Genomic DNA, 115000 nt, shown 5'->3' with positions numbered 1-115000 from the left:
CTTCTGGATGAGCAGTTAACTGAAGCAAAATAAGAATAAAAATAAATATATAAAAATAAGTTAAAATGATTCAAATTGAAAGTTAAATAATTTAGTTTGAGTGCTAAAAAAAAGAATTAAAATGACAAAGCACATAATAAAACTACTGCTAAAATTCAAAATATGAATTACTACACTAGTATACTAAACAATTATAATAAAATAGTTGAATGAGGCTTGAAAGTGAATTGGATTGACTGAGGGATGAATAAATAAATAAATGGATAAAGAGATGACATGATGAAATGTCGTTTGTTTCCTCTCAGCCTACTATTGCCGATGTGTTAAACGTTGCCTGGTGGACGTCAGCAGCTGCCTGGTGAGTTTCTCTTACACTCAATCATAATGACTGAACTCAATGATGTAGTAGCTTGTAAACATGTGCGAGCATCATCTGCTCACAGGAGTGTGTGTGTGTGTGTGTGTGTGTTGTCCTCTATAGGTCACTGCTGCAGCAGATGCTGTATGGGTTCGCCTATCAGAGCTGGTTCATGACAGGTGCGTGACGTTTACATTGATTTCAAAAGGTCATCGTTTAAGTAAATCAATAAGAAGAGCGAAGTAACGTGTGTGTGTGTGCATGCAGATGAGGTGGATGCTGAAGGACTGGAGTCTAGGGAGACCAGCTGTGTGACGGTACAGACCCAGTTTTACTTCAGTAACGTCAGCAGCTCCTACAACATACTGCAGGACTGTGACAACTGCTCCAGGTCAGACCCGCGGCAGTCACGCCGTCAATACACGCATCACATATACAGATCAGAGCCGCGCATTTACGATAATGTGTGTGATTTACAGGTTAATTCATGCTAAGAGAATAAACAACACCAACCTGCTGTTTGTGGTGGCTGAAAAACTGTCCTGCGACTCCTGTGAAATAGAGAAACTGTCTCAGGTGGAGACAGAATGTATCCTTCTCCATAAACTTGCATTTCTTCCTTTGGTTTTAATTTGATTCAATAACGATGCAATGTACACGGCTGTTCGGTTGGATGCATTTATTTAGTCCAAAATACAAATAATATAATAATACATGCTAATGTAAGTGTTCTTTTTATTGTAATATGAATTTTTAGCATCATTACTTCAACCTTTAGTGTCACATGATCAGAAATCAAGTTGTGATGCTTCATATTTTTCCACAAACTGTGATCAAATGTTTTTTGTTTTTTTATGATTTCCTGATAAACAATGAGTTCAAAAGAACAGTGTTTATTTGCAAAAGGAACATTCTGTAACAATGTAATGCCTTCTTCCTGGACAAGCATATAAAACATCAATAATTACTAACCCTATATTTGCTAAAAAAAATGGTCCTTAACACGCTCTGTTTCTCAGATAAAGAAACGAATACATGCGAGACGATAGCCACAGCCCGGTATAGAAAAGGAACCACAACCTGTTTCGACTACAGTGTTTTAGTAAGTCCACATGCACATTGTTTATTCAAAGAAATATTTAGAATATTTACAATAGACGTCTCTGTAAACTCCGCCCACTAGAAAAACAAGATCGTCTAAATAGTAAACGCATTTGATTTCTCAAACAACGAGCTTTACATTAATAAACCAAAGCACACGTCTCTGTTTCTCTTCCAGGAGAACACATCAGACTGTGGGCGGGGTCACTCGTTCCGCCCCTCCCTCCTTACTTTACTCCTCCTCCAGCTCCTCCTCCTTTGTGTTCTGGCCCACCCCTCTGTTTAACTCCATCCTCCGGTCCTCTTCTCCCTCCTTCTCGTCTCCTTAATTCCGCATTTCTCCTTTATCTCCCCGTTGCTCTAGTCATAGGTAATATAAAGGGACTTCCTCCTGCCCTTATATGGAAGCCCAGTCGTACTGCTTCATCCACTTAGCTTCACAGGTTGTTGCTTAGTGACCGTTGCAGAACTTTGTCGTCTCCTGCCAATCGAGAGCATTTGTGGGAGGAGCTTAAAGTGTCTTTACGAAAACAGGAAGCTAGAGATGTGAACACCGACGGCCAACGAAGAAATGGCGGAAAATGACACGGACTGTTCCCTCCTGCCCTTGCGGCCGTAAGGGGGTCGGGTTTCGTTTGACTCCACCTCTAAAGGGGAAAGGTCATGCTCATCATCCTCATCTTCATCCTGTAATCTGTGTCGCAAGGCTACAGGACATTCTGATGCCGTCTAGCTTCTGGTAATAAGAAAATAACCGAATAAGAGCAGAACTTTAAGCGATTCTCAAAAAAATATCAGTAACAACATGCGAGTATTAAAAACATACCTCCGTATATTAGGGTATTTAATGAGAAAGGGAAGACGATAGATGATATTTATTCAATTATCTTTTGTTTATTTATGCACTATATCTACTTCTTGCCAAAATGAGACTTGTTGTGTGGTCTGATTTTTCTAGCCAAATTAGGAGGTATAAAAACCACAAAAAGAAAGTAGAGAAATTAAAGAGGTATCGCACCATTCCTCCATCAGTCACAAGGGCTTCATAGAGTTATTATTTCTATTTATATCACAACCCTGATCCCATTAGGTTAGGCTTTTTTATTTGTCTTTATTATTTTTATCACAAGGTAAACTATATTAATGCCTCAGTAATATAATACTTGCAGCTATTATGTAATAGCGTGTGTTAATTTTTAAAGGACTAGTTCACCTAAAAAAAAATATATATATATTATTCAGTTATTTATTCCAAACCCGTATGCTGTTTGTTTTTTCACCAAATGAGAATTTATTAAGAATCAGGATAGTGGCCATGATTTCCAGTTTTGAAAAAAAAAACAAAATAAAAGTTTCATAAAAGTCCCACAGAAGCAGTCTGTACTAGGTTCATATTAAGTCACATGATAGTTTAAACACCAAAAGCTATTGCATGGCCTCAGAAGACTTGGAATATTGCATATTAATCACATGGACTACTTTTTTTTTGTTACAGAGCGGAACATATTTAGGTGAACTGTTCCTTTAAATAAGATGAGATGTGCTAATGAAGAGATTTTTGATGGCTTGAAATGCAGTTCGGGTGTTTTTAGCGATGATATCTGTTTGCGTTCTCTGTAATTCTGTGCTGTACAGTTTTTCACAATCTCAGAATGTCAATCACACATCGCATCCGATCGCATCACAACACGCTGTTTGTTTGCGCCATTTTTTTTTTGCGCTGTTGGACTTGTCTGTGAATAGTTATAGTAACCACGATGCTAGTCGATATGATCATTCACGTAGAAGAGAAATCTTTTATTTTTCATACATACATAAAGGCCAAAACGTATCTCGGTATATAGGCATCTGCTAGCATACTCGAGTATTTTTCAGGCCTCGGTATCTGTCATGACATTGTATCTTATGTTGAAATGTTAATAATGCGATGAAACTTCAGCAAAAACACGGGGCCCTGCATCAACCTTCTTTTAGCTGTGCCTTGATGCACTTTTATATTGGACAAGTTCGCTATCAGTCAGTTTAGTGCAGCAGAAGTCTTTCATGGGCCTTAAAACTCACAGGTTGTGTTCGACATAGAATACTATCCTACTGCATGCTATATATTTTTTAAATACTACGTGCATTTTTATGCTTTTTTCTGGTCACGTGATTGTTTGGACGACTAACTACATTTTTCGAAATAACCATTGCGATAAGCGAAATCCAATATTTACCGTGTTTAAGAAATGGCTATTCTGCTAAAGTTTAAGTTAAACAGTAGTGCTTTTGGTCAGGTCAGGTTGCATTCGGTATCGCATGTGTCGCAGTGCATATTATGACGATTGTAGTTGCTCATCAAATATTCAATACATGTGAAAAACCTGCATACTATGTGCATACGGTATGGTCAGTAGGCTAGTATGCTATTCCGAACGCTATCAGACATTGTCACCTGACTGATATATAGGAATGCAATTTATTTATTTACATTTAGAGTATTATTGAGCCGCAGTGTTCGCCATAACCTTCAGCTTCATCCCTGCAATGCACACAAACTTGACAAGCACCTTATGCATTTATTTAAACGGCTAAATCTGATTCTCATCCGTCACCTTCAGTGCTCCTTTAAGGCTCCCTGGCAAGAGTTTCGGTCAAAATACACAAGCTCGCTCTACACAAGCTCGGCCCGTCTCTGGCTTCACGACGGAGGCGGTTCCTTGCATAAATCTGGGAATGGCTTCACTGCTGTAGTTTATTTGTCCGGTACATAGAGTGAGAGTTTGTTTGAGGTTTGCCGATGGTTGAGGAAGTGAACCTGTGTTTGGCGTTACGTGAAATAACTGTGAAACTAGCTGATTTTATGAGAAGTGTTTTGAGAGTGTTGTCGGTTGTTGGTGTTTGAAGGAATGATCTGTGTCAAACGAATGTTACATATCTGTCCGTCTCGAGGCAAAATCTGTTAAAGCCTATTTTAGTCGCCTGTGCAATTTGAAAAGACAGCACTTAACATGTCAAACATTCCCTCTATATGTCTGTTTATAGAGCTAGTTCACCCAAAAGGTCTCATTTATTCACTTTAGTGTCATTCCAAACCTGTGTGACATTCTGTATGAAACTAAATGGATGCAAAATGACATCTCCATTTGTTTCACGAACGAAAAAGAAATTCGTATGATATAAGGGCGAGTAAATGAGAATTCATTTTGGGGGAACTGTTTTTTATTTTCTGTCAGGATGTCATGTATTTTATACACACCTTATTTGAGGTGAAAATGCATGCGTGACGCTAGCGGACACCAATCTTACGTGACTCTCTTCGTTCGTCATCCACCTTCAGAACCGATTGGTTATAGAGAAAAATCAAATATATATGTCAAGCTTCATTCAGTGGACTGTACATATCACTAATATTTGAACTTGAATGCAATCCTCATCCTGACACTATCACATATGACTGCTGTTTATAACCCAGAAAACATCTAGAGTACGAATATATATATATTTCAGACCCCATCGAGACGTAGAAATGGCAAAATCCAATTTCTGAAATACGAGTGCAAGGTCATATGTGGTACTGTAAAAAAAAAAAAAAAAAAAAAAAATACTAAACGAAAAAGACTGTTTAAGCTTCAGTATGACGTGCGAAGTCTAAGGAGTTAGTTCACCCAAAAAAATAAAATAAAATAATAATAATAATAAAAATCATCATTTACTCACCCTCAGGTTTTTACAAACCCAAAAATGTTTTCATACAAAACTATAAAAAAATATAGCAACCAGGGTCTTTCAAGCTCTTAAAAGGACGTAAATGCTCAATAAAAATATCATAAAGCTTGTCCGTGTCTTGTGAACTATATTTATGGATTTAAGTTATTCATTAAAAAATGGTTCATAATGACATGAGAGTGAGCAAATTATGACAATTTCTGGGTGAACTATTCCTCTAATTCACAACTTTAATGTTGAAACATGTTAAATGGCTAATGTGTACCTCTTTCTTTGCCTGATTATGGAAACAATCTGCAATTTTATTTCATATCAGGGCAAAGAGTGCTCCGAAAAAGTGGAAATATGCCTTGTTCTTTATTCTGGTGAGTTGTTTTAAAACTTTGCCACGCTTTTTTTTTTTTATTATTATTATTCTTGTATTTTCATTTCGTGGGGGGAAAGTGTGTAATTGTCTTAAAACTGGAACACTGTCGATGTACAGGGGCACCGAACTGCCCGAATTAGGGAAACACATTTTGGCAAGACACTGCGATTAAATGATCATGAATGTGTCGGTCTTGTGTCACGATTCCAAGTACACTGTGGAACAAAAGTCCTTGTTTTCAAGTGGTCTGAAAGGTTTGCTTTTGCCAAAAAAAGAGAAAAAAAAATAGTATTTCAAAAGAAAAGCTAAAAAGAGGAAGCAGCTTGCGCAAGGGGAGGGGCCTGATGTATAACCCGCCCACCGGGAGGAGTCACTAGCTCGGACCCTCCCCTAGCCCCTTCCCCTCCAAAGCAACATCATTGTAGGCGCGTTTCCATCAGCGAGACGTGTGTATGTGATTACGTAGTCTTTAGTCTGGTGCTCCGTGACAAATGTGTACAAAAAATATATATATTAAAAAAATAAAAAAACGTACAAAGGAGAAACTGAATTTAACATGAGTGAGGTTTTAAAATGTATTAAATTATAATTTAAAAAAATAGAAACACAGTACTGCTGATAATACTCATGAGTTGAGGTCTGAAATCATGGTGAGCGTTTTTCTTTCGTTCGTTTATTGGATTGTGTGTTGGGGGCCCAGTGCCTCGCCTCTGGGTCCATGTTGCTCCATTTTTTTGTACAGACAACAAAAAAAAAAGACAAGGGAAAATTTGTAAAATATTGTGTCTGTGACTCCTTGTAAAATATTTTCAAATTGTTTATTACAGAGAATCAGTTATTAAATAATGTTCATATTTTTCACTTCAGTGCATTGTGTAGTGGTTATTTTTCTCATGCAGTCTACGTCGCAGAGATGCTTAAACACGAAAATGTGATTTGATGACATTGGTCCCCGATTTTACCATGTGCAGCATCATAATACATATTATTAAATATTATTAAAGCTTTCTTAAAGTACATTTAATCATTTTTGTTTATCTCTTTTGAAAGCAAAATAGTACTAAAAATAGTGGAAAAAGTGCATCCATTTCTGATTTTTAAAAAGAAAATACCAGATTTACGCTTATACGTGATTTTTGTTATTGATTTTGAACAGTTGTTCCTTGCTCACAATTTAAAAAAAATGTCTCTATTGTGTTTTTAACAAAATCAAGTCCCATCCTGTTATTTTCTCATTGATTCAGACGTGCAGAAACTGAGTTTCAAACAGCATTTCATCTAAACTCTTGGTCCTGAAAATGAAAAGCATTTCAAATACAAAAAGCCGATTTAAGCAGAGTTGCATAGAGTTTTGACATTATGAAATGAGCAGCAATGTTATTAATGTTTAGATTAGTACGCTATTAGCTTTTACGTGATCACAAGAACTGTAGGAAGTCCAGGACCGCCTTGTGCCAGGTCTCTGGATCGTCAAGGTAACAAGGATGCCCCGGCCCCTTCATTACCACCACTTTGTGATTGGGCAGATTCTTCAGATTGCCCAGCGATGCTTCCCCGAGCTGAGTGTCCTGGTCTCCGTAAACTATAAGAGCTGGAGTCTGTGCAGGTACATAAAGACGAACATCGCTCATTTTTAGCTCATTTCGTGACGGACGGATAGATGGATGCGTGCTTCACCTGTATGCTGCCGTACTGCTCCGCTGTGAACTTCTCTGTGCAGATGGGAGCGACGGGGATGTAGGCCCTGACCTGCTCCGAGTGCTGGAAGAGGAAGGGCAGCGAGTACATGCCGCTGAGAGACGGGCTGACGATCACCACGGGGCCGGTCTGCAGAGCCTCACACACCTGCCTGAGGAACGCACCTGGAGCCGGCTGACCCACTGGAGCCGGGGCCGGGGCCGCCTTAGACTGACCCAAACCTGGACACAAACCAGCGGGTTTAGGAGGAAATCTGTTAGCGAGAGATAGCGGAAGTTCTCATATTGTGCCATAATTGCAGTTAATGTTTGCCAGCGCGTTACATAACAGTTGCTGAAATGGGTCTATATAGCAAAAGAGGTTTTTTTACATACATCATTTACATACTTATAATATATATTATAATGCATATTAAAGGCTGTTAAATAACCTATTTAATTATAATTTAATTAATTTAATTATAATAAATCTAAACTCCATTTTACCATATTAACAATACAAATTAATAAAATAGTAATATATTAAACTAATAACAAAAAATGTATAGACATTAATAGTAATTTATCCCATAACAGCATAAAAAAACATACACAGCATTTTATTTTGCATGTTTCTAAACTATATTTATATTTTAAATATATTATTCTACATATTACCGGCTACTAAATGTTATAATTATTTGTAATTAGTGCTGTCCAACAATTAATCGCATCCAAAATAAAAAGTTTTGCTTTACATAATATATGTGTGTACTGTGTATATGTATTTTGTTTATATAAATACAAACACATACATGTATATACTTATAAATTATGTTTATATATATATATATATATATATATATATATATATATATATATATATATATATATATATACCGTATGTGTGTTTATATATACATAATAAACACAGTATACGCTTTAGAGCACTTTAAAGTATGCATATTACAGACTAATGAATGCTATATTGATTTATTTAAAATAATTATAACCTAAATTGTATAAACAGCAATATCAACATGAACAAAAAAATATAACACATTTTAAAAGCACACCTGGCAGGTCGATGGCTACAGCTCGGTAACCCGCGGCGGCTAAACTCTGCAGAGTCCCGATCTTCAGCCAGTTTTCCGACGAGAACCGGATGCCGTGCAGCAGCAGCACGCAGAGGCTGGCGGCACCGCTCGGCGGAAGCGCCTCTCGGTAGAACAGCGGCCGGTCCCCGCAGAGCTCCAGCAGAACCGAGCCTTCAGAAACCTCGACCGAGGACATGGCGAAACCTCTGGAGAAACACACGGGAGCAAAGTTCAAGAGCGAAACAATAGTTAGAATACGTTACAGTGCGAGTCGTTTTACTGGTGTATACTGTAACGTATTCTACAAACCAGTTTACTTTGCTAAAGTTTAATAAGTCACCCGTGAACCAGAGTACGACAAATATTTCTGTAGCAGAGTGAACCGCCGCAGATGTTTGAGTCCCGGAAGATTGTCGGTTTTAACCGGAGACACGCTGACCTCTAGCGGCTCTGGCGACCATTACAACCTCCATAAAACATCTCCCTCGCTCATTTCTCTAGCTTAAGTGCTAATCATTAGTTAAAAATGTGTTTAGTTTTGTATAAGTGAGTTGCCATTCGCTTTCGGTGTGTTGTTGCTGAATTTAAACGTTCCCAACTTTCCCTGCACGAGCCTACAATAGGTGTTTTTTTTTTACAAACGTAATTTAAATACGTTCTGTTTTTAATTAAGGTGAATAGCTCGTATTTATTTCGCTACGCGTTTTCCATTTGTAATGAGTTGGAGATTGAAATGTAAAAAGCTAACGCCGTTTAGCTAGCAGGCCTGCTTGTCGATGCTAATGCTGCTTTCACAATGGTTTCGGATCACTTCCGAATGGAGCAGTTCGCTCATAATGGGCTCATTTACACGTTTAAGTGTGGTTTCGTGTTATATAAGTGTATCAGATCACCTACGAACCGTAATATCAGTGTAAATGGGCCATCGTGTTAAACAGTTTGTAAACAAATGTTTTTAAGCGAACGTGTTCGTTCAGTGCCGTCATATTTCGCTCAATCATTCTTCAGTTTCATTTATTGGGTCGTATATATTGAAGACAAGCTACGATTTAACGATTTATTAATTGGGTTATGTTAGTTAAAAGCCATATTCTTGGGAAAATTACCGTAATTTTCAGTTTTGGTCCTGAAAGATTCGAAACGAATCGGTTGAATGATTCAATGACTCGTGAATCAACCCGTTTAATGACTTAAAAACCTACTTATTATTATATATCATCATCCTATTGTATATATGTGTAAGCTATTTATGTTTATTAGCAGTAGTGAATAATAATGTATTATTAAAATATCTAAAATGTTAAGTTATTGTAACTAGTGGCTTTGTTATTGTTATTACTATTCATTTGTTTGGATTTGGTATATGTTCGGTAAAGAGTTCTTTACTTTAGCCAAATTTATTGGGAAATACCCCGTTCTATCGGGTCATCTGTGGAGTAAACATACACACACCACCCCCTTCATCAATTCCTCCAGTTGAAAAGAATCAAAGTCCTCAGACGAGCTCTGCTGTTGGAGCAAAGCAGCTCTTGTAACCATGATTCCACTCTTCTTTCTCACGGTTCTGCTGATCTGGCCTGACGCAGTTTATGGTAAGATTAATTAATGAGTTCTTATTTCACATTAAGGATTTTGATGCGTTGTTGTGTTTTAAAGTGAATCGTTTTTAGGCAGCCCAGTCCCAAACAGCCAAAAAAAAAATGTGATTCCAATCTTCTCACACACTATAATAGCATAATAAAACTACGGATAGTATTATCCATCGCTATCATAAAACAAAATTACAGACAGAGTGTGAAAGTTCTCTGATCTTTAAGATCTTATAATAATTCATTACTGTGTTACAACTATTTTGTGATACTTTGACTGGCACTATGGTCGCCGTGGCACATTTTCAACGAACAGAGACTATATAAAGAGCTATATAAAGAAAGTTCACAATAAAATATGTAAATAGAGATTTACTGCACAAGGTTTCTTGAAATTTAAGGAACTGCATGGAATTGCCATGGCAAATATCGGACTCGCAATGTATTCTTGACACATTTATGTTATTAATGGCCCTTTTTCATCATGTGTACAGGCACATATTCATATAGATGTTTAATGAATTTAAACATAAGCATGTGTGTACAGCTGTGGACTGCTTTCTCTGCCAGTTTCTGTGTACTGTGTAGTTATTTGGGCATCATTTCATGATTATGCCATGCCACTGGGAATATTGTGGAACAGATGTAGTTTACAGATCCAAAGGTCGTGTGTGTTTAAGCCCCTCTAAGGACACACACACTCAGAGATGGAACGCTACATTTAAACCGGCAACAAAAAGCGTGCTATTTACTACAACGTACCAACAATGGCTCTTTTTTTTAACATGCACTGTAAACATCGTTCGTCATTGTTTTCATCGAAACAAAAATATTGGCATTTGTTCTTGCTTTTTTGCCTGATTAGTAAATAAAAAAGTGGTGAAACGGCGCATCTTTTCTGATGTGTGTTTTCACAGCGTTTCGTAGCGCACTGAATGATTTCCAGCGATCCGAGGGGAGAGAGCTGGTCCAGAAATCCTGGAACGTCAACCGTCTGACTGAACTTTCAGGGATCACTTTGGAGGATTGTGCTAAACGCTGCACAGAGAGTCCAGAATGCAGGTCTCATATCCCCACTTCCCTGTCCCAGCATGCACTGCACGTATCACCTTTACAACCAAAGTGTAATCTCTTTGTGCACCGTCCGCTTAAAACCCGCTGCACTGCTTTTTTAAGTTTACTCAACTATGAGTAAAGTCACAGGTCTCTTTTTTGTTCAGCAATGGTTAAGTTAGTGTAATAAGTAGACAACAAGACAACTTACAAGACTAAGATATCCAAAAAAAGAACATAAGTGGTTAAACATAGTCTAGGCCTCAAAACTAGACGCACTAACCTCAAAAACTGTGACAGCTAACAAAGCTCTTTACTTCACAGTACGATATTTAACAATATTGATAAAACAACCAAAAATAAGATTAAAATTAAATTCTTACAACAGTAACTGCATAATTTATTCATGTTGCAATGCATTCTGGGAACTCACAACGCCTTCAACTCCATTCAATTCTTTGTTTAGATGTGTTTCATTAGTTGGGACAACATTTGGGGTATTTTTGTTGGTCTGACAATGGGTTTTATCTAGTTTAAAGCGAATAGCATCAGTGTGCAGTTCCATTTTTTACAGCGCGGCCATTAAAAATTAAAAAGGAACATTTCTATGTTGCCTTTATATCAGTCAGCTTAATTTATTTATTTCTTATTTTGTCCATAATTGTGAATAATAAATGTACTTTAGCATACTTATTACAGATTATATTGAAATGCAAACTAATGATTTAAGACACTGGAATGTGTGTTATTTATGATTAAATGAAAGTATATTGTTTATTGTACTATTGGGTAAGAGTTTAAGGAACAATTCTCACTATTAACCAGCATGATCTTAAAATAATATAAATAAACATGTATTTTAAATGCAATTAGTTAAACTTAGCTTTTTTTGACATGAACACATCTTTCGTGTGATGTTGTTATTACCGCTGTTGTCTTCTGTGCATTTAAAATATGTTAATCTAATATCAAATAACACAGTAAAGTACAAATTAAATTAATATACTTCAAAGCAATATTTTAAAATACATTTTTAAAGCAACACTTCTCAAGAAACGCATTATGAAACATTTTCTTAAGTGATGTATTTGTGAATTTCCAGAGCTTTTAATTATGAGTTCCGCCCAGCTTTGGCGTGTAAACACCTTCCCTGGGTGGGCGACGGAGACAATGCAGATGTCAAGAGAAACGTGAACTGTGACCTTTATGAGATGAAAGGTGACAAGCTGGTTCTTAAAATACTTTTCAGTAGATTTTGAAAGTATTTGTTTGGAATTTGCTCGCCATCAAAAACCAATATCGCTCTGGAGTAACCTGTTCATAATGTTCTCCTGTACTCAGTGTACGTAAGGAAGTGCATTGTGGGTAAAGGAAAGTGCATTGTGGGTAGGAAGACTGACTATCGAGGAAAGTGTTGAACACAGAAGTAATTCTTAGACTAAGAGTGGTTAAGTTTGTTTGAAATATTACAAAAAAAGTTTCATGTCAACAGTGGTGGTCCAAATTCCCTCATGATCACAGGTATGCCATATACTTTAATATATTGCACAAATATTGTCATGTAAAGTGAAATATGTAGGAAGTCTCATATGCTCTCCCAGGCTGTATTGATTTGCTAAAAAAATATATAATTAATATTGTGAAATATTAAAATTAAAAGTGTAAAACTGACTCTTGTGATCAAATCTGAATTTTCAGCATCATTGTATGTCACATGATCCTTCAGAAATCATTTTAATATGCTGATTTACATCTCAAGAAACATTTCTTATTGTTAGTAATGTTGAAAACAGTTGTCCTGCTTCAAAGGATTTTTTGATGAATAGAGTTCAGAAGAACAGCATTTATTTAGAGTGTATATTTTACTCTAAGATCCTTTTATGTAATGTACAACTGCGACATTAGTATGATACGACCACTGTTTGGATTAGATGGACCCCTTCTGCTACTAACGGCCTGGAGCTGAACTATTGTCGTAATCCGGACGGCGACCGCATCGGACCCTGGTGTTACACCACTGACCCTGAGCGCAGATATGAGAGCTGCGATATTCCTCAGTGTAAAGACGGTATGTTTACACTGTGGGTTAACCTTCGCAGCCATCGGCGGTTTGTTCTGAGCAGATGATTGTATGTTTCTCCATTAGAGGTGTGCATCACTTGCAATGGAGAAGACTACAGAGGTCAGGTGGATCACACAGTGAGCGGGAAAGAGTGTCAGAGATGGGACCAACAGTATCCGCATCAACACATTTACCAGCCAGAGAAGTAAACCTTGTCTCATAAAAATACGTACCTCTGTGCACTGTTTTTACATGCCCCACTGCACGTTTTGCCACAGTTTCTAAGAGAAATGTCCGCTGAGTGGAGCTAAAACGTTCAATACGTGACCCCTGGCACATTTTTTATTACGTTGATGTAGGTGTGTATTGTGGCAGTTCACAATTGAAATATCCGCAGACTGTTGCTAAAAGCTAATGTTCTATCATGTTGGAAATACGCCCTACACCAAATCCAGCTTTAAACATATCCGAAATGCAAAACTGATACATTACCGCAACCACAGTTAACCGGATTCAAACCGGAGCAGTCCATGAAGAGCCATAGATATGAACGTGATGGGCGATGTGTGATGCTAATGTTCAAAAGCATTAGCTTTCAAATCTCAAGTCATTAAAAATGTTCAAGTCGTGACATGATATTGTTCAGGTAATTGTGCAAATATTATATAATTAATAAAAGGTGTCAGAGATTCACTGCCTCTAGCGTTCATAAATTCATTTGTAAACCGCTGTATCTGAACTCAAATGAGCTCAAAGGAGCTTTCCCCAGTGTTTTTCTGAGGCGGTATGGCAATGAATTTTAATCATGTGGTGTTGCAGTGATTTTTGGCAGATGCTGATATAATAATGTAAAATAATTTGAATATCTGATGTTTGTGCGTCCAGGTATCCTGATAAAAGTTTGGATGATAATTATTGCCGTAACCCGGATGCGTCTCCTGTGCCCTGGTGTTATACCACTGACACCATGGTGGAGAGAGAGAGCTGTGATATAAGCAAGTGCCGTGAGTATTTCTGCACCTCACGACAACAAAATAATATTTCATTTAATGTTTTTTTTTTCCTCTAGCGTTTAGTTGAAATGTTTGAGGGTTTTTTTTGTAATTGTATGACTTTTGTTATTCACTTTGTTCTCAGCATGAAGACAGTCTTGCTGCTGAGAAGGTGTAAAAAAATAACTAATTCATTAATTTTATGCTCATATGAGACTCCAAAACTAAATAGGCACTGGTAAAACAACCGTACTCTAATAAAATGTTTTTAATACATATGATACTTGCATAAAAGCTATTTTTGAATTGCTGTCATGCATTAGGCATCGAACGAATCATGCATCGCAAAAACATGCAATTTATAACCGCTTTTAGCGTAATTATTATAGATGCTATTATAGTTTTTATTAATATTTATAAGTGGTTGTTTATTTTTATATTATCTGGTTTAACTTTAGTTAAATATTTTATTTTGTGTTTGTCATTCTGAGTAGTTTTTATGTCTATAGAATTTCTATTATTTTTATTTCAGTTGTAGTTTCGTACTTTTTTTAGCGTATCAAGTAAAGAAATTATTTTAGCAGTACATCTATTCCAGAGAGGCACTGCTGAAACATTATTTTAAAGTCAAAGATTATAAAGACGTAGCAGATATTAAACTGAAGGAAAACTTCAAAAAAAAAGAACTTCTAAGTCAATTTTGATGCAATGTCAAATTGAAAATGCTCGCGCAACACCAATAACCTTTAACAGTCGTTTGCATTCTGTTAGCAGTGCATGAATTTCAATCTCCATGCAAATTGTTTGGATTATTATTCATTCATTCTGTTCAAAGGACACAGATCTTCATCTTCATCTTCCCGGGGACATTGCTGTCATTTCCAATCGCATCAGTGCTGTTCAAAAAGACAACTATATAATTGAAAGTCAGAAACTTGCATATGGTGTTCTGTTTGAGAGCACAACATTAATAGCTGTTTATTGCATTGGGTTCACAAAACTGACGACAATATTATTCTTTATGAATATGCAATGATTGATCTGTCGGGAGCATGTGTTACCTTCACACAGCTGAGTTTCAAAATATAAAGTGGATTGCTGAAATCATTGACACGCAATTGGACAACAAATGACAGCATCTTCCCAATATACAGCCATATCTACAAGTAGCTATAGCTCCGCTTTTACCCTGAGATAAGAACCATCAATCAATGAAATATCTTTATCTCAAATGTCTCTCCTACGTGAACTTCTTTCTCTTTTTTTCTGCCCTAAAGCTGAGCCTCCCAAGCGCCGTTTTCGCTCCAGTTACACCACTAATTGTTTCCGGGGGCGCGGAGAGGATTACAGAGGCAAAGTCAACGAGACAACCTCTGGAATTCCCTGTCAGCGCTGGGACGCCCAGAAACCCCACGAGCACCCTTTTTTCCCCAAAACCTACGAGTGCAAGTGAGTCAAGGGAATAGTATGCGCAAAAATGAAAGGCGGCTGAAAATGTTTGCACACTCAGGCCATAAAATTAGTTTATTCTTGTAATTTCAGATTCGGAGTAATGCTCAGTAAAATCCCGACAGCTGATAAAAACATCACAATAATCCACACCACTCCAGTTCGTTGATGAGGAAGTCTTATTATGGACTCGTACTTTGGCCAGAAGCAACAGTTAAAACGCCTTAATGATGCATTTGTCGCTTACAAACATGCTGCTTTTTGCTTTACGAGATACATTTAACCGATGAACTGCAGTTTACTTGTGGATTATTATGAGTATCCATTGTTAAGCAAGTGACGTAATGCTACATTTCTCCAAATCTGTTCTGGTCCGAACTTCATCAGAACCGTATAAAACGGTTGATTGTAACTCTCTGTTCTTCTCCGTCTTCCTTCTTTCCTCTTTTAGGGGTCTGGAGGAAAACTACTGCCGTAACCCGGATGGCTCTGAGGCGCCGTGGTGTTTCACATCTCTGTCTGAGATGAGGACGGCTCTTTGCCTGCAGATCAAACGCTGTTCTGATGACATTGAGGCTGAAGGTACAGTTGCTGCCCGCTAGTGACTAAAAACATCAACTACAGCTTCATTTTTAAAGACATTTTGTGCTTTGTCTTTATGGAAAAAATCAAGAAACATCAATGCACACTTTATATGCATATTGTATATACACTACCATTAGGAATTTGGAGTCAATAGTTTGTGTATTTTATTTTTTTTAAAATGAAAAATAATGAAGCATTTATAACCTTAAAGAACCTTTTAAAGAAAAAAATGCCGTTCTTTTGAACTTTCTATTTATAAAGGAACATTTAAGAAACGTATTTCCACAAAAATATGAAGCAGTAAAATATTTTCAACACTGATAACTATCAGAAATGTTTCTTGAGCGGCAAATCAGCATATTAGAACGCTTTCTGAAGCATCATGTGACACTGAAGACTGGAGTAATGATGTTAAAAAATTCAGTTTTGATCGCGGGAATAAATTACATTTTGCAATATATTGACATACAGAACAATTATTTAAAATTGCAATAATATTTCACAATATTACCGTTTCTGATCCAATAAATGCAGCCTTAGTAAGCAGAAGAGACTTCTTCTTTCAAAAGCATAAAAATTTAACAGAATTTTGAACGGCGGTTTAACTAACCAGATTATCTATCCTTACACCAGACTGCTACAATGAAATCGGCAAAAACTACCGGGGTGTTGTCCGCAAGACACGTAAAGGTATTGTCTGCCAGAAATGGAGCGTCAATACACCTCACAAAACCAAGTACGAATAAAATCCCAGTCTCATTTAAGTTGATCTAAAGTAAAAGTACAAGGTCATTTACGCACATGTGTTTGCAGGATAAACCCCAAAACACACCCAGAGGCCAACTTGACCGACAACTACTGCAGGAACCCAGACGGAGACCATCACGGGCCCTGGTGCTACACCACTGACCCCAAAACTGAGTTCGACTACTGTGCCATCAAGCAGTGTGGTGAAGCATCAATCTCTAAAGACGCGTAGAATATACAATAGTATAGTTAATAATACCAATTAAGTCATTTACAGTGCGTTTATAACAAACTATCAACAGTGATGTATATAAAACGAATATAATTAATTAAACCATATTTTTTGTTTTATATTATAGCTGGAGAGAAAGTGCCAATCACTGGGCCAACAAGTAAGTAAAATACAATATACAGCAAACAGTACAGACTCTGATGTGTATTATTGTGCTTGTAACTCGCCCTGCACTGTGTTTAAAAGCGGAGGTTGTGTTTAACGAGTGTGGGAAGAGGGACGACCGGACTCAGAAGAGGGTAAGAATAGTGGGCGGCACACCTGGAAACTCTCCCTGGACCGTCAGCCTTCGAGACCGGTTAGTCTTACTATGATCTGTCCCAAACGATACCACTTTATGGAAGCAAAACTGATTAGTGGCCACTGCATGTCTTCTCAGGAAAGGAAATCACTTCTGTGGAGGTTCTCTGGTCAATTCCAAATGGGTGATCAGCACTAAGCAATGCTTCTCATCCTGGTAACTCAAGTGTTCTTCTGATTCATGTTCAGAGTTGGACGGTGGGAGTGTTTTATTAAAAATGCACATGCTTGTTGGTGTTTGTGTGCAGTTATGTGGACCTCACGGGATACAGTGCTATGATGGGCACCTTGTTCCGTGATCCGAAGGAAGGCGAACCGGACAGACAAACCATTCCTCTGACCAAGATCGTCTGTGGTCCTACTGAATCCCATCTGGTCATGCTTCAGCTAGAAACGTACTTCATAGCACACACAAACACGATACGATTTGGTTCTGACCTTTTAAAAATAAAGCAAGCCCTGTCGGAGAAGGAACGTTTTGCTCTTCAGTGCCATAGAAGGAGCATTTTTGGACCTTTTAGTACAGATAATATCTCTTGAAAAATATCGAAAGAACTTTGGAAAGGTTTCGTGGGTGTTGAAGTTTCTTGATGAAACCAAACAACCTTTCTGTTTAAACTGTGCAACACTTTTTGCACACCATTCTTTAAAAGTGTCTTGACTAAATTGTCCCTCTAATAAACACCCGTCTGGCTCTTCTTGCGCAGTCCTGCTCAGTTTAATGAGCGCGTTTCCCAAATATGTCTGCCTCCCGAGCGCTACATCGTTCCAGAGGGGACCATCTGTGAAATCGCTGGTTGGGGAGAAACAAAAGGTGATGCGTTCATTTTTGTTATCTGTAGTACCTCCTATTATACACTATTGTTCAAAAGTCTGGGTTTCTGAATTATTATTTTTTTAAAGCCATTTTATTCTTCAAGGATGCATTGAATCGATCAAAAGTAACAGCAAAGGTATTTATAATGAGCAGAAAATCAGCATATTAAAACAATTTCTGAAGGATCATGTGACACCGAATACTTGGGTAATGATGCTGAAAATTCAGCTTTGATGACATAAATAAATTAGTATTTACAATATATTCAAATACAAAAGTTTTTTATGTTATGTCACAATATTACTGTACTTTTGAGAATGTTGAGACTTGTCTTTTCACGCTTCTCTAAGTAGGAAGCTGGAAATTCTGCCCTTCCTCATATAACACATTATTACCATACATCGTATGTAACTGTTAAGCAGCGATGTAAAAGAAAAACCCTGCAGCAACATTCAGCATTCTCTATTCTGCACGCTTTTCTGTTTTCTATCCATGCATCGTTTTGTTTATTCTCTCACTTCCCCTCACCGATCCAATCTGCTTCTCTCTTTCAGGAAAGGGGGATGAGACTGTACTGAATGTGGCTCAGATGCCTGTACTGAGCAATAAAGACTGTAACACATATTTCAAGGGCCGTGTCCGTGAGAATGAGATGTGCACTATGCCCTTCGTGGCCGGAGCTGGCGCTTGTGAGGTAGATGTGTGAACTGTTTTTGTACATTTTAACACCATATATGTTTACAATCACTAATAAAATATTTCTATGGATAATTTGAAGGCAGATAAGAATAAAACTGATACTGGTGATTCTGTATACATGTGAACTGGCCACTGTTTTTTAAAATGTTATAATAATAAATGCAAGTAACTTTATAATATATATATATATATATATATATATATATATATATATATATATATATATATATATATATATATATTAAGTTATTTGCATTATATTTATATATATATATATATATATATATATATATATATATATATATATATATATATATATATATATATATATATATATATAAGATATATATCTTTTAATTTTAAGGATTCTTCAATAATAAAACAATTCTGGTTGGTTTCATCCATTTTTTTAGTAGAGATCTTTATAGTATCTTCATATTCTTAAGATTTTGGTACAATAATTGTTTTTGTTTTATTCCTCTATTTTTTGTTAGGAAATGTACTTTTTTATTTTTAGGATTTTTGTGTCATGGTTGGTTTTATCCAACTTCTGCTGTTTTATTTTAATTAAATAATACTACAGATATTTTTTATTTATTCTTCCACCTTTAGGTTAAATTAGATTTAATGCTTTAATTTTATTTTTTTTTATTTTTAAACTATTTTGTTTGATGTGCAAAATCTGGCTCCTGGAGTAAAACTAGATAACCCTGTTAAAGACGGTGCTTAGCTTGCAGAAAGCTTGCAAAATGCGTACGAGGCTTTTAGAGCTTCAAACATTTCCTTTCTATGCGTTTGTGCAGCTACGCTAGTTTTAAGTTCTGTTTTTGCTATCGATGTAAGTGAGGATTGTGAAATGAGTAAGACTGTGCTGTGTGCAGGTGTGCTGTAACGTTCTTCTTTTTCACTCATTCAGAGAGACTACGGCGGGCCCCTGGCCTGTCAGAACAGCGACTGCTGGGTTTTAGAGGGAGTCATCATACCGATGCGCCGCTGCGGACACCTTGGCCAGCCAAACATCTTCATCCGTGTGTCGTTTTATGTGGACTGGATCAAGAAGGTCATGGAGATGACCTGACGACAGAACAAAAAAACAAAAAACAAAACGCACATTGCGATACACCACATCAGCGACATTTCACACTTGCTCGATCTCCTATATGCAAAAAATATAAGTATATTAAGTAGTTGAAATGCCATATACGTAAAAACACTGTGTTTTATAAGATTGTGTATGCTTTTTTGTATCATTCTGAATTTGGGGTTTAATTTACATAGGTTTGCATTTGTGAAATAAATACAGGTGCACATATATTTACACTAAACCTGACATCGCCATGTTGAATTTTATTATTAATAAACTATTCAAAATCCTGTTTTCACTCTTTCTCTCATGTAAAACACTGTAGGCTATACATATTATGCCTATTATATTGCTATGATGTTTTTGACGTAAATCATAATATTCTTGCACATATAATTATAGCTACTTTTAAGTAACACAACATATCAAATTAACTCAACACGAAATAGAATACATCACTGAATCTGCTACTTCCTAGAGATACCATGGTACTTTTGGGTACTTTTGCTATAGCTTTATAGTGACTAATTTTGTTTTCTTGAAATACTTATTCACGATAAGAAAAAAAAACACTAGTTACTCATTCCTTAACGTTTTTAGTCATATTTATCGTGTCGCCGAGGCAGCGGACAGCTTTAATAATATATCACAAAATAATAATATCGCGACAGGCGAGAAAACCCCACCCAACCTGACGTCAGCGTCCCGTTGACCAATCAAAGCGCTTCCTGCGTCTCCCTCGCGCGAGGTCGGCGCTGTTAAAAAGGAAGCGATGTAACGATAGAAGAGCGCGGCTGTCGTTACAAACGGCAACAGAAGACCCGCGACGAGACCGGCGAAGCGAGGCGTGGCGCGTCAGTTCCGCGGATCTGAGGAGAATGGTTAACGTGACGAAAAGAGGCGGGGCCAGGAATGATGTCAGTCGTGTTATGTTGATGCACAGCCTCGCGGTCGCGTCACACGCGAAGCCGCTGCTCAGGTGAACGCGGAGCGCGGAGGACGACGCACGCGAGGCAGAGCGGTTTCACCCAGGTACTTGCAACTCACCACATCGTCTTTATTGCAAAACAATTGTGTTCGTGGCACAGTACTGAGTAGATACGTGATGCTATCACTATCTGGGTATCGCAGATTTCAAGCAGAAGTTTTGACATTGCATGCTACATGTTTGACAAATACGATTTGGTATTATTATATTTGGTATATTATTATGGAAGTGTTGTTTTTGGTGCCCTGTAAATAGGCAAATATTAATACTCAACAAAATATTATTATTATTATTAAAAGTGCCTTGTTAATATCATGGTGCATGTTTCAGTAGCCTACTATGGTATATACAAAGTACATGTGATACTATTACTGTACCATGTGTACAGTATCAAAAGGCATTTTATATGCAATCATGGTATACCAGAATAAACCATATCATATTGATAAACCAATGGTATTTAAATAAAACTTAAAATAATACTAAATTACCATGTGCTGTGTCCAAAACTACACTACTATGTTGGCTTGCCCACAAAAACATGGTAATGCAATTGTACTTGTAGTCACTTTTAGTCATTTTAGCTCCCATGTTAAGGTTTTTTTTTTCCTTTTCTGTGGCCGTCGAGGTTGTTTTCGTAGTTGTCTTTAATAATGTTTTCTCTCTCCCTGTTAAGATGTTGCTAGGACTGTGTTTACATCCTCAAGACACCGCAAGCGTGCTTGTTCCGCCGTGTAGTTCACGACCCGCAGCTACATTTTTCTGTAGGTCTGAAAGTATGTGAAGAATGTGGGCTGTCGTAATTGCCCACCATATGGAAAAGGAGCTTAAAGAGCAGTAAAAAAAAAAAAACAGGCTAAATTGCCATTTTACTGCTATTCCAGATCTTTGTTTAATTTAAATTATTTTTAATTTCAGATTATTTTATTTATTTTTTATTTTATTTTATTATTTTTTTTGTTGTGTTCACTTTGTTTAGATATCGTTGCACTGCACTGTAGTAATGAAATTATCGTAGCATGGTATTTAAGTGGTAATATCACCATGATAAAGTTATACTTTTTTGGTATTATAGTACGTTTGGATATTTATTTTGATAAAAAAAGTAATTAAAACCGTTTTTTACATCTACCATAATGGGAATGAAGTACCTTACGCTGACTTTTAAATACCATTGCATGTGAAAATGCTAATCAAACAGTACAATAATATTGCCGCATGTATAGCTTATTCGGTCTGCTTATTAGCAGCCACTGAGACGTAGTTTATGGCGTAGAGCGGTTAGTTATATATGCATGAGAGGAACATGGAAAGTTATGTTTTATGTGAATAGATGCCATTGAACAGGCTCCTAGAAGATCCTTCTCTGCCAGCAGGGGTTAAATAAGCCGTCGTTGATGAAATTCATGTGTATATACATTCACGGCCAGCAAATTACATATCACATGAACATGCAGCAGCAGGACCGAAGAGTCTGCAGCGAATACTCGTGCCACTTTTTAGCACCAGAAATGACTCCAAGGCTTTCTTCTGGTCGTATATACTTCGTTTCTGTGGAATATTCTCACACCCCAGGTCGTTGCTGTTACAATTATGACTAACGTCTGTGTCATTGTAGGAATGAGATGACGTCAGAGCAGTTGAAGATGAGAAGTTAATTATGAGAAAAAGATTTGATATGATATATATAAGGCTGATGAGGACATAACGCAAGTTGGGGTGTAATTTGTGCCGAGTTAAACCCATCACGCCTCAAACCGCAGTGATTTTTAATCGGCTTAACTCTTTGTAAGTCAGCAAGTAGTTGTATCTTTTAATTTAAGATGCATTCGTATGCAAAAACGTATAGACATAATTGAGATTGTTATTGACCTATATGCAGTCTTTTGCAGAGCTCCTTGCGCTCAAAGCGTCCATTTATTTTAGCTCAAATCGCTATTTCTTGGTAAGAAGCCGTGTTATAAGTACAGTAAGATAATGAGCGTTCGTCTGTTTCAGGTTGTGTGTGTCCATGCACGCTTGAGAAGGTTTGGGATCAGGATGGACGTGGAGGAGACCGGAGCAAGTCAGGTGGAGAGCCCGGCGGAGGAGGCACCAGCTCCCAAACGCGGGAGAGGACGGCCCCGCAAACCACAACAGGTCAGAGAGGTGCAATGATGGAGATAGACAGGTCGATCGTTTGAATAAACCGAATAAAACCGCCTAAACTGAATCCATCAGGAGCCCGTCGAAGCTTCTGCTCCCAGGAGGCCGAGAGGAAGGCCAAGAGGCAGTAAAAACAAAGACCGGCGGGTCACAGCCAAAGTAAGAGAGAGCACTTAAATCTGAGCTGAACGATGCTTGTTCAGATACATAACGCTTTCTCGTCCCTCGTCTGCTTTTGGACGCAGGTAGAGCCACCGAGAGAACGGAGACCACGAGGTAGACCAAGAAAATGGGTGAGAGTCGCACGCACTTTCCTTTAAACTCTGCAGGACAGTTAAACGAACTGACAGTGAATAAAAAATAAACATTTAAGACCTTAAAATGATAATAAATGAATGGTTTCGGAAATGGTCTAGTAGTGTATGTCTTAATCGTTCATCAATCACTCTTTCAAAGGAGTATACAAAGTATTTGTTTCTATTTTTAAACGATACCCTGAATAGTCCCGGTTTTATAGTTAAATGCATATTTTACAAAAAAAAAAAAAAATCCTGTTAAATATAAAAATATATATATATTTTTTTTTTTTTTAATTCTTAGCCTCAGAAGACCGTTCATCAGGAAGAACAGCAGGTAAAAAATTTAATAAGTCCATATAATTTCCAGTATACATTTTTATAATTTCCACAGTCAAAATATATTTTTTAAATAAATATATAGGCGCTTTGATATTTCAAAAGTTTTTATTTATTTTTTAAGAAATGCTCACAAAGGCTGCAATTCATAAAATTTCAATAACAATAATATTGCGAAATATTATTTAAAATAATGATTTAAAATAACTGAAATGTTCAAATCTATATATAAGCTGAATTTTTAATATCCTAACAATCTTCAGTGTCACATGATCCTTCAGAAATCATTTTGAAATGCTGATTTATTAATATTATCAACCCACTGTGATGCTTCATATTTTTGTGGAAACTGAAAAAAACAATTCTTGACTCTTTGATGAATAGGGAAAAAAAACAAAAAAACATTTATTTGAAACAAAATGTAACTTTATAAATGTCACATTGGATCAACTTAATGCATCCTTGCTGAAAAAAGCAGTATTTTTAAAATAAATATGAAGCACTTACAATTACAATGGTCAATTGAGTCAAAAGAATACAACAGTTTTCACAGAAATGCTTTCTATTTATTAAAAGTGGCAAAGGCTCAGTTGAATAATGAAACCCGATTAGTCGAGACATTGTTTTCATTATCAATCACTTGGATAAGTTGTTTGCAGCCCTGCAACCCATAACGAACAAAATGAATAGTCCTGCATGAGAACTGTCTTATTCCGTTAAACGCTAAACCAGATAAACAAGAGCTGCAGGTCTTTCTGAAGTGAAACCGAGTAAAACTCCCCGTTACTCATACAGTTCACAGGTTAGCACGGAGATAAATGACTCAAGTGTGTTGAAGGGAAACCCAGCGCAGCTCCATATATTTCTTGGTTTCCTGTCCCAACTGTCACGATTTTCAGGTCATGTGCTCTCTCTCCTCTCCACCCAGCCTCATCCTGCAGCTCAAGGGGCGGAGTCAACAGAGGAGCCGCCCATTCAGACTCCGCCCTCTGAGTTACCGTCACAGGAGAGCAACTAAAACTACCTCAGTGATGACTTTGTTACTACGTCGGGGGTATTTCTCCATCTCCGCTGCCTCCATGTACACTGTCAAAAGTGCTCAAATCACACCCAAAATTTCAGGAAAGATCAGACTACATTTTTCAAAAGTGACCCTAAAATCTGTGTACTACCATCACGAGCCTTTACGAACACCCGTCTATGTGTTACACTGCCTTTTTTATCTTCTCTTTTGCCTTTATTATTTGGATTCTTGACAGTTCACTCGAAAATGGAAACTTGCTGAAAATGCACTTGCCCTCAGACCATCCAAGATGTAGGTTCTTCATCAGAACGGGTTTGGAGAAATTTAGAATTACGTCAATTTCACATCCTTTGTAGTGAATGGGTGCCGTCAGAATGAGAGCCCAAACAGATGATCAAAACATCCCAAGTAATCCGCGAATCTCCATCAGTTAACATCTCGTGAAGTAAGAAACAAATCCATGTTGCTTCTGGCTCAAACGGAGTCACTAATCCGTAATAAAGCCTGAGGGTGAGCGCATTTTCAGCAAATTTTCACTTTTGGGTGAACTATTCCTTTTACGGTCAAATTTGAAACGCATCTTATTGTGCACAATTTGGCAAAATCGGGTTAAATGGGTATCTTCTCAGGATTCTGGAAATATTGTACTGCCAAAGCTTGAAATGTACTCCTCGATCAAATGTTGCAACTTTTTAAACGACTGATCTCATGTTCTTTTTATTCTTTTAATGTTTACACTGCAAATACTAGATTCGAATGCATCTATTTACACCAAAGAATAACGACGTGATCAAAGATGTAAATGAACAATTACTATGATTCACACGATGATGGTGAAATTCAGTACCTCAACGTCAGAAACCTCGATGATTTTGTTCGTTCGTTCTAGACAATGGATGAGTTGCCGTTTGTTTTTAAATGCATATACTATCAGTGGCCAGTCTCTAGAACAAGGTAACTATATTTGGCACTATATTAGCGTTTTCTTTAAATCTCAAATCTAGTCTAATTTGTACTGCTATGAATTGCATTTATTGGGAATGTTTACAGCATGGCTGATGTTTAAAGCATCTCCTATTGTGTTATATATTACAACTCATATGCAGTGCATGCACTTAAAAACAGGTATAAAGGTTCTTTACAACATTTTGATCAAGAACCTTCTGATCAGGAAGCTATTGATGCGAAAATCACTTCATGGTTCAATGACAATGTGCCTCATAAATACAGGCTCAGGTAACTTACCTTTTTTTTTATATTCTTCAAAGGCCAGTAAAGATGTTTTTGCAGCCGTATGTCAACGAATAAAGTTCCCGTTTGAGACATGTTTACAGCATCCAATAACGATCATTGTCTTTATTGCATTCATTCAATAACACCTGCACGTCATAGCGTAAATATCATTTTTATTATTGTCATAAAAGTTAAAAACTTTAAAATCATCCCTCGCTGGTTTGTGGTGCATATAGGATTATTACATTTTGCTTATTTCATCTACACACACACACACACACACACACAAAATCGCTTTTTTCATCATTTATGCAGATTCCCAGGCTCTGTGACAGAACGTTTGTTTCAGTAAACCAAAACATTTCACACGGAAGATCTCTACAAAGCTGTATGTGAGATGACCGACCGATGATTTAAATTAAAGAAATAACCTTAAAGCTAAAAATCCTGTTCTCAGGGAAAGTGCATGTACTTATAAATAATAAACCAAACTAATAAGGAAATTAACAACAACAACAAAAGTGTGTGTGAGGGTTGGGGTTATTGTTGCATTTGTATCCCTTCTTAAAATGAAACATTATTTGATCAGCCGTTCAAATAAGAACAATGGGCCTCATTTAATGCTCGTAAAATGATGGTTTTGTAAATTGTCACAGTATGCACATTTTATGAACCGTTCGTTCTGCTCGAATGAAGCTTTTTATGAATAGAGATGAAAATAAAGTCCACGTCTCGGGGGGCGTTCACAAACATCGCATGAGTGATACAAGCAGCTGACATCTGTAGTCGTGCGCTTTTTCTTTTTCTTTCAGATTTTTAATCAAGTGTCCTTAAACTGTACAATGTAATATTTGTCGCTGTACACTGTAAAAAATATTTCCATCATTTATTTCTTATCACTTGCACTCGGAGATTCTGAGTTTATGTTCTTCGTCATGAATGCAAAGCGGGTCCAAAAAAATGTAACGATCTCAAAGGAATCGGGATCCTTTGCAGTGAATGGGTGCCGTGAGAATAAGAGTCCAAACAGCTGATAAAAACATCCCAATAGTCCACAAGTAAGTTAAAATATCTGTCTATAATATTGCTTTCTGCAATGAAAATGTTGTGTGGTCTGAATCAGGAGAGAAATATGCACTGCAGAGGATCCTGTGATGGGTCTCCAGATGAAGAAACGTCTCGGATGGCTTAGGGGTCAGTACATTTACAGCTATTTTTTTTTTTTTATTTTGGAGTAAACTATTCCCTTGACGCTGCAGGTTGTAACTTTGGCTTGAGAAATGATTAACTACAACGGAAGCGATGTTTTAGATTTTATTTTTTACAGTGTACTCTATCGTACCAAATATTCCTGAATCCAGTTGTCCAGAGTTCTGTGTCCTTTTGTTCCCGTGCGGCACGTCAGTGTCGTCACGCATTAATGGCATCGGCCACGTCAGTGAAAACAAGTCGACTGGGTTTTTGAGTCGTTCCCTGACTTGTGGTCAGTGTCTGTGGTGTGAAAGAGAGAGTTAAAGTAAGTAAACACTAGAGGATACTGGCTAGTCCTAAAAGGTGACGTTGCACGAAAAAAGAATTTCGTTATGAGAATGAGACTGATCCCAACACGAATGGAGGAGGGTGCATGTGAGTTCATCACAGCTGATGATTGGTGATGTTAAATGGGTGTGCGGTAACTGACACGTTTACGGTAATGAATACTTTACCACAAATAACAAACCGCATGGCCTGGTGTCAGAACTTAAGAGAAATAAGAATGGCAGAAATGTCAATTAAGAAAAAGACACGGGTGAAATGTTTTGAAGAGACTCGCCACAGATTTATAATGATTCAGTTCTATATCAATTATATTCAGCATAAATATACTAATTAATAAAAAATGCCTGTGTGTAATTTGTGCATTGCATGTACTATTTGTATCTATCTATCTATCTGCCGTTATATCTGTTGTTGTGTTTCTCTGTGTGGTGTTTGTTCTCTTACTTTGGAGTTTGGTCCCGCTGGGCTTCCGTCTCGTCCGTGGTCCAAGAGTTCCTGCTCTAGATCATCCTGTTCTTCAGCTGGATCAAAGTTATACATGGGCATCAGCTGGTGTCTCAGTTTCTCCAGCCTGTAGAGAAAACCCATCACAGCTTCATTAAGGACACTACTCTATGCGGGAAACGTCAGAGGCTTCCGATCGCAGCCAAAAAAAAGGAATTTTCCAAGATCTGTCCATTGGTAAGAAAGTAGCGGAGCGATAAGGGAATGTACAGCTTCTTACCTTTTCTTTTTCCTGATGTACAGAAGCTGGCGGGGAGAAGACAATGCAGAAATGTAAGATTCAGAATTGTATTGCAAATTTCGCATTACACTCTCGATAAATTATACCGACATTTTAAGTACAAATGTTCAAGTCTAGCATCTGTAAACGAATATTAGCGTAAAAATGAAATGATCGAGTGTGAAGTAAGTAGCATTCTAGTCAAATAAACGTTCCCATGTAACCCAAAATATTGATTATATATGACTTTTGGTAAATTACATGACTTATTTCTGACTTATTATTTTGTCAGAAAAGAGAAAGAGTAATTTAAAATATGTGCATGTGCTTATAGCAAACTTTTAAATGAGTCATTTTTTATTAGAAGATAAAGATTTCATTAGTCTCTTATGCTCACCAGTCGCCATTTATTTGATCAAAAATACAGTAAAAAGGTACAATTGTGAAATAATATTAGTTTTATGTTTGATCTGGGATGTAAAGCTGAATTTTCAGCATCATTACTCCAGTCTTCAGTGTCACATGATCCTTAAGAAATACTTAGAATAGATTGATGCTTGTTTTATCAGACAGTGCTGAAAACGGTTGTGTTGCTTAATAATGTATAGCGGAAGCTTATACACATATTATAAGGATTCTGTAAAAAGTTCATCATTGCACAGCATTAAAAGTCTGTACTGTCAATGTTCGGATATCTTATCTGAGGTGTTTTCAGAAAATGACAAAATCGTGTGCTCTATCTTTAAGGAGTCCAATCATGGAGTTCGCTCACCACCACGACAGCCAGCCCGATGACTGTGATGATGCCGAAGGGCACGAGCACCATCCCCATCCCGCCGCCCTCCACCGACGCCACCGGCAGCTGCGTGGAGTTCAGGCCGGTCTCGTTCGCGGACGTCGTGACGGAGCGGAAGGTGGTTCTGAACGTCACGTTCTCCGGCTCCGTTCTGGGCTCCGCTGTACTCGTGAGGACGGGAATGAAGGTGGTGAGGGGGAGCGTGGGGGCCTGGAACGGGGTCAGGGCGGAGGTGAACATGTCGGGTTTGGTGGTGGTCAGAGACATGGTTCTTGCGGGAGCGCGCTTCGAAGGCAACCCTACAGGGATTCAGTCCTCCAGAAGGCCTCGGCCATGACGCTCAGGTGATCCTCAACTCCTGCAAGAGTCCTGTGAAAGAGTTAGATCGATAGATGCAGTTTGCCTTTGTTTTTAATACATAGCTGACTGCTAGCCTAGCTTGTGGGTCTATGGAAAATTACAGGAAAACAAAAAGGATCATAAAAGTAAACATCATGACACTTCATGCATGCATTTGATTTTTAAATCGAAATCTTCAGAAATCATGCTGATACGCTGCGTAAGAAACGATTATTAAAAGACTATTATCGATGCTAAAGACGTGCTGCTTCACATTTTTGTGATTCTTTGATGCATACAGCTACTGTCGAAAAATCCAAACATTTCGCAAAAGATGGGATTTGGTCAAAATTTGGCGTTTTTAAAGACACACAACTCTCTTCGTGAACGTCTGAGATTGAATTCAGAAACATTATTAAAACTTAAGTCACTGTATTTGAAAGCACTCGATCGATTAGAAACTCACAAAAGGGAAAAGGGAATTTTGGACGCATCAGTGAAAAAATCTGTGTGTGATTGCATGAACTTGACTGAATGTGTGGGCTTGTGGCGTGAGTGTGTGTGTGTGTGTGTGTGTGTGTGTGTGTGTGTGTGTGCGCGCATGAGTACAAACCCTGTGGACGACATATGGATGTGTGAGCTTTTAAGATACTGTTGGCAAACCACAAGCTTCCTTCCACATTACAACCGTTAGGATCTGTGTGTGTGTGTGTGTGTGTGTGTGTGTGTTTGTGGATGTGGGGGCTGGAGACAGGAACGAGGCTCGACGCTTAAAATAGAGAATAGGAGACTCTGCTGTCGAGATCTCGGTGGATGTGAATGAGAATGTAGAAATCTCCTAAACCGCAGCGTGTCTCCATTCACAAAGAGCTGCTTGTGCAGTTAAAGGGACATGTCAAAAAAAAAAAAAAAAAGACAATTCAGTTATGGTTTAGCCTGCTCACCTTCATATCGTTCTAAATCTGTACGACTTTAAGTCAAAGAATGGGATTGTTTTGCAGGAAAAGTTTGCAATTTGTTGAACATTTGATATTGTTACGGAAAAAACACACTTTTGCGTTCCACGGAATAAAGTCGTACAGGTTTAGAAAGACATATAGTTTAGTAAATTAATTTAAGAATTCCTCCAGAACTGAAGTATTCGAAATAAGGACTTTTAAAACAAATATGAACAGCTTTTGGAGACAGGGATCACCCTTGTTTTCGAATATTACATTTGACGTGTACAGTTAAAAAGTTTGTGTATAAGCGCAAGGTTTATTCTGCAAATACAACATTGTTCAATAATAATAGATTTTTGATGAAAGAAATTAATACTTTACACTGATCAAAAAGTGACGGCAAATAAATACAGTTCTTCAGACAATCCAGCGCAGCTGTCTTCAACATCGGCAATAATCAGAAATGTTTCTTGAGCAGCAAATCAGCATATTAAAATGATTTCTGAAGGATCGTGTGACACCCAAGACTGGAGTAATGATGCTGAAAATTACAGAAATAAATTACATTTTAAAAGATATTCAGAACAATTTGAAATGATAAAATATTCTACAATTTGACTGTTTTTTTTTTTACTGTATTTCCAAACTAATAAATGCAGCCTTTGTGAGCAAAAGAGACAAAACATGAATAAAATTTTATGGATCCCAAACTTTTAAATGAGACTATATGTATGCTTCAATGAATGATATAAGCTTAATATTTCACCCTGAATAAAATATTATTTTATTAACAACCTAAACGCATTTTCTTTTCATATTTTGGGCAAAAAACATCTCCCTACTGTAATGTAAAGAGAAATTAAAACATACTTTAAATTGGAAAAATATTTATGCCTAATGACAGTCTTTCTTTTCATACTATTGAGACTCGCCTTTGAGAATGCAATTTAAAAAAATGGCTAAATAATGAAGAATTGGGATGAAAATATACATAATTATCATAACGAAACTGTCACAGCAAAACAGATCTTAATATAATTCACCCAGAATATTTTCCTCTTTTTTTTGCATAAGATAGGAAATCATAATATTACTATGTTTTACATATTACTATTTTTATAGTTTTATTTTGTTTTTGTTTTTTTTATTGGACACATTTACATGAGATTCATACATAGTTCCTCTGAAAGTGCGTGTGTGTGTGTGTTTTGGTTGCCGTTGATAGTTTTCTCCCTGCCTGCAGCAGCCGGGCAGCAGTGGGTGTCATGGCAGGATGTGGGTAAAGAGTGGCACAGAGAGAGAAAGAGAGACGGCACCAGTCTGATACTGTACCTAGGAAAGCAAGTACCTAGAAACACGGCTCATGTTGAAAGACATGCGTTTCGTAAGAGATGCACACAGATGTGTTCTTGCTTTCTCTCGCTGTTTCTCTCTCTCATTCTCTCACTTTCTAACAACAGGCCCCCGGGCCACCTGCGACTGACAAGCTGACTCTGTTATCTCATGTATGTTCACACACTTGCATATTTTAGATGATATGGGAAATCTTATGTTGTTTGCACATTTGGTACAAGTGATTAGAACAAACCCTGAACCCTTAAACACTTAAGTAATTAGCAATCTGCTAAAACCAGTGTTGTTTCTAGTATTATTTATACTATATATATATATATATATATATATATATATATATATATATATATATATATAATTATATAAAATATTTTACAATATTTTAATAATTATAAATATATATATTTATATATATATATATATATATATATATTTTATAATATTTTATATTTATATATATATATATATATATATATATATATATATATATATATATATATATATATATATATATGCAAAGATACCTAAAGTTATTGAAACTGAAATCAAAATTATATTTAAAAATAAATATTTAAAAATAATCATTTTGCACAAACTTCCAGTTTTTCAATGCACATTCCAGTTAATCTCAATCAAACTGCAGTTGGGTTATTTTATGTAAAAAAAAAACAGTTAACTAACACAAGAAAAACATGTTAACGTCATTTAAAAAAACATTTTTGACCAAAAAATTGTTATCTTGTTTATGTAAAAAAATATATATAGTTTTTATTTCAGTTTTCATAATTGTAGGTATCTTTGCACATATCAAACAAATGTACCCCTATTGATTTTCATCACAGGAGTCATATATAATTTTGGACATAACCTTGCACAGGCTAGCAATTCTATGATTTTATTTTGTCAACACATAATATTTAATATTTAAGTCTTCTGACTGCATGTCAAAACGTGTATTATTTAAGCTGATGCTGATGCTCTATAGACTCCCATTGCAAGTGCATGGCAAGTTTGTTTAAAAACACTGAAATAGTGAACAACAGTAGTTTTAACTCCTATTGGTCCTCGTCTTCCTGTTTACTGATCTCTTTCCCTGCGAAAGGACATCCAAACGCAGGAGACAGAAATATCTGCAGTCGATCCCAGTAATCTGTGTATTTGAGGGGGGTTAATTATCTTCTTGCATAATCATTTAGGGTGAGCGTTCTGTCTCATCACCGTGTGTTTCACAAACAGCCCGTACACTTAATGAAGAACATGTTAGTGCCTCGGCCAATCGGATCGCTCCGGGCTCTCTTAAGCCTGCCTCCTCGACCAATCAGAGGCCACCACAAGACAAAGATAGACATACCAACAAAGGCATCAAAATACCATGCCTGCTCTTTTTCCACACGGGTTCAAAATGTGTTTTTCTGCATGAACTGAATCGTATCGAACGTTTGTGGAGTGTCAAATAAGTGAAGTCTAATAAGAAACTGCCTGTCTCTTGTCAAAGATGAGAGGTACTGACCTGTTCATGAAGAAATGTGGCCACGGCTGATGTCCTTCCAAGGTTTTCCAGGCAGCCGATGGAAAAAAGGAAAGGGAATTTCTCCTTTCACCCCTCCTCCTTCGTTCCTCAGCTAAGAACACAGCAGCTGAGAGTCTGTAAATTGCCAGCTCTCTTCCCCTCTAGGTCCCTGCGTTCACCACAATATCACCTCCGTGCAATATCACGTCTCGCTTTGTCCTTCTCGGCTGTTTTCTGTTTTTCTTTCATAGCATTTTATTCAAAGGCAAGACTTGAGGAGCTACAAGGATGCTACAAACCCAAGCTATGTGATCCAGTGATGTCCCTCCCCCTGTCCCGAACTGCTATTGGACGGCTGCGGGGCAGCTGTAGGCTGTGATTGGCTCGTCTGGCTGTCCGTCTAGCTTAGCAGGGATGAGGACAGGATTTAATGGTTGGACACAGATGCTGTGAATGTGTCCAGGGAAGGGAGTTCAGGGATTTTAACCCCTTGCTGCCTCACAAGTGCATTATGCGAACTTCATGTGAATTATGTGAGATGTCTCAAACCTTTATGGAAAAGCGTTTATGTTCTTGACTGAACTAATGAACTAATGTGCCAGGAACATGTCACTTCTGTTTTCTTTTTAAAGATGTGTGCGTTTAATTATTTATATATATCTATCTATATCTATCTATCTATATATATATATATATATATATATATATATATATGTGTGTGTGTGTGTGTGTGTGTGTGTGTGTGTGTGTGTGTTAATACATAATTGTCATAAGAAGGGCACAAGAAGCACCTCCCAGTTCTTTCTCTCTCTATACAAAAATGTAATATATAACAATTCTAAACAATAATAAATGTTAATATAACACATAGATTAGTGCTGTCAAAAGATTAATCACGATTTAGTTTGTTTACATATGTGTGTGTGTGTGTAATGTGTATATTTATTTTGCATGTATAAATACACACAGTATATATTTAAAAATGTACTTCTATATTTATATAATTTTATATAGCAATATATATAATATGTGAACGTAACATTTTTAAGTGTATACATGCATTGATTTGTGTGTTTTTATATATACATAATAAATATACACATTACTCAAGCAATGAAAACCTTTTATTTTCTATGTGATTAATCATTTGACAGCAGTAATATAGTATAATATAATATATAATGCTAACATGAAATTTTCTCAATGCAAAAACCATAATGGTCCTGGAATCTTTTTTTAAATTTATTTATAAACATTACAACAATTTTTTGTTACGTTTAGATTATATGTACATTGTATATGATATATGTTTTATTATATGTATTTTATTTGTACAATCATAATATTATTAAAATAAACAAAATATCTAATGTCAGAAAATTGATCAGTGAAGGAAAAGATTATCTAATTAAATTACCTAGTGCCTAGTACTGAAAATAACTGTATAAATATTGTAATAATTCATATTTATAATACATTATTTTTAAGAGAATTGTTAAAAAATGTAATTATGTGTATTACAAATTATTATACATTACAAATGAGTCATTTGTTTGCTTATTTATTGTTAGAATAGAAAATGAAATTAAATAATGCTATTATTTATTAAATATTATTTATTAGTGCTTCTGCAAGTGCTATTTTGTTAATTAAAAATATTTTTGAGGGTGTTTCAGTGTAGGCCTTCAATTTTAAAGGTGCCTTTACCTGTCAAAACAACATTTTATTATCAGTATTAAACATTAATATTACTAAAGTGCCTTTTATCCAACATATGCGTTGATGCTAAGCGCTAGCCGCTGCACGTAGGACAACAAATCCTTGATTAAAATGAAATATTGACTAAAATTAATCCAAAAGATGGATGGATTATGAATGATGCAATTCTAAAAGTGGGCTGAAGACTAAAGCCTAATGTTTTGTAACAATTAAAATGTCGTGTGTTCATTGTACACAATCTGCAGATGGCGTCGTCCATATGCTATTAAAAATATCTTTCTGGCCGACGCTGCCTCCTAGTGGTGAAAATGCATTAGTGCTGATCCACTCTAATCCTCTTATTTGTCTGTTTATGAAACGCAAGCCAAACTGCTCTCAAATTAACTGTATAACATGCTAAGAGGAGGAGATACAGAGTAAATATAATCCTTAGTTACAAGATAATACATGTAAGCAACACTCAGTGTACCATATGTGATTTTTTTTTTACTTCATTTAGCCAAGTATGATTTCCCTTCCATTTCTATAGTGCAAAAATACTTTTAATTTGTTCATTACAGATCATATGTGTAGCAAGTAGGTGAGTTCGTCCATTATTTTTGGTGTTTATTTACAAAAGGCTAATTATTTATTTAAAAAAATAAAACAAAGGAAGGCTTATCTTATCATATTAATGAAAATTGCATAGTATTATGAGCCAGTCGTGGTTTTGTGAGGTTTTGTAAGATTAAATCATGTAGGTCATAATCAAAAATTATATTTCACAACTGTTTTCCCTCACAATACGAAACTTTCTTTACTGTGTTAAATGTTCAGTTAGATGGTATTAACTGTATGAAGGTCAAAACAATATTTTCACCAAACGGGATATTATTTTGGTCAAATGTGACATATAGGTCAAATAACCCTTGCGTGCAATGGCATTAGAGATCATTTTACTTCCATATTCTGGCACAACAGCAAAAAAACAGAACATTCGGTGCAAAAATAATCACTTGATTTTATCCGTCGCTAATGGACTGGGTGTTTATCTTCTCTTTATGACAAGAGCTTTGAGAGGAAGAGCTGAAATATAAGAGCCATGGTGAAACAACATTTGTTTCATGCGGTAGATATTCATCACACTATGACACTGTGAAACGCTAATAATTGCATGAATTAAAAAGAAGTTATTGATAACTTTACCAGTGCTCCTCTTATCGTTACCATATAACCGACGAAAATACTTCTCAAAAAGCATCACGTAATCGCTTGAAGTTCCTGTAATTCCTCATTTCAACACTGTTCAAGGGATAGTTCGCCTAAAAATGACAAATCTCTCATTAATTACTCCTCAAACCCATAAGACCTCGTTCATCTTAAACACCGTTTCGTTCGATGTTCTTGGTATCCTTTTGGGCCTTGAACGTGGTAGGTCCTTGCTGGTCAGAAAAGCTCTCGGATCTCACCAGAAATATCTTCATTTATGTTCCGAAGGTCTTTGGGACAACATGGGAGGAAGTAATTAATGACAGAATGTTCAACTATTCCTTTAAATTGCCATGGTATCGTTTGTTTGGTTGGTTTTGTACGTGGCGACTTCTAGGGTATTCTTTGAAGTACCTTGAAATGCTATGCAAATGCATTGGTCAGCGTACTAACAAACAAAACCAACGCATGACTCACGGGACATTGTAAAAATACCTTGTTTAACAAAAACAGGTGCTACGATGTACAATGACACTACTGTATCGCTTCATTGCTTTGAAGATCATAATTTCAACAGCTTTCAAACTAAATTAAAGCTTTTCTTGCCCTGTTAGAGGTTTAGTTTCATTTTGTAGTCTCGCTTGTTGTTATACCGAAAAATAGGGCTAGTTGTCACACGTCAAATACTGGTCTCAAACACCTAGTACAACAACAAAAAAAAGCTTTAATTAAATTTGAAGGCCGTTTTCAATTAAATAAAGTAATGCTTCTAATGGGAGGTATAGTAGTCCCATTGTAGTAGTACTTGTTATTGTTAAACATGGTATCGCAATAACATTAAATATCACATTGGCATTCATTACTTAGCTTGTTAACTATATAATACATTAAAGCAGGCACCCATCGGGGCATGTTGTCACAGGCCCACATTTGTTAAATATCTCTTTTTTTACCACAGTGGTGGAAATGTACAATTGCCGTTTGTAGTTTTTAAGATGCATGCCTATAAACAGGAAAAAAATATAATCTGGAGTAAAACAGGTATATTGTCTATTGTTTTCACTTTTTTTTTGGTTATCTGTTTTGTCCCTTGTCATTCTGTCTGTGCACTGGAAGCTTATTCTGTCACGAATCCCTTGTGTGTGTGTAAGCAATAATAAAGCCATTTCTGATTCTGAAAAAGTGTGACAACTAGCCCCTCTCCTAAAAGTCTGCGCTCAAGTATAAGTTTGTCATAATGGCCGAACCGTTTCACAACGGCGACGTTTCGATGCAAATAAGATCAGAAAGACGCTTAGCGTTCAAAAACGTGCAGCTGCGTGTGCAAATGTTGCTAAATTGGCTCGGAAACGTTTCTGTCAATTCCATTCCTGCGTAAGAGCGCCGCTCTTCTCGCTCGCTGCGGCGTGGGGTTTCCCAGGGCAGACTGCAGGGTTACCGCGCCCATCTCCGTCTGATGGCCGGATGAGAGGTGAACTGAACTGGAGAAAAGTGCTCCTTCAAGGAAGGCAACGGGAAGTGGCCGCCGACGGACTTATTCGTTGACCAAAGTCTGCGATCGAACATTTATGAGTGCGATTTTTCATCGCAGCTGAGATCCCCCCTCGAACAGGCTCATTTCCCGCCCTCCGGAGCGAGTTTTGTCGCTGTGGAAGTGGACTCGGTACTTCTCCCGCTGCTAGTTAGCGAGCTAGCTCGTCTTGTTCGTTGATGCGTGGATTTGACAGCCACACCATCGTTTTTTTCGGTCAATGCCATATAAACAAAGGCCATTTACGACTGAGAACAGGTACGGGACTCTATATGCTTATTTAAAAAATGTGGAACTGTTTTTTTCCGTTTGAAACGGATGAATTTGTTGGATAAAATGCTGGTCACCATAGAGAATGAAGGGGGGTGGGGTGAGGCGCAGGTAGCGGCTAGCCGACCGATTTACATGCACAACAGTGCCAGGCAAATTGACCAAAAACGGTCGTTTCGAACAGTTATTTGCGCTTGTTGCGATTTATCGGTGCGTTTGATCGCTCGTTGCGTTATTATAGCGCGAATGGAGTCCGCCGACTTCACCGGAGGCCGTTTTGCGCGAGTCAGCTCGCTAGCACTTAAAAAACGGCGTTAACGTTACCTCAGGAATCAAACCGATAGCGAGAAATCGCTCGTGCGGCGATTAGGCGCGTTTTAGAAGCATTGAACGACGATTTTGGGGTAATGGTTGTGAGGGTTTTGGTTGAGAGGCTGGTCTGTAAGCTAACTGGCTAATTACCGGAGCCTTTGCTGGCAAAATATTCGGCTTTTCAACCCAGCTAGGCCTTCCTCTGTGTTACAGAATCGAGGATTTTTGCTCGCCGAATGCTGGTTAAGACATCGCCTCGTACCGAACGTGAATATTGATCGAATTGCAGTTCGGTAAATAAAGATTAGTCATTATTTGTTCACCCGATCGTGTATTACAATCTGCACCATCTGGTTGAGTATTACAAGCAATTCTAGCGCGAGTGTGTTTTATTTATATATTTACGCGCAAATAGATTTATTACACGAGTCCAAATGGCTTAACCTGAATCCCGGTGTGCGTTTAAGCGACTTAGGCGTGTAAGTGTTTGTCTTTATTGCATTAAGCGTGCACTGTTGCTTTTAACTAGTCTTTAAAACAGCCTAATTGGATTTCCTTAACCACACACGAGTCTCTGTTTTAAAAGGCCTTGCCGGTCAGGTACATAGGTGCACTGCCTCCCTCCCCGACATCTCGGTGATGCTCCACTACGATCCTCCCTAAACTGCTTTCGCTGATGATAAAGCCACGTTAAATGCGTTTCCCCCCCGCGATCCGGCCAACATTTATCACAGTAATGCAGCAAAAAGCGCCGCAGCTCTTCAGATACGCGAAACGAATGGAGCCTGATGGCCTTTATTATCGCTGCTGGAATATTTTAAGAACGGGCGAGCGGCTCAGTATTGAGGTCACTATTAAGGGATTGGTCGGGGGAATATAGGCTATGGGATAAATATGTTGCGCCCCCTCCTTTTTTCCCCTACCGATCGAGTTTGCCTTTCTCTTCGGTGGCATTTAGATAAAGGAACACCGTTCATGAATAAATAAACGGAATCAATGAATTCTTCAATGTGGGGCCCAAGAACAAGATGGCGTCCGTAGCGCCTCTCTCTCTCTCTCTCTCCGGCTTCCCTCTCCGGCGTGCCGTCGATTTAACGCGCCGAGTCGGCGAGGAAACGCACCTTTCCGCTTTAAACGCGGCGATTCGTTTCAAAAAACGAGCTCTGGTAAACATTTCGATGCGTCCAGTACGCGTCCATCGTTTTTTTGTTTTTTTTTTAACGCCGGATGAATTGTGAAATAATCTCGCATCGAATAGCGTTTCGAGTGCGTCGTGACGTAATCGTTCACACATCAAACTCGTTTTTGATTTCGACTTGCGCTACTCTGCGCTTCCTTCGGCGTTTTGTCCGTGGAGATTTGCGCGTTACAGCGCGCCCAACTCTCGCCGTGACGCGCTGCGTTCGGCTAACGCGAACGTATATGGTTTATTAATTCAAAACGAAAGCAAAATGGGTGCTGCACTGCAAATATTGATTTTATAGTTGTGAAAGCCACGCAAACATCCTGCTTTTGTCCATCAGTCGGCTCCCTCCTTATTGCATTCAGTGCTCATTTTTAATTTAACATTACATTTGCACATTGCTCGCGATCAAGTGGAAATCCCTCTGAATGTCTTATTTATAATATGCATGGTTTGCATGATGATTTGGAGTTAAATGCACACACACGTTGATTTATTTTTGTAATCGTGGCTAACTAAAAGCATCACGTTTGATGCTTTAGAAGCTGAAAAGCGGAGGGCCGTGATGGAACATTGATTCATGTTGAGTTTCTGAATATCCGAGTTTTATTTTCAGGTTGTCATTCAGCCGTCGAGATTTGTTCACGTGAAATCGCTTCATATCTGGCACTTCGTGTGGCTCGGATTCCCGTTGGCTTTCCTGCATAAAATATGTAGAAGTCAACAAGACGAGCAATTAAAGTGGAGTATTTCGTTGAACGCGCAGCGCGAGGACTTAAAACGGTCCCACAAATTCTTAGACCGCAAGCCCAGCTCCGGACAGCTGTTTTTCCATGAGTGACGCTGAGAGGGATTACAGATTTACAGTACGTGGATTTTAGCTTTTAGGATTACAGGCTTGGATAGTGATAGTGCTGGTTACTGTCTTTCCTGTGATCCAGCTTTAGCGATATGCATTTTATTTTTCTTCTGTTAATGCCTAATAAGCCGCATCATCCTCCAGCAGTTGGGAGTAATTTACGCTGATGGAATAAAGTTCTGTTTGGAGATCGGCGGCGTGCGTTATCGAGTCGAACATTTTTAGGATCGTTTACAGAGGTTTTTGTGAAATAAATGTTTTCTAAAAGGATCTAAGAAAGATTTGCCCTAGAGTGACCTGTGAATACGCAGTCTGTGGCACCTTTAGGCCATTTCTTACAGCTCTCTTTTTGTCCTGCAGTCAGCTGACTCTGATCAAGTGTTTGTTGAGAGGGTGAGATTGAGCTCTGCTAGCACATATGTTGATGCCTTACTGCGTTCGACTTTGCTTTGTGCTATCTTATACTCTGGTCTTTGGCACAGAATATTCAGTGTTTTTACGTAATGAAGTTTAATTTTGGCGCACAATAAAATGTAACCCCACTCACGATGCGGCTTCGTAACGATGACCTGCATCGTTTTTGTGTATATTGATGACGATGTCGATATTATTTGTTCTGTATCTTCCTTTTTAAATGATCAGCATCGTCCTGATTAACCCGCTACTGTAAGCCTGTAATATCCTGGCTTATTATTTCCATTCCTTATAGTTATAAATAGTTGTTAAATGGTCATCAGGTGTTTTAGTTTTAACTGTAAAAGCGATCAGCATTAGCAGATTAGGTCAATATTGCAAGTTGTTAATATTTTAAAGTCTTTTTCTGCTTTTTTTTTGTACAAGATCTCTGCCTTTTTTCAGTTTAAGCTTTAGATATCGAAGCACAGAAAATTAAATTTAGGTTCCTCCCCCCATTTATTGGCATTGGATAGTTTGAAATTATATTAAATGCCAGTAATATTAGGGGTTTTTGCTAATTCAACCAATGGACTCTTTATATGCATTAAAGTGTTTTTATATTTAATATAGACCACTGTTTGGATATCGACCCAATAAAACTATCCATATCCACCAAATTTGTCATATTGCTGCCTCTCTGACAGTATTTATTGTTGAGTAGCTGTGCTCTACTGAAGGTGAGATGAGGGACTTACCTTTTGTAACCATGTCATTTTGATCAGCAAGATTAGGGGACTTAGGAGTATTGTCTTGATGCAGACCCATTTAAGAGGTCAGCCAATCAGGAAGAAGCAAGCGTATAGGAAAGGATAAGACGTTCACCAAGAGAAACATTTTCTGGCTGTCAAACACAAGGAGCCTTGTGCAAGCCGCGTAAGGTAAGAAATTCTGAAACTTTAAGGAACTTTTAAAGGTCTCGGCCACATGACAGTGATTCTGGTGTCTCAGGAATTTCTCAGCAAGTAGCAGGAAGTTACTTGCAAGTGCCTGTCGTCCACAACAGGTTTTAAGTGTTTTGTTTCTGTAAGCTTAGACTGCATCCTTAGTCTTGGTGAATTTTAAGTATGTTTTCTTATCTGTTGCCTGACTTTATCAGTTTTTTGAGTTATGTTTGCTACGCGTGTAATTTCCCAAATGTTTAACCGCTTGTTCACGCAGGAAATTTTAGATGGGATGCCTAATTCTTTGATTGGGTGACATTCAAGACAGCTATCAAGAAATGTTTGAGAGATTTTTCTTCTGAAGGCGTACACGCCTTGCTTGTTCATGCAGCCGACTTTCACTTTTCAAACATGGAACCATTGATTTCACAATTAGGACATGGCATAATGCACCAGAGGGCAATGGCAATTACAGGAAATGGATCCAACCAAATTTTTAGTGCTCCAGTTAGATTACCCGACCACAGACATCTGGGAGTAACATGCATATGTGTGGCTTCGCTGTTGTGTAGTGCTAATATCACTCAAAAGTATCGATCATTGCCTGACGGTCCTCAGCTGACCCGTGCAGTGTAATTGTCGTCATTTCTCCCTTCAGCCCTTCCCTGGTCTTGATGTTCTTCAAGACCGTCTATGCTCGAGCTCGAACCGGCCATTCGTCTTGCTCAAATCGGGGCGACCAAGACCAGGCTAATTGGCAAGGTGACGGCTGCTTGAGAATCGAGATACTGTGCAGCTGCAAATTGGTCTACATTTAAATGAAAAGTCGTTTTTCACGACTCTTCTCTAAAGTAGGTCGTATAACGTTGGCCTAGAACGGTCATTTTATAGAACGCGGAACCGTGTTGGATGTGCAAAATGAGTTGTTCAGTTGCATGCTAAAGAGCCAAAGTTGACGTTAAGGCGTTTTAAAAAGCATTTTTGCATGCGCCTTAAAGTAGAAATATGGCATGTAGTTGTATCGACCATAAATGCAACTTGTTCTTGTTGGCTTGTTAAGAGCTCTTACATCGGTGGAGTAGCAGCATATTGCAGTGCGCATGACCGCCAGCGTGCCACAGTTGCATTAACTTGAAACCTTTGTCCGCCGTTGCATCCCCTGCAACATGCAAATCCTTTCCTTGCTCTTCACGTACCTCTAAAATTAATCTGCCTTTCTCCAGCGTTAGCCGCGTACACTCCGTTGGCCCATTAAAACAGCTGCCTTCATCAGCCGTTTGTCTGAGCGCATGAAGGATTTGGGTCAGCAGGATAGGTGCTGCTCTTCCGATCAGTGTCCCCGGTGTGTCTTAACTGGATTTGCCTGAAGGAGCTGAATCAAGCGTGTCCCAGGATTATGTCAATGACACTGTGGAGAGAGAGGTGTGAAAACACGGCTGTGGGCTGAGAGCGCTAATAGGATGAGAGCTGGCCTAGAAGGACTCGCTGTTGTCAGTCGAGTGCGTTTGCTCTAAATCGAGATTAAAACGGACAGGCTTTAAGGGTTTCAGAGTGCGTCGAGTTATTTTTATATAGGAATTGCTCTTCGGAATCAGCAGTTCGGCCTGGAAGCCAGACAGAATAGTTGCCCAGTGTGGACATTGAGGCATATTAACCTTTAATACTAGCTATTGTTGATTTGCCATCAGTCTTATGGGTGAGATTAAAATTAGCCTTAATTCACATTCCTGCTGCCCATGATATTTGTCTGTGCGGTCGTTCGTTTAAATGAAATAACTCGCTCCGCCTTAGAAACAACTGTCTTTTTCAGCTGATGTCATCAAGCTCTTACTTTTTTCAGTCCCTCCCTCCAACCACACGACCCCATTCTTGGATGTAGCGCCCAGTTTTCATCATCCAATCAATTCCCAATGGATCAAATCTGAGTTCTGTCCTACATTCTCATTGAATATCCTGCTTTACTTGTAATTTGGCACATTATGGCAATATAAAATGGCATTTTATATTGTTAAAAAAAAAGAGTTTCCCATAGCCGATTATTGACATCATAAAAGGACAGAGTCGCAGCTCGTTTCTTTGCTGCTGTTCTCTTTGTACTTCTGCATTTTTCATTAAGGAGCAACAACTCATTTCACCACAAGAGGAAATGGTTCTTTGGTTGCTTTCAGTAGCTAATGCGGCGGGGTGGGATCTTGAATTTACACCGTTGTGTATTGATAAACAATCTGCTAGCGATCCATTAACCAATGTTACATGACATGAAGAATTCAGAGAGTGTTCTCAGAGATGCAGCCCGCCTGAGTTGCTATATCTGAGATTGAGACCAGTCTGGTTGTTTCAGAACGGGAAATATGCATACAGAAATTCAAACTAAAGGCCAGATATGCCTCCCGTTATTGTCTTTTGTAGGGATAACGTTGGAATTAGATCCTAAATGTTTTCTCTCTGCTGTAGATCAGAACGTGTCCCGGCAGTAGGAGTGAGGCAGAGCTTTAGAAGAGGAAAATGAGTGAACTGGACCAGTTACGCCAGGAGGCCGAGCAGCTGAAGAACCAGATCAGGGTAAGGATCTCTCTGATCTCATACACAACTGCGTTCAGCAATTTGGTGCAATTTAACACAATTTACTACTAAATAATGTACTCAAATTACAAAATGTGGACTAATGGATTAGCCTGGCTAATTGTAATCTTATTATTAAAAAAAAAAAATATATATATATATATATATATATATATATATATATATATATATATATATATATATATATATATATATAAAAAAAATTGCTGATTATTCAACATTTTAAGTTGTTCCAAATCTATGGGACTGACTTTTCGTTGAACACACAAAAAATATTTTGAAGAAGAAAAATTTGGTAAGCAAACAGCTGCTGGTCTTCGTTAACTTCCACAGTCATTTTCTAATACTGTGGGAGTCGGTGGGGACCAGCAACTGTTTGGTTACCCACATTTATTCCAAAGTATCTGCTTTTGTGTATAGCAGCAGAAAGCAACTCGTACAGCTCTGGAACAATTTAAGGCTGAGTAAAAGACCGAATTAAACATTTTTGGTACGCTATCCCTTTAAGAGTCCAGGTTGAAAGAAGTCAATGTAGCCTCCAGTTGTTGTTGTTTTTGTGGTAAATTTCAACCACCAGGGAAAAAAATAACCCTTGCATTCATCATTAGATATTTTGACACATCTGCTACATTTTAAAATAGCATTTTTTTTTTAACTAAACATTTGCAGTCTAGCTATTAAGCCTTAAAGTATACGTATGTTTGTTTTTTTACAACTGTATTTCTTGGTACTCTTGTATTTGCATAACCAAAAGATATTTCAATACAGAGGGTGGTTATTTACATAGTTTTACACTACACACGAAAAACATCTTCTGTAACCGTACTGTTCCAGAAAGAATTCACACCCGATACTTCCTCCATGAGATAAAATGTGAAGCGGCTTCAGTCAGAGATATTTTTACCAATCCTCTACTGTTGTGTTCTACAATAGCCAAATTTGCCCCAAATCTTTGATCCTTTAGCCATAATCAATCACAAAATAAATTATTAAATTAACATTAAGGGGTCCTTAATGCTATCAATACAATTACTCAGTTTGAACAAATGACTGATGATGTGAATCTTCTTTTTTTAAAGAAGGACTAGTATATCACCGTTACAACCTCTCATATTACTTTATGGTTACTGTATACTGAACATTAACACCAAATGTTTTGTATATTGCATAATTTTAAAATATTCCTTGTTTCACAATATCTAAACTCGTTTTTTCTTTTTTACTTAGGATGCAAGGAAAGCTTGTGCAGATGCCACACTATCACAGGTGAGAAACGGCTTGATTCAAATTTGCTGTTTAAATGCGTTCACTGAAGTAGCCGTAATTTAAGTAAACGGAATATTCTCTATACTGCTGCCAACTCGGTGATATTTTTTTTTTTAATTGACACACACATTTTCAGATCACAGCCAACATCGACCCTGTTGGCCGAATCCAGATGCGCACAAGAAGAACACTGCGAGGACATCTGGCTAAAATCTACGCCATGCACTGGGGCACCGATTCCAGGTACAGAAGCGCTCTTTTGCGTTATTTGCATGATGGCCTGAACTTATTTGTAAGCTCTTTTGAAAACATCCTTCTACATCAGGACGAGCTTCACAGAGGGGTTTCCCGTTCTCGGTGGAGGTGGATAGGTTCATGGCTCGTGTGGTGGCCACTGCATGCTATCCCTATTGCTTTGAATCATGTTCTTTTATTGTGTTTGTGTAGGTGGTGAGTGATGGTTGTAAGTAGGTGTTATGACTAAGCATGTTGTTACTATTAAAGCTACAGCCAAGAAAAATCCATAATGGTACCATTTTTTTTTTGTGCAGAATTGTGCTGGGAATAGTTTAAGATCATTGTGAAAGACAATCCTTCTAATTGTTGTTGTGTAGGCTGATTTATTTATTTATTTATTTATTCCCCTCTTATATATACACATCCATGTTCCCTTTTAGGGATGCAAACCCCACTCAAGTCAACTGTGCTCTTGTGTTTTCTGTGCAGGCTGCTCGTCAGTGCCTCCCAGGATGGAAAACTCATTATTTGGGACAGTTATACCACAAATAAGGTATTATATTTGTGTTTGTTGTTAATATAGAGCATTTCAGTATCACACAGTTTTGTTTTGGCAAGAATTTTAGAAGTTTCTGTAATTTATGGGGTGGATAGTATTTTTTTATTTATTTTAATTGTTCTAAATAGGCAGCTGTTATAATTGTCGTAGAGCAGTTGTCTTACATCTGTCTTATTTTCTGTGATAAAATACGAAGTACAGTGTTATAAGTGACGCTTTGAATTTGTGAAGAAAAACCAAAACAAATACTAATTTTTAGAATAAATAATATAATTTATAAAATCTAATTATACAGATGTTGTATGCATGTTACATATTCATTGTTGTTGTTGTTGTTGTTGTTTAGTTTTTAATGCACAAAAATATGATAAGTACATTTTAATTAAACCACATAAATAATAACTGAACATTGTCTAGTTTTGGTAAATTGCTTTTATTTTATTTTAGTTTTAAAATACTTTTCACTATTGTTTGTAAAAAAACTCAGACCTTGCGAGTTGTCATGCCAATATTACAGGTGGGGAGTGATAAAACCTAAAATACAGTTTAAAAAGGAAAAAAGATAGCCTTTTGCATAGGCAAACACTTATTTTGTAAAAACCTAGTTACTGCTATACTTTTATAAATATTAATTTTGCCCTAACATGAAGTAATATAGGCCCTCTGATGATCAGTTGTTTCAAATGGTCTCCACTAGAGATTTTATTTATTTATTTATTTTTTTATACTACTACCTGTTTTCTTCTCTATGTATTTTCCTGAGCGTTGGTGTGCTGTGTTTCAGGTTCACGCCATTCCTCTGCGTTCCTCCTGGGTGATGACCTGTGCCTATGCTCCTTCAGGGAATTATGTTGCTTGTGGAGGTTTAGACAACATCTGCTCCATCTACAGTCTCAAGACTCGTGAGGGGAACGTGCGTGTCAGCCGTGAGCTGGCTGGACACACAGGTACTCCCAGAAACACTCACGTACTCTGATCTTATATACGCGAGGGTTGCCGTTTACCAAAGCTGGATTTACAGCATCAAACTGCACTGCTGGTTTTTTGGTACCCTTTTTAATACATCTCATCTGATCGACTTTAACAAAAGCATCAGCAATTACATAATGCACTCCCCTTCTATTCAGTTGCTTTATGGGTGAAGAAATGCCCCGCTCATATTTCACCACTAAATCAAGAGGAAAATGTATTTATTTATTTTATATATTTCCTCCTGTCAATAGGATACCTCTCTTGCTGCCGCTTCCTTGATGACAACCAGATTGTTACAAGTTCTGGCGACACCACCTGGTGAGTGTGAGGAACCGTAAAAACCAAAGCTTGAGTAAGCCTACATCTGCAGTTAGGAGCAGGTTTTGCCGTCAATGCCATCAGGAATATTTTTATAGTTACAATTTTCTTTAAAGCCAGGAATCAGATTTTACGTGAGAAAAATATCATTTGAATTTGTCGTCTGCCTTCTCGTTAAAAGTTTGACCCTTCTGTTTTATGATTTAAAATCAACATTTAGGAAGTAACATTGTTTGGAAATTATGGGGAAGGCAAATTTCACTTTTTTTTTTTTTTTAAACCCAATTTATGGTGTCAACCATGCATTGTGCGCAAGAAAAATGTATTCATGGGAAACATGTGTATCATTACCTACAAACTAATATATAGGCCCATTAAGGTTGTGAATCTGTTTAGCTTCTGTTCATTTCTTACGTTTGTTTTATTAATTCATGTTAATTTTGATACTCATGAATGCATTATTTTAACATTAACATTAAACACAAATTGTGCTTGTTAACATCGGCGCAATGTAAACATGAACAGACAATCAAGGTTTGTGTGCTGTTTTTTTCACCAGTTTTTTAGAAGAGATTAATAGACGATGTAAAACTATGTAACATTGTTTATTAATAAATAAGAACTTAAGAAATGCTGTTTCTGGGTCCAAGCCTCAAAAGCTGCTTATAGGCAATGTTTATTCACATTACACGTTTATGCTAAACATTAAAAAAATAAAGTCTCTGTGCTCATGGCATCCCAAACACGCATATTTTAAAGATTTATTAAAATGAATCGCTGTCTGTCCATCCGTGTTGTTTGTTAGGGTTATAGTTTTTTTTTGGTAGTATTCTATTACATTTCAACTGTTTATTTGTACCATTTTATAATATACATTTTTAGTTATTTCATTATTTACTTCTCAGCTTTTATGTGCAGCTTTAAGATGTTTGTTCATATACGAGTGTGAGTTTTGAAGTGTTGTGATCTGTCCCGCAGTGCTCTCTGGGACATCGAGACCGGTCAGCAGACGACCACGTTCGCGGGTCACACCGGTGACGTGATGAGTCTGTCTCTGGCTCCGGACACCAGGCTGTTCGTGTCGGGAGCTTGCGACGCCTCCGCTAAACTCTGGGACGTCCGTGAGGGCATGTGCAGACAGACCTTCACCGGCCACGAGTCAGACATCAACGCTATCTGTGTGAGTGTTCCTTCCTCATTCTGACCACCAACAGTAACCGAAAGCTTTTTAGGAAAGCTTGCTGTAGTGCGTGCAGTTTCCTAAAGGCCTCTGAAAACTAAAAGGGGCTCGTATTCCCCCTCGCAGTTCTTCCCTAATGGAAATGCGTTTGCGACTGGCTCTGACGACGCCACCTGCCGGCTCTTTGACCTGCGCGCTGACCAGGAGCTCATGGTCTACTCTCACGACAACATCATCTGCGGCATAACCTCCGTGGCCTTCTCGAAGAGCGGCCGCCTGTTGCTCGCCGGCTACGATGACTTCAACTGCAACGTGTGGGACACCCTCAAGGCCGACCGCGCTGGTGAGATACGCACACGCAGATGCCTGAAAAATACAGACATATGCTAGTAATAGTTACTATCAGTGGCGTGTGGTCTCGTGACCGCCCTCGAAAGCGAGCGAGCAAACCAACCGTACTACGCACACACACACACACACACACACAGACAGTGGTGTTGATTTACATATGCTTCCTAACACGCCACATTGGTTTGTCTCTTTTGCATATGGCAACATGCACAGTTCAAGAGCGTTGCATTTCAGTTCATTTAAAAATATACTTCATAAGTCTTTTAACATGCAGTCTGCTTTTATTGCATTAATATTGCTTCCGTTTTATTTTTTTTACATGCAGTCTGAAAAGTAACACTTTTATCAGGCCCCTATATTTATGTTCACTTAAATCGCATAGAAAAAGACCTATACATTGCCATTATTAAAACAAAAGTGGAGTTAAGTACGTTTTCACTCATAATTAGTGGCTAAAAGCAGCATTAAACACTGGATTTAACAAGAAATTCTCAAGTAGAAGAAAAACAAACTGTTAAATGATTTTTCAAAGTTGTGTATAAAACACTATGGTTTTTCAGGTGTGCTGGCTGGCCACGACAACCGAGTTAGCTGTCTGGGTGTGACTGATGACGGTATGGCAGTGGCTACAGGGTCCTGGGACAGCTTCCTCAAGATCTGGAACTGAACGCTGAAGGTGCTTTCAATACAACATGTCCAATACAGTAAGAGTCAGCCTCTTCCAGCACGAGATACTTTGTGTTTTATATGCCATTTTAAATGTATCCGTGTATCACCTCCTGCTATGTTTTGGTCACAGAAAGATGAGAGGGCCGACACGCAAAATGGCCACTTTTTATATTTTTATGATTTTATAAATATTTTATATTAGTCTATAAAATGTAACCATTATTTTGCACTTTTTTTTTTTGTCTCTTGCTATCATTAATCATAATTATTCTTTTTATTTTTAATTATTTCCGGTTATTTATTTAATTATTTTTAATTATTTTAAAAATTTTCCTTTGAAAAATTCGCTCAAGAAATTACAAAAAATCTGCAAAACGTACATTTTTGAAGTAAAAAGACATGCTTAACTATTAGTTCATACTTAATTTTTAGTTTTTAACTTTTTTTTTATGCTTGAATTCAGTTTACAAATAAGAGCAACTATTATCTAAAAAAATGACTTAACTTTTGAAACGATACGGTTAACCGTTTTTATAACGCAGGGTTATGTGGAGTTATCTGCTCTAAGTCATTCTATGAATATCCACCTTATCGTTTTGGTCTCTCTTTATCTGTCCGCAGATATCATTTGAACTCCAAAGTTGACTGGAAGACCATTCCAACTTTAGAATGTTAAATTTCACAGCATCGTCAACAACAAAACACCTTATAAAACTGACTGACACCACCATGAAAAGAAATAAAACTTCTAAGGGAAAACAATGCCTTTCCTACACCAAGAAGAGCACAATTTGTTTTATCACCCAGCTTAAAAAAAAAAAAAAAGAAGATTTCCTGTGGTATCAAATGAATAACTTGCATTCCCTCTCGGACCATTCTGTGTCACCCTGTAAGAGAAAACACAAAACACTATCATCCCACGCTTATGTATCATGTGTCTAGAAAGCAAATGTTGGAGTGTAATTGTACAAATTATTTAACTCTTATTTTTTTTTTGTTTTTTCCCTCCTACTTTTGTTCCTTTTATCTGATAGTACCATCTTTTAGATCTTTTTCCCGCCTGTTTTTTCTGTTTAGATGATATGTTTCTGATTAGTAAAATTTTAATCCTGTTATAAAACCACGTGAAAACGAGAACAGTCATGTAAAATGCTGAAACTAGACCAGGATGGAAGAGCAGCTTTTTTTTTTTTCCGACGATGCCAATCATGTGTTTTGTTTCGTTTATTTTCGTGTGCACTAGGTCGCTCTAGAGGTTGTGTAGTCATCACGAGCGCGACTCGAGCGAGAGGCAAAGTTCACGCGCCCTCTTGTTGAAGGCTTAATATTCATATTTTCGGGCGTCCCCAGACAGCGCTCACCTCTGATCTGTTCCGATTGTTAACGTCGCTGGGCTACTGCCGATCACCGGCTAATAAGAACAGCCTTAGCTTTCTAAAAAAAGAAAAAAGAAAAAAAAGTTAAAAAAAAAACGAAGAAAAAAAAAAAAGTGTAATCCTGATCTGTGCATTAGTTAACTTTCAGTGTGAATCCTGGTCCTTTGTCATTAAAGAAAAAAAAAATGCCATAAAAATGCCATATCTCTTTGAAATACTTTGTCATTTCTGAGTCCGAGGTACTCACTTCATTTATCTACGAATGGCCGTTGTAAATATGGGTATCCGACTTGCACGCGAATGCAGCATTATATCCTAGCTAATGTTTCTTTCCAGTCTCGTCACAGCTTTGTTTGCACAATAAGAAACTTGACTAACGTTTTGAGCGTTGACTAACCAAGCACATGCCGTTAATCACATTGAATGCTAATTTTAATGTAGAAAATGCACAAAAAAATACAAAAAAAGTGGAAAAAAAAACTCGCAAAAAATACAATCCTCTCTTTCATCAGATTAAAAACAGTTCAGACTAACCCCTTAGCTTATCTTCTGGTCTTATGTTTATACGTTCCTTCAAGCTTTTGGCTTTAATTCCGATTTTTGGGATGGTTTTGGTCGGCGGGCGTTGGGGAGGTCGGGGTGGGGTGGGGGTGTTTTCCAGCGATGTCGGGATCGGTGCTTGGAAAGCCCGGAAACGTCTTTTCTTTTTCTTTTTAGCCCAGTTCCAGAGAGAGAACAGATAGCCCTGTCTGTGCTTGGAAATACAGTTACTACTATGTGAATGAAATGTTGTACAAATCAATGTCTGAAAATAATGATAATTCTGAAATTTTTAAGTTAAGCGTTTTATTTCATCTGCCATGAATTAACGTAGTCGCATGCTGTAGAATTTGCTTAAACAGGCGCTGACGTCTTTAGGCCCACTTACCTCCACCGGGACGGCGAAACCGATACGAAACTGAAAAATTTTGACCATTGAAGCGTCGGTTCCAGATGTTTTAGACACGCCGTGCATACATCCTTTACTTTTACTGGCAAAGCTATGCACCTGTGTGAGATATCACGAGGGAGAAACGACATCGATTTCCTGCAGACGACCTGTAAATCATGGCCATGCTTCCTGAAATTGTCCCGAATTAAAAACGACGGTTGCGAAAAGTCCCGTTTGAGACGCTCGGAAAACCTTTTGCGCGTGTTTTCTAAATCGAAACGTTCAATCGGAGAATCGCGAGAAACTCTTTTGGCTTTTCTTTCAACGTTTTGAAATAGCATCTGACATGGCAGAGTCTTCTGTTCTTTTTCCACTGTAAACAGATGCACTTTCTTTAATAGTTGTGACTTTTTTTCTTTTTTTTTTTAATTGTTTTATTTTATTTTTTTCTTTCTCTGCGATAATGTACAATAATTGTGATGTATTTGTGTGTGCTGCCACCAGTAAAGATTAATTGCAGTTCAATTAAAATGGATTCCCCTTATTTTCTCTCTTCATTAATAACTGTAGATCTCAGCACTCCCTATCTCACCTTTTGTATTTAATTTCAGTCTGTCGGTGTACCACAGAAAGCTGGATGCAACATAGATACTATATTAAAATGTACTGTTATTTAAGATGTAATAAAACAAGTTTGAGATGTCTCTGATGTGCTGATGTTTTGCTAGAGAAAGTAACTGTAATTTATTTATTTATTTTTTTTAAGTCCGTTTTGACTGAATTAGCCTTTCCTCGTTCTTTAGACTTCCTGGAGTAAATCATGCCATCATCGTTTTGATGTTTTTGGGTATTTTTCCAGTATGATGTGTGCACGCCTTTGCCAGAAACGAGTTCAGGTAGCCATTTCTTCGAGCCGTATTTTGTTTTCCAGGCCTGGAAAACCCACGAGAGTTAATCTTAATTATGCATTGAATTTACACGTACAGTTGCTTGATACACAATTTTAAAGATTCTTATGGACCAAACACTTGGAACCCTGGCTTTGGGTCAACGGCAATAAAATGCTATTTTGCCAAAAACCAAAGAAAGTTATTAAGCAAGCAAGCTATTAACATGGCTGTATAAACAGAAGTTGTTCCAGCCAGAGCATCTTCTGTACTGCACTCGACCGACTCGCTTGCCTGATAGTGCTTTTGAGTTTCCTTTTTTGGTAGCCTACTTGGAGCTCTTCACGCTGTCCAGTAACGGGAGTCTGTAAGTGGCCCTTACCGTTCTTAACATTTCTAAATAAACCGGCTGCTGAGAAACCCGATCGTCTCGGCACGTCCTCGCCTTGCGCTGGAGCCGGTTTTGTGAATTACCGTTCTGCGTATTGTTCAATTATTAAACGCTTGTCTGGATGCGGATCTGGAGCAGTTCAGTGAAAGTGACCGTTTGCAACTGACTCGCTCTGTCTACACCGCTTGCTCCAGTGAAAATGTGGTTTTGTTTGAATTAAGAGAGAAATGAGCACTTCTCGCAAAACAGAAATAGTCCGAAACGAATGCGTGTGTGGATTTGATGTGAGAGAACAACAGGAGGCAGGCTTTTGGATTATGGACCCGTGTTTTAACCCCAAAGCAATGGTTTGACATTAAAAACATCTTAATGATTGATTTGTTTCTTACAAACACGCAGCTTTTGCTTAGCGATTAGCAATTGTGATGGTTTTTATCAGCTGTCTAGACCGCAGAGGATCTGTTGGCGAGCAAGTGATGCAATGCAAAATTTCTCCAAATCTGTTCAGATGGAGAAACTAACTCATTTCGAATGGCCTGAGGGCGGGTATGTTTGTTTTTCTTGTTTTTTTGAGTGAGCTGTTCCTTCTGTGGAATGCAAAACGAGATGCATTGAAGATAGTTTTGGTCCAAATAACTTTTGGAGTCCATTACCATCCATTCATTCACTTAAAATGAATTATTATTACGGCACGAGGGAGTATTTTTAATGGAACTGTCCCTTTTAGGGGCTAATATTGTTCTAAAAAGAAACGGTAAATAATGGGTTTGTGAATTTGCAAACAATTGCTAATTTTGCACGTAAATGCGTCTTTGAACATGTATCTACAACAGTGCATTCTTTGTAGACTTATACAAGCGGCTCTTTGTCGCCGCTTATTATGCAATGGTCAGCAGTTATCTTCAGGAAAAGCAGACGCGTTATAAAACCTTAGAATTTCTTAGGTATTAGATATTCGTTGTTAATACATATGTCCAACCAGCCAATCGTGTGGCAGCAACTTCAGCATAAAAGCATGCAGAAATCGTTCAGCTTTTGAATCCAAAATACAAAGAGGCTACGAAACATGATCTGCATATATATACGAATAATTATAAGATGAATATGTGGCCAAAAACACGGTGCTGTGATGTCATCATGACTCTCGTGTAGAAAGACTGCATGCATATTTTAGTGCTTTTATTAAAGGGTTTTAATAAATGGTTTTCAGTGCAACGTTCCTGGGTGGTCAAGAATATTTAGATTAGAACACGTGCCTCAGTAACTCGGTCAGATATCTGTTTTCTCTTTCTGGTGTGTTGTTTTTCCTCCTTTTCTCCAAAGGAAATGATTTTGGGCCAATTATACCTTATCTGACAGATCTATTCCTGTTTCTTACGAAAAGTATGCAGGCCGGACCGTGTGTATGGAAGATGCCTCAGTTTAGCGGTGACTTCCTTTAGAAACAAACCAGTTTCTGAGACGCAATCCCACTCGTGATTATGTTGTTAGAAATCAAATACCAGCTAATTACTTCCCATATGCATTTAATGAAATGGCCCGCATTATTTATAAGCAAACTGGGCCACAGAACGCATTGCTCTACGTTAAGAGTTTACTGATTTATTGTGGAATAAATGATAATAACGGAGCGTAGCTTTTATGAAACCGCTAAGCTCACTTGAGTAGTTCAAACAGTGGTCGAGACCGATACATTTGTTTTTGTGATTTTTATTGAAACCGACTTCATAAACGACCTTCTTCACATGCTTTACAAGCAAATATTTACATGCACTTTTTAATGGCAAAAAAAGTGAAGGCAATCATGTAAACCACAACATATAAGCTATGTTAAAGTTTTAATGTAAAGTAAAGCTATGCTGTAGGACGCCTTCATGAATGCATTGAGGTGTAGTTGGTAATACTGGCCATATATGCAATGAAAAAGCAAAATATTAGCAAAACCAGCAGTGATATATTTTATCCCAAATTGCCTCTTATACATAATATCTGTTTAAAGACTGATTAGCCATATCTTGGTGTTTAGAAGCATTAGACAGTGCACTCTTTTCATATCCTCAATCATATTACCTGGAGTTGCAGCCGAGTTCCACTGAATATCCTCTTAATGGGGTAAAAGATCATGCATTTTTATGTAGCTGTTGTTTTCTTTTAAGTTTAGGGACTCTTGTTTCAAAACTATGCTCCAGTAAAGTAATGAATGCAATGAATCATTTCTGATTAATGCTGTGGAACAATAAGCAGAACGAGCTGCTTTTGAAAACACCTTCTGCTTGCCTGGAATCTTGACTAAAACTGCAACTTGCAATAAACTTGTTTAAACGTAGCTTAGGGGGGGTTCACAAAAGAACATAAATAACTGTTTTACAATGTAAACACGAAAACCAAAAAAGCATATCAGATATTGTAGTCTTGGAAGAAGGAGATGGGAAATGCTCGAGCTCATCAAGATGTCTGGATTTTGATTGATTTGAAGATTTCTTCTAAAACTCTAGGGAAGCACATGAGATTTCTATCTGAGAAAATGGGAAATCTCAGCAAACATCTCCATTTTCTCCCCATTTAACCTTAATCGTTCTATAGATAACATTTCTGGGATTCAGGTACTGACAAGATACCGTTTGTGACTTACTTTCTGTGATCTCTGTGTTTTACAATAATGTAGGACACATTACCATGCCTGTGTGTATACTATCCATCACATGTTCCATGTGATATTAGTAATTTTCAATACTATTTAGGGTAGATAATGTGGATGATATGCACATTGGGATGCAGTCTATGACCGGAGTGGGTGTGGCCTTGAAGGTAAAACTCTGGCTTCAGTGCTATTTTTAATGCGTTAACACGCGAGACGCAGGTCAAAAGAAAACAAAAAAAAGCGCGGTCTAAAGGTGTTTTTTTTTACTTTCACTTCCTTTATTGAGTGTCACGTTTTGCACGCTACGCTGTTTGATCGAGGCGCGAGCGCAATGGAGCAACATGGCCGTCTAGCTCATATTTACATAGAAAAAAAAACGGAAGTAGCACAAAGGAATGGGAAAATGCGTTCTGCCAGAGACTAAGACATCTTTTCAGACTGTTTAATAGTAATTTGGTTTAATTATGCTTTTAACACCTTTTTTTTTAACTCGGAAGAACTGTTCAAACAACAAACTTTGGTCGCTATCGCAGGCATTTATCGTTCTACGTAAAACATTTGGTGTAAAAACGTTCTAAAATGTTCCTGAATGAAAAATGGTTTACTGAATAGGTTTTTTTGGGAAGCCAACAAAGTAATTTTTATGCCACGTTTTTTTAAGCGCGTACTCGGATTAATCTTGCAAGAACATGTCCAGGATGCCACTTTCTTGGGATAAAAGCATTTGCCAAATGCACAAATCTAAACATGACCTATTTCTGAGGTTGTGTGAAGTTCACCCACATTTCATCCAATGCACAACATCTTTCACATTTCAGTCTTTTGGTTGAGAACTTTAAAAAAAAGCAGTGGAAAAACAACCTAGATGCTCTACGTTCACTTTTTCAAGACATAGTTTTCATGCACTCGAATTTCTTCCTCTTCGTCAAGTGCAACTATCTTTTACTACAGCAAATCATCACGGACTTGCTTTTCTTCAGAGTCAGACAGTTTGCACTGCTTGTCAGACTTGCACTCGTCGGGTGCCTGTTCGTTTATGACCTGGCAGGAGCATTGCAGAAAGTCTTGGCGTACCGAGGTGAAGCCTTGGCGCCTTGACTTCTGGGAGCTGCTTCGGCGACGAAAAGACGGATAAAGGCCACTGTTGCTGAGCGAACCTAAAGTCCTTCGATCTGAAACTCTACGGATGGTCGTGCGGAACGTCTCTCCTGCGAAGTAGTACAACAAGGGGTTGAAGCAACTGTTGGATGCCGCCGTGCACAAAGAGACCACCAGAACTTTCAAGAGGAACTCGATGACCGGGCAGCTCTCATTTAAAACCTTGGCGTAGAGATGGAGTGTGCGAGCGATGTGATATGGTAGGAAACACAGCAGGAATGTGCTCAGGACAACGACGATCAAATACAGAGAGCGTCGGCGGGTGTTTCTTCTTCGATTGACGAGGTTTTTTTCTTTGAGTTTGTAGATGATGCACCCGTAGCAGATGAGAATTATAATGAACGGAATGACGAATCCAAACGAAACCCCCGCATAGTTCAAGCTATATATGCGACTCCATGACTTGTTGTTGCCCGGTTCAAAGCAACGCGTCACGTTATTCCGCTTGGTAGTACCCGTCATGAGGAAAGGCAATGACAAACAGGCCACAAAAACCCAGATCGCAAAACATGATATTCTGGCTCTCCATACCGTAGCCAGGGTCTTGTTGCGCATGGGATAAACTACAGCAATGTACCGCAGTACGCTAAGACCTGTCAGAAACAATACGCTCGTGTACAGGTTGACGTAAAAGGAATATACACACCAGCGGCAAAACCAGTCTGGAAAGTCCCACTGACCGCCTCTAAAATAGTAGACCAGACGGAAGGGCAACGTCAAGGAAAAGCCAACATCTGAAATAGCCAGGTTTGTCATAAATACGGTGTTGGCCGACGTCTTTGGAGTGAGGCGCAGGAAGACGAACAAAGCCACGGAGTTGCTGAAAAATCCAATGGGAAACACGACACTGTACGTGACTTTGTACGCCAAATATTTGAAATCGTCACTTTCCTCGCACGTCTGATTCATGTCAGGTTCTTGGGGGGCGTCGAGCCAAGATGGAGTAACCGATGTGAACGCAAGAGCTGGAGGCAAAAAGAATAACAATTAGAAACTAAACGAACGTGTCGCGGTCGGAAAAAGCATTAAAGGATCAGTGCACTTTCAAATAAACATTTCCTGATAACTTACTCACCTTTAACCTTGGTTTCTTTTAGACGGAAGAAAGGAGTACGTGACTACCTGGAAACTTTCATTTGAAAGTGAACTAATCCTTTAAGCATGCAGAATATTATCATTTTCAGCTACAACAAGATGTCGTTCTCTGGGGTTTGTGGTTTTTATAATTCAATAAAACGCAATAATAAAAAAAATAATGAGCCACTGAGCCAAGAGGTCAATCTGTACGTCTTTTGCCTAGGCCGACCTGAACTGTTGTTCGCATAAAATGTGAATTAAAAGCTGTCTGCTTGCATTTTTGCTCCCGATGCAAGACTGGTGTGGTCGCACCACAAAAGACTGGGCATGCTGATAATGTGATGAAGAAATGACATTAAAAAGTGATAAGTATTACAGTTTAGCCCTTGCTCAACAATAGCTTACTAAACCAGGAAAAAGACTGGGGTTTATAAACTTCCCTTGCCTTTTTTTAGGTTAAAAATTTACAATGCCATAGAGATTTAATACACAGAAAGCAGGGCAACACAAGCGTAATATGCTTTACATCATCTAAAATGTTTCTATGCACAATATTTCTAACCTTGTCATTTTTATGTAGTTTTACAATCATTTTGTATTTAAGACTTTGAATATAAAAACGTTCATACGTTGTGAAAGTGAACTGCAAAAGGGGCTGAAAAAAGAAACTGTTACGATTATTATTTAAACAAAGGGAAAAAGGATTGTTTTATATTTGCGTGGGTTCATGTTTATGCCTTTTTTAACTACTCAAATATCGTTATTTTATCAAAAAGTCTGCTGTTTCTAGTAGTCCCATCCATAGCTCATATGCAAAACGTATGCAAAAGTATATCCAGAGAGTGAAATGAAAACAGCTGCACACTAACAATATTCAAATGATGGCTGTAAATACACACCTGAAACACAAAAAAAGGGCTGTTGTTCTGCATAAGGAAATTGTGAATTATTAATATGACTAATAAACCAATTTTCTGGAAGTAACATAACTGGTAGACTGGATAAATACTCTTGCTCTTCACTGGAATAACTACTCTTAACAAGTTTTCCAACTGGTCTCACACTCGAAGCACCTCGAGGTAGCAGCATGTTTTTCCAATCTTACCATGGTAACACAAAAGTACTCTGGGGGTACTATGGTACAGAAAAGGTAAAATAGTTGATACCTCGGTTTATACCATGGTACTGAAATAACAGCATTTAGGGTTCTCTGGGGTACTCCCTTAGTGCAAATCTAAAATAAGGTTTCTGTGCACCTGTTTGCTTAATCATTTTGGATGCCAAAGACGTGCAACTGTACAAAAAGGTAAAAGTAAATATCACTGAACCTAGGATACCATTTAAAGAACCGTGCAGATTTCATTTCAGAACTATTAAACTGTACTTTTCGTGTTTTAAAAATGAATGTGAAGGTCAGTACGACTCACAATGAGACTAGTTGGAGTTTTGCTCACCTGTCATTCCCTCTTGACCATCATCCTCCTCCTCATCAGCGGACTGATGAATACAGGTACGTTAAAATGACTGTAGCCTCCCTATGAGAGCGTCATACAACAAAATGTCAAAATGTTCCTCTCTCAGCAGTTTCAAGCGTCTGCTTCCTTTATCGTGGTCTTGAAGAGTGCCGCCTCTTTACTTGAGTGTCCCATCTTTGATTCCAGCACTCAAAAAAACAAAGTGCACCGGACTCTCTTATAGCGAAGAGAGTTACGTCCGAATCTTTTATAGAATCGAATGCTCCCAATGATTCGCACGAACCGATTCGCACGACGTTTTTATTCCACTGCAGAAATGTGAAACAAACTGCGCAGCATTTTTTTTTTAAAGATATGTAACCACATCGGTAAACGATATTGCCTCTTACAAAACTTTAACGTAAACTTTTACTTCTGGAGATTTTTTTTAAACAGCGATTCAAAGGAATTGGATGAATATAGCCTATTGAACGAAACGAATAGATTCAACTTTCAGAAGAATTCAAGAGAAACCACACCTTCGTGAGTTTTTTTTTTTTTTTATTTCTGTTGGTAGTTTCTCTGAGCAGGTGTGATAGCTTTCTATGCGTAATTCATGTGAAATGTAATTGCGTAATTCTCTTAACTCTATACCAAGCACGATACCTCCATAATACAGGTTTAATAATCGTATTACGATGTTTTTTTTTTAAAAAAACTTATAAAACAAAACAAAAACATATAGGCTTATGTAATAATAACATCCGAATATAAATGCAAATGTGAAGAAGTTCTAAATTGGTCAAAAATAATATAACTGATGAGTGAATGCTTTTCAAACGTAGTATATGTTCAATGTGCACTAAATGCCAGCCCCTGAGAAGAAAGAAATGCTAATTTTAAAGAAAAATGTCAGACGTACGTAGAGGTTTTTTGCATCTGAACCCTTCACTCTCTCTCTCTCTCTCTCTCTCTCTCTCTCTCTCTCTCTCTCTCTCTCTCTCTCTCTCTCTCACACACACACACACACACACACACACACACACAAGGTAAATCGGTCGACTCAAACGGTCAAAGGAAACTACATTTCCCATCATGCAACAGCAATAACACGCCGTCTCCCCTAAAGGCATTCTGGGAAGGAGAAGCTTGTAGACCATTTTAGCTGCAGATGACATCGAATGACCCGACGAAGAGTGCGATCTTTCGTTTAGAAGGAATCTGCTAGCAGTCGTTAGATTTCTCAGTATATATGAGAAATATTTCATTTCAACGATTCGTTGAGATATATTTGGTAAGTTTCCGTTGTTTGGTGCTTGTCTTGCGCCTTTTTCAACGACAACCCGACGACGCGGTCTCCATTTTGAAGCGTCTTCCCGTAGCTTACCGAACTTCTCACATAACGAAAATGGAGACCACACGAACAAAACATCATGATGCAACTCCTATAAGGTTTATTGGACATGTACCGTATATTTTGCATGGGCATGCACCATGGTGTCCTTTGTAGTACATTGAATTAACGTTGCCAAGTAAATACCGCGCCATTCGAATGCGTTTAGTATTTCCTTTACAAAACTAGTGATTTTATCCAAATGCTAATACCATGGTAATTTGATGCATACCGTGGCATTTCTTTACCAATTTGTGTTTTTTAATTGAACTACATCTCCCCCAATTTGGTCAGTCCAACACAAGGTTATACATCTGTGATATGTGCAACAAACTAATATTGTTACATAATTGAAATATTTCTTATGTTTTATATATTCCATGTATATATTTTTTTAACAGGCCTTATATTGAGAAACAAAAATGGGTGCAGATAAACGGTGAGTGTTTTATGATTTGTTAAGTTTTTATTGAAGTAAATTTGCCATAACCTAATGTAGATGGTTGACATCCTAACAATGTTCATTGGTTATTGGTTTAACTAGGATTAGCCGTACAGAACGCAGCGGCAGGTACGGCTCTGAACAGTCCCGTGATGACGACCGCAGGGACCGGCGAGATCGTGATGACCGTGGATACGACTCCCATCGCTGGAGTGACGATCGCCGAAGTGACCGCTACGATGGAGAACGGAGTGACAGAAGTGATCGATACTGGAGCAGGGACAGTCCTGAGGTGAGTACTGTTAAAGCGTTTCTTGGGTCTTATGATATCAGATTGATGCTAACTTTGCCAAATTTCACCGGTGTCACAGCGAGGGAGGAAGCGGCGCAGCAGTGATGGGTCTGATGATGGACACCACTCCGATGGTGATTACTCAGAGCATGATTACAGAGGAGACCCAGCTGACGAGAAGGAGAGCAAGACCATCATGCTCCGGGGTCTGCCCATGAACACTTCAGAGGGAGATGTAAGATGTTGTTGTTTCCCCACCCAAATGCAGTGTCTTAAAAGGTTTCCGCAGTATTGAAAAACCTGAATATCAGGTTATTGAAATTGCATTGAAATTTCTGAAAAGATATTTTTCAGTAATAAACAAATTTAAGAAATTACATAAATTACAAAATTCAGTCTATATCATTGACATTTTTAATAAACACATAAAAAAATAAAATAAAAAATAAAATATATATATATATATATATATATATTTATATAAAATGTATTTTCTTATATATATATATTTTTAAATATATTATTTTTTATTATTATTATTAATAATATTATTATTATTATATATATATATATTTTTTTTTAAAAATATTATTTGTAAATATATTATTTATATATATATATTTTATTTTTTTAAATATATTATTTGTGTGTGTGTGTGTGTGTATATATATATATATATATATATATATATATATATATATATATATATATATATATATATATAATAAAAAAATTATTTAAAAAAATATATATTTTATTCTTTCTTTTTTTTTCGAGCTCAGAATTAAAAATACTATAAGATAGTAAATATTCAAGTCATAGAAGCAATAAATTTAAGAAAATAGTTTTTTTTTTTTCAAATTTTTTTCAAAATGCATCATAAGGTTTTAGGTTTTGACTTTGATATGTTATCCCAGATTTCAGTAAGTTGAAGTAGAACCTATTTAGTTTTACTGTTAGTTTTAAAACTAGGATTTAGTTTTACTGTCACACTCGATCTGACCTTTCCTTGCTATCCACAGATTCGAGCAGCCATTGAGCAGCTGGAGGGGCCAAAGCCGATGGATGTGAGGCTGATGAAAAAGAGAACAGGTGAGACTGATGTACCGCGGGTCCTTCCTCTCCCAAACAAACCTGTGTCCACTGGGCCAACCTGCTTCCGCTCAAGCGCCTTTTGCCATAGCAACATGTTATATGTCCAGTTTTACCCTTTCAGACTACTGAGTTAAAAAAAAATGTTTGCACATTTGATACGTGTTTGGAGGTAAGTTTTGCCTGGGTTTTGTGTGGCTCAAAATTGGCACAGTTTTATTCATGCCAATTGAAGTTGCATGAGCACAGATGCAGTCATGTAGCTTCTTTATCATGTTTAAGTACAAACATATTAAAGGTCTTCTTCAAAAGTCAATCTGATGGCAGCATCTGTCTCATAAAGATTATTTGCTTGTTAACTAGTTGTGTTTATGAATGTTTGCTTTGTTTTGATTATTGATTCAGCTTACTTTATCAGTGTTAGACCAACAGCTAGAATATTATAAGCTGCTGTTGCTATGGTAAAAGCTTCCAGGCAACCCCCTACATCTCTTTGGCCTCTCCGGGTCAAGGGGGTCACGAAGCAGTTTGTGACAGAGTTTGAATGTTGTACCACTGAACCATATAAACTAACACGCCTCCCGTCTGTATATCTGAATGCCTCTCTAGGTATAAGCCGAGGTTTCGCCTTCGTGGAGTTTTATCACTTGCAAGATGCTACCCGATGGATGGAGACCAATCAGGTTGCTTCCTAATCACCAAGTCTAGCTTTTGCCCTGGGGAATAATGCAAATTAAATAGAAAAATATAAATGGAAGGAAAACAAAAAACAAATATGCTGCCCCAGCAGACTATATGGACAGAAATGGACCAAGCCGCTGTTTTTGAAGGCAAGGTGTGACCAAAACATAGAAGAGCCATTTGATGGATACTCTGGCTTCATGTTATTAACTTTACCAGAACTTTGTTTGTTAGCACGGGTAAAATAATCACTGATTTTTACAAAGGGAAGTACATCACACAGTTCAGGTGTGACTTGAATGACTCATATGGGGTTTAAACCACAATTTTTGCCAATGCTGTCATCATACTCTTACGATTGTTTTTTTGTTTGTTTGTTTTTTAAGTGATGTTAGGTTTCGAGGCTAGAAGTAGAAGTGTTGGTGCTGTATTTAAAATCCCATTTTATGTACATCACTATTAAGAAATGAGCAGTTTTTAGTAGTAATATAGTTTTGCGCAGAGAAAGTAAATGTGGTAAGCCTATGCTTCGTCTTCAAAGTCCCCCCATCCCGTTTATGAAAGGAGTGCCTTTTTTTTTTTTACACTCTGTTCCGGCCCCATCCGGACACTCGGGTCCCAAACACACACCATCTTACACGTTAAACCCTTCCGGCGATCCTCACCCTAAACCCTTCGTGGCTAATGTGGTTGTTCTTGGGCTGAGATTAAACCTTCGTAAGAGAGGAAATAACCAAACCCTTTCTTCCTTTTCCAGAAACTGCTGTCCATTCAAGGCAAGACCGTTGCCATGCACTACAGCAACAACCGTCACAAGTTTGAGGACTGGCTCTGCAACTCAGTAAGTTTCACAGTCTTTCCAAGATGTTAAACTGAAATTACATTGCCGTGTTTCATGCTGAGTGTTGTTTATTCTGAAATTTCATTGTAAGATATTTGTTAAAAATGGTTTTGGCTGAAGAATGGAAAGGTTTTGGTTCTGTTTTTTCTATTACTCAAGATTGCATTAAATTGACCAAAAGTTAAAGACATTTACTACACTACAAAAATTTCTGTTTCATTGAAAAAAAAGTAGCACAACTGATTTTAATTTTTAAAATAATTTTAATAATAATAATAAATATGAAAAGAATGATTTCTGGAGCATGTGACACTGCAGTTGGCATCACAGGAATAAACTAGTTTACAATTTTATTTTTTAGTAGACTTAATTTCCCCAAAACAATAAGTCTCAACACCAGTCTTGTGAAAGTGTTAAAAGGGTCATATGATGCAATTTCAAATTTTCCTTTCTCTTTAGAGTATTAAAAGCTCTTGGTGCATAAAGATCTGTCGAGTTTCGAAGACTAAAGTCTCAAGACCAAATAGATATTCTTTATAAAATTTGACACTTCCCTCTAAAACGTCTCGCTTAAAAATGCCCCCACTTTGTGACATCACAGTGGGAGGGATGTTTTCATAACACTGCGCAAATGTTAACTCAAAGAAAGACGACGGAGCTATTATTCTAGCTGTAGTGATGCTGCTGTGTCATGTGTGGTTGTGAAAGTGAAACTACTTTCTTTGTGCTTTCAAAAGATGACACAACTAGAAATCGGGGTTAAGTTGTATTAACAACACTGTTCTAGAACAGATCAACACAAATATTAGAGTGTGTTCAACGCATTTACAGAAGACTATTTCCTGAACCTGGGAGCAGCTATGCTAGCTGTACACAGACTATCTGGCACTTCTGACTCGCAACCTTTGTTAGTTAGGTTTTGTTAAAATAATTAGCTACTTTTCAAATGCAAGTTTCAAGCAGTGAATGGTAGTGCTGTTGTCTCTTGTTGTTTCTCCAATCACGAATGCAGACATGGTGTTAAGTTTGAGACACGATGCAGTGGATAAAAAGTACTAAGTTATGATAATCAGTAATTGCCTCTGCTACATGCAACAAATGCCTCGTTTGCAATGTGTTAGCGGCTTCATGTTATGATAAGGTGCCAGTCAGAGCTGCTTCTTTTTTTATACACAAAATAAGGTTCTTTTTAGCAACATCATATGACCCCTTTAATCTACAGCATAGTTGTTATATTTTGCATTAAAATAAATGGAGGATACTGTCGAGAATAAATAACTCATCTAAGGACTTAGAAATGTTTGCCCGACATCCCTGGCTTAGCTTTTGTTTTTAAAAATTAGTTAAATATGTAGCATCTCAGTTTTTCAAATGGTCCACTTGGTGGATGTCCATCACGGTAAGTGTTCAAGCCACTCTAGTGTGCTTGTTACCTGGTGCCCCAAAGCAGAAGTGTCAATTAAAACACTATGACCGGTTGCTTGCAGTGTGGCCTGTACAATTTCCGGAGGAGGCTGAAGTGCTTCAGGTGTGGCGCAGCTAAAGTGGGTAAGTAGCTCCCTGAGCAGGAAGCTGCTGTGTGCACCCATCCGGATGGTCCAGTAAAACACAACCATGCCCTTGGAGCATTTGTTTAAACTGATGGGTTGTTTATGGGGTGTTATCATGTACAGTGTTCCAAATATATATTAATTGTTTTTATCACCCATGATAGCTGATATGACAGCTGGTAACATTATGGCTCCACTTAATTGTTTAACATGCTTGCTAGTCAATGTATAAGCACTCATATTATCATTTTACAGTAACTGCCTACTTAAGGCCAATATTTTAAACAAAACACTTATTCTTACTGAGGACAGTGTCATTCTGGGAACGTAGGGATCATGTATCTTAACCTGCCTATAGCCTTTGTATTGGGCTTTTTCAGTGATCAGGCTTTTGTGTTTAAAGAAACTCAGTGTGCTTTTATTCTTTGTGTTTATTTTCAGATTCTGAGTCCAGCAGCACCACAGGAACCACAGACACCCAACCCAGCGGAGATTATTATGGAGATAGTAAGCACTTCTTAATAAATAGCGCTTTTGAATTAGGGGAGGCACCAAAAAATATCATCTGTCAATTGCGTATTATTGGTTTCCAAAATTATGATGCTAATAATTTGAATGCAAATGTTGGCCAATACTGGTATGACTTGTGTTGTTCGGTGCATGTTTTGCATTGACGCTGATATGTTTGCATGTTTTGTAGCCATCATACTGAGAAACATTGCCCCTCACTCCACTGTCGAAGCCATTCTGACGGCACTTGCTCCTTATGCCAACCTCTCTCCTGGCAACATCCGCCTCATTAAAGACAAACAGACGGGCCAGAACAGAGGGTTTGCCTTCGTCCAACTTGCCTCTCCCTTGGTAAACTTTTTATTCTTCCCAGAGTCTATACCAATCTCTTTTTTTTTTTTTTTTCCGAAGATTATCTTAAATATATAGAAGAGAGTTAAACATAAACAAGAAACCTGGTTAAAATGATTAACGTTCAGCAAGTTGCGTGTACATTTGTACCACTTTTAGCACATGATGATGTTTGTGGTTTTGCAGGAAGCGTCACAGCTCCTCACCATCCTTCAGGGCTTACAGCCACCTCTCAAGCTGGATGGGAAGACTATCGGAGTAGACTACGCCAAGAGTGCTCGAAAGTACGCATCTCTCGCTCGCATCCTCACGCGGTTGATTTACTCTGAAGAATGTTTCCATTTGCTATAGCTTGATTAATAATTCAGTTTACTGACATGCCTTTTTGTTTCTCAGGGACCTGTTATTGCCAGATGGGAACCGTGTAAGTGCTTTTTCGGTTGCTAGTACAGCCATTGCAGCTGCTCAGTGGTCCTCCAGTCAGGTATGAACAACTCCATTGTAATTTTGCCTCAATGTAAAAACAGACCTGTGCATGCATGACTGGTTTAATTGACTATGTTTCACTTTGCAGCCTCAGCAGAGTGTGGAGCCGACATCAGAATACAGCTACCTGCAGGAGGGATATGTACCTTATTCACAGGTCAGCTGACTGCTCCAACTGAAACGCCAGAGAATTCATATAAATCATTTTGATGGTACGCTGAGCTAAGGTTTTGTTGTTTAGGACTACCAGGCGTACTATCAGCAGCAGGCTGGAGCTGTGGACCCTTCCCAGGCCAACGGCATACTTGGAGGTAACCTTAGCATGACATTGTCTATTTATTTTACTTGAAAGAATCCTAATAGGATTTTGCCAGATCACATGTTCTGTTATGAGAGTAAAAGTGTGTTTTGGATTTGCAGCGGCTCCAGGTGTAAAGGTTCTTCCTGCTGCTTCAGGAGTGGTCATCTCTCAGACTGCGCAGGTCTATCAGCCTCATATCATCGGCCAGCCAGCTGCTCAGGTGACGACTTATGCTATGACTTACTAATTCTTTTATTAGATCGCTTTTACTGTTCCTTGTTTTGTAAGGATGTGCTTTAAGGGCTGTAAGATGGGTTTTTTAAAAAAGACTAAATGCTTACAATTACATTTAAACAGCTAAATATCAAACACATTTTTAATGTTTACAATGACTTAGTCGTGGAAATAAGTAATTTAATGTGTTCTTGAATGTAAGTGTTTCTGCTTAGCACCATTAACGGTTGATATGTTAATTTAAACATTCTTAAATATTCACTAATTGCAAACCTGGGGGGGTTTATTTATGATTCTAGTTTCTGTAAACAAACATAAAATGAGCAGCTTACATTTCTGCTAGAAATATCTTTTGAGAACGATTGTGCTAATGTAACAGTTGTTCTAATCTCATCATAACGCACTTTATTGTCAGGCATTGCAGATTGAAGGCAAATCTCAGCCTATCGCAGCTGCTGCCACCATTTCTGCTCCAGCAACCTCTGCAGCGTCTGCTTCGGCTGCAGCAGCCAGCACAGCAACAGCTACCTCTCAGGAAAACCAAGCCAGTAAGAACAGATCGCTAAATCCATATCACATCAGAAGACATTATATGCTACACGTTTCTTATTCATTTCCCCTCTAATTTCTTCTAGCTGTCCCAGACACGTCATCTTATCAGTACGATGAGTCTTCCGGGTATTATTATGACCCCAGCACTGGCCTTTACTATGACCCAAACACGCATGTACGTACGCCACGCGCTTTTCAACAAGCCCATACTGGATTTCATCTGAGTGCATGTAGTTCTAAGTCGTGTTGTTATTTTCTGTAGTACTACTACAATTCCCAGACTCAGCAGTATCTGTACTGGGACGGGGAGAAGCAGGCCTATGTGCCCGCGGTGGACGCCAACAACGCGGCTCAAAATGCTGCTGCTTCCTCATCCACGCCTCAGAAGGATGGCAAAGAGAAGAAAGAGAAACCTAAAAGCAAAACCGCTCAACAGGTAATAATTCAATATGTTTGAAAGCATTTAAATTACTGTTCTGAGACTAAACACACTTCATTTTTGGTTTAATGAGAATCAATATGTAATTGTGTAGTTTTTTTTTTTTTATATATATATAAAATTAATTTTTATCGTTGCCCGCTATGGTCTAAATATCTGTAACTTATTTAATATTTTTTTTGTATATTAGTAAAAAAAAATTTCCTTGTAAGGCTTTGTTTTTAATTAGGAAATTAGTTTGGCTGTGCTGTTCAGACAGCTTGCAAAATAGTAAAACCAACATGACAAAGAATGGTGATAAAATCGTGAATTGTGGTATTTTGGGTCTTTTGCCTCAAGCTGCCCATTTTGACTTTCTCAAACCAACAAGCAAACTTTTCTTTAACAACAAACTTAGAGGCTTAAGTTTGCAAAGTCATCTGGTGATAATTTCTTGTATTGCTGTAGAAGAAAAACAAAAGCAATGTCCCAGCAGCCACTTACAAAACCCTAGCAACACGCTAGCAGAAAATGTCAAACATCTGTTTCAATCCACTAATGCTAAAAGATTTTTGTGCACTAGATTGCTAAGGACATGGAGCGCTGGGCCAAGAGTCTGAACAAACAGAAGGAAAATTTCAAGAGCAGCTTCCAGCCCATCAGTCAGGAGGAGAGGAAGGAAGCGGCGGCAGCAGATGCTGGCTTCACGCTCTTTGAGAAGAAGGTATGAAAAATGGAGACACTTAAATGAGGATTGTTGATCTGCTTTAATGATTATTTTGTCATAATACACTGTTGTTCTTTGCCTGTGAGCAGACAGGAGCCCTGGAGAGGCTTGTAACAGAGGCGTCCAAAGCCACAGAAGAAGAGTGCTCCTCATCAAAGGTCCCCGATGTACTGTGCACATCTTACAAAACATGTTAAGTTATAAAGTCGTGCTATGTGGTTAGTTAACACGCCGTGCTGTGCTGCAGGTGGGGCTGGTGGCGGCGTATAGTGGTGACAGTGAGCCTGAGGAAATCATGGAGGGCGATGACAAGGAGGACAAACTGACTGACTGGAAAAAGATGGCCTGTCTGCTGTGCAGAAGGCAGTTTCCAAGTAAAGAAGCTCTGATCCGCCATCAACAGCTCTCAGACCTGCACAAGGTAATGAGCTGGATCTGTTTAATTGGTTTACAATCATTGCAATCATGTTTAAAAGGCTTTTTTGTGTGTGTTTTGGCATTTTGTCAGGACAGCATGAAATACACTTACATCAAACCGTCCAACATGCAACAAAATGTCCTTAAAGTTTTAAGTTTATGGAAGACGTCTCTCTTGCTCTCCCAGACTGCATTTAGTTGATCAAAAGTAGCATTGTGAAAAATTTAAAATAATTGTTTTCCATGTGTATACCTATAATATATAATGTATACCTGTGTTGGAAAGCTGAATTTTCAGCATCATTGCGCTAGTCTTTAGAGTCACTTGCTGCTCAACAAACATTTCTAATTTATATAACAGCATATTTTCAACTTTCTTTTTAAAAGCATTAAAAATCTTCAGAATTCAGAATTTTTGTCCTCTACATTGTTTTATTTACATCTTTAAATGCATACATCTTTGCATTACAGCAAAACTTGGAGGTTCTCAGGAGATCCAAACTGAGCGAAGCAGAACTGGAGGAGCTGGAGAGGAAAGAGACAGAGGTGCGAGCCCTCATCATGATCACTACCACACTTCCTCCTTTTAAAGAGTGTTTTCTGGATGTGGCTGACACTCTTGTGCCTTTTTACCTTGTACTAAACAGATGAAGTACAGAGACAGGGCTGCTGAGAGAAGAGAGAAATATGGTATCCCTGAACCCCCTGTGCCCAAGAAAAGGAAGTTCACCCAACCAACACCTGTTGTGTAAGTGTTGTTGACGCACAAGTTTCTTTTAGTAGTGATGTTTACTAATACAATTGCAATAGCAATATAACTGCATTTTGTGCAATGTGTTTTACAGGAATTACGAACAGCCCACTAAGGATGGTCTGAACAGTGATAATATCGGGAATAAGATGCTGCAGGCCATGGGTTGGAAGGAAGGCAAAGGTCTAGGCCGAAACCAGCAGGGCATCACAACACCTATTGAGGTACGGCTCATGAAAACTGTCATGTTGCCGCGGTGTACTTGGTGTTTAGTTTAACACACATGTGCTCTGAACGTTAGTATAGATGTATTTGAGTAGGTAGCGTCTGTTAAAATATGAAAAACATGCAAATATTTATAGTTTGGCGAGCAACAAAAAGTTTTTGCACAAATTTTGAAGTTGAAAATCCAAAGTGACCTAGATTTGAGTTCGTATTCAAACTTGAATATGTATATTTTCATTGGTATATTGTTTAAATGAAAGGGCAAAGTGTGTGTGTGTTTATTTTAAACATAACCCTGCTTTCAATGTTGACAGCACTATAATAAAGATGCATTTTAATGTTCTTGAAAGGTGTTAACAATGACCTGGCTGTTTTTGTTTTTGTTTTGCAACTCAATGATAGTATACAGGTGTGGCAGATTAATTTAAAATCCCTGTCACACCTAAGTAGCTTTATATGGAGATACTTTAAATAACTGAGACATGAATCTCTGTCCTCTTGCCTGCAGGCTCAGTTGAGAATGAAGGGAGCTGGTCTGGGCACTAAAGGAAGCAACTACAGCCTCTCTGCCTCAGATACTTACAAAGATGCCGTCCGGAAAGCCATGTTTGCTCGCTTTACAGAAATCGAGTGATGTCATGTCAGTTTGACTGAGAAGAGGAGGGGCACAAAAAGTCTGGATTGTGACTTTCATTGTGAAAAGCGTCATGTATTTTGACTTCAGAAACTGTTATTGAACATAAGATATGTGACTAGAAGAAAGTGTACATATGTACAGAGTCCTCGAGAAATGTGAAGAACGCGTTTTTGATTTTGATTATTATTTGCTTTTTCCAAAATAGATCTTGAACTTGTGTAAAGTTTATATATGATCTCATTTTTGTACATAAGAAAATAAATGAGACTCAACTGAACTTGATTGCTTTCATCTTTTGGGTGTAAATCTTTTCTCAAGACTTCATACTAACGGAGTTGTACTTCTAAAGTGAAAACTCTTCTGTGAAGCCACTTAAGGATATTCCAATGACTTGTCTTTTAATAATAGTTTGTTGTATTGTTACTATGGTAATGTTGAATGGCATTTGCCTCTCAAGGTTCTCACTTCTTGTAAATCTGCATGTTTGAACATGTTTGTTTTGCTGGTTTCATTCATTCACCGCCCCTGGCATAGTTTTTAATTTGTGGAATGCCAGAGCAACACCTTGTTCGCAGGAATACACTTTTCTTTTTTATTTTCAAGAGAGCAATAAACTTGTTTGTAATATCACGGCTGACGGACAAGGTTGACAAACTTGACATGTCCGTGACACCAACAAACTTTCACTACAGCAAACAATGTTGTTTTCCTTTAAGTGGGAAGAAATTGTAACAGTATCCCATATGTTCATAAACCATAAAATATATAGGCCTATAAACATACAGTACATCTGCATGTCCCCATCTTGCAATATCAACCTAAATATATAAAATCACAATATTACAAAATGACGTTTTTGTGTTAAATTCTAATAATCTTTGAATTATTAATTGATAGTATTCGTATGAACTTTATAAAGGCTATTCTGGCTATTGTTTGTGGAGCGTGTGTGAAACGAAAAGCGCGCGAATCTTCGCGCTGTTGCTATGGCGAACGCGAATTGGTTAGCGAGCGTCATTTTAGCCATTAGCAATTTGATTAATATGTTTGCGTCTTTCCTTTCTATTATCTATTGTCAGTCAAAGCTTTAATTGATGTGCCATGGTGATGGGTAATCAATTTATAGATTCTTTCCCGACAACTTTTAGTTGTTTTTCTTAGTGCGGCCCCTTTAAATAACGAACCCCAGTTCCCAGTCACATCATTTCACAGGAAGTTGCGCCATTTTGGAAGGGGATAAAGATAAGCAAGTAGCCTTTTTGGTGAATTCTGATATTTTGTGCTATTAGTTGGCTTGTTTCGTTCCAAAACGTTTTATTCTGTTTGATAATCTGTTGTAAACAGCCAGTCCTTCGGTTTCCAATGAAAACACTACCATCCTTTCAAAAACGATATGCAAATAATCACAATTTCACTGAAATTACAATTTATTTGTTATCTTGACCGGATCATATTTTGAAAGGCTGGTGTGAAAACTGATTTTATTTTGAATTACACGTGTATAGAAACGAAAGATTACAGGATACTTTGATTTAGAACACTTGACCGCCATCGTCTTCAGTTGAACGAAACAATAAATGTAGGATATGTAACATTAAAGCCATTTTGTGTGAAATGCAGGAAACCCTGTTGTATATCTGCAGCTGAATAAGAGCAAAGTGAATTTGGCTAACGTTAATGCCATCTTATGTCAAATATAGAAGGGTAAAAGATTGCAGTGACCTCCTCTAATGCTTTCAATCCACTTAAAACATGTTCAAATGAGACCAAAACTCTAGCAAAATAAATATATTTAGATATAAGTTGTGAGCAGCTGTGAAATAAGTGGCATACTATATAGTATGAATGTAAGCATGTATTAATGGAGAAAGCAATAACTAATTAATGCAAATTAATTGTAAGTTTCACCATTTGATACCATACCTGTACCGTGGTGCTTCACTTTGCAGCACTTTTAGTACATGATTTTTAACATTTATCCACATCTCAGAGATTTGATGTTGTTGGTATGCATGAGAGATTCACATGTTCACCATTACGGTTTGCAGCTCCAGTTATTTCATTAGATGTTTCCCAGACAATCAGCGCAGTGTCTGTCCTGCTGCTACGGACACGTGAACATGAGCTCACGGTCACATCTGATAGATTAGACTACCAAGGTGTAAGAGAGCTTTCCATGCATACATTTCTCTGGTGACTGCAGCATCTTCACAGCAGTGGATGCATTCCTGCAAAGGTTAGTGAAAGACTTTTATTAATCAGGTCATTGCAATATTACTTTAAAGGGCAGGTCTTTTTTTTTTTTTTTTTTTTGATAGGTGCAGCATTATTATAAACCAGAAATACTGGAAATAAGTCTTTTCTAATATGATCTAATGCATAATGAATGTGAAAACAGTTTTTGCCATCAACACAAATGTGAAACTGTCTTCCAAGTATGCAGATGCATGGCATTGCGAGTGTTTAACTCATTCTGAGGTATGCTTTTTTTTTTACAGGAGGAGCGGTTATTGGTGACAGACATGGGTGCCAGTTGGACACAGAGCTGGAAGGAGGAGTTCAAAGTTCACAAACTCCACCTTCTCACCTCTAAACCAGAGCTTCTGCTTCAGCCACGGGTTAGAGTCACTAAACTTCACACACTGACACAATGGTTTACGTGGATGAAGACAAAGTTAGTTCCAGTACATGTATGCCTGATGAAAACCCCGCAGGGTGAAGGTTTTTGCTGGTCCAATGTGGTCTAACAGCCCTAAACTGCTTGGTCTGATAATGTCAAGAGAAAACTAAGAAAAACTACTGTAGTTAGCCACCGCTTTCATTGTTATAATTGACTTGTAGATAAATGCATGTGTGTGTGTAACATATAGGTTTCCAAAATTCATTATATTACAACAAAAAAATTGAAATAACTTGTCTGGTTTTGTTTGCAGTGGAATATTCCTCCGTTGTTGTGGCTTCTGTACAGATGTTTTATGCTGGTCTACACTTTCAGCTGGTTTATCTACACAGCTCTTCTCTTCAACACACCTAAATTCCTAATTTTTCTCAGCCATATCTCATACTGCCTCATGGTTATCTACTATCTGGTTTCTCTTTGTAATCTGGCCTGGGCTTTCTTGGAAATCAGATGCGGCTCTTACAGAATTAAAAGAGGTACAATTGTTGTGCAATGTGTTATGTTATACTACCGATTGCCACACAGTTATGCTTAAAAAAAATACTCAAGTCACACTTGTGCTATTGCATTATAAGAGTAAAAACAAAAGGTACAAAGTGAGTTTTCCCAGCAGTCAGTATAGTTTTGCATTGTTTTCCAGCCAATTTGAGCAATTTAATGTAGTTGCATTTCAAATATAAATGCATTACTAAAACGTGTATTTATTTTTATTATTTAGTCAGTTTAGTTTTGTTAGTTAGCGGTGGTGCCAGGGAAATTTGAGCTGAACAGAAAAAGTCTTTATTGTTGAATTCTGATTAGACTGCAATATAAAACATCAAACATAATCTGTCTTGAAGTTCTGCAGGAGCTTTTCTCAAAAGGAAGCGCAGTATTTGCATTTTTACGTGACGTTCATTTAACCAATGTTGCAGTAAAATGCTTTGCTGCAGTACATACGCCACTGAAATGTTTGTGGTTGCTCTGATGTTTTTTTTTTTCCCACCAAGGCTACATTTATTGGTTCAACAATACAGTAATACTGTGAAATTTTGCTACAATTTAAAATAACTGTTTTACATCATTTCAAATGTAATATATTCCGGTAATGCAAAACTGAATTTTTTTAGCAGCATCATTGCAGTTTTCAGTGTCACACGATCCTTCAGAAATCATTCTAATATGCAGATGCTCTGCTTTAGAAACATTTCTCATTATGATAAAAGTTGGAAAAAATTTATGCCGCTTAATTTTTTGAAATAACACTTTACACTTGAGCAATGTAATGCATCCTTGTTGAATAAAATGATTAATGTCTATAATTTCTAAAAATGAGAAATTAAAAAAGAGGCCTATACATGTGTTTAAAGCAGTCTTTTCCTCCACCAGGTGTCAGTGGTGAATGTGAGAGCCTCCTTTCTCTCCCCGTCTCTCTCCCCGCTGCTCTCTGTCTTCAGTGGTTCCTGCATTCTGTGATGGGCTGTTGTTCACTGACCGTCTCCTTTCTGTACTGGACCATAATTCACCCCTCTGACCAGCACTCCTTCACCGCCTTCAACATCAACATCCACGTTATCAACAGCATCCAGACCACCGTGGATCTGTTGTTGTCCTCCACACCCGTTCATCTCACCCACTTCTTCTACCCAGTGCTGGCCGGAGCCCTTTATGTCGTATTTGCTGTTGGTTATTGGCTAACGGGTGGCACAAACATGTTCGGTCAACCCTACATCTACAGCATTCTTGATTTCAGTGGGCACCCCCTAGCGGCAACACTTTGCATTCTGGGAGTTTGTCTGCTTTGTTTGCCATCCTGCCACTTTGTGCTGTGGAACCTGCTCTTACTGAGGGAGTGGATGGTGAGCAGGGAGGAGTCGAGGAGAGTTGCTTTAAAGAGTGAGGTTTGGTGGTGGGTGAAGGTGTCGGAGGAATGACCTTTGACCTTGTGCCTTCAATGGATCCAGCAGGAGCAGCAGCAGGAGGACAGCCATGATGGAGGTCAATCACTCACTCTTGTTTGAAGGACTTCCTGGTCTGTCTGAAGAGGCTTCTGGTGCTAGTAATATTTTACAAATTTCTTACAAAGCTTAATCATAATTTTCTAAATGTTGTTGGTTTGAAATACCCTAAAACAGTTTTAAGGAAACTGCTAAGGCACTTTTTTACCTTTTAAATACTAATATGTAGACTTAAGGTTAAAATATCTGTATTTTATACTGATGTTGTTTTCAGAATATGGCAGCAACATTTTCAGGTATTGAACTTTACGTACATTTATGTAAAACCAACATATTTCATGAACTGTTACAGTATTAATATACAAAACTACTGCCGTACTACAATCTTTTTTGGCATTTTGTACTTTTATAATACACTGACATCCTTCATAACTAGCTTTTCCCCAAGCTGAGGTGAATATTAAGATAATATAGACAGTGCACACAGATACAAAGCACACTAAACAGTAAAATGATGCAACAGACATTCAAAACAACAAAAGCTGAAACTTAAAACACTAATGTACATGTAGAAAAGAGAAAAAAAACTGTTAATTCAATAAATGATGTTGAATTTTGGGAACATCAGTTTATGTTATATATAACTCATGCAATTTTATTTTACAATTACATCTATCTAAAACTATCACTTTAGAATTACAACTTCTTTTTACTTTATAAAAGGGAATTTAAATTAAATAAAAAATGTTATACTAGAATTTCACAGACTTTCTTTCTTTTTATGGCAATGGCTTGTTTGTGTTATTGTATAAACTAGGACATGTACATTGCACACAGTTTATGTATATTTGTTTAGTCTAAAAAATACGTAGGCTAGTTTTTAATAATTGCACAACAATCTAATGTAGCAACCTAGGATTGGTAGAGGGTATATCTGGAGATATTTTCTCAGGCCTAGATCAGAAAAGATCAGTGATGACACTGGAAAATATGTCAATGAACGGTTTCATTCATTAAATGAGTTAAAAGAGTAGCCCTTAAGTTGATGCAGTAAAAATTTCAAGCACTAGAGGTCTGCAGTGCACTGTAAAATAAAATTGCAGATAAAAATAAAATTCCACATTGTTTCACTCCTGCTTGTATGTGTTCTGACATCAAAATGCATTTAATGTCTGATATACAGGAAGATAAAAAAAGTATGTGCCCACTTCAAAAATATAGGATTAAAAATTAAGTTTTTAAACAAAGAAATAGCAGTTTTGAGCAGACATATTACACTTTTTTAATTGAATATATTTAATTGGACCATGTTGTTATGAAAACGTCATGTGCTATTCATAATCCAGCCCAGTTTGTTTTTTAAACATATTTTGCATTTAATATTTTGATATTTTGCAGATTTTTAGCATTGGTTGTAAATTAACATTTTTTACTATTATTATATTAAACACAAAAATTCTTATTAATGTAATGATGTCAATTAAATTGACACTGGTTGACATGGGCGTGCTTAATAATTACAATAATATTCATAATAATAATAATCATCATCATTCTTAATAATTATTTCATCTTATGCTTCTGAGCTGAAATGCACTCAACTGTATTTAAGATGGTTAAGTTGGTCAGTCTCACAAAGTCTGAGCAGTTAAAGCAGCGGTGTTGGACTTTGGCCTGTGGTCTCCCGTCGTCTCGATGGTGTTCCTGCCGTATTGGCGTCGAGTGGGAGTGTGTCTGTGCTGTTTGCCCTTCAGCGCTGGTACAATAACACTCATGCTCGGTTGAGAGGGGTCGTGGCAGCGGCACACAACGGCCTTTAGCTTGAGTCACTCTAGTTGTTTTTGGTCTCTCGTCATCATGACCCCCGCTGAATCAAAGCTTTCAATATCCGTCTGTGTGATTCAGAGCTGAGTCAGAGCACTGAGATGCTAGTGTTTGCTATGTGTGTGTTTGTGTTTGCTTTTATGATTCATTCCATCTCAAAATTTCTTAAATTTGCGCCTTTGGGTATTTTATAACTTCCTGGCCTCATTAAAAAAATATTGAACCGTAATATGAAGGAGTGTAGTTTTAATTTTTAATAACTACAAATTTGTGTGTGTGTGTGTTTATACTCACACATAGGTTCATAGATACATTGATTTCCTTTGGCACACAAAATCATTTGACAGGTTTGGTTCCTGATGTTCCCTGCATCTATATAACTCGGTTTCCCTTGGGTTCTGTAACAAAACGCTTGTCTTGACTTGTTTTGTGCTTTCAAATTCACACACACACACTTCCCTTGTGTTTTGTACTGAGTAATCAGTAATCAGGACACATAATCCCACCACATCTAAACTGATAATTGGTGACGTTCTGGAACTTTCTCACACGACATGTACTTTGGGAAGGAGCGTGTTTATCAGTCCAGATTTGTTTTCCATTGTGGGTCCTTTGATGAGAGTCTCTTTAAAGAGCAATGATCTGATCTGTGGACCCACACGACCAAGGTCTGTGTACATGGGAGTTTGTTTTCGATAGGTTAACTCTTTAGGAAAGTGTCTAATACCGGTTCTGTTCAGTTCTGATTGGTGCGCTATCTTGTTGTTGCCCCTTTTTTGTTTTCCCTCTGTTGGTATTTCTTGGAAACCACTGATGATGCGACAAGGCTTGACCTAGTAGATCATATCCACTGTATGCATGTCCTACTAACTGTACTATATAGCCTACTAGAGAGAGAGACTAATTGTTCTCATTGTTCAGATAGACCTTAGGGATTTGATTTAGACTTTAACAAAGGCCTGTTTGTTAGGTGAACGGGGAGAAATCGAAGTGTTCTTCCTGTGTTCAGGTTTGAAGGTTTCTTTCAGTATTTACTCAAACTTTCTGAACTGACCTAAAAATCCTCCAGCTTTCCACGAATCGTATCGCTTAGTTTTCCTGTGGCTTCCGTTTGTTCTGTCGATATGTAATCAGTCGGTTTCAGATTCAGGTCGGTTCGCTGACAGTGGTATGATATGCATGGTGTAGTTGCATGTTTCTATAAAATATTGTAGATATTTGTAGCCCAGGAATATAGATATTATTAAAGCTGAAACAGAAAATATTTGAAATCTAATGTAGAGAGACCGACCATCTACCTTAATTTCCAAGTTAATACTAGTTCTTCTTGTAGAAAGGTGCCACTTAAAGGGATAGTTCTCCTCAAAGTGAGATATCTCACGTTATACTCCCAAACCTGTATGAAGATATTTTAGTAGTTGATGGTAGTCATTGACCTCCATAGTATTTTTCCTCATAATATAAAAGTCAGTGGCTACCGTTAGCTGTTTGTTTAGTTGGTTTATTTGATTTTTGATTTTTGATTTTTCTAAACACTGAAGCAGTAATTTCATAGTTGCAGTTACAAAACAATTAAACGATGACCAATTCATGCACAAAGGACCTATTATTTTTTTCCTGTTCTGTTTTAAACAAATGTGGCATCATGCACTCATAATGGCTTTCCTTAGGTATTATTATTATTATTATTATTTGGATTTTTTTATATAATCTTTACACTTATTCATCATATTCTTAACAAACAATAAAACAAGTTATTTTTAGAACCGTTCACTTAAAAGTTCTTTGGGGAGCCTCATGGCATCCAAACCCCCTTTTGAAACCTTTATTTTTTATGAGAGAGTACTGGATCATGATAACTTCTGACAATTTAAAGGTAGCGGGTTCAAAGCCCAGTAGGAGCACTTCATTATCTGAAGACTTGCTGTGTTTTTCTTCTCCATTATCCAGTTGAGCAAAACACATCAGCTTCAGAGAAACTGAACTTGCGCGTCGTGTCTGGATGTTTTTTGATTGGTTGGTTGGTAATCGGTGTTGCTGTGTGGTTCCTGTGATATTCTTGTTTCTAGATATGGCTTGGATCCATTCTCCAATGGGCTTGTAGCACAAACGTTGGATGTGAAATGCACTCTAAAGTTTAATATGTAGGGTTAGTGGTTCTGAAAAAGCTCCCAGTAGTCCTGATGTACTTGGTGTTGGCTGATGTTCAGCCCGCACTGGTAAAATCTTAGCCAAATCGACTTCTGTTTGGACTCGGCATTCCCATGCATTCCCATGACCGTGTGAGAGCACTGAGCTTGTGACGGAGACCCCGCTGAAGTTCAGCGCATTGCTGCTTAATGAAGCGTAAATTGACGAGAGATACAGATTAACTAATCTAAGCTGGTTTGTCCTGAAATCCTGTTTTTCTTTCGCTTTTATAACTGTTGCGGCCGAATAGAGGTGCCTGGTTGTGTGATATGCTCATTAATTGCATGCCAGGCATATAATACCTTAATTAAAGACACTCTTTATGAGTATTCTAGCTCTAATTACACTTTAGTCTGGAGTCTGATATCACAATAGTATTGCAAAATATATATATATATATATATATATATATATATATATATATATATATATATATATATATATATATATATATATATACATGACTGCTATATATTTTGGTACTGAGCAGATAATAGCCCTCATGTGATCCTCTCTAATATGGAAAATCTGTTCAGCAACGTGCTGTTTTACATGCTGGCGACATTATCAGTGTTTTGGGGAAGTAACTAGGTTGTTGTCCAGATTTGTACCGGATCACCCAGTCAGGAGTCCACGTGAGCGAACGCCCACTGCGCTCTGCAAACAGTACATCACGGATGAAAGCAGTAACTCACCAAAATAGACAGTTGCGAAAATAGTTTCACAATCAAAAGAGGGGATGAGCTGTGTCAGTCAAAAGTCCTGCCCCAAAACCTAACAGATCTGATAGATAGATAGATAGATAGATAGATAGATAGATAGATGGATAGATAGATCAGTGACTATGTCATTACAATATACCAGTCACTAACATTATATCTCCATGGTTACGCTAGCAGCGAGGAAGCTGGAAAGGGCAGGTGAGGGATAACATGGCACTGCATTCAGACATGATTTGATGCATTTGTTCGCTCACAGATCTCATGATATTAGGCTGACGCGTTCCCCCGGGGCGACTGAACTCAGATCAGCACACGTGGACCCGCTGAACCGCTCAGCATTCATATGAAGAACTATTAGGTGTCCCGCGGCTTTACTGTTCTGATTGGATTTTACATAAGGTCCGCTTTTGACTAAGAAAAACGGCCAACTTGTTGCATCGCAGAAAACAAACGTGTCGACATCGGACAATGCTTCAAAACAGCACAAACGTACCAGTACTAAGTAAACAGTGTCACTAATGACACATCAGATGTTGCAATGAATTGACCGTAACACTCTCAAGAACATCTGACTGGGTCGTCTTAAACTATCAGCGTGGTACGCAGTGATTGAGCGATTTGCTCATCATAATAATTATTAGAAAGAAAGCCATTTATTAATAGTTTGACTACAGTTTATTGAGATTTGAAACAAGCAGTTTGCAATACTAGTTAGTTAGCTAGTAGAGCTAGTAGAATGTGTGTGTGTGTGTGTGTGTGTGTGTGTGTACATACATACATACATGCACAAAATGATATATCTATTTACCCACAAGTTTTGTAACCATGCATGTGAATAAAATATAATAATGTAATCAAATAAAATGCCACTGTAGTCTGATCATTTAAAATGTAATATAAACTACTTTTAAGTACTGATCCAAGCACAAGTTTGCATGTATTTGCTTAATACACAGCACTATATGCATCTTATAGGTTTTATTCTGTATCTTTCCAGAGTAGAGCTTTAGTGCTTATCTTTAACAGTTTCAATAAATACGAATGTGTTGTAAATGAATGCATTTATGAATCACCTGCCTGCACCATAGATTCATTCAAAATTCGTTCAAGATTTGATTTGTCACGCACAATTTGTACAAGTACAACTTGTAGTGAAATGTTATATAGGCTGCATATAATTAAAGTGAACTTTAAGGAAAGAATCCAAACAATGCAGCATAGTTCAGTCCAATCAAAGATTACTCTGAGACTAATCTCTTCTGGTCAGAGAGCTGCAGTGGGTCTCAGGTGTGAGTCGGAAGGGCACGTTTACCCTCCGATTACGAGCGAATGCTCCACGGAAACATTTCATTAAAGTAATTAGTCTGGTCGAGCAGAACTGTACAGTGGTTTTGACAGTGCTGGCAGATGCTAATGCACCGCTCGCTGTGACTCACACACATATATGCAGAAGCGGTGTGTTGTTTTCTGCGATGGAAAGGCAGCTGCAGTCTTTCATTAGCAGAAGGAGTGAAGAAACCAATGAGAATCTAATGAACTGGCATAGCAACCGTCTCATCAGAGAGACTGAACTTGATTGAGTGTTTCTGTGGCTGATGACATGCTAAGACAAGCATTACTAGTACTAGCCTATATGTTCAGCAATAGCCTGTTTTGCATTTGCTCTAGTTTTATATTTCTGATTATATTTTAGTTTGATTTGCAGTAATGGTATGTGTTTGAAAAAAAAAAAATAAATAATTTGTATACATATAGGGTTCTTAAAAAATATATATTTAATTCATTTTATTTCAGTTTTATTATTATTACATTTTTCAGTTTTTATTTATTAATAATTTATGACTTTCATTCAAGGCAACATTTCTAATTTTAATTTAATTTTATTATTTTTATTTATTGATTTTTTTATTATTCATCTAACCTTTGTATTATTTTATTTTAATATATTTAAATTGAATAGCTTTATTTCAATAATTTTTCTTTTTTATTTTTGATAACATATTGGCACCAAAATGCTGGCTTGTTTTTAATACTTTTAATACTTTAAAACCTTTTGTTTTAGCTTTAGTTTATTTATTTTTATATTTTTTAGTTTTAGTTGTTATAGTGTTCGATAGATTTATTAGCTTTTTTATTTTTAAAAGGACATTTTTAGATTCTTATTTTATTTTTATTCCAAAATTTGTTTGGTATTAAATTTTATTTTTATTTTTTATTATTATTTTAACAGCAACAACACTGGTGGCAAGTTGTGTGCAATTAAGCAGGATTTATATATTCTTTTATGCTTGCCCCAGACGATAATTAATAATCCTTACAAATGAATGAACAGGTTATAGGTTAATGACCTGTGCATATGTGGATTCAGCAGACAGCCAGTGCTTTCTCTCCAGTGACGTTCATGCTCTGCTAAATTCAGGCGGCATTCCGTGGCACAAATAGCCCGAGTGTTGGTGAACAGCTGCAGTGGTGAGCTTTATCCATGCAACCCCACACACACACACACACACACACACACACACACACACACACACACACACACACACACACACACACACACACACACACTCCACCACTATATTTAACACTAATGGAGACAACGGCACACCAGACATCTGTTGAATGCTAGCAGGTCTTTCACTGCATTGTTGAATGGCTCATCCCTATCTAATGTGAAAATGGACACTCGTCCACAGACGCACAGATAGGACAGGGATCTGTGTTTTAACAAGGGCACGTTGGCAATAGGTAATAACAGCTCTGAAGGCTGAGTGGAAATGTACTGTGTGAATGCTGTGCTGTTTAATAATTAAAATTATTTTCAGTTAAAATAATGTAATTGGTTGAAAATGTATGGTTTTTATTTTAGAAATAATCTTAAAAAATTAAATTAAATGTAATTATATATATATATATATATATATATATATATATATATATATATATATATATATATATATATATATATGTCCTCCATATAAAAAATATATATAATAATAAAAATAAAATATATTTGAATGTGTCAATTTGAATTTTATTTTAATTTATATGTGTGTCCTGCAATATATTTGGTTATATTAAAATAAATAAAAAAAAAAAATAAAGGATAAATTATCCTATTTGTGCGCAGCCAGTTTTCCTTTAAGGTAGCAGGTTATGTAGTTTTCCACGAGCAGATTATCAATGCATTTCTCAATAGAGCGCTTGGAAGAAGTGGGCGTGGCCACCGAGGGGTCTCGTCGGCTGCCATTGGACGAGCCCCCCAGAAGGCGGGACCTAAACAACCCCCACTACTCATCCATACAGCCCTTCATCAATTCTCTTCATTTCTCAAAGCGGTGCGAGACGCGCTTTGTCTCTATTGTGATCGACCACACGAGGAGAAGAAGTCCAGGAACATAAAGCAGCCGAAACACTGGAAACTTAAAGCAAGAACAGCGTTTCTCACTTTAGTCGTGAAGATCTTTGAATCCAGGGGCTCGCTGACCGGTAAGTAATACATGTTTATGGGAAAAGTCTGACCTATTCGTTTTTAAAAGTGCTTTAAGAGATGCATAATTCATTAGATCAGAAGATGAAAAAGAGTGAAAGAAAACACTTGAGTTAAATATAACTGATGGGGAAAATGGACTCGTTGTGAATATATCAGTTGTTTTGGACGCAAAGGATCATTTTTGGTGCTCTTTGTAATGGTCTTAAAAAGCTGGACCTAAACTATCTATAGCTTCTCTTATTTACTTTGCATATGAGTCAGTGACGTCACGTGCTTTTTCTGTTCAGAAGTTACGCAGAAATAGCTTTAAAAACGTCATGCGATGACTTGAACACGCCTCTCTGATAAACACGCTTTAAAGTTATGTGCATTTTTAAAGATAATTTAAGATACTGAAGATTAAGAAGGCTTAATTAAAGACTGAAATAAGCAGCATGAATGAATAAATGATAGTAGTTTGGCAATAATGTTAATTAATCATGTAAATAATAATTTTTTTTTTTCAGTTTTTTTTTTCTGTATTTCTGTTTTCACTGTGGCACATTAATTATAAGGAGCTTGCATTTGCCCTCAGGGGCCATGAAGTGGCTAATCATTGATGATCTGTTTCAGGACTGACAGCTAATAATTAAGGGATATATATATATATATATATATATATATATATATATATATATATATATATGTATATATATATATATATATATATATATATATATATATATATATATATATATATATATATATATATATATATATATATATATATATATATATATTTCATGTATCTGAATTCTTTATTCTTGTGGCAGTATATTGAATATTGGCATGCCAGATGGCATGTAAGCACGTCAGCTCTGAGTTCTCTGGACCTTATGGTCAGCAGTCAGAGAACAAGGGGTCAGAGGTCACGGAGAAAGTAGGAAATCAGCAGAAGGTACTTTGTAAAGCAGCAAAAAAATGATTTGGATGTGTCCCAACATTATTTCTCCAAAGAATTACACAAGCAGACTGAAACTCTGGCTCAAAAGTCAGATTTTGATTTCATGTCGTGTTTTACTGCGTGCTGCACTTTGAAAGTGAACGGGCAGTAACGATCAGCCGGTAGTTTGCGTAGTGGCCCGTTTCTAAAGAGGTGTGCCTGCGCGGTGAGGCAAACATCTGTGAACATCATTGGGAAACCAAGTGCATCCCAGATTTTTCTAGGGACAAATGCGCTAGATCAGATCAGTGCGCCTGACCGATCGCATCCCTTCCTCAAACTTTGCTCTGGATGTGAACATTTGCATCCAGTGAGGTCGGAGCTCCTGACGGAGGAGAGGTCACCGGCCTCACGTCCAAGGCCGGACGTGAACATATGATTTCGTAGGACGGCGGTCATGTCTGATTTGAGCGAGGTCTTGGAGTTCGTTTAGACTGCTATCATTCTCTGTAAACTTGAGCTTGACTTTGCCATGTGACCTTTATATTTCTGCTTTCGTGTCACAGGACTGATCATGTGAACGTTTTTGGTGTTTTTCTTCATCATCATTCCATACTAGTGGTTCCCACCGTATATATATCACAGCATTTATGTTTTTAAACATCTTGTAAGACGTCTTTAATGTGTTGTTGTTTTTTTAATTGAAACAAGATATGTAAAGATAAATATAAAAACACCAATCGCACACCAATCATATGAATTCTTACAATCTTGCTCGTACAGTTTTGTACAATCTGCACTGATTGTTATGTTCAGGGGTGGACATTCATGCAATTAATAAAACGTATAAAAACTAAATTTATTAACAAGTAAAACATAAACATACATATTTTTTTAATTTTGCATTTTGTAGATCAGTTAAAAAAAATTTTTTTTTTGTAGAAATGGCATTTTATTCCATTCAAAATACTTCCCACACTCTCAGAAATAAAGGGGTGGTAAACTTTTGTACCTATTAGGTTTAAATATGTACTTTTAAGTACTAATGTGTACTTTTAGAGACCCAAAATGGATCCTTTAGATACAAACATGTACCTTTTGAAAAGGTACCACCCCATTGACAGCTTTTTTACCTTTGTTTTTGAGATGGATACATAGATAGATAGATAGATAGATAGATAGATAGATAGATAGATAGATAGATAGATAGATAGATAGATAGACCGATTACAACTATACTAACAAATATAATACTGTCAGAGCAAGTATTAACCTCAGCTGGTATTCTGCTAAAGAGCAGTTATTGCTCAGGGCAGGTCCTTCTGACCTCAAACAGGTCAAACATGGCACTAGAACGGTGCTCTGCCAAGTATTTTGGAGTAAATAATGTAGTATGTGCATATGGTATTATGTAATATCATAGTAAAACTACCACAGTATTCGTTTGTGAGGGGTTCGGCTGCTAAGTGCCTGGTTTGGTTAACATCAGGGCTAGCAGGACTTTGCTTGGAGAGCGCTGAACCCCAGTTCACCCTCAGTAGCCTCTTAATGTAAAACGGTGGGCAGGTGGCCTTTTGACGCTCAGATCGGCGCTTGAACTTCGGGCCTGCTCATAAAGAGAAGAATGAATGTTTGCTGTCTGCTATTGTAGGCGTGCTGCACCACAAGGCTGCCATTTGCTATAGATTGCTTTTTTTATATTATGTTTCGAAGGCAAGAGATCTGATTTGTAGCGGCTTTAAAAGAGCAATATTGTGCCGTGTGAAACATTCATCCTTGAATGTCGAGCCGCCGTCAAGTTTAGGACCGTTTTAAAGGTACAGGACTCGTTTATTAATTGGAATCTGACGGAAGGAGGCATTTAGCCAATTATAGGTGATTCACTGTTTGCCAAACAGTTCAGCCTGCCTAATTAAAGGCTCCCTTGTGCAAGCATGAATTCAGTTGACATTATCCACACGTCTTTCGAATGATTTCCTATAGCCATCAACACGGTCAAATCAAATTCAATCATGTGATGTCACTGTCTGCAGATGTTCACAGACACTCTTGTTGCTCAATCATCATGCACAACTAGTTGAGTATTTTAAGTGGGTAAAACCTGTTATCTTCCTCCTGCACACACACTTGAGGCTACTGTCAGTTGTTTGTGGGAACCAGATGTTGGAGTTTTGTTGTTGGTCCAGGTCAGAGAATTTGAGGCGGGATTAAATAATGTAAAAATAATTGTGTGTGAAATATATATGCAAGTAAAATACTTATGCCTCACAGCATTATTTTGTTAATCACACATTTGATGCTCAATAGTGTTAATTGGTTGTCTTTTTTTATAGATACTTTTTTTTTCACCCACTGGTCCATGCAAGTGTTGTGTATATATGACGCATATATTCTTTATATATTATATAAAATAAAATCAGATACATAAAATCTATATATAATCTATTGAAATAGTGTTTGCGCATAACAATGTGTTTGCATGTATATTTAATGGTTTTAAAATATGCTAAAAATATTATTTAAAAAATGTAAATCATATTATAAAATCATTATATATATATATATATATTTTTAATAAATTATAATAAAAAATTAAATATCACATATAAAATCTATTTAAAAGGTGTGTGCAATGTGCATATAATTCTATATTTTAGATTTACAGATTAAAACATATATGCATTCATAAGCATTTGTTATTTTATCGTGTACATTTTTAATAAAAAGTATAAAAATATAAAACCAGTTACTAACCAGTGAAACGTTCATGAAAAAGAATGTAAGCAACATTATTTATTTGTAGTTACATTCTTTCTTACATTCCTTATCATAAATACCAGAAAACCGCTCTGGGAAAAAAAATCATGATGCCTATGGGACCTTGTTCAACCCCAAAATGGTGATGAGTCATATCTGCTCTGCTGTTCAGAGGAGAACATCTAAACATGGTCTGTTTTGCACGTGTAAAGTACCAGCCGTACCACACTAACAGGCATGGAGCCCAACGTGCCAACCAATCACAGCGCAGGTCGTGTTGTTGGCATCAAGAGCCGAAACGTTTAGAAGCAACGAGGAACAAACAGACCAGGAGAGTAACATAAAGATCCAGACCCTTAACGTTAGGGCTGCCGGTGTGGGAAAAAGCAGCAGACCATCTCCCCTCGAACCCTCCTAAAACACATCCAGAGACTTTACAGAAGTCATAGACAGCTGTGTTCTCGTGCTTGAGACCTCTGCAAAGTGTCTTGACTCTAGTCTGAGTCGTCGGTCATTGCGTCGTATTTATATTTATATATATATATATATATATATATTATTGTGAACGTCGATAAGGCAGCAGCACATTGTTGAATGGTCATCAAGAACGGTGCATTGTGTGAAACAGCTGCGACAGATGATAAAAATGATCGCGACAGGTCTTCTTAAAACTGAGCTTTACACCTGAGTTATCTTGTTTCGCTCATCTCACAAGTAGTTAGTCGCCGTAGATTAACCCCGTAATTGCCTTCTTGGCCACTTTGTTACTGCATGCTGCTAATTATTATTATAATGCACACGCTCTTTTACTGACCGTCTACTGACCTTCCTGGGTCTGCAGAAAGACTAGTTGAACTGTATTTCACCTCAAAGTGCCTCAACGCGTTGCTAAATTTATCAGCTCAGATAGACGTATTTAATGACCTTGGCTGCAACCGGTTTTCTTTACCGGTCAACTCGACATTCAGCTTCGTCAGGGCTGCCAGAAACACGCGTCGCATGCCTCTCATACCCTCACATATCATTGTCATGTGAAATTCAAACTCCTGCCAAAATTCAAAGCCCCCTGTGGACCCCGAAGAGGAGCTGCTGTGGCGCCTGATCAAAAGCCTGTCGCATTATTCAAATATAGGCGTAATAATATGTCACCGAGGATAAAATTTATATTGAGTTGGTCATTACTGCACAGTGAACTCTTAGAGGGTGATCAGGGTTTGATTTAGGACTGTACATCATTTTTCTGTTTTAAGGGTAAAATAATAATAAGTTTGATAAAAAAAAAACGTAAGCAGGAAATATGGGTTTATTGTTTTAAATTAAAAAAAAGTCTTTTATTTGATAAAAATATACAGTAAAAACTGATATTGTGAATTATTATTACAATGAAAAATATACATTCATTTTCTATATTTTAAAATGTAATTTATTCCTGTGATGCAAATATGAATTTTCAGCATCATTCCTTGGTGTCACATGATCCTTCAGAAATCATTTTTCCATGCTGATTTGCTGCTTATTATCGATGTTGAAAACCACATTGTTTTAAAGAACGGTATTTTTTTTTATCTTAAACAATATTAATTATTTTGATGTTCAAGGATCACATAAATCACCATGATTTCTAATCAGGCACAGAATACTTTTAAAAAGTGCCCTTGCCACTTAGGGTTGACTCATTATGTTGCTTGTACTATTAATAGTTTAATAGTGCTGGAATATAATCTCAGGTCTGCATCGGTCTCATTTGGAAATGGACTGGACTCATTATCAGGCCGTAAACGAACACACTTGTGCACTTCTTCACGAGAGCTCCTGGTTTCCCTCGCAGACGGTTGTTGTTGTGAGAGGTCTGTGTTAAATATATCATGACAGCTGGGCGTCTCAATGGCCCTACTGTTTTACACATTCTCCTGCAGCTTCCAGAGTTCAGTGGACTAAAATCTCAATCATAAAATAAACAGTAATGCTGTTAATGTTATTGAGCCTCCATCTTTCCAGGGAAGGTGAAGAGACTCTTCGCTGAAGAGCGAGAACATCTGCTGGCCTAAAATGACACCCCGGTGGGCCGTGCCTCATTGTCGACATTGTAAACTGACGGCTTAATAGCGTGCATAAATGGAAATTAGGACTCGGGGGAAACTGCCAAAAGGCCAGTCACTAAATTGTTGAATAATCCTGGTGGATTTTTAGTTGACATTTCTTCAGATGAGCGCAGTGCCTTTACCGTACCGGTTTGTAAATGGGAATTTGAGCCTAGTGGTGTTGATGTGGCTTTCTTCAGCGAATTTGGGCATTACTTACAGTGTTTTGAAGATGAATCAGAAATGTGGAGAAATAATATTTGCCATTTTAATTACCGTGGGTGGCTTTAGGCATAGATTGTTTTTAGATGTGCAACATGACTTTTTTGGTATATTTATTTTTTTATGTATAGGATATAGTTTTTACACCCATGACACCCGTAAAATAACATTTTTGAGTGTTATATTATTAATAGTACTAATAATATAAAGTTTCATTTTAATTTTAGTAATTATGTTGTTTGGGTAATTTTTATTAGTACTAAATATTTGCTACTGATTTTTATATCAGTTTTGATGATTTATTTCAACATTTTGAAATTTCAGTCTCCAAGGCAACTTTTGAAGCGCAACATTTTTTAAGTGTAATTACGCACAAAGAGGTTAGCTGTCAAAGCAACTTGATGCAGAAAATAAATAAAAAGTCATAAAATAAACAATGCAACAATAAAAATTATACGATGCACTAATAAAAATTACTAAAACACAACAAAAATTATACAACTTTAACTAAAATGAAAACATAGAAATGAAAACTAATTATTATTTTAGTTTTTAGTTAACAATTGAACACGTAAAACAGATTATAGGTTTTTACAATTAATGCATATAGTTATTTTTCATATAGTTAAAAATCTTGCTTTTCAACTTGCTATCAGACAACTCGCACGTGGGACATCGAATACTTTCAGCATGGAGCCTGCCAGATCGGAAATGAGTATCCTGCCCAATGGGAAAGGTCATGACCTGGGAGAGGAAATGTGCGTGCCGATGAAGACTATGATGGAGGAAGAACAGTAAGCACTTTTAAATATCCATTCTTTAAATATGAATTTTTATCAGTAAAAATGTCATCGATAAGTTAGTTGCATGCGTGCCTACATAATGGTAAGTGTTTGCGTTCTCTTGCACCACCCGCATGAAGAACCAGGCCACTTTAAACAGTGGTTCTCAGTTAATCTTGCTCCTTGATTATCAGCATTGTGTTTTCCCTGCATCCATTTGAACATGTATCAGTTTCACTCTTCTGTACCGACCTCTGTCGATGCAGACTTTCCATCATATACACCTTAAATCACTTCTATCTTCTGGCATGGTGTGTTGACTTCTCTAAGTGCATGTTTGCCCTCTTTTTCACTCCTGCTCGATGATGGACCTTCTCACATTCTCTATCAACCCTCAGAAACGGTACCCATCACGGCAGGTACGTCAATAACAGGAACCCTATGACTGCTAAATGCACTTAGGTCCAAATGAATTGATGAAGCTTGCAAGGTCATGGTCAATTAAATGCCGACCGTCGTCCGTCCGACAGGTTTGATGATCCTGACAGCACACTTGCTGAGAACATTGAGTTCCTGCCCAACGGCGAAGGAAAGAAGCCACGTTTCACTGATGTAAGTATGTGCAGATCACAAATAGAAACTGAATGATATTTGACTGCGTGATCTCGGTTAGTTTGCTCATCAGTTTCCTTTCATTTCCTTAGTTTGAGGGGAAGACCTCTTTTGGCATGTCAGTCTTCAATTTGGGCAACGCCATTATGGGCAGTGGGATATTGGGATTGGCCTACGCCATGGCCAATACTGGCATACTGCTCTTCTTGTAAGTCAATTCCCTTCATTACTCCGTTACAACCAGATTGGCAGGAAAGGTCATTGATTGTTGTATGCAAATGAACCTGTCAGGTCCAGCCCTTCATCTGAATGTCAAGCATTTGGCACACCATTGGCTGTCTAATTGCCATGGTAATTAAAGCATTGTTTTACATGTGTCATTTTTCCAGAGGTGCTCTTGAATAATTGAGCGTTCCCTATTGGAGGATGTTGATGGTTTACCAGAAAGGGATTTCTATGGGAAAGTTGTCTTATATAAATTGACACGTGACACATTTGGCCATGTTTCAGGGGTTTTAAAGTACTGCGAATGAAAAATGTCATTCAAATGTATGTGTGAAGTTAATTAGACAAATACAAATTATTATGTTGGTAGTATGTTATACACACACACACACACACACACACACATATATATATATATATATATATATATATATATATATATATATATATATATATATATATATATATATATATATATATATATATATATATATATATATGATATATGGATTTCTATTTGAAATTTATAAGCTGATCATGATCCTTAAAAAAATCATATTAATATGCTGATTTATTGGCATTGTTGTATTCTCTGATGAATAAAAAGTTAAAAATAACAGCATATATTTAAAAAGAGAAATCTGTCATATACAGTGAATGTTTGTTTTTATGTTTAAAATAATAATTAAATAATTTTTCTTTAGCCAGTACATGTCACGTTGAAAAAGAGTGATAGCAAACACTTATATTGTTAAAAAAAGATTTCTAATTTTATATTTAATACAAAATATGTCCAGTGTCTAATAATAACATGCATTTGTGTGTGACTTGCCATTTACTCTTTATTTCCTTCCTAAAATTTTCCACTGGTTAGCTCCACCCCTCTCATCTATCCGCGGCCCTAGAAAGGCCATGACCTGGGCTGGCCACGCCTCCTCCCTCCAAACACATCCTTCTTTTTAGGAACCCCCCGCCCCCGTCCAAATATAGTCGTCATATCTGGTTTCTCTCTTTGGCTGGGGGAGGAGAGCGGGAGACGTCTGAGGCGTCTGCAGCTCCAGTCAGGTTACAGGGAACTGAACACCACTGATCAAGTTACCCAACAGGCCAAGACTGCTTCCTCCAAAGATAGTCTTATTTCCGGGTATATAACAAGAAATTCATCAGTCTCAGTTTGGGGAGAAACCTCACGCATCCCTCTCGAGAGGCTGTGTAAACTACTCCAGTGTATTTACTTTTCACTCAACAAAAGACTCGGCCTATAAATATAAAAGTAAAAAAAATTCCTAAAAATCTCTCTAAAAATCAGGAAATTAAATAAACATTAACTGAAATAAAGTTTTTAAATTCAGGTAGGTGCCGGTGCCATGGCAACATTTCTCATTTTAATTTAGCTTACATGTGCTAAAATAACTTAAACTAAAATAATAATTAATAAATATTATATGCGTGCATGTGTGTGTATGAATATGAATATATATATATATATATATATATATATAGGTACTAAAATTGAAAATATACAAACAAAACCTGATTTAGCATATTAATGAAAAGTATTATGATCAGTATTTTCAATTAAAAATATTTTTTTTTCCTTCTGTGAACTTCACCATTGTGCTGTTATCTGAAGAACATTATTATTAGATGAGGGTGAAATTCACAATATTGTTTTAAATGTTGGAATTTCCTCCTAAATTGAGCCGAAAACAGTCTAAATGACTTTTTGCATGATCTTTTTTATGTTAAAGGACTGATGCTTTTAATGCTGCTTGAAGGCAATATTAAAAAGAGCCATACAATGTAGCATATAGCATGTGTATACCAATTAGGACACATTTGTGTGGACATTTACATGTTTTATTGAGGGGACTTCCTGTTGCATACTGAATTGGTAGGCAGCTGCTGAAATCAATAGTCCACGAGAACATCTGAATGGTCGTCCCAGAGCTCATTTCACGCCCATTGTTAATTACTTGCCATTTGTCAGGTACTTGTCATCTAAATCGAATCGCGGTACACTGGATTCAGGGACAGCTTTCCTCCTGGGGTGACGCGTCTTCCTGAAACTACACTAATCGCTTTTCCAGCACCGTGTAGATAATGCTTTTATCTGATTTGCTTTTCTCGAAGTTGGCATACCCGGACTTTCCGTTGCACAAGCTGAAAGAAAAGCTTGGGGTAAACTGGTACAATTGGTTGGTGGCGTGTTTGATCGCGGGGTTTCACGGAATAGCTTATCAGCAGATGTACTTTTTCGGTTCCAATACAAACACATTGAGAAGTAGATCTTACTCAACAACATTAATACACCTGAAATAGGTATAAGCATGGAAATACGTATTATTTAAGACACGTGCAAGTCCAGCTATAGACTTTGTATTGTATTGTACTTTGAGCGCTTTTATCGGTGCTCGTTACCTAATACTTCAATTCATTTTATTTAAAATGTCTGCTAAAGTCATTTTGGTAAGTATGAAGGAGTACATTGATCTCCAAAAGAGGAACTTCAGTGGTTCTTCTTGGGAGAGTTCTATGGTTGGATTGTAAAGACACTGTACATCAGGTCTAGCAGGTGTAGACGGTGTTGTGGGGTGTTGTGACGGTTGTATTTTGTCTTCAGGTTTCTCCTCACAGCTGTAGCCGGTCTGTCCTGCTACTCTATCCACCTCCTGCTGAAGTCCTCAGGTGTTGTGGGTAAGATGAGGCTTTTTTTTTCTGTTTGTTGCGTGATTGTGTCCTCTTCGGGTGGTCTGATGCGTTAAAGTTAACACACAGATACTGAATTAACTGCATTTTTGTGGAAACTTGAAAATAAGTTCTCTGAAATATGACTGTAATTAAATATATGGTTAAATACAGTGAAGAAAAAACAGCAACACTGGATGAAGGATTCTTAATTTTCATAATATGTTTAATTAATCAAGACTTTTGCCATTAATTTGATGCTACCACTATTAGCTAATAAATAGTAATTTAATATAGGTACATTTTTTAATTAGCCTAGCCTAATTAATAAATAATTTAATAGTTTAATTATTATGTTAATCTATTATTAATTGAAAAAAAAAAATGAATAAATAAAAAATCTGATATATATATTTTTTCAGATTTTATATATATTTATAAATAAATTTTTATAATCATCAATTTTGCTTTTATTTAAAAAAATAAGAAAAAAACTGTAATATTGCAAAATGTTAATATAAAATATAAATATAAAATAATGCTTTCTATTTTAATATACTTTAAATCATAATTTACATTCAGATCATTCTAATATGCTGATTTATTGCCACTTCTTTGAAAAAATAAAACATAAAAAATCTTAATTATACACACACACACACACACACACACACACACACACACACACAATTGTAATATTTAGTTTAGCAATTTTAAATAATAAATGCCATATTATTTCAGATTATTTAAATGCAGCAGGTGTCATTGTTTCTGTATTGTTGTGATGGCATTTTCTGTCTGAAAACACCATTTTAGGGCTGAGTTTCTGTGTTAAACTCTGGTGACCGCAAGCAGTGATAATCATAACATGTTTTGTGGAAACTTGGCTCCGTTGGTGAGATTCGTCTCTCTCTTCATGTTTTACTGACGTTTATTTCCAGGAATCAGATCTTATGAACAGCTGGGATTCAGGGCCTTCGGGATGACAGGAAAGATGGCGGCCGGTATCGCCATCACTCTTCAAAACATTGGAGGTGAAGAAAATATGACATTACAATTAGCCCAAACTGACTGTTTCCACACAGACCCGTTATTTATACTTTTATAGATTTGAAAGTTCTTGTTTTATTCGGTGTTTTCTCTTTTGTTTCGATTCTCCTCTCTGCTTTTGCCAATTAACTTCCATACCCTTTTCTGAATTACCAGAATTATGAAACTTGCTTTACGCTGATAATTTGATTGTGTTAGGATGAATCCATTTCCATGTTATTTTACCCTAAAATAATTATTTCTTCCTGTTCTTGACAGAATTTGGACTCGCATTCTTTAGAAATTATAATTTAAAAAAAGGTTTTTATTTAGCAAAGATATTAATTGACTCAAATGCTAATAAACATATACTGCTAATAAACCGCTAAAACGTTATGCACATTTATATATATTAAATAACATGTGTGTGCATAAATACATTTACTTAATACAAAATAAATAAATTTTTATGCATTGCAAAGTTGCACATTTTCAAGTTAAAAGCAGAGATTATATTTATATTTAAGATATTAATAATTATTAAATAGTTGTATTTAATAGTTGTTTTTAGTAGCAATATTTAAAAGTTTTTTTATTTACTTTTATACAAGTTTTTTGTAGTTCTAACCGAATACAGCAAGCTAAATGAGCATAAAACCTGCATAAACCCCTATAACCCCCTCTATATTCTTTTTAATGTAAATTCTTGTAATTTACTCATTTTTTTGTCTTTCCTTTAGCCATGTCCAGTTACTTATACATCGTCAAGTCAGAGTTCCCGCTGGTCCTGCAGGCCTTTTTGAAAGCAGATACCGGATCAGGGTAAGGACTTTAGAGCGTCATTGTAAAATACTGAAATGAAATGAGAAAATCTCAACCAGTTGAATGTGAATGAATTGACAAATCTCTGTTGACTCTGGCTCCGCTGGTATAGACATGTGCTGTCATTATCAGCTGACAGTGCCGTCTGAGCTGAGGTCAAATACCTGTGGCACACTGGGACAAACACTCAAAAATCTCAACCTGGCATCTAGGGGAGGTGTTGCGGGCTCTGTGATTGGTCCGTTAATAAGAGAACGGCTGCTGATTGGCTGACAGCACCTCTTTCCCACCACACCTACGTCCTTCTGCGCTTGACAGCTGTTTTAAACAAGAGTATCGTCATGGCGACGTCAGTAGACACAACTCGTATCTTACGTCTGAAAACAAACGCTGGGTTATAACTTTATTCAGCTGCTTGTGTTCGCAGGTCAGATCCCGGTTTAGCATGTTTTATCAAACTTTAATATTGTGTGGAAAACAGAGCCATCGCAGTGCGTTTATAAGAAGCAAACAGATGCGTTTTTATGCGTTTACCAGCAAAGCACATGATCTTACTCAAACGAAATGCACAACAAAGACACAGTTTTATTCTTTATGGATCTGAAGTCATGAAAGCGTTCAGTGTAAGAGAAGTAAGCGTAGATAGATGAGGTGATTTATTTGTATGATGACTGTAATACTCACTTCTCAGTGCTGCGTTGAACAGGTCAGCATTTTCTTATACATTCTGCAAAGACGGAGATGTGTGCTTCGGTGTTAACGTTATGCATTGGCTCAGAGCTTTTGTATAATTTCAGGACCAGGTGCAGCCTGAACTGATGCTTCTACACACACACACACACATTCAGATTATTTATTTCAGTTTAAAAGAAAATAAAAAAGTTTAAGTAATGGTTATATTTCAGCTATATTAAGATTTTTGGAAATGTACCATTTTTTTAATTCTCGTAAATTTTTATTTAAGTTTTAATCAACAGTAACATTCTAAATCTACGTTTTTTTAAATTTGGAAATGCACACATTTGTATAAAATGTATACATTTTTAATGAGATGTTCTGTTATGTCGTACAGAACCGTTCTTATCGAACCTCTTTATTAAAATTGCCATATAAATCACTGACCAATAATAAACAATAAAGAAATGAATGTGTAACGCATCGTATTTTAGATATATTTATATAAATGTAATTTTTGAATGTGCTTTTCCCGCACCAGTTTATTGGAAAACACATCTATACTGCATAAGTGTGTATTTCAGCATTAATATATCAGTGTTTAAATGTTACTAGTCAAAAGTCTGCTTCTACACATTTATTTTATTGCAGAAGAATCTTTATGCGCCTAACAATAGCTTATCTTTATGATCTATATATATATATATATATATATGTATATGTATATCTGTATATGTATGATGTTTCATCCACATATAGTAGTCTACATATAGTCGGCACCCCCTTCAGTGTCTGAATACCGGGACAAGTGGGGAGTCGTGGAGAGGGTCTGAAAATAGAGGAGTCTCAAACAAGGCCTGGGTCTACACACTGAGCAACACCTTGTGACTCTGTGTGTGTGTCCTCGTGTTCACAGTGTGGCGGTTACTTGAGTCCAGGAGCGGGAACTGCGCCATGTTGCCGTCAGCTCTAGGCTATATTGGATGGTCCGTGTCGCTAGCGGCCACAGAAAACACCACATAGTCTCTCATAAATCACGAGGATCGCAGACTCAGACTGAAATCGGATGGAGATGGACAGGCTGATTCTGGAATAGTGTACATGTTTTCCACAGCCACGCGAGTGAAGATGCTGTTAGCTTGTCACACGGGAGCAGAAAAGGAGACCAGTAGATAAAAATAGGCACTGAGATATGAATACTTTTTTTTTTTTTTTTTTTACTGTTTGCTGGTTTATTTACTTGCCCTTTTATTCATGCTAAGCAGATATGATAACCATAAATGCATATTAGTGTAAACCGCTGATTGAGGCTGCACACATTCTATATATAAATACACTAAAAATGGTAATATTGTGAAATATTATAACAAGTCAAAATAACAGTTTTCTCTTTGAATATGTATTAAAATGTCATTTATTCTTGAGATGCAAAGCTGAATTTTCATCATTACTCCAATCTTCAGTGTTACACAATCGTCCAGGAATCATTCTAATGCTGATTTGCTGCTTTTATTATTATCTATGATGCAATTTTAATGGCACATTTATTTTAAATAAATATTTCATTTTTAATGCCACTTTTGATCAATTTAAAGCATATAATAAAATAATAAAAGTAATAAATAATAATGATAAAAAAAACTTTAACGTGACATTTTTTTACTTTTATATTGAGCAAATAATGATCTATAAATGATTATTTTTATTATGTCTGTAATGTATAGCGAAGATAGCGAGTAATGATCAGACAAAGAGTAAGTTTATCTTTGGTGTAACGCTTTTAAACCAATGGGAAAGTAACATTTATCACCATAATGGTGACACAGTATGATGCCTCTGTTTGATGTTTTGCAGTAAATCGTGAAATAACGGATCTAACTGTATGAAAAATGATTCTTGCATCGGACGTTTCTTAAACGGTCTGTTTCTGTAGGGAATGGTATCTCAATGGAAACTACTTGGTGGTGATGGTGTCCATCTCTGTCATCCTGCCATTGGCTCTAATGAAACAGCTGGGTGAGTCCATCATTTCTACTTCAGTCATCTTATCTCTCTCTCCGCCTCGTGAAAGCGGGTTTCCGTGTGCGTTTGACCCAGTTCTGTGGTCCGTTCATGTTACAGAGCATCGGTTCAAGCGCTTCAAAAGCACGCTCTGTTCTCATATGAAGCAGTAAGCTAAACCGGTACGGGATGTTTATCTGACAGCGGCAGTCGGTTTAAACCGCACACAATTCTGTTTTTGTTTTTTTGACGTGTTTATAGTAATCGAATCAAGTTGACCTTGTTAGTATTTGTGTCCGGCCGGCTCTGTCGGCGCAGATTAGCTCCTGAGATGAGTGATAACTCAATGCGCTTTTCTTAGCTCGCGCGTTCATAGTTGCAGGGATGTACATGACAGCGACGCCATATTGACTTGCTTCGCTGTATTTGCATTTTCAGGATACCTTGGTTACGCCAGTGGTTTTTCGCTCAGCTGCATGGTCTTCTTCCTCAGCGCAGTAAGTGTTCATCATCATCATCGTCATTACCAAACCTCACACGAAAACGAAATTTGCTTAAGCAAGATTCATAAGTGCGTGCTACTCCGTAGAAACGATATTAAGCTATCAAGACGTTCATAAATCATTTATCTGGTACAAAAAAATACACAGTTTAAACTAAACTCACCGCCTTCCTGTCCCTGTATCTCATCCATAATTCAGAGTGTGTTGAATCACGGCTTCGCATAGCCGTTCGCCCGCACATTTTTCCCCAGAGGAAGCAATATACTGCGTGCATATTATATCATATCTACACACAGCAACGCTGACTCATAAAACTCTTGCTCAGACCGACTTCAAAAGAAGACGGCTGAGGCTTTTAATTGGTTTTAATTGGTTACGCTCTCCCGGGATAAAATGATGATGCTCGAGAATGTTTCACAAGTGTAACGTTTGTCATGAAGTATATAATGTTTCTTTGTTCTCGCTGTTTGACTTGCTGCTGGGGATAATTATTTTTTTATAATAATCCACTTTATGGGAATACACACATGACATAAATACATGGCTTTTTCACCTTCAAAACATCAATCACAAAATCATAATCCCAAAACCACTGTATAGAAACATTGTATAGAAACATGTAATTTTTCACATTTTCAGCTACTTTATATCAGTTGTATGTAATATATAAACATAACACATTTTATTTAAATAAATACATGCATTTGTATTTATATGTACGTGATATATATACACGCATATATAAACAAAGACTTTTATTTTGGATGCAGTTAATCACGATTAATCATTTGACGGCACAAATTAACATACGGGAAGTACTCACGGCCTTGACTGAATTATATAAACCTGTATTTTCCATTTTAACTTCCTCTTCCTTTCTGTATTTTAGGTGATCTATAAGAAGTTCCAGATCCTGTGCCCGTTCGAGGAGTTTTCGGCCAATAGCACGCTAGCACACGCTCATTCAAACGTGACGGTGAACCACGCCCACGGCTACCACAACGGACACGTGATGGTGGACGACTCCCACTGCAGCCCGCAGATGTTCACCGTCAACACGCATGTAATTAAAGAACGGCGCCTTTTCATTTCTGCTTTCACGCGCGCAGAAGAACGCGTGAGAAGGCACTAAAACAGCTCTCTCTGTCCCTCAGACCGCGTACACCATCCCCATCCTGGCCTTCGCGTTCGTCTGCCACCCTGAGGTCCTGCCCATCTACACCGAGCTGCGCAAGTAAGTCCACGGCATTAAAGCAGCGCTGCGGCTGTAATCTGTGCTTTATGCAAATACAACATCTAATCATGTTTTTTTTTCCCCCCCTGCAGCCCAACTCAGAAGAAGATGCAGCACATTTCCAACATTTCCATTCTGATCATGTACACTATGTACTTCCTTGCTGCTCTCTTTGGATACCTAACATTTTACAGTGAGTTACATTACACCGGATCTCACATTTGGCCCAATTTTTATGCATTTATTACATTGCATGTCGAATTAAATACAGTTCTGCTTCGATTGGCTGAGCAACACATACATTATACATTTATACATTTACATTTACGGCTGTAAAAAAGAACGAATATCAGTATTCATTTAACTGAACGTCAATTTTTTAGATTAATTATGCATGCTTTTTTAATACTTTTTTTTCGAGATGCTGAACGAAAGGCGCTTTCTAAAATAGTTATTATTTTAGCTTTTGAATATTCACGAGATCATCTTGAAATATTCGAATCGTAATGTACTGCTTAGCATGCGTTATCAGAGCTGCAGACTAAGTAGATGAACTGTTGAATTCTGCCGCAGCTAATGTCGAGGCTGAGCTTCTGCACACGTACAGCAGGATCGACCCCTACGACACTCTCATCCTCTGCGTGCGTTTGGCTGTGCTCACCGCCGTCACGCTGACCGTGCCCATCGTTCTGTTCCCAGTGAGTTTAACACGTTCATATGCTCGTATCATACAGATCGTGTCCTATAGCGTATCCACAGGGCGATTTAAAAATATCATGCAACCGGGAATAATATTAGATAGAAACATTTCATTCACTGCATTATTTAATCAGTACTGCAAGGTTACGTAATACAGTGGTTCTTGACCCAAGGGTCGGGCCCCACTAGGGGGCCTCAGCACGCTTTGTTTAGTTTAACAACAGATAGATCAATTATAATTAAAACTATATAGATATGATGAAATTCGAAATAAAATGTAAAACCGATATATTAAAAATTCTGAATATTCACCAAAACTTTAACAGTATCTCAGTGATGCCAAAAAACACTGCACTGATATATAAATTAGTATTTTAGTATAAATATTACTTTGTAGTTAATTTTATTTCTGTTAATGTTTTATTTAATTCAAGTAAGTAAACCGGGGATTTATTGTTTTATATAATAACCCTTTATCAGCGTGAAGCTTCTTTTTTTTTTTTAATGCACTTTTAAGGGGTAATTATAAATGATTAAAACAGGAATACAGAAAAGCCGACATAATATTTCATAATGTAATATCTTCCTTCTTGTCAGTTTTTATTTTATTTTGTTTAAGAAAACCTGAACATTAATGAGGGAAATGTTTCTTTAGACCTGGATAAGTTAAATAAAATCTAAAGTCATAGAAATAGGTTTTTCAAATTATGTCAAATGTCATTTGTGGGAAAAAATAATTTAACCAAACAGCTGCAAAACCGTTAAAGAGCTTTAATTATATAGAATTGTTGCATTTAACTATTTAAATATAATGCCGCTGCCATTTTCTATATATAAAACGTCTGAAAACAGGCTGCCAATATTATTAATATCCACTGATGTCAATCATTTTGGTTGAATAATGCAGGATCTGCTTTGTGACATATACAGCTATTGTGATATAAAATGATTGCTGCTGCCCAAGCTTTAGAGGACAGGTTAAGCTCAAAAGTTGCTTAAACTCAGTCATCAAAAATAGCATTAAAATACCCTCAAGCTTCAGTCTGCTACTTTTTTACTCTAAGGTGCGAAGAGCCATTCAAGAGATGATATTCCCTAATAAGACCTTCAACTGGATCCGGCACGTGACCATCGCCGTCGTTCTCCTGACCTTCATCAACATGCTGGTCATCTTCGCTCCCAACATCCTGGGCATCTTTGGCATCATCGGTGAGTCCTTCGGTCATCGCCGACCAAAGGGGTGGTCAAACGTGCTTTCTGAGGAAACCATTCTGTGTTCAGACGTGTGTGAGAAATGCGAAAGCAGAGACTCGCGTTGGCGTCACTTGTTTGTCTTGTCTTCTCAGTATGGGTAAGGGACATTGACACTGACTCTGGCCTTGAGAACAGCTCCAAATGTCACCGTTGCCTGTTTGAACAGATACCGTTGTGCTGTTAAATCAATATTTTTGCTCGTATTACTGGAAAGAAGGTGAGCGTCAGGGTTCCTTTAGATCAGAGGAAAAGAAAACAGATCAATGACATGACGCTCTTTCTAAAATAAAACGATTATTAATTTGTCAGATTTAAAGCATAAAAATACATTCATGATGGAAAAATTCTCTTTTTGAGATGAATTATTTAAACCCAAAATGGTTAGGTGTAATGTTTTATTATGTATTTTAACTCTTTGACACCGGCCCATGAGTCTTTGAGTGTTGCTTTTGTTCACGTAGGCTGCTCCGTTCTCATTTTCATCAGCGCGGAAAACGTTGCTGGAATTTTAATTGTCGTCATGTTTAATTGTCGTCAGTGTCAGATTTAATTGGAGTCGGCTAATCTGTATTTGTCCTGTTCTTCCCTCTCCAGGTGCGACATCCGCTCCGTGTCTTATCTTCATCTTCCCCGCTGTCTTCTACATCCGTATCGTTCCCAAGGATAAAGAGCCGATGCGTTCAACTCCTAAAATCTTTGTGAGTTGTATCTCTATAATTTAGGACTTACAATTTTTACATTTTACATAGGCTGTTATATAAAATCTGCATTTTTCTTGCTTAAAATAAAATAAAACATTAACATTAAATATTGTAAATTTTTTTAATTTGTACTAAAATAACGCTATTAGTATTAACATATTTATAATACATTAAGATAATAAAAAAAGACCAAAAACATTACTTAAAACGTTATCTAAAATTAAATAAATTTAAATACAGCACTGATTCAAGGTTTTCTTCATATATCAATTAAAAAATTAGTCAGTTGTACCGATAACACCTGAATTTGGCCAGAAAGTGGCTTTGATCAACGACAGATAATGTTTTTCTCTCTTTCTCAGGCTGCCTGTTTCGCTGGCCTCGGCGTGTTGTTTATGATAATGAGCTTGAGCTTCATCATCATCGATTGGACGACAGGCAGCGGCAGTGCTCTGGGCGGCCACTAGGAGACGAACTCCGACGATGAATGCGTGTGTGTCGTAGTGTATGTGCCTTTTGTATGAGAGCGCGTGGCGTACGTTAGCTTAGTGATGTAACATACTGGAAGGTGATCTGATTTATTTCTATCTATATTTTTCTGCCCGTTACGACACAGAGGGTGCCCTATCCCACTGCGGGAAGAAAAAAAAAGTGAGGGGGACCCGAATCAGTATCCCATTTCACACAGGCGGCCCGCCATCAGATAATGGTGATAATTGCGTTACTCTAAAAAACGAAAAAAATTCAGACCGATGTTTTATATTTTAAAACCTGTAAAAGTGCCGATCTTGTCTATTTGGGCAGATTTTTTTTTTTTATTTATTGAAGGGTCAGTGCCTCCCCACTCATCCTGTAGAAATACGCTGTTGTGGCTTCAGTTTGCTTGTTGTTATTTTTATTAACTCTCGCTCTCTGTTATATCGATCTAGAGCTCTTATACTTGACACGACCGACTGCAAGTACTGTAGAAACGCGTGATTGCATTCTTCGAGATTTCTTTTAAGTGACAGCAAACGCATTGTACAAAAGCGAACTGTATGTGAGATTTTTACATATTTAATTCTGTGTGTTACTTCGGCCGTTGAACAAGGTTTTGGTTGATCTCTGGGAGTCGAGTGAAGCGGGCTAGATTAGTTAAGATGGATCGGTAGATGGTTTACTGTCCAGTGGGCTTCGGACAATCGACGAGTCACATTACCACCTATTTCAGGTAACTTGCAGTGTTTTCGGTCAAGTAAGAGTACAGTTTCACTGTGCCAAAGCGAAGGATTTCTGTATTCTATCTTGTATTCTATCTGTATTCTAACTATCTTGAAGTATATATTCTTTTTTTTTTTCCTAAAGTATGAACGGTAGACATAGAATGCAAGGCGTGGAGATCACATGGAGATTTGAACAGTGAAAAATGTATTTATTTAATTGTATCGCATATGTTTTGCGGTTCACTGGATAAGTATCAGTGTGCGTTATCGTGTCAACACGTACAATGACAGCGTCCTTTATCGTTTGTGTCGCCGTGAAGATCGTGACTCTCAAGGTTATTTACACAAACGATAGATATGGACCTCATATACATGCAAACTTGAAATAGACACAGCCTCCCCCGTGTTACAATTCCAGCCATCGTATTAAAGGAGTTCAGTCAAAATTAAAATTAGCTGAAAACTCACCCTCGGGTCATCGAAGATGCAGATGAGTTTATTTCTTAATGGAAACAGATTTGGAGAAATTTAGCATTACGTCACTAGCTCACTAAGCGGTCTGCTGCAGCGAACGGGTGCCGTCAGTCCAAACAGCTGATAAAAACAATAGAAAAAAATGAAATGGAACATTAACGGTTAACACTGTTCATTTGTAAAACATTAAAAATTAAATGCAAAAACATTGACAACATTTGCGATTGTTGTTAAATGAATAATAAGAACTGTATAGATATATTAAAATAATAGAAATGACAAAAAAAAACACTAAAACGTTTTCTAAACATAAATTGAAAACAGAAAATATAACATTTATTTCAAAATCATCTTGGATCACCTTAGAGGGAGCACGTTTTCAGCAAATGTTTATTTTGCTATTTCTTTAAGACGTTTAAGTGATTTATTTCAGAAGCTGCTCTCAGTGTCTCGGTTGTAATTTTTTATTTGGATTTTTTTCACGTCTTTGTTTAACTCTTCTTGTAATCCGACTATTTGTGGACCCTGTTTTGGTATTAGCGGTAGTTAACGAATCAGCTGAAATGTAGAAACACAAAAGACACCGGTATTTTTGTTTTGTTTTGTTTGAAGGATACTTGTTGCTTATTTGGAGTTTAAAATACTTACCCGGTATTTAATGCTATTCATGTGATTAAATATTACTCTGTGCGATCCTGTTGTACAATACGTCGTACTGACATATTATGTGCTGACTGATGAGTAGATGGGCTGGTAGCGGCAGATGTTGGTACGCCATGAGAAAGCAGTAACGGAAGTGAGCGTGTAGTTAATATCACATGAACGACACCAAAAACTAGGAATGGACTTTTATTTGTGACATATGAAGTTTTAGTTCTGTTTGCATTGCCAACCAAAAAACAAACTGACCTTTATGCTGGAGATTGAAGTACAATGTCAATGGTCCCCAGGAGTCTCTAGTTATCAACGATCATTTTGCTTTATTTTCCTGAAAATGATTGAAAAGAAAAGTGCCTAACTTTACAACCAGCTACCTTTAGATGCATTTTGGTTCTACATGTTTTTTTTTGTTTTTAATGATTGCTGTAAGTGCTGGTTAAATACCCCTCAAATTTTTTTTTTAAATGTTACAATGCATCCTAGTTTAAAATATTAATATTCTAATACTAAAATAATGCTTTTTAAAATATTCTTTTAGTCGGGTTATAGCCATATTTTGCTTCAACCAAAGTAGCATTGGGCTGAACATAAAATGAAGGGTTCTGAATACTGATCATTTTGTAATGTGATTCATATTGTATGTAATGCAAAAAAAAAAAAAAAAAAGAAAAAAAATGACTGAAATTCTGTAATGGTTATTGGTCTCAATGCCGCCCAGTTTATGCACCCTTTCTTCAAATAAGTTTTGCTAACAAGTTGTTATATTTTATATGGTAAAGATAATCTGGATTGTTTTCTTTTAATAAGGAATACACACACCAGTTTTTTTTTTTTCAGAAGGCATTACTTCTATTTAATTGATACAGTTGGGTTCATATGATAGATTGTTTAGTGCATTCGTATATATTGTATATAAACTTGAACCGCTTTTATTTGTGATGCATATTTAGCTTGTATAGTGTAAATAGCAGAACTTTGACAATAAAAAAACTTTTTAATGTATGTGAGTTTTTCTTTTAATGTCCTGTCTTGTGACTTCTAGTTAAAGGTTGTAAAATACTGTGATTAGTTTTTCTAACACTTGAGGGCGATGCTTGCAGATCCAGGTGGCAAATGTCAGATATACTAGGCAATCCTAAACTTGCATTTAACATTTATTAATAATATTATTATTATTTATCCGCATATGTGTGCCTAGTGCTGAATATATTTGAATATGTTTCTCCACGCAAACGTATAAATCTTTACGCTCAATTCGCGAACAAGTGATTCTTTTGAATCGGTTCTTTTTGAATGGATTCTCACAGCGCATGCTCGTCATTTAAAGCAGGCTATCCGTGTGCATCACGTTAAATATATTGATTTAAACCCTTTTATAACTATTAGATTGCATTTCCTTACATTACAGAGGTAGTGAAATGTGCTTTTTTTGCAGTTTTTCGTTCTTTCTCAAGAAGCAAAGTGAAAATTAAAGATAAAAAATGACGATATATTTACAATGCCAATCACAAATATAATAGTATTTAAGCAATAAGTTGCAAGAATGCTAAATCTAGTGTGCAGATATCCTAATTGCTTGTTAATTTTTAAAATAGCCTGAGGAGAAAAAAATAATTTGAATTTATGTTTTTGTAAACCAACAGAAACCGCATCAGAACTGAATGTATGTACTATTAAGATTTGTATGTCTTTTGTATTGTTTTTTTATTATTATTTAAAGTCTTCCGTGTAAATGGCAATGATTATTATTATATTATAAATCTATTACGCTTAAGTGCGTTTTTAAAGAATCGGTGAATCGTTTAACTAGTTCATTGAACCGATTCGCTAAAATGAATCGAACACCCCTACTAACTTAGTCGTTCGGAAACAGCAGAAATCTACTGCATTTCCCACAATTCACGCGCAGTTGTTCACCAGTGGGTGGGTGCCGCCGCACGCTTTGGCTTTTTCACATTCTTACGCTCTGTTTATTCCTCAGAAGAAAGCAGCGCGAGCGGAGCGCCACGCCGAACGCCGCAACGCTCCGATTTCGAACGTTTTAAACGTTTTCGAATCGCCCCGCGCCAGGACAGACACGCAGAACATTCGAAATAAAACAACAGAGCTGTTTCGCGGAGAATTTCTCGCCACTGGGATACAATTTCGCGTGCAAAAAACAAAACAAAAAAAACAGACGTCTGATTGAGTGCAAGCAAATGATTTTGATTTCAGGAACTGTGAGCGGTAGATGAAAGCGCCGACGTCGCGGCTGCTCTTTGATCTGAAAGGAGGCGCTAAAGGAAGGAAGGAAGGAAGATTTGATTGATTGATTGATTGATTTGGTGGGAAACTAAGCAACTTTTTAATCGCGTCTGCACATATTCGAGCCCCCCTGATTGATGGAGAATCACAGGCCGGGGCTTTTCGGAATCCAAGCTTTCGAATTGTGACACTTCGCGCTTTTGTAGCACATCTGTCAATCCACGCGGCGTCTTTTTAGTTTCGCGCGGAACGGAACGGAACGGACCGAGACGATTCGACTCGTTCTTTGAAGTTTGACGCGCGCACGCTTCGACCATGGGCTGCACGGTGAGCGCAGAAGACAAGGCGGCCGCCGAGAGATCAAAGATGATCGACAAAAACCTCCGGGAGGATGGAGAGAAGGCGGCGAGGGAGGTGAAACTGCTCCTGCTCGGTAAGTCGCGGCACGTCACGCGTGTGTGATTTTCAGCAGGTCTGTGTGTTAAAGCGGCTCCCGCGAAACGTGTCGTCTATTTGCCACACGCTTCGTAAAAACAACGCGCCAGCACTTTGCTACTCGAGGACATGTGTGCGTTTAGTATGATCCGATCCGATGTGCGCTAACGATGATGGACGCAGACACGACAGCATCCGTCTGATGCGCGTTTGCTGTCTGTCATTGACATTTCAATCCGCAGTGTTATTTTCAAACGGAAATATATATATATATATATATATATATATATATATATATATATATATATATATATATATATATATGCATACGTGTATCATGAAAACGCCATATAGCCTGTACGTTGAAGCGGTTTTTCAGAGGAATCATGAAAATGTTTTATTTGATCCTTGAAAGGTTCCGTGGCGTTCTTCGAAGCACATTGGAGTAGCGTGGTAATACCGTGGTGTTTTGGACACATACATGCATTAAGTACCATGGTAAAGTGATGATTTCAGACGGTATACTGTGTTTTAACGTTACTCCACGCAATGCACTTTTTAAAAAAAAAAATCATATAAAAGTCACCGTATGATATAGTCATGCATTTAAAAAACATCCTTTCAGTACACTTGTATGTTACATCAAATGATGATAATGGTTTGGAGAGTGCATACAGTAAGTAATCGAGATGTTATATGATGTGTAATCTAGATAAATTCTTATTTTTCATGTAGTATTTTTTTTTTTTTTTTTTTTTAGCTTATTCAGGTCAATGCAAATGCAGATGTTCTCCAACGTAACCGACTGCAATAATACATTATGTAACTCTTCTACTATACTTCCATTGGCCATGCTCACCTCTGCGTTTGGGAAAAGCGTACTTATCAATGATTAATTATGTGGTTTCCATGGATACTGCATTGTCCCTTATGCTGATGTGTTTAGGCCTGGTCGTAAATAATCTCTGCTGTCGTGTTCTGTTGAGACCCAGCTAAAGGAATGTTCTCAGAACTTTGGCTGACAAGGTTACGAACAAACATCCTTCCAGTAAAATGAATAGAAAGGTTACCTGGTATTTAATAGCGTTCTAAAAATGTTAACGCAAAAACGTTATTAATACGAATTTGAGTTTAAGATGGTTTAGGCAACATTCAAATATAATATTTCAAAATGATACAATAAAACACTCCCCTTAATATTGTCTGCAGTGTTCATATAACCAAGAAAAACATTAAGCATTTAAAAAAAAACTACTTTCATGATGTGTTCAGCGCTCGAACGTTACATTCTTAGAACGTATTTTCTTCGTTGGGGGTTTTGTAAAACAAAGAGCCGTTCAGGAAAGCGTTCGATTTTCAGCGAGACAACCAAGTTAGAAAAAAACCCCCCAAAAACCTGCGGGTAGTGCCGTTCTGGAGCAACCCCGCTGCTGGAATCAGATAAGTACGGCACTAAACAAAAGACTCCACCGTTCAATTATACTTCATTAAAGCTGAGTGCTCCCGCTGTAACCAATCCATTTTTATTTTGTCGGGCCATTGGTGGTAAATGAAAGCGTGCTTGATTTGGAAAAAGACTTTAAAGCGGAGGAGGTTACCTCTAGTTACCTTCTACGTACACACGCCTGTTTAACGAGTCTGAAGGCATTCTTTATTTTAATACGCAAATCATCAGTAGAGAATGCGCAGTAGATATAAATACGGCGAAGACTACGTTGAGTATTGTGCGAAATAATAGACGTAAATTATCGATAACGTATCTTACAACACATCATTTGCAGAATTATTTTTATTATTTTTAAGGAGGCCAGGTAAGAACAAAATATTTAAAATGTTCTTTAGCCTAGCAGACGTGTTTTCTAACGTCATGAATGTGTCAAAAGCAGCAATAGAGACCAAGTCGGGCTTCTCTCTTAAGTTCGGGAGTATCAGACTTGGTCGTGAGACAGATTACGAGTCTCTTAAAGTTAGCGCAGTTGCTTAAACTGTGGCCTAATTCTGGATGGAGCCGCCTCACACTTCAGTGCAGCTTTGCACGGTCGTGAGCTGGAGCGTTTGTGTCCTCTATGTCATATCCTGTTAGTGGCGCAGCATGTGTGCTCTGATGCTGACAGCGTGGGGACAGGTGTGACAGTGGTGCTCTCCACAATATGCTTTACCCCGCGGAGAGAGAGAGAGAGAGAGAGAGAGCAGGAGTGAGAAAACAGGGAAAACTTGCCCGGGGAATAAGGGAGACAGGCTTTAGATGCAATCAAAAAATTGGATAAACTTAGCTTGACACCGATTCCCTCCAGGCACGTATACCGTGTTCAACTTCAAAAATATCTGCGTGTAAATAAATAAAAGCAATCCAGAAAGCGCATATGCTACATTATTCACATCGCAGGCTTATAGTGTTAAATCAGAAGTGAGACGAGCGTCACCCAGCGCTCGAGTCCTGACTGGTTCGCTGTGAATACGGTGTTCACGGAGCTCCCGCTAATGACTTCTTACGGTCAGCTCTGAAAATGATAGATGACCGCGGCCGTCGCGGAAACACCGCAGTCGCTTCATATTCCGCCTCGTTCAGCATTTTCGCTATATTGGCAAATGTGCGTAAATCGTCGGTTTAAAAAAAAATCCCAATCGTGAAAGTAAGGCTGGCTGCTCGGGTCACTTTCCGTTGTTTACCGGTTCAAATCGAGCACCTGACAGGGAGCGGGGTTAAAATTCTCCTATTTATGCCTGCTAGAAGATTGTCGAAGGAATGGTTCACCCAAAAGGAAAACGTGCTTAATACGTATCTTCAGGCCAGACTAGATGTAAACGAGTTTTTCTTCATCAGAGTAAATTTAGCTTTATCACTTGCTCTTGTAAATGGGTGCCGTCAGAACAGCTGATTTAAAAACATCCCGGTAATCGTCTTCGTGATGGTTTTGTTCAGAAGATGGTCGAGTACGTCTTCATATTTTCTTTTCTGGTCGAACCGTTCTTTTGAGTTGTCACATTTCACGTTAGTATCAGTACAGCTTCAGCGGTAGCCGTGTAAACGTGGAGCAAAGCGATTATCTGAATTGTGTGATGATTCACTTCTGACACATGAGCTTCAATAAGTGCTTTTACGTACATGTTGCCAGGATGTTGAGCATATTCCAGAGGACAGTCGTGTAAAAGCACTCCGCTGGATAGATGGACTGATTTCGGCTTTTATTACTTACTGTCGATTTGATAAACTGAATTCATTGATAACGTATGCATTCAAAATGATTATGAACTGAGCATACAGAACATTTTCTTAGTGCTACGCGTTGCGGTGTTACTGTATTTGCACGGTCCACGCAAACGTTCTCGCAGTATTTCTAGAATTAAGCAGGTTTAGGCAATTTGTTATTCACAAATTGAGACTGGCACCTGTGATGCCTAGGGAGAAACCTCGCCGAGATTCGTGACAGAAGCATAGCCTTTACACAGGCTTTTAATGATCTTTTTTCGTACTCTGGAGTTCCTCGGGATGCGTCACGTTTGAAAGCGCTCCCGTCAGAACGACTGATCTCGCCGCCTCCTCATGTCTCTGATGAGCAACTCGCCAGAATGACACGCGTCCGCCGGTCATGGATACTCCAGACTCTTATCAGCTGGGTTTCATTTGAAGTTCCCGTTTTATTCCATTTCCTAAAATAGTTTTGGGAGTCTCGTACAAAAGGTTTACATGAATCCGAGGTGAAAAAAGGCTTTTGTTTTCTCAACATACGTGTTTGGTGTCCTCTAATTTTCCATTGATTCTCAAGTGATTCGTTCAAAGCAGTCCTAAGATTCAGTCTCTCAAAACCCCTTTTTTTTCCCCATGTCTCTGATTGGTCAGATGGCCCATTTTGTGTTGATTGGTGTACTCTCGGTTTGTGGGCGTGGTCATGTTGTTCGTGGTCAACACGGGCAGGAATTCAAATGACTCTTTCGATCTGTATAGAGTTGATTCTTTATTTTGAGAGACAATAACTATTTTTTCTGCACTTTTGGATTTCCACCGTACAGCTACATTACACTGGATGAAATACAGTATTGGAAATTGCTTAATACAGGCAATTTAAAGGAATAGTTCACCCAAAAACCTCATAGTGTGCTCACCCTCAGGTAGTTGAAGGTGAGCAAATGATCACAGATTTAAATTTTGGCTGAACTGTTCCTTTAAGAAGTTGGCGAGACGCGCAGATGCCAAAAAACATCCTCGAGTCAAGTTTTGTTTTTACCCTCAAGAATATGCCCACAACATGGACGGCGAGTGTTGAATCCCCAAACACCTGATGAGTCAAGGTCATGTCAGAGAGCAGGAAGTGCTTTGTGGTTTTGTGTTTATGTTAAACCAAGCTCCTTTAAACGCACGGCGTCTTAGGTGTGCTGGGTTGGCTGGATCTCAAGGAAATTCCAAGACAAAAGCTTTGGGGACAAGAATGATGAGCGGTTCCTTTGAGCTGAGAGAATGGCCGGCAGCAGCAGTCACATCACATAACTAATGGAATTGTGCCACAGAATGGGGGCAAGTGACTATCAGGAGGGTTTGTGTGCTGGAAGCTACGGTTATAGACACTCATTTTGAGAGGTTATTCTGGTCTCTTTTATCCGAGACCTTTTTTCCTTTTAATCTACATGCGCATATCCCTTGTAAATCACAGAGGGAAAAGAAATTTTAGAATGATTCAGCTGCACATCATTTAATAGCAGACAATGGCTTGGTGATAGACCTAGAGTTACATCTCAATATTTTTCTCCAAATGATGTCTCAGTGGCTGTTAGGCTGGAATTAACGATACCTCTCACCGGGGAAGTAATTAAAATGTAAAAATACATGTTCATTTATTATTACATTATGCATACGTTTTTTTTTTGTTGGTTCTTTTATTCAGCAAAGATGCTTTCAATTATTCAAAAGTGACAGTAAAGACATTTATAACCTTAAAACGATTGCTGTTTTAAATAAATGATGATTATTTGAACTTCTGGATAATGCATGTAGCTGTAGAGTCCAAAAAATAAAAAACATTTAATAATAAGAAATGTTTCTTGAGAAGCATATTAGAATGATTTTTGAAGATTTGATCACATGAATGAATTACATTTTAACAGTTAAATATATGAATTCTTTTATATTTTTTAAATAAATGCAGAACGTATTTTAAAAACATTACAAACACATTGAGTCTTGATGATTTTATTTTTCTCCCCAAATTGGTAACTCGGTGTTGAGTAAATGTTGCTGTGGTTGGATATTAAGTATTTTTTTTGTTTTACTGTACAGATCTCGTAATTGCACACAGAAACGTAACATCACGCATAGAGGTGAGGGTTTTGAGATTAAAAACCGGTGTTGTTATAAACGGTGCAGCTGATAAATCACAGAAGCCGCTTGCCTTCTAGGTTTATGTGTTGAATGTTGAGTCATTGTGTTGTGTCTGTGTAACTTTGGCTCATGGTGTGGCGAGAGCAGAGGTCAGAGCAGGATACTTCCTGTCGGGAGGGAGCCGCGGTCCCAGACACTGATAAAAAGCAGCACCTTCTCCTTTTACCTTCAGATAGAGAGCAAAAACAACTCGCCAAGGTGACACCTCTCTCAGAACAGGTGACGGCTTCCCGCGCAGTCACTGTCACACACTTACATTTTCAAAATACACACCCGCACATACACACTTCAGAACCAGACCGTGTCCTCCAAAAACCTCCTCGTTTGAAAACAGACGCCTGGCTTCTAGGTTTCCTATTTCAGCTCGTCTCGAAGGTCTTACATCAACCTTGCCCAGTTTAAAAGCGTCTTTTCCAGAATGATGTCAGATCTTCAGGTCTCGGTGTGGAATATGCCAAAAGTTGGTGTTCTTTTGAAACGCGAAGAAACCTAGTTTTTTTGCTGTTATGTTGTGCTGTTTATTTGCTCCATATTTTATTAAAAAAAAGTTTCTGTGGCTTGTGTGCCAGATTTCAAGTCTTCGGGAGCCGTGTGATAGTTCTAGGTGAAGAACCGAGCAATGTTTAGGATTTGATGCACTGAATATGTCAGGATTGCTCGCGCTATTTGGCACGAACGACGTCAAACCTGTTACATCAACAGACACGAAAACAATTGAGGAAGAACTGATGAATTGTGCAATATGGGTGGGTTTGGTTTTCATGTTGTCCTTAAGGTCTGCTGAGATCCTCCACAGTAGATGTTTTCTCCATTTAGTTGTTTACAGCAGCTACAATAGCCGTTCCTGTATTGTCGCGCGTATCATTTGGGATGTTGTGCATTTATTGATCTCAGGCTGTTGGGGCTAAAACGCTTGCAGCCATTTAGCAGCGACCTCCTGTGCCGTTTCCGTCATTATAGACCGTAATGCATCAGCTGGTCTGCCAGTTTCCCTCACACTCATTGT

At 37.5% G+C, this 115000-nt stretch overlaps 11 protein-coding genes across 25 annotated transcripts in view; 8 read left to right on the top strand and 3 right to left on the bottom strand.

Annotated features, from left to right (window-relative positions):
• cacna2d2a (calcium channel, voltage-dependent, alpha 2/delta subunit 2a) overlaps positions 1-2669 on the top strand; it is a 177953-nt gene extending 175284 nt beyond the window's left edge. For both annotated transcript variants that reach the window (XM_043241387.1, XM_043241386.1), the window contains 6 exons: positions 306-358; positions 482-537; positions 626-749; positions 838-947; positions 1378-1460; positions 1638-2669. In XM_043241387.1, the coding sequence (XP_043097322.1) occupies positions 306-358; positions 482-537; positions 626-749; positions 838-947; positions 1378-1460; positions 1638-1745 (534 nt within the window). In that variant the 3' untranslated portion in view covers positions 1746-2669. The remainder of the gene's footprint in view (positions 1-305; positions 359-481; positions 538-625; positions 750-837; positions 948-1377; positions 1461-1637) is intronic.
• A 3669-nt stretch (positions 2670-6338) lies between these two features.
• Positions 6339-8740, bottom strand: abhd14b (abhydrolase domain containing 14B). Of its 3 annotated transcripts, none has more exons than XM_043241390.1 (4): positions 8617-8740; positions 8287-8513; positions 7212-7453; positions 6339-7132 (listed from the first exon to the last, which is right to left on the bottom strand). In XM_043241390.1, the coding sequence occupies exons 2-4, from the start codon at positions 8501-8503 to the stop codon at positions 6953-6955; spliced, it is 639 nt and encodes a 212-aa protein (XP_043097325.1). In that variant the 5' UTR covers positions 8504-8513; positions 8617-8740; the 3' UTR covers positions 6339-6952. The 3 variants fall into 3 exon arrangements, with proteins under 3 accessions (XP_043097325.1, XP_043097326.1, XP_043097324.1); XM_043241391.1 differs by having other exon boundaries at positions 8648-8737; XM_043241389.1 differs by having other exon boundaries at positions 8625-8727.
• A 1011-nt stretch (positions 8741-9751) lies between these two features.
• mst1 (macrophage stimulating 1) lies at positions 9752-20268 on the top strand. The gene is given in 19 exon segments (XM_043241392.1): positions 9752-9899; positions 10814-10958; positions 12052-12167; positions 12291-12360; positions 12393-12470; positions 12881-13017; positions 13096-13216; positions 13897-14015; positions 15281-15452; positions 15904-16034; positions 16671-16773; positions 16851-16987; positions 17144-17176; positions 17263-17374; positions 17456-17533; positions 17625-17771; positions 18084-18190; positions 18748-18887; positions 19809-20268. Coding segments are annotated over 19 exon segments (2163 nt in total). The 5' UTR covers positions 9752-9844; the 3' UTR covers positions 19971-20268.
• A 435-nt stretch (positions 20269-20703) lies between these two features.
• si:ch211-161c3.6 (high mobility group AT-hook 2b) lies at positions 20704-27258 on the top strand. Of its 2 annotated transcripts, none has more exons than XM_043242541.1 (6): positions 20704-21008; positions 22963-23103; positions 23185-23268; positions 23355-23402; positions 23710-23742; positions 27125-27258. In XM_043242541.1, the coding sequence occupies exons 2-6, from the start codon at positions 23005-23007 to the stop codon at positions 27191-27193; spliced, it is 333 nt and encodes a 110-aa protein (XP_043098476.1). In that variant the 5' UTR covers positions 20704-21008; positions 22963-23004; the 3' UTR covers positions 27194-27258. The 2 variants fall into 2 exon arrangements, with proteins under 2 accessions (XP_043098476.1, XP_043098475.1); XM_043242540.1 differs by lacking the exon at positions 27125-27258 and adding an exon at positions 24673-26109 and having other exon boundaries at positions 20710-21008.
• Positions 27259-27301: 43 nt separating this feature from the next.
• On the bottom strand, positions 27302-33536 carry si:ch211-161c3.5 (uncharacterized protein C3orf18 homolog). 4 transcript variants are annotated; one of them, XM_043242539.1, is made up of 5 exons: positions 33204-33536; positions 29037-29429; positions 28265-28290; positions 27985-28111; positions 27302-27741 (listed from the first exon to the last, which is right to left on the bottom strand). In XM_043242539.1, the coding sequence occupies exons 2-5, from the start codon at positions 29325-29327 to the stop codon at positions 27736-27738; spliced, it is 450 nt and encodes a 149-aa protein (XP_043098474.1). In that variant the 5' UTR covers positions 29328-29429; positions 33204-33536; the 3' UTR covers positions 27302-27735. The 4 variants fall into 4 exon arrangements, with proteins under 4 accessions (XP_043098474.1, XP_043098472.1, XP_043098471.1 ...); XM_043242537.1 differs by having other exon boundaries at positions 27302-27492; positions 29037-30881; positions 33204-33535; XM_043242536.1 differs by having other exon boundaries at positions 27302-27492; positions 33204-33535.
• Positions 33537-37521: 3985 nt separating this feature from the next.
• gnb1b (guanine nucleotide binding protein (G protein), beta polypeptide 1b) lies at positions 37522-52748 on the top strand. 2 transcript variants are annotated; one of them, XM_043241482.1, is made up of 11 exons: positions 37522-37899; positions 44057-44164; positions 45413-45451; positions 45588-45694; positions 46178-46241; positions 47032-47194; positions 47471-47537; positions 48516-48717; positions 48844-49060; positions 49629-49744; positions 50359-52748. In XM_043241482.1, the coding sequence occupies exons 2-10, from the start codon at positions 44108-44110 to the stop codon at positions 49733-49735; spliced, it is 1023 nt and encodes a 340-aa protein (XP_043097417.1). In that variant the 5' UTR covers positions 37522-37899; positions 44057-44107; the 3' UTR covers positions 49736-49744; positions 50359-52748. The 2 variants fall into 2 exon arrangements, with proteins under 2 accessions (XP_043097417.1, XP_043097416.1); XM_043241481.1 differs by having other exon boundaries at positions 37523-37899; positions 49629-49772.
• Positions 52749-56391: 3643 nt separating this feature from the next.
• Positions 56392-60526, bottom strand: cysltr3 (cysteinyl leukotriene receptor 3). 2 transcript variants are annotated; one of them, XM_043241035.1, is made up of 2 exons: positions 59653-60526; positions 56392-58086 (listed from the first exon to the last, which is right to left on the bottom strand). In XM_043241035.1, the coding sequence occupies exons 1-2, from the start codon at positions 59657-59659 to the stop codon at positions 56909-56911; spliced, it is 1185 nt and encodes a 394-aa protein (XP_043096970.1). In that variant the 5' UTR covers positions 59660-60526; the 3' UTR covers positions 56392-56908. The 2 variants fall into 2 exon arrangements, with proteins under 2 accessions (XP_043096970.1, XP_043096971.1); XM_043241036.1 differs by lacking the exon at positions 59653-60526 and adding an exon at positions 58197-59632.
• A 259-nt stretch (positions 60527-60785) lies between these two features.
• On the top strand, positions 60786-71829 carry rbm5 (RNA binding motif protein 5). 2 transcript variants are annotated; one of them, XM_043241442.1, is made up of 25 exons: positions 60786-60946; positions 61447-61484; positions 61590-61779; positions 61859-62014; positions 62802-62871; positions 63481-63554; positions 64310-64393; positions 65881-65941; positions 66385-66450; positions 66644-66804; positions 66991-67088; positions 67201-67288; positions 67379-67447; positions 67532-67601; positions 67711-67811; positions 68241-68373; positions 68461-68552; positions 68640-68813; positions 69379-69519; positions 69612-69680; positions 69770-69943; positions 70411-70485; positions 70587-70687; positions 70785-70914; positions 71424-71829. In XM_043241442.1, exons 2-25 carry the CDS (start codon positions 61468-61470, stop codon positions 71547-71549), a joined length of 2520 nt encoding a protein of 839 aa, XP_043097377.1. In that variant the 5' UTR covers positions 60786-60946; positions 61447-61467; the 3' UTR covers positions 71550-71829. The 2 variants fall into 2 exon arrangements, with proteins under 2 accessions (XP_043097377.1, XP_043097376.1); XM_043241441.1 differs by having other exon boundaries at positions 69612-69689.
• A 937-nt stretch (positions 71830-72766) lies between these two features.
• LOC122346531 (protein rolling stone) lies at positions 72767-77299 on the top strand. 4 transcript variants are annotated; one of them, XM_043241232.1, is made up of 5 exons: positions 72767-72814; positions 73601-73788; positions 74051-74170; positions 74486-74708; positions 75601-77299. In XM_043241232.1, the coding sequence occupies exons 3-5, from the start codon at positions 74075-74077 to the stop codon at positions 76143-76145; spliced, it is 864 nt and encodes a 287-aa protein (XP_043097167.1). In that variant the 5' UTR covers positions 72767-72814; positions 73601-73788; positions 74051-74074; the 3' UTR covers positions 76146-77299. The 4 variants fall into 4 exon arrangements, with proteins under 4 accessions (XP_043097167.1, XP_043097168.1, XP_043097166.1 ...); XM_043241233.1 differs by having other exon boundaries at positions 72769-72802; XM_043241231.1 differs by having other exon boundaries at positions 72773-73131.
• A 6918-nt stretch (positions 77300-84217) lies between these two features.
• On the top strand, positions 84218-106943 carry slc38a3b (solute carrier family 38 member 3b). Of its 2 annotated transcripts, XM_043240962.1 has the most exons (17): positions 84220-84394; positions 91037-91174; positions 91561-91581; positions 91693-91774; positions 91867-91982; positions 94623-94696; positions 95629-95721; positions 96457-96538; positions 99147-99229; positions 99653-99711; positions 100607-100780; positions 100872-100951; positions 101044-101144; positions 101525-101649; positions 102715-102859; positions 103499-103602; positions 103968-106943. In XM_043240962.1, exons 2-17 carry the CDS (start codon positions 91071-91073, stop codon positions 104070-104072), a joined length of 1548 nt encoding a protein of 515 aa, XP_043096897.1. In that variant the 5' UTR covers positions 84220-84394; positions 91037-91070; the 3' UTR covers positions 104073-106943. The 2 variants fall into 2 exon arrangements, with proteins under 2 accessions (XP_043096898.1, XP_043096897.1); XM_043240963.1 differs by lacking the exon at positions 91561-91581 and having other exon boundaries at positions 84218-84394.
• A 909-nt stretch (positions 106944-107852) lies between these two features.
• Positions 107853-115000, top strand: part of gnai2b (guanine nucleotide binding protein (G protein), alpha inhibiting activity polypeptide 2b) — a 39770-nt gene continuing 32622 nt past the window's right edge. The window contains exon 1 of the mRNA XM_043242951.1: positions 107853-108618. Within this exon, the coding sequence (XP_043098886.1) occupies positions 108501-108618 (118 nt within the window). The 5' untranslated portion in view covers positions 107853-108500. The remainder of the gene's footprint in view (positions 108619-115000) is intronic.

The sequence above is a fragment of the Puntigrus tetrazona genome, chromosome 6 (genome assembly GCF_018831695.1).
Source record: "Puntigrus tetrazona isolate hp1 chromosome 6, ASM1883169v1, whole genome shotgun sequence".
Taxonomy (NCBI): Eukaryota; Metazoa; Chordata; class Actinopteri; order Cypriniformes; family Cyprinidae; genus Puntigrus; species Puntigrus tetrazona.
This window is presented reverse-complemented; position numbering and strand designations above follow the sequence as displayed.

Coding starts and splice junctions, on each gene's coding strand:
- abhd14b (XM_043241390.1), bottom strand. CDS start 8,503: ATGTCCTCGGTCGAGGTTTCTGAAGGCTCGGTTCTGCTGGAGCTCTGC. Junction 7,454..8,286: donor TGTAGCCATCGACCTGCCAG/GTGTGCTTTTAA, acceptor GTTTGTGTCCAG/GTTTGGGTCAGTCTAAGGCG. Junction 7,133..7,211: donor AGCAGTACGGCAGCATACAG/GTGAAGCACGCA, acceptor GTACCTGCACAG/ACTCCAGCTCTTATAGTTTA.
- si:ch211-161c3.6 (XM_043242540.1), top strand. CDS start 23,005: ATGGACGTGGAGGAGACCGGAGCAAGTCAGGTGGAGAGCCCGGCGGAG. Junction 23,104..23,184: donor GGCCCCGCAAACCACAACAG/GTCAGAGAGGTG, acceptor TGAATCCATCAG/GAGCCCGTCGAAGCTTCTGC. Junction 23,403..23,709: donor GAGGTAGACCAAGAAAATGG/GTGAGAGTCGCA, acceptor TTTAATTCTTAG/CCTCAGAAGACCGTTCATCA.
- si:ch211-161c3.5 (XM_043242537.1), bottom strand. CDS start 29,327: ATGTCTCTGACCACCACCAAACCCGACATGTTCACCTCCGCCCTGACC. Junction 28,291..29,036: donor TCGGGCTGGCTGTCGTGGTG/GTGAGCGAACTC, acceptor TCTCCCCGCCAG/CTTCTGTACATCAGGAAAAA. Junction 28,112..28,264: donor TACATCAGGAAAAAGAAAAG/GTAAGAAGCTGT, acceptor TTTTCTCTACAG/GCTGGAGAAACTGAGACACC.
- gnb1b (XM_043241482.1), top strand. CDS start 44,108: ATGAGTGAACTGGACCAGTTACGCCAGGAGGCCGAGCAGCTGAAGAAC. Junction 45,452..45,587: donor CAGATGCCACACTATCACAG/GTGAGAAACGGC, acceptor ACACATTTTCAG/ATCACAGCCAACATCGACCC. Junction 49,061..49,628: donor CCTCAAGGCCGACCGCGCTG/GTGAGATACGCA, acceptor ATGGTTTTTCAG/GTGTGCTGGCTGGCCACGAC.
- rbm5 (XM_043241441.1), top strand. Junction 63,555..64,309: donor GATGGATGGAGACCAATCAG/GTTGCTTCCTAA, acceptor TTCCTTTTCCAG/AAACTGCTGTCCATTCAAGG. Junction 69,690..69,769: donor CCTCATCAAAGGTCCCCGAT/GTACTGTGCACA, acceptor GCTGTGCTGCAG/GTGGGGCTGGTGGCGGCGTA.
- LOC122346531 (XM_043241232.1), top strand. CDS start 74,075: ATGGGTGCCAGTTGGACACAGAGCTGGAAGGAGGAGTTCAAAGTTCAC. Junction 74,171..74,485: donor AGCTTCTGCTTCAGCCACGG/GTTAGAGTCACT, acceptor TTTTGTTTGCAG/TGGAATATTCCTCCGTTGTT. Junction 74,709..75,600: donor CTCTTACAGAATTAAAAGAG/GTACAATTGTTG, acceptor TTCCTCCACCAG/GTGTCAGTGGTGAATGTGAG.
- slc38a3b (XM_043240962.1), top strand. CDS start 91,071: ATGGAGCCTGCCAGATCGGAAATGAGTATCCTGCCCAATGGGAAAGGT. Junction 95,722..96,456: donor CACTCTTCAAAACATTGGAG/GTGAAGAAAATA, acceptor TCTTTCCTTTAG/CCATGTCCAGTTACTTATAC. Junction 101,650..102,714: donor TGCCCATCGTTCTGTTCCCA/GTGAGTTTAACA, acceptor TTTTACTCTAAG/GTGCGAAGAGCCATTCAAGA.